Source organism: Podarcis gaigeae (genome assembly GCF_964106915.1).
Source record: "Podarcis gaigeae genome assembly, chromosome: 9".
Lineage (NCBI taxonomy): Eukaryota > Metazoa > Chordata > Lepidosauria > Squamata > Lacertidae > Podarcis > Podarcis gaigeae.
The window spans coordinates 32,725,654-32,869,381 of record NC_139685.1 but is presented as its reverse complement, the minus strand read 5'-3'; the positions used below and the strand labels follow the sequence as shown (position 1 = coordinate 32,869,381).

The window sequence follows — 143,728 nt, the reverse complement described above, 5'->3', positions numbered from 1 at the left end:
CTCACATGCAGACACCCCACATAAAAGGCAGCCACCTCAACTCCAGCATGGCAAATGGCAGGTTGGTAGGCAAGCAAGCAAGCAGCATGGGTGGCAAGTGGCCTAGACATGCTGTTTAACGGAGGGGAAGCACATCATTAAATGTGACTGCAGGGATGTTTGACAGAGGCAGGAAGACACTTCACATACCAAGCCGCCATTATTGGCAGCAGTTTCTAATCAAGCTTGGGTACTCATGAAACCAAATCTATGAAACTCTCCTAACACCAACAATTCCTTCAGGAAGAGCTTCAAAAGGAAATGTGGTGTGCATTTTTCCCATCTTGCTTTTCCCACTTTGCCCACCCCCCTCCCCAGAGATGTGTAAGCTAAAACTACATTGGGAGTGTGTGTGTATCTCCATTCAGGGCTAGTCCTACTGTTAAGCAGAGTGAGGGGATCACCTCAGGCAGCTGATTTTGAGTTCATGACAGGGCAGCAAAAGTCCTATTTCAGATGAGATTGAGAGGTAGAGAACAAGAAAGCATGAGGGAAATGTCAAGGGTCAAGCAGTAGAAACTGATTGTGTAGACTGAGAGAGTTGATGGAGCCTGTGATTCCCTTTTGTGAAATTTCTAAGACTATAAAAATTGATAGATAGATATGCAAGAGACCATAGTCCCAAGCCGCTATACCAATCAGGCAAAAAATTATGAAAAGCTTCATTTTCAGTGGATTAAGACAGAAACCTACCATGGTTTTAAAGTATAGTAATGTCTACAAGTTATTTTTACTATGTCTGCTTTTTTTTCTTCTTCAAAAAAGGGAAGAACAAAATAACAATCAATTTCACACGTAGCTCCAGTTTGCAATATGAAACTAGTATATAAAGGTATATTGCCCTCTGCTGGTTGGAATGAATTGTGATAAATTGTTTATTTATTTTTACTGCTGGTTTCCTGCAACAGAAAGGGACTGAATAACAGTATCAAAATAAAAAAAACACACAACTCTTGTCCATTTTTTTAAGGTAAACCATCTAGGTTCATTCTAGGTAACAAAAAAGAAGGCAGGAAGAGCAAATAATCACATTATTTCCTTCCACTCCAAGCTGCCACTGTCATTATCAACCCTTGTTAGTGCCTAGTTTTATTAAAATCCATCGTTGTCACTGTCATGCTCAAAGTTGCTAACAAAATTACCACTGTACAGAACAGTTACAACAACACAAAATAAAAGCAGCTTAAGGATCAGCATAAGGAACCTGGGGTGCTAAATTTGGCCACTATTTCTGCTACTGTCATGAAAAAGTCCTGAAGAGGCAGCAAGAGTCAGGCCCATGCAGTGGGAAAGCTGGGTACACTTGCCCCACTCCTCAGAGGGCTAAGTCAGCCAGGAGGAGGGGGACACCAGGGGCCTGCCAGGCATATGCGGTCATGCAAAGAACACCCTGGGGCTCAAACAGGACTCCTGTCTTAGACAAGCTCTGCACGGGTCTGCCAACGGTGCTTTTAAAAAACCAAGAAACTGAGCATGAAATTTATCACTCCCATCTGCTTCCAATGGTGGTTTTTTATAGCAGCAAGTGGTAAAAGCTGAAGCAAAATGGAGAACTAGCTTCCTCTTTTTGGTGCTGTTAACTGGTACAGTGGTACCTCGGGTTACAAACCTTTCGGGTTACAAACTCCGCTCACCTGGAAGTAGTTGCTCCAGGTTGCGAACTTTGCCCCAGGATGAGAACGGAAATTGCACGCCGGCGGCACAGCAGCAGCGGCAGACCCCATTAGATAAAGCGCGCCTCAGGTTAAGAACGGTTTCAGATTAAGATCAGACCTCCAGAACGAATTAAGTTCATAACCCGAAGTACCACTTTAGTAGCAACAGCAATGCGAAATTGCTGCCTTGCATTTTAGGATTCTGTAGTCTCAAACTAAGTGCCCCAAATTGTTAGTGTTATATTTGGAGTGCTTATGGGCAGGCCCATATAGAGCTTGTTAGAGGCCCGGGTCAGGAGTCTTGTTAGAATAAAGTTATTGGCATGACAGCATTAAGTCCAGCAGGCCCTTTGTGGGGGCCCCGGCTGGTTTAGCTCTCCAAGGCCTGGGGCAAGTGTACCTGGCTGCCCCTTCTCTGCACAGGCCTGTTTACAGGGTCATCAGCATGGCAGCTGCTGCTTCCAGTATGCTCACCAGTGCCTCCTATGGCACCTGTAAACTGTGTCAACATGTATTTCCTCAAAAATCCACAATTCATGAGTGAGGGGCAGGCCCACACCTTTCATGGGTCCTCTTCCCCTGCCTCTCTTTTATGTTTCAGTCATGTTATGTTATGCCATAATTCCATAGCAGTCATTTTGTCATGCCATGCCCCAAACCACATAGTTCTGGGTTATGGCCATTTTGTGAGTGGAACCCACAGAACTTACACAAAATTTCAAACGTGTCCTCTAGCCCCACTGCTTCTACATTACAACTTCAAATAATATATTGATGCAAATAAAAGATGGAGATAACCCTTCTATCAAAACTATATATACAGGACTCAGCTATAGAGCTGCAAATAAAATGTTTTAAAATGTGTTGTAAAGTGTGATATACAAATGCGACACTAGAGAGACAGTGAGCTATGCCAAATTCAGTGTATTTTTTAAAATGTTTTTTATTTAAAAGCATTTTCACATAGATCCCACCACAGTCTGATGAGCATATTTCCATGGTGAAACTTAAGGTCATATTATGTTTCAGATTGCAGAAAGCTTATCTAATAAGTGTATTGAATAAATTATGTGGCAAATTATATTTTGGTTATAAGCAAAGATGGTTCCTGTCCACAAATTCTTCTGGTTTGCAGATTGATGTGGTCATTTCAAAAGTGTTATTAAATGCAATAAATCTGACAGATTATAAACACACACATTTTTGTGTTATTAAAGTGCCAGTATCTCATTTTGTTTATTGCATGCTAGTTAATTTTAAATAATCTCAACAGCAGAGGAAGTATTACTCTTTCTCTGAAGTAGTCTGTTTTTTACAGAGTACTTCAGAGTATTTTACCACTTTGAACAACAGGTTCACATATATCTACAAATTAACATGCAGATGGAGTCTTTTCCACTATTTTAAATTTTCAAACATTTTCCTCACAATCCAGTATTGAACTCCTGCAAGTTAATGCACTGTGTACTCAATACTATTTCTATAGCAATGACAACTATTAACAGGTGTAACTTAAGCACATTAAAAGCAAATATTTTTTAAAATTGAAATCAGCTTTCTGCATGCAAGATCCGTCCTACATATCATGTAAATTAACTCCTATTTTTCAGCTGGCTACTATATTGTTTTTGTGTAATTTGTTTTTACTTAATGGCCAGAGTTCTGTTTCACAAAAGGTTTTCAGAGTGGAAGGAAACCAAAGGCTGAAAGGTATATTTTGCCTGTTGTGAAAGACATTTTGAGCAGTGGTTCTCAGCCAGGGCATCACTTCCATGCATTATTTGGAGAAAATTAGCTATAAAGACAAAGGACTGGAGCTAAAAGGTATTAATCAAAACTAAATGAGTAAAACATATTTGAAAACATGTGTATGCAATGATGAAAACAAAATGCAAAGTTTTGAAAACTTACACTGCATAGAGGTTAAGGGGTGATATGATAGCCATGTTCAAATATATAAAAGGATGTCACTTAGAGGAGGGAGAAAGGTTGTTTTCTGCTGCTCCAGAGAAGCGGACACGGAGCAATGGATCCAAACTACAAGAAAGAAGATTCCACCTAAACATTAGGAAGAACTTCCTGACAGTAAGAGCTGTTCGACAGTGGAATTTGCTGCCAAGGAGTGTGGTGGAGTCTCCTTCTTTGGAGGTCTTTAAGCAGAGGCTTGACAACCATATGTCAGGAGTGCTCTGATGGTGTTTCCTGCTTGGCAGGTGGTTGGACTCGATGGCCCTTGTGGTCTCTTCCAATATGATTCTATGATTCTATGATTCTCCATGCCCTCTCAGTTTCAAATGGAAACTCTTCAGAGCAAGATTGCATGGTAGCAAATGCATGCAGCTAGTTGCCTAAGGAATGCATTTTATTACTGGACATAAATTTCACATGGCAGCCCAAACTTCTAGCTACTTATAGTCATGCTACATTACTACTAAACTGAATGTGAGAAAGCTGGAGGATTTGTTTGCATTTCTAAATGAATTAAAAGTTCCATTCTACTCAAGCACAGAGGTTTTTTTCTATTCATGTCAAATGCAATAGGCAGCTTAGTTTTATTGATGTTGGGATAACCTTTGCCATGATTTTCAAACTGTGACATGTAAAACTTTATTTTAGCATCACTGGTGATCCACACACTGATAATCTCAAGACTGGACTAACGTAATGTGTTCTTTGTGGGATTGCCCTTGAACTTCGTTCAGAATCTTGAGCTTGTTTAGAATGTAGTGGCAAGGTTTCTCTCTTGGGTGGCTTACTGCAAACATTTAACAGCACATTTAAAAACAGCTATACTGGCTGCCTGTAGTTGTCTGTTTCTAGCTATTTGCATTGACTTACAAAACCCTTTAACTTGAGGCCTGGCTACCTGAGAGAACACCTTCTGCTGTACAGACCAAAAATATATTTAAAAAATTGGCTGAGGGAGGCTCTCTTAGCTGAGACCTGCTAAATATTTAGCAATATGCAGGAGAGCCTTCTTGGTGGTGGCACTTCAGGTTTTGAACACCCTTCCCTTGAGATATGGCTAGTGCCTACTCTTTTAAACTTTCAATGCCAGGCTTTCTGTGGACTTTAGCACCAACGGCTGTTAGCTGTAAATACCTTTATGTTCTTTTATGACATAGCCAGATTTATTTTAATTTGTAACCCACTTAGGAATTGCATTTATTTTATTCATTTATATACTGCTTATATTGCAAAAAAAAATGTAATGAATAACATGTGAGATGTGTTTTAAGTAAGGAAAGAACAAACAAAATAAAAAAATTCCTTTCAGTAGCACCTTAGAGACCAACTAAGTTTGTTATTGGTATGAGCTTTCGTGTGCATGCACACTGTAAAGCCTAACTTGCATATTCCACTACAAGAAAGAGATAAATTCAGTAATCTGCATTTATCTTCTCTAATAGCCTATGAAGGCAGCTCAAAATGCAGAAGACAGAGGCTCTGCTGAAGAAAGTACTGCTGTTTCAAAGCACTTTTCAGAATCAATCCTTTCTTATTATTTTTAACAAAGGGGGGGGGGACGTCACAGGACAAACATATGCAGTGAAATAAGTTCTTTTTGAACTTGGCACACCAGCAAGGTTTCAAAAGCTTTCTAACAAAGGACTGCAAATTGCTCTAAGGGGATTTGCTAAGTTAAACACAAAGGAGTCATGCTTTATCGGTAATGGCATAACTTGTATTTCCTATGCTCTTGAGCACCAGATTCATTTCCAACCAAGGCACCAGCAACATATATTAATTCTGCCAAGGGTGAAGATCTTGCAGCACTTAGTACTCAGGAGCAGACACCAGTTAAAATGTTAATTTTCTTCCATGAAGATTTAAATACCAAGCTATGCATAGGCATTACTGTTTGTACATAACTTTTAGTCCTGACACAACATATTTTAATACCCACCAGAGACTTTGCTGAGTTGCAATTGTAAACATATGTCTGGCAGTTTCCAATTGGTGAAAAAAGGCATGAGTAATATCTCAGAGGAGGGAACTTTGGATATTGTTGCAACAAGAATTCACTGTGCAAGAGTAAACACAAATTTAAAGGGGACAATTGAAAGGCTGCTGTTTAACCTGTCATTTGTAGCGATCTGCATGACAAAGTATAATAAAAGTAACAATAATGAACACTGGTTCTTTCAAAATTTTCAAAACAATTTACATATATTTTCTTGCTATTATACTTACAGTTCTGCAAGGTAGTCTCTAATTATATTTTTAATACATAAAGGAAACAATGAAATAACAGTAATGGACAGATTCGCTGAGCTACTCATAATATTACTGCTGGTTACTGCTGGCCCACCCAAACCACTTGCATAGACAGCCCCCACATACAGCAGAAAGGGGGCCAGAGACTGGGAGAGGGTGCCCTACCTAAGACCTACAAGCTAGGTCACTGCAAGGGCCAGATTCAAACTGGGGGTAGCCAGATTTGTAACTCATTCTTTTAGGGACTGTACCACACAACTTACCAGTAAAAGCAATAGTGCGTGCATATTTAACTCTAGTAAAATCCCAACATTTCAGTCTTTTAATATGAATAAAATGTGTGCTTCTTTTGTAACCAAGTTTGTGGTGTTTCTTTGTTTTTTAAAAAAACTTAACTAGAGATCTGCCAACAAACAAAACCCCTTGCGCGCACACATACTACACACTATCGTTATAAGAGCTTAGAGTGGTTCAAGAAGAAAAACACAGGAGAGGCAGAAAAGCATGATTTACACACCACAAAGAGATTGCATTGAATATGCAATCATGTTTAGAGCTGAAAATTAATTCACATAAGAAGCTACTGAGGTTTCAAAGTTAGTACGTCTGGCATCAAAAGCAAACACTGTCTGGATAACACTAGTAATGGTACAATTGATATAGTAAAACACAGCAAGTTCTTGATTGTGTGTTATCTGCACTTTAGTCATTGGAACAATGAAAATACTACACTTCAGTTGCAATGTTATGCCCAAACAAACACAGAATTAAGAGCTTATGTATGGATCCCCCTGTCCTATACACAAACCACCCCAATGTATGCTTATCCAACTTTAAAATAAAATTGAAACTCTAAGGAAGAATATTATTTTTCTTTCCAAGGTAATTTATTACATTGCTAAACTGATCCCGAAGCTATGATTTTTCTCTCTTTCTCTCTTGATGTTTACATTACATCTCCTTTCTATAATCTAAACTCATCACTTCTTTTCCCAGGCTAGTAGACAAGACTAAACAACCATTTGTCTCCTTTTTCAAATATATAGTAACTTTGTAGCTTTCTTCTCTGCGTTTTTTCCCTCTTCCCAGCCTACATGATCCTTTGAGAGCTCTTCCAATTCCTTTGCCAGATTGTCTAAACTTCTCCTGAATCACATGGTGCCGAAATGAATGCTTCTTTAAAGCGCACACAGCCCGCCATGAAGAACTAAACAGATATAAATTTCATGCATTTTTTTTTCTACTTTCACTGTATCAGATGTAATCAACCTTTAGGTTGCTTCTGTTTAAGCCATGGTTCAGAACAGACCCACTGAAATAAACAGACCAGTTAATCATGATTAAATCAAATTATTTAAATGGGTCTACTCTAAGTATGACTTACTCAGAGGCAACGCTTTAATTGGAGGTTACATGTTTTAACCATAATAAAATGTATGGCAGGGGAGGAATTTAAATGGATGCTTGTTATATGCCACTAGATTCTACACCTGTTTATTCACTAAGATCTGCAACATTTACAACACAGTCCTATACTCTGAAGCAAGTCCTATTGATTTCATTGAGGTTTATTCCCAAGTAAGTGGGGTTGGGACTTCAGTTTTAGACAATCAATTGGACATGACAGTAATTCTGTAGCAGAGCATCTGTCTTGCATATGGAAGGTCCCAAGTTCAATCCTCAGTATCTTCAGGTACAGCTGGCAGAATCCCCTGCCTTGAACCTTGGAAAGCCACTGCCAGCCCGTGCAGACAATATTGGGCTAGATGGAACAACAGTCTCACCTGGCACAATGCAATTTCCTATGTTATCTAACTTACTGGGAAAATAATCTATTGAAAACCTTAAAGAGTGTAAAAAGTACTCACAACCAGAGAGCAGATTTAAATTTATTCTTAAGGTGAGTACATACAAAATACATTGATAGCATTTTTCCACACAAGACAGTTACTGATGAAGCACGAGTAAAAATTATTTTAAAGCATTTTCCCCCTCCATGCCTGTTTCTATGAGACTGCATGAATATTTAATCCAATAATGGATTAAAAGCTATATCAAGTGTGTGTATGTGTGTTGTGTGTTACAGTCCTTTTCCAAGGTAAATGCCCATAGGATTGTAGTTTTAAGACCACACTATTCATGAGGACATATGTGATCAAATATCACAAGGCTTTTCTTTGCTTTGAAGCACTTGTGAAAGGGGGTACTGGTAATTCAAGTCAAGGAACTGCAACTGGGGAAACAGGTTAACCCTTTCCCCCTGTGCTACTCCCTTATCAAAATCACCCCACAAGTTGCTAATAAACACCATCAGGAGAACAGACATAACGCCTGTATTTACACCTTTCCCCACCTGCAGCCAGCTAACAAACTTTGAGAAGGAGGGTTTCTGTAACTCCCCCCATTACTTTGGCACACACACCCTCACTTGGCCAGGGGCTTCAGAGCAAAGGAAAATACCGTATTTTTTGCTCTATAAGATTCACTTTTTCCCCTCCTAAAAAGTAAGGAGAAATGTGTGTGCATCTTATGGAGGGAATGCAGGCTGCGCAGCTATCCCAGAAGCCAGAACAGCAAGAGGGATTTCTGCTTTCACTGGGCAGCGATCCCTCTTGCTGTTCTGGCTTCTGAGATTCAGAATATTTTTTTCTTGCTTTCCTCCTCCAAAAACTAGGTGCGTCTTGGCGTCTGGTGCGTCTTATAGAGTGAAAAATACAGTATGTCAGAAGATCATGTCATGTATCTCCCATGCCAGACATAAATTCTCCGCTAGGTTTTTTTTTAGAGAGAGAGAAAGACACATTTAGGAACTATTGTTCTAGTAAATTCATATATTATCTAGGCAGAATAGTTTTGGCCCAGGAAAAGCTATCTTCAGATAATGTATCCTGGCAACATCTAAGCTACTAGAGCAGGAAGACTTTACAATACTTAGTGATTTACTGTCAGTCAAAATTTACATGCATGCTGGCATCAAGTACTGGAGACACAGAGGAATAAAAAGAGGCAAGAATCATTACGAACAAATTGCAGCTGACTTTGTTACCCCTCTCCTTGTCCTTTTTTTTTTTAACTAATACTCTAGATTCCACAGTTTATGGGCACTGTTGCATGAAAAAGTATAATCTGATTTTCTCCTCCAGAGGTACTTGTTGTATCTTGGAACTACATTCAGACCCAAGACATTCTTTGGAAGCAGTGAACTGTTGCCTTGCTTCCAGAGATGGGATGTTTCCTAGTAGAGGAGGAACAAATCAAAGCAGGCAGAGTGGGGGAAGCAATGGAGAAGAGCCATGCAACTCATCTCCATTAAAATTAGTTTTATTAACTTAAGGTTTTCCTACTGCAATGGTCATTAGTGCATCAAATTCATATAAGCATAGGACCTAAGAAGTAGGAAAACTCAGATATCTAGTCCTTGACTATTCATGGTCTATCAGCTAATCTGTGGCTATTCTGGTTTTAGCTTTTGTAGCCTAAACCCTAGTTAATCATAGTGGACATAGAACTGTATCGATGGAAGGGGCCCCAAGGGTCATCTAGTTCAACCTCCTGAAATGTAGGAATCACAGCTAAAGAATACCAGACAGATGGCCCCCCATCCTATGCTTTAAAACCTCCAACGAGGGAGAGTCTACCACCTTCCATAGAATCCATTCTACTATCAGGAAGTTCTTCCTAATGTTTAGTCATAATACTGCACATAAACAGTTTGTTTCTACAAGTAAGGTTAAAGACAGGTCCATATTCTGAAAGCAGAAATGTAATACATGGCTGAACCTCAAAAAAAATTCCATGCTCACATCCGTCCCCAACAGGGGTGCCAACCTGAATAAAATATGGGGGGACAGGTAAGCCCCACCTGGCATAATCAACCTCACACGCACCATTTGAATGGCAATGTCCATCAACTTGGGTGGGTGGCCCCCTCTAATATTTTATTGGGGGGGAGGGACCTCAGCCCCTAGGAGTTGGGTCCTATGCTCCCCAAGACTGCTTGTTCCATTGGCAGAATGCTCTTAATGTAGCATTAATAAAAGAAGATGCCTCTAGTCTAAGTGTTATATATCACTTTTATTGTTTCAATGAGACCTGCTGCTGGAGGGAAGGTGGTTCATTATTCAAGGGAAGGAAACTGAGTTATGTTTATGAAAGGAAAGGGTTGACATTACTAAGCGCAAGGCGGGGGAGAACAGAGAATATCAGAAACTGGTATTCTGAACCTTTTCCCAGCATGTGGCTACAGCGATTAGTAAAACTTTGCCTACCAACCATGGGTGTGTATTGCACATGATATAACCAACTGCAAATTTCCATATGTTTACAACCACTGACTATGTGTACAAAATGCAGCAACCCAAAAAGGAAAATGGAGTAGTATTGTTTTAAAAAGAAACCCACCCCAAATGTTCCCATTATGCAGAATCCCCGCCAAGAGGGGAAAGTTGCCAATCCTACTACAAAACCCTGGCAAACCATTCATTAGACAATTCTGACACATTTGTTCACATTCATCACTGAACTATATAACTTCATAGTGTCAGGAGAATTCTGGCAAAACACCTAATGCCCTTTTATCAATGGTGGAAACCTAGCCTGTACCAACAGACAGCAAAGTTTAAAAAGCTACTTAGATACAACAACCCCTAATGGTCTGAGCCTACACCCTCAAACCCATTCAGAAAAGTCTTACTGATTGCCTGCACAACTACAGTAAATACATTTAGTAAACGGAAGATTTTGGGCTCCTCTCCAAACTTTTGGCACATGTCTCACATGACACATCTTAAGTCCAAAGCTTGCCTCACACCTTCTGAGTGAATACCTCAAGTAACCAGGGGTTGTTATGCTGTTCTGCAGTAAACTGTTCTGCAACCTTCTGACAAACGGCAAGATATACATGGCTTACTAAGGGCCCCTCCTTCTTAGTGCACATTCATGATTATTGTCCTTTGAAATGCATATTTATTATTATTTGCGCTCATGGTGCTGCTGTGGTGGTGAGGGGCCGCCTTAAGGGTAGGTGAACTCAGTGGCTGCGTGTTTTAAAAAATATATACTTTCTGCAGTGATCTAGGGAGGCAAAAAGTGAGTGTCTGCTAGATAGATAGATAGATAGATTCTTTATTGTCATTACACAAGTGCAACATTGCACAAGTGCAACGAAATTGGATGCCATCCCTTAAAAACAACAAAAGCAACACAACAACAACAACCAAACAAACCACATTCCAGCCACACCCACACCCACACCCATCAAACTCCCAGGTCACACTATCGAGTTACTGCATTTAAGAAGGCCACAGCTCTTGGATAGAAACTATTTTTCAGTCTATTTGTCCTTGACTTGATGTTTCTGTATCTCCTGCCAGAAGGCAGTAGTACAAACAGACTGTGTCCCGGGTGAGATGCATCCTGCAGGATATTGTTTGCTTTCCTAAGACAGCGGGAACCGTACAGTTCTTCCAAAGATGGGAGGGGATGACCAATAATCCTTTGGGCTGTGGTTATGACCTTCTGGAGCACCTTCCTCTTCCTAGCTGTACAGCTGGAGAACCAGGCACAAATACAGTATGTGAGAATGCTCTCTATGGAGCCTCGGTAGAAGGACACCAGCAGTCTCTCACTCAGATTGTTCTTCTTTAAAAGTCTGAGGAAATAAATTCTCTGCTGGGCCTTCTTCACCAGAGCAGTAGTATTTGCGCTCCAAGTCATGCCCTGATCGATAGTCACTCCCAAAAACCTGAATTCCGCCACCCTCTCCACCCGTTCCCCGTTGATATACAAGGGCTGAATGTCCGCCTTTTTTTCCCTGTAATCCACCACCAATTCCTTGGTCTTAGTCGTATTAAGAGCCAGATTGTTCTCTCCACACCAAGCACAAAGCCGCTCCACCTCGTCCCGATAGGCGGACTCATCCCCTCCTGAAATGAGCCCCACCACCGTAGTGTCATCAGCAAACTTGATGATTTTGTTGCTGGAATAAATGGCTGTACAATCATACGTATAGAGAGTATAGAGCAGGGGACTCAACACACAACCCTGTGGTGAGCCGGTGTTAAGGCTAAGGGCTGTGGACATATGTGACCCTACTCTAACCCTCTGAGAACGTTCTGACAAAAAGTCCAAAACCCAGAGACAGGTGGAGTTGGAGAGTCCAATCGCCTCTAGCTTGGACACCAGTCTATGGGGGAGGATAGTGTTAAAAGCAGAGCTAAAATCCACAAACAGCAGCCTCACATAACTCCCCGGCTGCTCCAGATGGAACAGAGCAGCATGGAGAGTGGTAGTGATAGCGTCTTCCGTGGATCTATTTGCCCTGTATGCAAACTGGTAGTTGTCAAAAGTTGATGGAAGACAGGAAATAATGTGACGGCGCACCAGTTTCTCAAAACACTTCATGATGATTGGAGTCAGTGCAACTGGTCTGTAGTCGTTCAGACTACTGATTGTGGATTTTTTAGGCAGAGGAACAATAGTTGACGACTTCAGGCAGGGTGGGACAATAGACTGGTGTAAGGACTTGTTGAAGATCTTAGTAAAGACCCTCGCCAGCTGATCCGCACAGCCCTTCAACACCTTTCCCGTGATGCCATCAGGTCCAGCAGCCTTCCTCGGATTCACCATCCTCAATACCTGTCTCACCTCATGCTCCTCTACAGTGAATGAGGGGCCCCTATGGGCTGGTGGCTGTAATACCGGCGTCTCAGGTGGCTCCTTCTCGAAGCGAGCAAAGAAGAAGTTAAGCTCCTCCGCCAGCAAAGGGTCACCGTCGACAGCACCAAGGTTAGGTTTGTAGTTGGTAATATGCTGAATCCCCTGCCACATCTGTCTTGTGTTGTTACTCCTTAAATTATCCTCAATCCTCTGCCTATAGACCAGTTTTGCCCGTCGAATACCCCTCTTCAAGTTTGCTCTTGCCACACTGTAAAGCTGCACCTCGCCCGACCTAAAAGCCCTGTTCCTTTCCCGCAACAGGCACTGGACCTCTCTATTCATCCAGGGTTTCTGATTGGGGTAAAACCGGATGGATTTATTTACTGTGACAGTGTCTGTGCTGAGCTGAAGGATGGGCCAAGTTGAGCAAGCAAGCAAGCCATACATACATACATCTTCCACATACAATTTAGTAGCACCGTGAAACTGTAGAGCTACCCAACCTGGGCATGGGGCAATTGGGACAATTTGTTCCAGGCCTGCCACTAATGATTACTGAATGCCACCTAAGATTTTCAGGCGAGGTGCCACTGGAGAGAGATTTTCTGTGGTAGTTATCATAGGAAAACGTGAGGCCATTCCTTAAGACAGGAAGTCTTCCTGAGTGAGTAGTGGTGAAGGCTAGCAGCAGGCCACAACATGGAGACCTGTGATACTTAGCCCTAGGAAGTCAAAAGAAGTTCTGCCAGATGGGGGTTGGAATCTGGAAGAGGCAGTACAACCTATCCTAGGGCCATACCAAGACATTTTGACACCTGAGGTAAACCACAAAATGGCAACGTTGTCATAGTTCCTGGCACCACCAGTGAAGAAATGCACCAAGAACAAAGCTGGAAAATCAAATCATCCCTACCCAGCAGATGAATTAGCAATCAAAGGCCAGTGTGGGGCGGGGGGTCCACTTTGAATCATGCCAGGCAGGTGCATAGCCCAGTAGACCCCAGAGCGCAGCCCTTGCCAGTTCCTCCCTAGGGGTGGGAAGAGACCAGCAGCACCTTCTAGCCATCAGAGGCCCTGCAGAGGCAGCACTGGAGGAGCTGCAAGGAGGCGGCAGATATGGCCTCCAAGGAGCATGAAGCAGCCGTGAATACCACATTGGCAGGCAATGCGTTCATTGGAAGCCGGATCTGCTGCCTCTGTGGATCCTGCCACCTGAGGCAGTCTCTTTACCTTGCCTAGTGGGTGTGTCGGTTCTGCTAGCATCCTGCATACTGTTTACACATGGGGAAACTTCGGGGTGGTCACCCTGCTTATTTCCAATCAGTTCATATCCAGCAACTTCCTGCAGGAATCCTTTAACTTTTTAAAATGTCCTGCTTAGTTTTCCTCGGGTTTTTGTTGTAAAGCAATGGTGTGGTGGAATCGGGGAAGCCTTGCAGAACCAACTTTTATTGTGCCAGGGGCTATGTTGCCGAATATAGCAAAAGACCACTCTGAGCTAGTAAACAAGTAAACCCCAAGGAAACAAAACAAGCGGAAGGCAGGGCTGTGGTAGCACGAGCAGCTGTAGAGCGGGGCGGGAAAGAATTGCTGGTTATTGTTTTGCCAGGAGAGCTTCTTGGGTCTCTGAAGCGGAGCGAGCTGCTCCTGCCCAAACACTCTCTTTTTCTTCTACTTCTACAACTTCGAGGGACGTGACTGACCCCCGTCCTCCATTTCACGGCGGGTCTCCCTAAATGCAACCGCGACGAGCGCCTTCTTTCGAGTCTTTTAACCTCGCAGCCCATAGACAACCAGTTACAGATAGGTAGCCGTGTTGGTCTGCCATAGTCAAAACAAAACAAAAATTCCTTCCAGTAGCACCTTAAAGACCAACTATAGAAATACCGTCCCCTGACAAAAACCACCTCCCCACCCTCACGCCTCCCCCCTGCCCCGGTCGTGGGGGGGGGGGAGGCGGGGCGGGGGTCGCTGCAGCCGCCTCTGACCCGGGATAGTCCCGCTTCCAGCGAGGCGCCAGGCAGCAACGCCGCTGCTCCGAGGGCGGGAAGTTGCCCAGTCGATGCCAACTCCCGTCGAAGTTTCCCCGGAGCCCCAACTTCGCGCGTCTCTCCGCCACGAGGGACTAACTCACCCATGTCGCCTCTCTCGGCTCCACGCGGGTCCCCCTGCAGCGCAGCAGCAGCAGCAGCTCCCTCAGCGACCCTCCGGCGCTCTCCCCGAGAGGAGCCGCGCCTCGCCTCGCCAGCTGCCCCCACCCCCAGTCCCTCGCCCCGGCGGCGTCAGCGGAGCGGAGGCGGGTCCCCAAGCCCCTCCCCCACGCCCACCTGCCTCGTCCCGCGGCCGCCGGGAGGGTCGCCAAGGCGGAGCCCCCGCCTCACTTTGGGGAACTGCCGCCCAACTTCTCTCGGTTGGGCGCGAGAGCAGCGGGACAGCGGACGCGCTGCTGAGGCGTTTCTTCGTCTTTGTCGCCCGGGCGGGAGTAGCCAGCGCAGCCAGGCTGCTTTCTGGGTCCCCACACAGCCGAGGGTCGAGCTGTGCAAGGAGTTGAGGAAGGCTGGGGGGAAAGCATGAGGAGCGCGGCCCCTTTTATCTGCTGCTGCTGCTGCTGCTAGTAAGGAGACGTGGTGGAACAGCGGGAGCCAACTTTCCTTGCCTCCCACGCTCGGCAGCAGAACCTGGAAAAAGAAGTAGAGGCAGGAGGACTCTCCAACCAGGAAGCCCCCTGGGAGAAACGCGGAGACACCCTGCGGCATTTCACCCGTTGAGCCAACGTTCCCCAGCCTGGTGCCCACCAGGTGCGTTGGACTACAACTCCCAGCAGCCGCAGCTGTCGTGGCCAATGATGGGGGAGGGTTGGAGATGCAGTTCGACACATCTGGAGGGCACCAGGTTGGGGGAGGCTGTTCTAAGCTTGGGGGTCTGTAATCAAGCAAGAAAGGAGGGTGACTGCTGCTCCTAACTCCTCTCTCTTGCTGACTGTCTCTAGGCACCCAGGGGGCAAGAACAGTACCCTAGTTGCAACCACCTCTGCGTGCTTGCTTTCTCTCTCTCTCTCTCTCTCTCTCTCTCTCTCTCTGAGAGGTACTGTATATAAGGTTGATGCTAAACCTAGAGGGTCACCTCACTACCGCATTCAGCCCAGTGAACCACACCTGCCCTGCCCTCCAGAGGCAATGTGTGAGGGAGAGAAGGCAGTGGGTTCATTGGACCCAATCCCCATTTCCATGCCACCTACAAGGAGGGTGCAGGTAAACAAATGAGGGCTTTAATCGGCAGCTCCTTCCATGACTAGCCCACTGCACACTGCGTCATCAAGGCAGAAGGGGCTGCTCATAATACTGTCTCTCTCCAGCCAGCCCCATGGGCCCAATCTTTCCTGCTGTGGTACCCAACAGGGGTGTACAATAGTGAAGGTAGGATCACTGGCCTACCTTAAGGACATTTAATGGTGGGATCTCCCACTTTTACCACCTCAGTGAAAATTCAAAAGTGTGGAGAGATGGCTGAGCAAGTGAAGAGGTAGAGTTTAGATGATGATGATTTTACACTTTTAGAAAAGTCATAGACTGCTCCTAATTCTGAATCAAAACTACAACTAGCGTGGATTCAAATGATGAGGGTTTTCTCACTGCATAGTGCTTTCTGTGTTTCGTAGTATAATCTGGAAGAATGTTGCCCAGCTCAGGAAGTCTGTGTTCTTCTCACTTTCAGCAGGATGTAAAAATCTAGCTTTATGAAATGTAGAAGACTCAGATTCAATGGGGAGTTGGACCTGTTTAGAAAACATATGAATGGGGAATCCCCCTTTAAAGGTGCACATAAGGCGGGTGGAAACTATTACTATATCTCCTGTAAATCTGGGCAATAAGTGACAGCATTATTAGTAAGAGTAATGTAATTTATAAGAGCTTTCTCAAGTACTCAAAATTGGTTACATTTTTTAAAAAAATGACTAAATTAAATTTCAGTACATATCATTCCATTTTTACTTCCTCTCCTCTAGGAGATCGCAACTTTCTGGTCACAACTTTTGCCTAGCATATCCCTGTCTATACCTCTCCCTGCTTATTACAATATATATCCTAAACTAAAGCAAAGTACAATCGTACCTTGGTTTACGAACAGCTTAGTTCTCTAAAGTTTTGGCTCCTAAACGCCGCAAACCCAGAAGTGACTGTTCTGGTTTGCAAACTATTTTTGGAAGCCGAACATCCGGTGAGGTTTCCACAGCTTCCAATTGGCTGCAGGAGCTTCCTGAAGCCAATCAGAAGCCGCACTTTGGTTTCCAAATGTTTTGGAAGTCGAACAGACTTCTGGGATGGTTTCTGTTTGACATCCAAGGTAGGACTGCATAAATAAGAGCAGGGAACTATGTGTCTCCAAATATTGTTGGACAGCAACTCCCATTAGCCCCAGCCAGCATGGCCAATCAGGGCTGTCTTTAACAGATGTGGCGCCGGGGTGCAAATATCTGCCCAGTGCCCCAAATTACCATGAATGGGGGGGAGGTGAAGCTACGCACTGCCAGCCATTGGGGTGGGAACAACTCTCCCCCATGTCGCTGCAGGAGAGCAATCCCCGCAGAGGCTTGGGAGGGAAGCTGCACACCTGCCAGCCATATGGTTGGTGGGGCGCAGTTGGTGGGTGTGGAGGGAAAGGGGAGGCTGCTGGCAAAGCTGCACAGCTCCCCCACTCGCTGGGACGCCCCTGAGAGGCCAGCGCTCTGGTGCGACGCACCTCTAAGCCCTATGGGAAAGATGGCTCTGTGGCCAGTAGTAAGGGATGATGGGAGATGGAGTTCAGCAACATCTAGAACACCACCAATTCCCCATCCTGTTTATATATTTATATAATATCAAAAGCTTTTCTAAAACGTTAGCACTGTTGCCATTCTTATTACTGCAACACAGGGCTGAGAGGAATGATGCAGGCTTCAATTCCCAGATGGTACTAGATAAACAAGAACTGGCCCTAGAGATAAGTCTTTGTACCTGCAAGTTTTGCTAATTAAAGCAAAGACTAGCTTTGATGGCATAGAACTAGGGGAAAGGGTTAAATCCCATACTGTACTTCACAGGTTTGGTTTAGGTCCCTTGAAGCTGCTTTTTGTAAGGAAAATGATTTCAAGAGTTCCATTCACAGAACTTCCATGTCACATCTAATTTGACTATAATGTCTGCTATGCTACCCAGGAGACAGTAACAACTGAAAAACAAATATTTGTCTAACTACATCTGAATACTATGAATCCCAACCCTACCCAACACACACACACACACACACACACAGAGAGAGAGAGAGAGAGAGAGAGAGAGAGAGAGAGATTACTTAAGCTTTATGCTTTTGTATTGGCTGATATTCTAAAGTCAAAAATAATTTTGGCTGCTTTTTGTACACTGAACATAAAATCATGGCTCTTTATTAACTGAAGAAGCAGTAGTACGGTAAGTATAAAATAGGGTTGCTAACTAAACAAAACACAGTAAAAGCCAGGCCTGTTCTTGATCCTTTCATAGCAGCCTGAAGATTTTCACAGCATGGAGATTGCAACTTTAGAGAGTGCTCTAAGCATCGAGAACTCTACTCAAAAAGTCGCCAAACAGTGGCTTTATAGATCTGTCTCTTAGCTTAGACCTTTTGATGTAAATACATTAAGTCTTCAAAAAGCAAATATCTATTTACTATGCATTGTCCAATGCCTGCCTTTCTGTAAATTAGTCTCCATGAGGTTACATCACATAATACTTTTGTTGTTTATTTATACTACTGTTGCAAGGTTATTCACACTGCAAAAACATCCATCTTATAACATTATTCTGATGTGATCCCACCTAACTGAAACTATATGTGTGCATATAAATTCAGACAATGTGTCCGTGTCGGTGGGAAAAGAAAGAAAGCGACCTCTGCTGACCAAGTAGTGCTGCTGATTATATTTCTTCCTCCTGCTTTCATTTAAGTAAGCTGCCCAGGAAAAAAAAGTCAAAACTATCTAGGAAATGCTATTGCACACTACTACTGAGTTCAGAACAGGAAATGGCAGCATATAGATTAGGAGCACCATAAAGATAGAACTGCATGGATGTAACCCCCCTCCCATGGGGAGATAATCCTGCATCACATTTTTTTAACATGGCTGCAATCCTGAACATCAAATAGTGGCATCTAAGCACAGGGTTGCATTAAAAGTATCATTTCTATAGTATAATAATAATAATAATAATAATAATAATAATAATAATATAGATTAAACATACAATGTAAATTCCTCTTCAACTTTTGTAACATAAAAATTCTGTCCAAGTAGGCATTCCTGCAAATCTAGTAGAGATCATGGCAGTAGAATCCAAACATACTCACAATGCACAATGTTAAACTCTTGCTTCTTCTGAAAACACTGCTTTGCTCATTTAAAAGTAGTTCTATTCCAGAGAAGCAGAATATATTCTAAGCTCTTCAGTGTGCTGAAAGTAGTAAAATGAAAGCAAAACACACTGTTTCTATTGATGTAGTTGCAGTTTGGGTCCTGAGTATTCACCCTGGAATCTTCTAGTTCAGATTTCTGTTTAGATGTCAACTCACTGGGTAGCCTTTGGCACAAGTCATTGTGACTTCTTAGCTCATCCTCCATCTTTAACAGACACATAATGCTGCTGGTCTACTTTACAGGAGTGTTGTAAGGACTACTAAAATAAACTGTATGAAGTAAAAAAAAAAACCACATGATATTCATCATGGCTAAAATATATGTGTTATAATTTTTTTGGAGGGAGGGGGGCCAAGGATCCCCTAAACTCATGGTTGCTAGATCCTCCCCATAATTGCTGGATTTAATAAAAGTTAGAATTAACCAATGCTTAGAGCGTTAAACTGAAAGTTAGACTTTAAAGAGCTGGGTTCAGCTTTCCCTGTCCAGGAAACAACCTGGGAGAGGAACCATCAAGGCGATCAAAGCTAATAATGGCTGAGTCACCAAGAACACCATTAGGAAGGTGAAGATTATGCCAGAAAAAGAGGGGTGGGGGTCTTCCTCCAGCTGTGTGTTAGTGGGCAGAAGCAAAAGGGTTTAAAGCAGGGGTCTGCAAGGTTTACCTCACCTGGGCCAGTTTACTCCAGCAGAGATCCTTCTATGGGCCGGATTGCGCGCCCACAATTTCCGGCGTCTACATCTGCACAGATGCAATTTTAGGCATCTGCATCTGTGCAGACGCGATTTTCGGTGCTGCAGAAGCAAGTTGCCGTACTACGTCGGTTTAGCGCAGCACGCAGGGACTCGTTGAGTGGGCGGCTCGGTTCGAGGGTGGTTCGTGGGCTGGTTAGACACCCCTATGGGCCGTTTGTGGCCCATGGGCCTTAGGTTGCCGACCCCTGGTTTGAAGGGTGTAGGATTTTAGTTTGGGTGGTGTGAGCAAACAGGAAAGACGTTTCATTTTTGCAAGCTGGGTGGGAGTCAATCCAGGACCGAAGGCTGTCTGTTTTATTCTGCACAGAGGTCAGATGCAATGTTTGGGGAATCTCTTGGAATCTGAGGCTTTAACAATAAAAGGAAGAGGACCCTCTTGGGATATGAATGCTCTGAACTCTCTCCATCTAGCCTCAGGTTGTATATATGTATAAATGAACCATATTTCATAAAGACACCACAGTCTCCGCTGTTCCTCATTGTGCAAAAGGAATCACAGACCCTAGTAAATGCACCTGCCTGGCACCCCTGGAATCTCGCACCACTTAGAGGTTGGGGTGTATTATACTTTTCCTCTTTGAATTTTGTGGGACTTGCTTCTGATCATTGTTTATTTTCTTAAATTTATCTCCATTCTCTCCCCCCCATTTGTATAGTGTCTTTCTATTTTACAATACTCAAGACAGTTTACAAGATGAAGAAACAAAAAATGTACATCTTGTAACAATTTAATGCAATACAAAAATGTGATAATAAAACATAACTTTAAAATAAGCAACCTACATCAAAAAAGAAACATTCAACAATCATTAGAATAGCATAAAATAATAACATCAGCATATAAAACAGAGATTCACTCTTAACGGTTACAATAAATAATTTCTAAACTACAATAAAAAAAAAACGGCAAGCCACAGTACATCAAATAATACAATACAAATTGAGAAGCAGAGACTAGAGGGTGGAGGAAGGCAGGTGGAGGAAGGCCTTGCCTGATGAAGTATCTCCCCTCACCTCATTTTTATACCTCATCTTCCTTCCCTCATGAAATCCAAGGCACACAGTATATACTGAAAATTCCCTGCAAATCAGCACATAGCAGGGGAGAAGGCCAGGTGAAAATGTTATTCCCTGACGGGCTTTTTTTCCTTTTTGACTTGCAAGCAGGTTTAACATTTTTGTTTTGTTTTATAGGAAGCATTCAGAAATAGACTTTCACCTGCAGTCTGAAGATGTGCTGTCCAGAAAGCTGTCATCTGATCACATGACCTCCACAATAAATAAATAAATCCTAGGTGCTATGTAGTGCAGATCAACCCTCTGACAACTTTGTAAGAGGCATCAACCCCTGAGGGGCCGAGCTGGATGGGCTATATCCTGCTGCCTACTTGGCTGCAGTCCAGACCAGCCCGGTCAGGCAGCAGGGATGGAATTCCCAGCCAAGCTGTGTGTGGTCTCAAACAACAGCAGCCACCATACCATATGCAGCAATGGCCGCTTGGTGACCGCATCTGGAAGAAAGAGAGAGGAGGAAAAGTAAAACAGAGTGAAGGGAAAGCACTAAAAAGGGAAACAGTTCTGCAGAGCCACTGATTGTGAGATGAGCTTGTTTACACAAGGTTTCTTTCCTGAGGGAGGGAGAGATGTAGCAGTGGCATTACCTTGCTGCACAAGCTCATGGGCTAGAAAGGCAATCTTGTAGGGGAAAAGAGGAGGGAGGAATCCTGAAATAAGAATGGAGGTGGAGGCACCATAAGGTGGTTTCACTTGGAAGAATGGGGGAAAGAAGTGGGCTTGAATCTGGTGAAAATGCTCCCAACAAGGGAGGGTAGGCCATGCATGTGTAGCATTTTTTGCAAAGTTGTTGAGCTTCTTTTAGTTTTGTTGAACTTTTTTGGCAAAACTGTAAGGGGAAAATGCCATTTTTGAGCTATTTTTATGGGAAATAGGCAACAACGGCACTGCCAACATACACCCGGATTTTCCCAGACATTTTTGCCAATTTCTACACAGACACTGCTGTCGACTGCAGTATTCCGTGTATGTCCAGGAAATTCCAGACGTATGTCAACCCTAAATTAAATCAATATCTCCCTCCCCAATCAAACTATGAAATGGAAGAATGGTAAATCCTTTTGTAAGCATCTGATGAGTGTCTACTGCATTATTAACTCCCACCAGAGGTCACTCAAATCATAGGTTTGAAATCATAATTCAGTATGTTGCTTTGATAACATTTTGCTCACATTGATTCATATTCTTTCCTAATAATTCATATTGTGCCATCAATTCAAACAGGTTTGAATCAGTGGGAATGGGAACTGTAGTTCAGCAGAAATTTGTACACTCACTGCATATATGGGGGCAAACTTCTGTGAAACACCCCCTCTCCCCATTCTTTGAACTTGAAAACACAGGCCTTGTATTATGCCATATGGGAGATGCGAGTTCACTACACTGACATGTATAATATTTTCACTGCCTCATTGTGTGAAGCAGATTCTGTCCCTGATCTGCCAGTAGGGCTTCTGGAGGAGCCTTCTTCCTCTTTGCAGTTCTGCAGAGCTCACAGACCCAAGAGGACTAACTCATCACAGATCCAATGCCACAAGCAGAACATTTCATCTCACTTCTGAGCACAGTGTTTCCAATGGAATAAATTCACACAGCAGTGAGTCATCAAGAGGCGAAGAAAAACAAGTAGAATTATTATCATTTTATTACACTGGTATACAGTCCTTGCATTCATCCGAAGATATCAGGGTGGCTCACGGTATAAAAACACAATATATAAAACACAAAAGCATGTAATAAAACAATAACAAAAACCACAGAACAAATAAACACCCCCCCCAAAAAAAAACATTTAAAAAGGGGTATAAGATGTTAATCAACCAAAGTCCTGGTTGAATGTTTTTGTCTGGCTCCTAAAGGTGTATAATGAAGGCACCAGATGAACCTCCTTGGGGGAGAGCATTCCATAAATCTGATAGCACCTTAAAGCCTATAAAAAATAGGGTCCATTTCCTCAGATGCATGGTACATTTATTACTATTTCATTTATCCACGCATTTTTAAAAGTTCCCTTTCCTGACCATGGTTGCCTCCCCAATAAAACCTCGCACCAGAAAAAAGAGGTGGGGGTTAAAAATAGAAAAAAATGAGGCATGCAAGAAAAAGTGAGCGTAGACGAAAGGGGAGGAAAAAGCAAAATCCACCTTCCAAGGCCAGGCCGCCCGTGATACTGTTTGTGGGCTGAGCCTTTCCCCTCTCACCCGGCCCGTTGCCTTGGCAACCCGCCCCCCCCCCGCTGCCGCGACGTCCATCACGAGAACGCCACGCCCCTCCATCGAGCAGCCAGCAATCCGTGCGAAGCGAAGGGGGCGGGCCCAGCCAGTTACCAAGGCAACCAGGTTGGCATCCCGCCTGCGGCGGCTGATTCTTTTCCTCCGCGTCCTCGCCGCGCTGCGCCTCTCTCGGAGCTGTTAGCGCGCGCGGAGTGCGCGCGCGTTGTCGTGCGTGCGCGGGCAAGTCCAGTAGCGCCCACCAGCGCCTCGCCACGGGCAGGTAAGCAGCAGGAGGAGGACGGGCAAGCGAGCGGAACCGAGAGCGGGTTGGTGTGGCGAAGAGGGCAACCTGTAGCCCTTGATGCAAGCAGGTTGTCTGTTCCCCAGGTGGGAAGCGGGCGGGAAAGGGGCCTCGCTGACCTCTCCTAGGTGGGGAAGGAAGCTGAGGCGTGACTTGGCTGTTGTCTTGCAGCCACGTTGCGGGAGTCCTGAATGTGCTCCGCTGGCCTGGCCGCCTTTCACTTTGGGCTCTATTTATCTCGCAACTCGTACTTGGCTTGTGGTCCTGATTCCAACCCTTCACGCTCTTCTCTCCTGCTCATGATATTCATCTGTAGCTCTTGTGCCTCCTTTCGTTTTTTAGGTTATGGAGAAACAAGTACGTTTTCTGGCAAGCGTTTCGGATTAAGATGCTTGCTTCCCACCCCACCCCCCATCCAAAAGGAGAGGGTGTGTTTAACTTTTTCTTTTTAAAGGGGGGCGGGATTAGAATACTTTACAGCTCCATGTTTTGTGATCCGGGTGCACGTGGGAAGTGGCTATTGCAAATAAGCATTTTTCCAGGCAGTAATAATAGAAGCGTTTTGATTTTTGTTCTGTGTGTGTGTGCAAGCGGGGTTTCTGACAGCGTGCCATCACTTGAAAAAAAAAACACAACTTGTTGCATGTAGATTTGAAGGAAAAGTGTATACAGTTTTTGGTATAAAAGGGCAGGCATAGTGCTGCAATGCTTTCCCTACTTTGTACGTGTCTACAACATTCAGAGGTGTAGCTGTGTTAGGTGGTGGTAGGAAAAACAGATTGTCTTAAAGAGTTGACTGTGGCATGGGCTTCCTTGGACTAGAGCCATCAGATGTAGGCTCCCATCCAGGAGACTACATACTGCAATAAATCTATTAGTTTTTAAGATGTCGCATCTACAACGTTCAGTGGTTGAAATGAGAGAGATGCTGAACAATAAATAGCAACAATGGAGTAAGGCAAGCACTCAAATGGATCATAGAACATTCAAGCAAACTTAAAGAATGCGATGTTGTAAACCAAGTACTGTATTGAAGAGCCAACAACTATCCCCGCCCCATTCAGTTGCATGATGAAATGTGAAGTCAGTGTGAAGTGATCTCTCTATGGAACTGGGTTGTTTTAAAGACAAAAACATGGCAACATCGAAATTCTGTGCTTTTGAAAAGCTGAAAATCCCTTGCTTGCTTAATGATGGCTCTGGGGGTTGGCATTATTATTCCCTTTGAACAATCCATTTGTCTAACAGTGATATCTGCCCAGAATGTCCATTTGATTTCATGGAGAATTAAAATGCAAAATGTTTAAACATGTGGCTTACAATGAGATCAGAAAAATAAATTGGAAAGTGGAAGAAGTATGCGCAATGTGAGTAATGATTACTTGTGTACAGATATACACATCCACAGGAGCTCCTGCTCTCCCACAACTGGCCCGGTTGGTTCTGCTCATTCTTATCTTTCCTCCTCTATCAAACTGAACACTTTCTTCCCTCTTCATCTCCTCTACTCCACCCCACTCAAATAATTTGGACAGCTTTTAGCTTAAAAAAAAGGTTTTAGGCATATGACATGTTCCTCTACTTAAAAAGCGAGTTTATTATTATTTTTCAACTTGAAAGTGCTTGTTGTTGTGTTGTGTGTGTGTTTTAATAATAATCACAAGAGCCAGCCAACGAGCATGCTGTTCAGCCAGCTTCTTGAAGAAGGACTCATAGCTAGCGTCTATGAAAAAAGTACATCTTACCCAAAAGGGGTGATTGTGGATCCCCAGTGAGTTCCCCACTCAAGCTATGTACATTGTGCATCAAGTGCCTTTGCAAAGGACCATTAAAAAATAACTTGTGGAAGTGCTAACTAGGAAGAGAGTTTATTTGTAGCCTCATGGTGAACTGCATTCTGACACTGCTTATAATCTGTTTAAAAACTGCCTCAGAAGTACAGGTGACTAGCACTCCACATGCTAAACTTACATGCAGCACACTATGTGGTAATCCACAGAGTTAAAACTGATGTACTGTACTGTGTATGTGCAGCAGAACTGAATAATTCAGTCCAGGAAAAAGAGTGCTACATTGGACTATAGGAAACATGATCCAGTGTTCCCTTCCTTTAAAAAAAGAGAAAAACTTCTTGCAGACCAACCCCCCCCCCCAGCACACCAGAGGAATATTCCGTTGGAACCCACTAGCCAACCATTTTATAAGATTGACCATAAGAGTTAAGAAGCCTTTTTTGTTACTCAGCAATTATCCAGTGAGCCTTCCTGCTGTGTTTGGATTCCAGTTATATTAATTTCCCCTTCAACTGTTTTGTTTCTCAGTTTTACTAAATAAACTTGAGAGAGAAGTAACAACAGAACAGAATTTTTATAGGAAGCAATAATGCTTTCCAGTGGGATATTTGGGGTGTCCTTGGGTTGGTTCTTGATGTTATTGGTAGTATGGTATTTTAGTTATAGCATTAAAGACAATGACTAGACTGAATGCCTGTAGAGAGCCTAAACAGGAACAGTTATATTTATGTATTCCTATCCTTGAAACATCACAGCTTCTTTGAAAACATTTTCACAAAACTCTCCTTTCTTTCAGCTATTGTTTATAAACTATTCTTCCCCAACCTAGTGCTCTCCTGATGGTTTGAACTACAGCTCCCATCAACTCCAACTAGGACAGTTGTGCCTCATGTTGGATTTCATGGCTCTAGTAGCCTAATTTTTGAACTTATGGGGAGGGGTTTTCCCCCTCCCCCTGCTTTGTGTAGCATCTTGCTTTATTAAGAGAGCTGGAGAGTACAAAAGCTTTCTATAATTTTGTGACATTTTGGTCAGTACCATAAAGGTATTACTGAAATAAAGTTTCAGTTAGCTTCATATGGGCCTAAGACTTCTTTTAACTCCTTGTATAAGGTGCTAAAAGGATTTCTGTGGCAGCAGCTTCACCTTCAGATTCTGAAGTTCTGCTTACTCTGTTAAGGGCCCTCCTTAACACTCTTTCAGCTCTCTCCCCTGGGCCATCATCGTTTATATACTTGTGAGTTCTTGCACCCTAGTCCCAGTGGACTGCTGCCACATAACACTTAACTTGTTAAGCAGACTAAGCAAAACTTTTCCATAATTATGGTATATGGTCACAGGGGTGCCCAAAAGAGGGCCAGGTTTGATGAAGTGAACATGTGTGAAGTTGACTTTTTTTAGGATTGAAGTTGTTGAACATTTTTTACAATTTTACCCCATAGTTGTTGAGTTGTTTTTTTTTGGGGGGGGGGATTTTACCCCAGGTCATATACTGCCACGGGGGCCAGATTAAATCAAACAGAGGGCCGGATTAGGCCCCTGGAATGGATTTTGGACTAGGGGAAGTTTATGCATGCATCTTCTGAAACCTGGACTTTAAAAAGGAACTTGTTTGAATGTTTAAAACTTGTGTATACTGTAATAATGTTACAATGTCTTCACTTTATATTCAGGCCTGGATCCAGGGTTTGATTCTGCAGAGTGCATTGTGTTCTTATTGCCTTTTGGTATTAATTGGAGGCTATGTGGTTAGTGCCATATAGAACCATAGACTTTTAAGCAAGGGTTTCTGGGGTCTGGACTGGCTCAGTCACCATGGTGACACTAATCACAGAATTAAGTAGCAATGCATTGGATGGGATTTGTGTTTATATCTCCTTTGAAGACTCCTGGGATTACTTTCAAAAGCTGGTCTAAATTTAGATCAAATCAAGAATATCCCCATTTATCTTTGTTATAAGTTTAATATTGTTCGGTTACGTTTTGTTTTAAATAAACAGCAATTTAAATTTCATTTCATATGTTTCATATTTCATATGTTGGAAAAAATGACCAAGACTTTCTTGTTGGAAGGGAGAAGGAATTGAGAAGTACTTGTATATTAAGCAGAAAGCCTGTGGTAGATCAATAAATATTGAAAGCATTAATAGAAATTCACTTTGATTTACTACTTCAGATGAGCCATATCATGTATGTGGTGCTGTGGTCTAAACCACTGAACCTCTTGGACTTGCTGATTGGAAGGTTGGCAGTTCAAATCCATGTGGCGGGTTGAGCTCCCGTTGCTCTGTCCCAGCTTTTTCCAACCTAGCAGTTTGAAAGCATACCAGTGCAAGTAGATAAATAGGTACCACTGTGGCAGGAAGCTATTCGGCATTTCTGTGTGCTCTGGCTTCTGTCACGGTGTTCCATTGCACCAGAAGCAGTTTAGACATGCTGGCCACATTACCCAGGAAGTTGTCTGTGAACAAACGCCAGCTCCCTCGACCTGAAGCGAGATGAGTGCCGCACCGCATACTTGCCTTTGACTGGGCTTAACTGTCCAGGGGTCATTTACCTTTGTACCTTATCATGTATGCACCTTATAAGGTTGACTGAGATTGAATTTGGGGTGAGGGTGGAGTTGCTCTTTTATGGTGCAATACTATGCATGTGTATTTAAAACTGAGCCTCATCAAAATCAGGGGTATAGGATTGCAGCATAAGTAAGTTGCCAGTCTTGCCTTCTTGGGCAAGGTTCTGTAGACTATATCCAGGCACTCTTGGTGGAAACTGATTTTCTAGATCCATTTCAGTCCGGGTTTAGACGCAGTTTTGGCATAGAAACTGCTTTGGTTGCCCTGTATAATGACTTGTGTCAGGAGAGAGACAGGGGAAATGTGACCCTTATAATTCTCCTTCAACTCACAGGAGCTTTCGGTACCATCAGCCATGGTATCCTCCTGGAGCACCTGTCCGAGTTTGGGGTGGGTGGCACTGCTTTGATGTGGCTAGACTTTTACAGAGGGTGATGCTTGGGGACTGCTCTTCGGGCCAGTGGAGTCTTCAATGTGGGGTTCCTCAGGGTTCAGTTTTATCCCCTATGCTGTTTAACATCTACATGAAACCGCCAAGTGATGTCATCTGGAGCTTTGGAGTACCTTGTTAGCAATATGCTGATGACACACAATTCTGCTTCCAGTATTGGAATTAGTCTACCCCCCCCCCCCCACTTTTAGTTGAATGGGCATTTGAAGGGAAGATTAAGCTTCCTTCTCACGCCTGTCTGCTCTTTAAAAAAATTAATAAATGCCTACATACTCTCAAGAAAATATGCGGTTGAAAGCATCAGAATGATGCAAATTTCAAACAACTTATGGTTGCTTGCATGTCACCGTTCCAAAATACAAGAAAAGAAATGCAGTGTTGGACATCCATTAGATCTTAGCTCGATCACTGGCCCTGATGTTACAGAGGTCTGACTGGCCTCAACTGGAAGTTGGACATTTAGCGTCACCTATTCCATGCTCTGGAACACTATTCCAGCAAAGATTTGGCAGCAAAGATTTTTCCAGCAAAGATTTGCCGTGGCCACTGCGGCATGGGCACCAGGGAAGAGGCGGAGGCTGGGCCACCCTCGCCCACCTTGCTGAAACAGCGCCGTGCCCGAAGCCTCCGCCTTTTCCCTGCCAGAGGAGCCGCCCTCCAGCCGCTGCCTGCCTCCTCCAGCCCTGCAAAGCTGCCAGCAGCGCCATAAAAAGCTTAGCAACTCTGGGAAATGGCGGGGGCACAGGTATCTTTGCACCACAGCACCGGATATACTTAAGATTGCCCAGATTGCACAGTGTTCATTGAGATTTACCGGTAATTCCCAACACACCATCACTGCATTAGTGCTTAGGCTGCAGTCTTATGCAAACTAACTTGGGACGGGAGTGAATCCCATTGAACTAAGAGAGACAGTCTATGTTGTCTTCTATAGCCCGAAATATTAATAAACTTCAATATAATAATATAGTAATGGTTGTGTGTGTGTGTGTGTGTGTGTGTGTGTGTCCCATCCTAAATTGTCCCCCTTTCCTTGTTTGGATCTCATACCATATATGGATCTTATTTGTGCTTGAATCTTTTAAAAATGTTTTCTATGAAATAGTCATAGTAAAACTTGCTTTTATAGATGAGTTGATTTCACAGAGCATTGGGCTCACCTCTGTGTAGTCTCAGAAATTTTCACACAGAATCCATATTGCCTTAGCAGTAGTCAAGGGCTTAGTTACCATATCCTACATTTCAAATATACAATGGCTTGGATGAGTTGTATTTCGTATTGGTTTGATGAAGATGATTGGTATGATGGACAGCAAAGTGTAAGATACTTTCTTTTCTAGAAATAACTGCTTTGTACTTAATCTCACTGAATCTTTCTGCAGCGTATTGCCTGTTGTTTATAGCATTTATACTTCCCACTGCAGTGCAGTGGTTGAATCAGAAATCTTTATGTGATAGGTGAAATTAAAATTAATCATGTAATACATTGTTTCATAACAACAATTTGATGTTTGGAGCTAAAGGTAAGCTGTCACTTTGCAAACAGTGGAATCTACTTGGGGTTCCGTGCTTAAAATACAATATACTGCAAAATGTTTATTTTACTGAATTGGAAGAAACTGATGCAATAGCTATGAAGGTGGGAAATAATTAAGAAGCGCTTAATAGATATTAAGCCAGTTTTACTAAATGCAGCATTGAATTTTACTCAGTGTTTTTTGAAGACTGGTGTAGGCATTAACAGTATTTTGCAGTAAGAAACAGGGTTGCTATGGTGATCTTTGTATGATGTTTGGGGGGGGGGAATTTAAAGATATCAAACAACTGCTTCAGGAAATTATAATTTTCTATGGGTTTAAGAGAGAGTAGAGGGAGTGGAAAATTCTGGATTTTGGTGCACTGGTTGTAAGTTGCATGAAATACATCACAGTGCACAATTGCAGCAGCATAGATCCTTTTTGTTGTTATGATCAACATCTTGCAGCAGTGCAGTTTTTAAAATGGTACAGCAGGATAAAAAGATCAGTTCAATATTGTATTTTTAAAAATCGTAGCAAGTTATAACTATGTCTAAAAGAAATAATATGAGCAGAATTTATTAATTTATTAAATATCTTTCATATCCTGCTATTTCTGGGTAGATCTCAAGGCTGTGTGCATACGGTTTTCACGCCATCTTCCATTCAGATACTTCTGAGACCCAGATCTGATTACATTCTGCAAGGTTGTAGCATCGTGTGGCTTCAAACCTGAGAAGCTGAATGAACACAGTTTAGCACAAGAGAACAAAACAAAGGAAGATGTACTGACAATACAAGCATACAAATATGCATGCCATAATTTGTGATGAGTCAGGCAGATGGATCTTTTGTGAATAATATGTATGTACACATATAAGGGACCCAGGTGGCACTGTGGGTTAAACCACAGAGCCTAGGACTTACTGATCAGAAGGTCGGCGGTTTGAATCCCTGCGACGGGGTGAGCTCCCGTTGCTTGGTTCCTGCTCTTGCCAACCTAGCAGTTCAAAAGCACATCAAAGTGCAAGTAGATAAATAGGTACCATTCCGGTGGGAAGGTAAACGGCGTTTCCATGTGCTGCTCTGGTTCGCCAGAAGCAGCTTAGTCATGACCCGGAAGCTGTACGCCGGCTCCCTCGGCCAATAAAGCGAGATGAGCGCCGCAACCCCAGAGTCGGTCATGACTGGACCTAATGGTCAGGGGTACCTTTACACATATACATGCATACTGCAGCTGCATGTATATGCACTATGCATTACTCACATAGGAGTGACAGGGGCATGACAGAGGGATGGAGTCTCTTTTCTTGTAACTTATTGTGTGTGTCGTATTAAAGGTTGTCACCTGATTAAAGAAATAAGTATTTATGAAAACTGCAGGTGATCTTTTAGAAGAGCCATTTTACCTTGTGTGTGAGAGCTGGGTGGGTGCCTCCTTGAAGATGGCTCCCCCCTACACACAGCAGATAATAACATTGCTTGGCTAAAATGAATGTCCTGCAGAAATTGATAAATGGCATTATATACAACATTTCAGTGTTTTCTCATTTGTGCACACACAAATTGTTGGTAACAGAAAGACAGCATGCATTGGATGTGACTGGCAATAAGTTGATTGATTAATTTATTTATATCCCCTTTTTTTCTCCAAGGAGCTCAAGGTGGCATACATGGTTCTCCTACCAGTGGCAGTCCTTGGGATCTCAAATTTCAGCAGAATGCCCAAATTTGGTACCTCCCTGCCTCTTGCCTTCCATTCTACATCATAGTTGTGGAACCCCTGAGGCTCCATGCCCAGTGTGACCAAACTGGTCGTGCTCCCCTAAATCTGCCTCTGCTCCCACTCTTCAACTGATCCCCACAACAACCCTGGGATGTAGGTTAGGCTGAGAGGCAGAGGCTTGCCGAAGGGCACTCATTGAGCTTAATGCTGAGTGGGGATTCGAACACTGGTCCCCCAGGTCCTACAACACACTGGCTCTCTTACTTATACACAAGGATAAGGTATTCTTACGAAGTTAGAGCCAATACTGAGAACACAAGAGCTGGACCAGGAAGACTCTGGGAAAATGCACACTTGCATATTAACATGGTACCTCTTCGGAGAGCTGTAGTTGCCAGGCTACTGACATTGCTGTGTCGTATATGTAGTGCTCCACCATGCTTGGACTGCTCTCCAGCATCTTTTAGTAGCAGTATTATTTCGTTAACAACATCAGGATTTAATTTCCTTAGCCGTCAAGTAAAGCGGTTTCACATTATAGACAGAAAGAGGCTGCGTATTTGGAATCTGCAGGGAATTGAAATGGACATGGAAATCCTTAAATGGCTTGCAGAAAATGACATCTCTGTGAAGGTAGGGGTAACCGAGGCATCCAGCTTTCTCAAGCCTGCCCATTTTATTAAAAACAGACTCATGTTCAAAGAGATCTAGAACAAATAGTCCTTCAATTTTATCACTTTTCTATATTTAGAAATGAGGAAGGGCTTAAAATATTGCTCTTGATGTAGCTGGCTGGGAGAAGGGTCTCTCTCCCTTCCCCTTTGTTGTAGCTTTGATAACCACAGACATCATTTTTTACTAGTATTTTGTTTATGATGTAAAATGCGAGTGTAGCAAAATGCTTTTGTGTCACCTGTGTCTTGAATAGCTGAGACTTATTTGGCAAGGCTGATTTTATATATTCCTACTCTTGAAGAAGTTTAACTTTTCATTTTCTTAGAGTTGCTTTCAGTTTGTGGTGAATGTGCTTCTCTGTGACTGATTTAAATTACTGAGGAAGTCAGTTAGTTCTGGTTTGGATGCATAATGTTGACTAGTGGTTCAAGTCTTTGCAGAATTGATTTTAGAATACAGTGGTACCTCGGCTTAAGTACTTAATTCGTTCCGGAGGTCTGTTCTTAACCTGAAACTGTTCTTAACCTGAAGCACCACTTTAACTAATGGAGCCTCTCGCTGCCGCCGGCCGCCGGAGCACGATTTCTGTTCTCATCCTGAAGCAAAGTTCTTAACCCGAGGTACTATTTCTGGGTTAGCGGAGTCTGTAACCTGAAGTGTATGTAACCTGAAGCGTATGTAACCCGAGGTACCACTGTATTACTGTGGTAGAATTTTTTTTAAAAAAATCCGCATTGCAAGAATTTTTGGAATATTATCAGGTTTCCCAAAATGTGAGTTTTCCATGCAGAGCCTTCTGGCTTCTGAGGATCAGAAACTAGATCAAAATGGTGAATGGACAACTTGAGGAAAACTGCAATTGCTTGGTCCTCTTTGAAGCAATGTGGGTATGTCTGAAATCAGCTGAATAAGGCTGGTAGTGACAACAAAGTGGAATGGTAGAGGATCCCATTAGGTTTTCTAAGGTAGAGCAGTTTGCATGTAGGATGTTAGTAATGAGTTTTCATCCTATTGATAGGGATTCTAAGAAAGCTGCCAAAAGAAGATAGGGATTTGCATAAAATTTGTGCTAAACGCAAATTCAGAAATACTTACTCTTAATTAAATAGAAATAAGATACATCTCTTCATTGTGGGAGAGAACTATGACCTTTACCTGCTGAGCCTGCTGTGCATGTGCTAACTCATGGGTAGCCAAACTAAGGCCCGGGGGCCGGATCCGGCTCAATCGCCTTCTAAATCCGGCCTGCAGACGGTCCGGGAATCAGCGTGTTTTTATATGAGTAGAATGTGTCCTTTTATTTAAAATGCATCCCTGGGCTATTTCTGGGGCCTGCCTGGTGTTTTTACATGAGTAGAAGGTGTGCTTTTATTTAAAATGCATCTCTGGGTTATTTGTGGGGAATAGGAATTCGTTCATTCCCCCCCCCCCACAAAAAATATAGTCTGGCCCCCCCACAAGGTCTGAGGGACAGTGGACCGGCCCCCTGCTAAAAAAGTTTACTGACCCCAGAATCATGGGCAGTTTCAAGGGTTTATCTTTAAACTGGATCCGAATGGGAAGGTCCTTCAAATAGAGGACTGTCCTCTGTAAAGTAGGACCATCCTATTTATAGGTGGAAGCTGGGCTTAGATGCATAGTTGGGCGTTTACCGGACTGTGTATATAGGGATAAAATTATTAATGAATGCGCTTCCTTGTGTCATTTTCCTGTCTACCTGTTTTGTCAGCGTCATGCTCTAACCAACTGAGCTAACCAAAACTCTCATTTTTCTAAAGAAAGATCAGATAGATACTATGATCAAATAAATGCAGTGCAGTCCAAGTTTTTTGCAGTTCTCCATAGGGAGGGGGACCTCACTGACCTCGGATTACTACATTTTAAATAGTTGTTACCCGCCTGCTGGTAAAAGACGAGTAATAAATTTAATAATAATACCAAAGAATAACACCTGCGCAAGTCCTAGATGCGCCTTCCTGCAAAGTGGCATTTTGGAGTGATGAAACTTGACTGGCCAGGTTCTGACAGCCTGAAATGTTCCCTTATCAAGAAAGAAGCTGCTTCACTGGCTCAGTGATTATTGATCTGCCCAAAGCCCAGGGTGCAGCGCCTCTCCATCTTGGCATCCCTGCTGGGTAACAAGGCAAGTGAGCGGCTGCTGCTGTATACTCATCCATCCTGCACTTTAAGCATAACTTCTTCATATCATCTTGGGATTTCCTTCAGGCTTTTCATTTTAAAAAATGATTTCCCCTAGTCAATCATTTCTTCCTCAGGTGGCCAGGGCAGAGGAGTTATTTCATGCATTTAAATCCAGTTTTCTAAACAATTTCTATTTGTCCAAATTGAATAAACACACTTCAGTAGACTCTTACCCCATGTACATTGAGTTCAGGCAGATGGAAAATGTCAGTACAGAAGGGAAAACATCTCTCTCCATCTTCCTCCCACTACTTCATTTGAAGCAGCCCAGACTCAGCTGCTTGTTTTCAGCATTTAGTATCTAAGAAGCCAGACCATCAGTTAGCAGTGAGCAGTGCTATTTTTCTAGAAAAAGAGGTACCAGAACTCACCATGAACACTTCCCTTGCTCTCTTATAATGGCAGTGGTGTCTACCTGAGAGGTGCTGGAAATGAGTTCCTGTGAGTTCCTCCTGGAAAAAAGCCCTAGGAGTGAGGTGGGGAAAGAGCTGGGTACAAATATATACGTAGTCATCACAGTATTAATTTTAATGATGTAATCAGAAAATTAGACCAAATGTGCAAGTTTCAACGGAACTGTAATATGTATCGGAATTAATGAGTGAAGTTTGTATGAGAGCTGGCCTTTGCAAATTGCACCTATGCAAAGTCTCCGTTCACCTGTCCCAAAGACCAATTAAAGAATCTGAGCTTATTTAATCACAAGGATATTTGCGTGGTTTTATTCAAGATTCTGTCTTCTTGCTTTACAGCTATGTCTTTCCTAGTTCTTCAGACTGTTCTACGTCAAAGTGCTGAATAAAACATCACTTTAATTATTCTGTTTCTCTGTTTTCCAGGCAAAAATGGCACAGGTTAAGCAAGTGGGCTTATTAGCTGCTGGGTGTCAGCCATGGAATAAAGACGTCTGTGCTGCTAGTGGAGATAGATTTGCCTATTGTGCAACTCTTGCTATTTATATATATCAGGTGAGATGGATTTTTAGATTTCTCTGTGAATATTTTTCTTTCCTGCTATACAGTAATGTTTCTTAGTGAGTGTTACCGCAGGATTAAACAGATCTTTATTTATTTTATTTTAAAACAAAATCTAACTACATATAATGTTCCTTTTTAGGGAAATTTTAAATTTTTATTCTGTTAGCAGTTCATTAGTTCAGGACCAGAGTTAACCAAGCTGGAGTGACTTGGGAGTCTGTGGTACAGATACTGCATACTGCTCTCTATCAGAACTGTTATATATTTCAAAAGCTGTAACTTAGGCCAAAAAGTCATGTGTCTCGATGTAGCAAAGGGGTTGCATGTAAAACAGTAGCCCCAGATACAGGTGTCCATTTATGTCTGCTTTAACAGATAAATCTGACAAGTTTCACTGAGAGCCTATGTGAACATTGCAATTACAGCACACACAGGAGTAGACTTCAGTAATCTTTTTTAATATGGTGCCCTGTACAATTTCAAAATTTGGCATCCCCAAATGGATCGTTTCAATTATGCATCTTCTGAGTTTTGTGCCCCCTCAGCTCAGTGCCATGTGCGGGGGAACCGAGTGCTAGGTACACATCTCCAATCAGATGTGCATCCACAACCGCTCCATGCATGATTCCCAATCCTATTTCATCCTCTTGAATTTCATTAATTTCCCCAGCCTGCCTTAGGACACCCAAAGGTAGGCACAAGAGCTGTTTAAGGAAAACTGTTACCTCTATGCATCAGGTTTCCATCTTGGATTTCCCTTCAAGCTGTTGCCTTCTCTTGCTGTCAAAACTGCAAAACATTGCAGATGCCCACCAGATGTGCGTACATGTACCCCCTTCTTAATCCAGGCTCATAGCTTTAAGAGCTTCTTTTTTTGGAAACATTTCTTCAGGAACCTAATCTTTCAATATATCCTCATGTGTACAATTAAAATGTGTGCTTTTTAAAGGCAGAAACCTGGGGCTGTATCTAGTGCCAGTCCTGCTCAGCAGACGCATTGCTGTTAACGGACGTAGCTAACTTATGTCCATTAATTTCAGTGGATCTATTTTGAGTAGAACTTAGTTGGCTACAACTCTTGGAACTTAAGGTAAGCCAACTTAAGGAAGTCAATGAAAGGAACGTTTCCCATTCCCCTTTCTCCCGTGCAGCTCCTGTGCCCCCTGAAACAACTGTCTTGAGGGTTTGTGGGCCCTTTTAGACTCTTCTGGGATGGCACTGCTGGGGCAAGGGAATATTGCCGAAACTTGGGTATATCTCTGCCTGATTTGTGGTGATTCCCACCTCCACTAGCCACCTTTGCCTCTCCTGTGGTGTTAAACGCCTCTCTCTCTCTCCCAACCAACCAACCCTTCCTTAAATCTTTCTGAATAAGCTTGTGGAATGCAACCTAGTGGCTCTTAAGCTTCCGCCATTACTTAAAATGCATGTGTAATTAGTTTTCAATGTTTCTGAAAGTAGCAAGATGCACATACTGTATTTTGAGGTATATTTACATTTAATTTTAAATCTGTATAACCTTTCAGCTGGATCATCGGTACAATGAGTTCAAACTGTGGGCAATTATGTCTGAGCACAAGAAGACCATCACAGCCGTTTCCTGGTGTCCCCATAACCACGACCTGTTTGCAAGTGCAAGCGCAGATAATTTAGTAATAATTTGGAATGTGGCTGAGCAAAAAGTTACTGCAAAACTTGATGGTACAAAAGGTAAGAGAGAAATTTGAGTCTAATGACATTTATTAATAGCAAAATGAAGCCACCAAAGGCTGAATCCAGAAGTGCTGTTCTGTCAGTTGAAGACAGCCAAGGCTCCCACAAGCAGAAGTGTGTGTGTGTGTGTGTGTGTGTGTGTGTGTGTGCGTGCGCGCGCGCGCGCTTTTTACTGATTTTTCCACTTTAGTTCCCTACACATGCAGTCTGTGAAGTTTGGGGGATGGGGTGCATCTGGAATAGAATGGGAGGTGGTGGTGCAGGGGAGGGGAGAAGGAATTGGTGAACATCACCTTGCCCCTCTTGACATGCACACCATTTCAGTTCACAGGAGCCTAAGCGTGATAGTTTTGCTAGGATGACACAAAAAACAAATACAGTCAGTTTCCCAGACAACAGCTTGAAACTACAAACCTCTGTTCTGTTATCCTACTATAGAAAAGAGGGAGATTGCTGCGGTGAAAACAGTTGGCTCTGCTTGACCATTACTATGAATTAGAGTAGAAAAGGCGCCAGTTAAGGTATTTTAATTTGGATTATGTGTATGTATATTTAAGGGTAGACCCTTAGCCAATTCCGCCATGAATGCTTTGCCAGCAGTCTGCTTCAGGATGTTTCCTATGGAGGGAACAGATTACATTTGAAAGGAAATTCCCTGTGTTTTGTTCAGGAAGGATCCATAACCAAATAGCAGCTCTTCCTATAAAAGAAAAATAAAAACCATGTGACCTTTCCATTCCAGTGTAATAACTTCCTTATGTGTTTCTCCAGAGAAATTCTTCCTTTGAAGAGGAAAAAAATACATTAGAACCAGCACACATTCTCTTTGTGTTTTTAATCTCAAGGCTGAAATGTGTTCATAGAGTGAATATTCAGACTGAGAGATGAATGTTATTTGAGTTGCCTGTTTGTTTAAATTCAGTATCACACTATTGGAGATGTGGCACCAAATATTTTTTTAGATTCTTAGATTATGTTTTTATTTTTCAGGAATTCCTGCATCTCTTAGTTGGTGTTGGAATGCAGGTGATGCGGTTGCTTTTGTCTCCCATAGAGGACCCTTGTATATTTGGACAATTTCAGGACCGGACAGTGGTGTAACAGTACATAAAGACGCTCACAGTTTTTTGTCAGACATTTGCCTGTTTAGATGGCATCCCAAGAAAAAGGGGAAAGTAGTATTTGGACACACTGATGGAAGTCTTTCTATTTTTCAGCCAGGTAAGGGTCTATTTTATAACATATGCATGTTTTGATGCATGGTGAAGAAAACCATTCTTTTGAGAAAACTGGACACTTGTTTTTCACGGAGTCTCTCTCCTCCCCCCCCATTGCATTGCTAATGGAAGGGAGTGGAAATCTCAAGTCTTATGCAGCACAATATTGATTTTAGATTAACAAGGCATCATAATTTATTACTACATAATAAGCACATTCTTGGAATACAGTAGCCTTGTTTGCAAATCACAGTATGCCAAACTGTGTCTTCCTGGGACCATGCAAAGAGGAGAGGAACTCACACTCATTTTGCTGCTACCAGGTCCTTTTAGTCTTGGCTACAGATCATGGTTATGGAGGGGAGAACTTAACTGCAGCTTTGTGCTCAGATGATGCGCAATCCATGTGTTAAAAGGACCAGGGAAGAGGGAAGTAGGTGTGAGCGTCAGTTCATAAGCCGGCATGTTTGCCGGTTACCAATATGCCATAGTTTGGTTCACTGTGCAAACAAGGCCTGTAAATGTTTGTTAACAACAGGCTAATAAAATAAAAATATCTAATCATACATAGATGGGAATGACTAAGAATTCTGACCATAGGAGCCTTAACCCCTAGGGGCTGAGGGGTCTTTGCCGCCCAATAAAATATTTGAAGGGGCTGTTCCCCCCACAACATGATGGGCATTGCCATTCAAATGGTGTGTATGCACCACATCATGTGATTGATTATGCAGGGCGGGACTTACCTAGGCCCCCTAATGTTTTATTCAAGTTGGTACCCCTGATTCTGACATCCACTTTATACCAGTTGCTTGATACATTAGTTTCCCATGTGGAAGAAAAGGTAGATATGGCGCATCATGAGGTCATAAACTGGCAGTCAGTTAGCATGGTATATTATAACTTCTCAAAACAGAGATGTTTCTGGAGAGCGGTAGTCAGAACAAAAAGACTGATTGTCAGTCCTTTGGATATATCTTTAAATAGCTACAAGTGTAGGCATGTGGCTTCTATAGGTTTGCTTAGATGAATGAAGCCAGTCTCTGCAAGACCATGTTCATTTTCATATTGCTATAGCAACTGCTGCAGTTCTGTGTCAGTTCTCATTTTCAGAAGGAGGGATCTTTTTGATTTGTTTTTCATTCTGTTCAGTGTTGGCAGTTTAGAACCAAGCTTGTCAGAGTAGAAATTCAATCTGCACTGGGACGCGTCACAGTAAAGAGAGCTATCATGAGCCATTTTGTTCAGATTTCTTATTTTTAGCCATTTGCCCCACCTTAGACCAATTTAGAAAAAGACACATGATAACCTGAATTCATTAATGAGTTAATTTTTGCGGAGAAGGTTATGGATGCAACAATTTTATTTTCAATTGCAGGTTTAAAAATACAAACGCACAGTCACATCTCACTTTCTCACCTCCATGTACTAGAATTGTTGAGCCTTTGCTAAAATTGGATGAACCAATCAGTTCTGTTCAGTATAAATTTGGAACATTTGTATGTTAGAATGCCTCTGTGTAATCTGCATCTTACAGGGAAGCAGAAGCATGCAGTTTCCTTTTTCTTCTTTATGATAGAATCAAAGCCTGCTGGTGTATTTTTGATGCCAAAGATATGCATGGGCTCAATTTCTACACTCACTAGCTCTGAGGAAAAATGGATGCTTACTATAACTAAAAGATTAAAAACATCATGTTGAAGAGATGACCCTTAGTTTCTGATTTGTCAGAATGCACCCAGGCATTGCTCATAATATGTGTATCATACCACATTTGGAGTTCTCTTCCTAAGATACTTCAGTTACCCCCAATCCAGAGCTCTGGATGAATCTCAAGATGTGCATGAAACACTTTAAGCAGGGTGCCTTGTTCACTTTCTTGCTTCATGAACATGACAGGATAGACATGAAAGTTTCTGTTGCTTCCATTGAAATGAATGGGACATTTAGAGACTGGGGGACACTATCTGTGCATTAAAGTTCGTACACTTGCTTTGTTTTGCAAGGATGCCTGTGTCTATAATGAAAGCTTTGAGAAGTTCAGGCAACTGCATGCCATTCACAAGAAGCTGCTGCATAATTGCATCTCTTGATACTGAAGTTGAATTTGAACCCGCAGTCTTTAACAAGACAGTAGGAAGTTACAGTGAATGGTCTTTTTTCTTACAAAGTGCTGTTTTGCCCTCCAGAAAAGCACTGAACACCTTCCGTGTTGTAATTTAAGGCTGAATCATTATTGAGTAACTAGCACGATGCAACAATGGCTTTTAATTGTTAGCATTTAGCGTTTTACCCAGTGCATTCACTTTATTTTCAACTAATTAGCTCCCTCTAGCTACTAGTAACACAGTGGAGGCACACAACAAAAAAGAGTGCAGATATGTGAAAGTTTAACTTAAAGATTGGTGTTCATTCAAATGTAAAAATAAATAAATCTGCAGAAGTCGTTCTGGTTTCCTGATCCCGTGCAAGTGTGCTTGCCAATAAGTCCCACTGCATCTAGTGGAGCCTACCCCATTCTAAGGATCTCTGTCAGCAGTAGCCAGTATACCGTATTTTTTGCTCTATAAGATTCACTTTTTCCCTTCTAAAAAGTAAGGGGAAATGTTTGTGCGTCTTATGGAGCGAATGTAGGCTGCGCAGCTATCCCAGAAGCCAGAACAGCAAGAGGGATTTCTGCTTTCACTGGGCAGCGATCCCTCTTGCTGTTCTGGCTTCTGAGATTCAGAATTTTTTTCTTGTTTTTCTCCTCCCAAAACTAGGTGCGTCTTGTGGTCTGGTGCGTCTTAAAGAGCAAAAAATATGGTAATTCCCTCCAAATAGGGCGTTTCAGAAGTGGAACTCTGCTAAGCAAATATCCACTGGAGTCTAAGCTAGCCCAGCAAGCCTCAAGTTGCAGTGGAAGGCTTGAATCTTCCCTGGAATTGGCATAGCAATAAAAAAACCCCACTGCTTTCCCAACCCTTATGTGCTACAGGGCTGTGGATTCTGGCAGCAACTCTGCAGCTCCTTTAGGTCCTATTGCTATCCAGCTGGGGTTATGGTTGTACCCTAAGCCTATAAGAAACAATTCTATTCAAAGCTGCACAAAGACAAAACCAGAAAAGGCTAGTTTAGGTAAACGCCACGATGAAGAGTTCTAATCAGGGAGAAGTGCAGTCTCCCAAAAGATTAAGCAGAATTGTTACAAAAGGTATGTGGGAAATTCAGGACAGAAAAAACCCGACCCCGTGTAAAATTAGTTCAGGCAGCAAAAATGAAATCTAAAAACAAAGTTTTGCTTTCTCTTGTGTTCCACAGAAGAGGTAAGTTACTACAGAAAATGGTATTGGGGTGAAACTGCTTGCTAATATGGAGAATAGTGAAGAAACATGGAATAACATGAAAGCTTTTCAACCTCCCAACATTCCAACCACCTTTACTACTTGCTGATTGGTTCTATTCTTCTCCATCTCATTTGTTTAGAACAGAATTTTATTTATGAACTGGTAAATGGTAGGTCTGGAGTCACACCACTTGAGTGTCCATGATAAAGCTTTCCTTTTTCTTGGGGCACCTGATGTGATCCTCGGGTCTTATCTGATGCATTCTGGGCCAGAGCCATAGGAAATATCCAAACTTTTGACCTGGTCACCTTGGCAAAAATGTGTCTGTCTTTCCCCTCCTTTATCTATCCTATCTCTTAATTCAGAATCCAGAGGTTCAGGCTAAGAAAAATCTCTGCCACTAAGACCAACATTCGGGCTTAAGCCAGGAGCCAGTTTATTGACCAAGGTTTGTTCCATGGAACAATTGTTTGCATCATGGATGTAGCTTTTCCTTTATCCCACCCCCCAAATCAGCTTTATTGATAGAAAATCAACTTCAGTTAACAAGAACAATAGAAGCTTCCTGAGAATTGCACTGGCTTTGCCTTTCGTTGAGTAACCTGAAAACTCATATCTGCTGAGAAGAATGCAAAGAAGCTCTAGTGTCACAGATTCACTCTAGAGCTCATTGACTCTGTTGGGAGCAATCATCACGGGTAGTTGCTGCATCCAGTAGTTTGGATCTGCATTTACTGAAAGTTTTCTACTTTCTGGGACATTTGTTCAGTATCTGGAAAGCTAACTCTTAACCTGCTTTTAAAATTGATACATCTTTTACTTTTCAAGGTTCTAAGAGTCAGAAACATGTTCTAAGGCCAGAATCACTTGAAGGTACAGATGAGGAAGATCCCGTTACTGCCCTGGAATGGGACCCTCTCTCTACAGATTATCTTCTTGTTGCAAATCTGCACAATGGAATTCGTCTAGTTGATTCAGAGTCTCTGTCCTGCATTACAGTCTTTAGTTTTCCTAGTGCAGCAGCATCTGTGCAGTGCTTAGCATGGGTTCCTAGTGCTCCTGGAATGTTTATCACTGGAGGTAAATAAATATTTTCACACATTGTTTTATGAAATAGTAAGATACGTAATGCACAGGCACAGTCCAGAGCCATGAATGCCAGTTGGTTATTTCCAGTTTACTTCAGTAGAATGTGATTTAAATTGTGAGTTAGCTCAAGGTGAAGACAGAACATTTGAAGAGTGATAGAAATGGCAGCCAGCAGCATCTCTGCCCTGAAAACATATGTAACTATCTCTGTCTTGGAAGCAAATTATGGAAAGGGGAAAAGAAGGTTCTGTGGGGGTTTGATCTAGTTAGGGTTAAATTGGGTGGTGAGGGGAGAAAAGCTGGCTTTGGTGAAAACTATTCATAACAATGCCAGCATCACTTTCCTCTCCTATTCTCATCCTTGTTTGTGGAACAGTTTTGTATCTGGTTTAGGAAAGTTAATTCTAAAAAAGAAGAAGGTGAAGGGTGTGTATATGGGCATGTACATATGTACACTTATGTGCAGTGTGTGTATATACTAGATAACTCACATGATAAACAAGAAGAGGGAACAGACTGAGGGCTAACACACTTGCTTGGCATGAAAGCATGCTCTGTTTGCTGGTGTGCATGCTGTAACCCTAGTTGGGAAACCAGGCTCACACACTGTGTGAAAATAGGTGAAGACCAATGCTATTTCTCCAGGAAAAGAGGTGCTAGAACTCGCCATGAATGCCTGCCTCTCTTGTTCTCTTATAACGGCAATGGCGTCTACCTGAAAGGTGCTGGAACTGAGTTCTGGCGAGTTCTGGCTGAAAAGCCCTGGTGAAGACAGACAACACATCATGAAACAGGACATGGGCTCTGCTTGTCATATTCTGTTCATGACTTGTGTTATGTTTATCTTGTCTACCAAGAAATATGTATGCATAAATATGTACAAAATATATTGCAGTTGTTAAATTTTTGAGTCATTGGACTAGATAGATAGAACTTTTTCAATTGATAATCAGAAAAGAAATGGAATTTTTCTCTTAATGCAGATTCTCAAGTTGGTGTGTTGCGTGTCTGGAATGTGTCGCGTACAACACCAATAGATAATTTTAAACTGAAGAAAACAGGTTTCCATGGTTTACATGTTCTTAGTTCTCCCCCAAAGAAAAAATGTAAGTATCTTTAAAAAAAAAAAAATAACCAAGAAAAAATGTGCCTTTTTTAACTTTCCCTTTTCTGTTTGCACTTGTAAACTCTTTGCTGTTCAACACAATATAACATAACTATAAGCCACAGTGAATGGCTTGTCAGAATTGAGCAGTCTGCTACTTTGTGCTGCCCTGTTGCTCCTGCTTCGCTCCTTCTCTGGTACCAGCAGGAACAACAGGCCGTGAAGTGTTGACTTTTTGTTACTTCCGAATGCAGGGTTATTGGTTGTTTCTTCCAAATAATTCACTGTCATGGAGCAATGGCTAGTACAGACTGCCTAAACTTGGTAAGCCATAGTTTATTGTTATGTGTGAACTGGGCCAATATAGGCTGTATAGTCTTCCAAAACACCATTTAAAACACACATGCACAATAGGAATTCCTCTTTAAGGATTATTGGAATACTTTAGAGAGTCTCATTTTATAATTCAAAATGCATGTCAGTAAGAAGATTTGAAAGCATGCTAGTTCAGATGCCTTACAATGTGTTGAAAGCTCACTGATCCCTGAGTGCTCCATTTTGTCCTCCTGTTTTTCTCCCTTTCACCCCTCACCAACCTGCAATCCATTCTGTTTACCATCTTTTCTTTGTCTTAATTGCTGTAACACCCTTCGCCAAAGCCAGTAATGTGGCGAGTCTTCTGTCTGTTTAAGGGAGGGGTGCCATTTGAGAGAATCATACCAGGAGTGCCTTTCCTACCTGGGTCTCCTTTACCTGTGCAAAAACAGCATTCCATTTTGTTTCTACCAGGCTAAAATGGTTTGGGAGTGGCATTAATACTTCTCTTTTTTTGAATTTGCAAGAAGAGTATTGGGTCAGCTGAGAGTGAAACTAAAGGTGACATTAATTATGTGAATACAACTCCTGAACAGTAATTTTTTACTGTACATTTTTTGTACACGACATTTTTACTGTACATTTTTGCAACACATTTTTTGTTACATAACTCACACCATTGTGTGGATTTGAACTGCCAACCCTCTGATCGGCAAGCACTTCAGTCACAGTTTCTGCTCATAGCCCACTACTCTACACCAGCTATCCAGTTAGTTTCAACAATAAGCTATTGTATTATCTTAAAATCAGAATATATGCCTATATGCACCACTAGACTATTATAAGAAAAACAGAAAATTTAGTACAAATCAAACACATAAGCAGGTAAGAAGGACACATTTAATACATTGACTCAGATACTATGACTTTGTTATGCAATCAGCTTTTGTTTCCAATGTTGACAATACAGAGGAGATGTGAAATGATGCAAGATCGGGCCAGTGGGAATAATTAGGAGAGGAAGGCACATTAGCAGGTTTGAAGATGTCAGCAACACAGAGAAGTAGAATTCAATACAAATACACATATTCCCTTGGAATATACCACTTTGGAGCACATGAAAGTTATTCCCTCTTGAAATGCAAACAGCAGCTTCTGAGGGATGATTTTGTCAGGAGATAAAAAGTTAAACTCCCCATGGTTCCAAAGCTGCTCAGGTTTCCCCTCAGCTGCTATTTCCCATTGCTCTATCCCGGCAGCTGACAACCTAGCAGTTTGAAAGCATACCAACACAAGTAGATAAGTAGGTACTGCTGTGGCGAGAACGTAAATGACATTCCGTATGCTCTTGCACTCGACATGGTGTCCGTTGCACCAGAAGCAGTTTAGTCACGCTGGCCACATAACCTGGAAAGCTGCCTGCAGACAAACGCCAGCTCCCTCGGCCTGAAGCAAGATGAGTGCCACTGAGTGCCACATCCCATAGTCAAGTTTGACTGAACATAACCATCCAGGGTGTCCTTTACCTTATATGGAAAACATTCTGACTACTTAGAGAAAATGCTATAATTACTGTAATTATTATTATTAATTAAATTTCTATACCACCCTTCATCTGAGCATCACGGTGATTTTTATAAACAAAAAAAAAAATACAAAACATAGTAACAAACAAAAACAATACCCCCCAACGGTTTTAAAGGCCATAGATCGTTTAATTAGCTAGAGGCCTAGGAGAAGAGGATTGTTTTCACATGGTGCTTAAAGATATGTAGCGAAGGTGGCAGGCGAGCCTCCCCAGGGAGAACATTCCACAAGTGGGGAGCCACCACAGAAAAGGCCCACACACATGTTGCCACCCTCTGGTCCTCAGATGATGATTGAAGGGTCCAGGTTGGTTCATGGGGAGAGGTGGTCCTTGAGGCACTGCAAGTCTTTCTATTAAAATATAATTAGTATTATGATGGTATGTGAATTTTCAGTTCCCCTTTCTGTGCCTGAAATTAATACTGTTAGTAAAAAAGAACTTCTCATCAGCTGATTTTATAAATTTATTGTACTAAATCTCTCTGTGCCATATGCTTTAGTAAGATAACACTTGTTTCCGAAGGAGACAGCTGGACTGAGAAACTAAAACATTTAAGGAAAAGAAAGTTTATAGCTTCAATGTACTGGAGAGTAAATTAGGAAATTCTCATACATAAGAAATTCTCAGATGTAAGAAATAAATCAGACAGAGGTTAATTGCCGCAATTTCCCAAGAAATGTAGTTCCCAGTAGCAAGTGGACAATACTTTGTTTTAAATGTAGCAGAACATAAAACTTATGCTAATATGTTTTATCTTTTTAATTCAGCATTTTCTTCACAGTCTCCTACCAAAAACCACCACATGTCATCTACAAGTGAGGCTGTTCCACCTCCGACTCTAACACAAAACCAAGCATTTTCTCTCCCTCCTGGTCATGCTGTCTGCTGCTTTATGGATGGTGGAGTGGGACTTTATGACATGGGAGCCAAGAAATGGGATTTTCTTAGAGATCTGGTATGTTTGCTCTTCTTTCCAGTCTTTCAACTCGGGGTCGCTTAAGGTGTTTAAAATCTTCCTCATGTGATGTGCCCTAACTTTTCCTGGGGCTGCTTTCACATGGAGAATATTATATGTCATTGGGGCTGTCTGTGGATACAGATGTTTCTCCCAGCTGCAATTTCCAAGCTCAAGGTTTTCTACCAGCAAAAATCATGAGTATCTGAAGCATTCCCAGGGGATATTGCTATGTCCATATGTTCTTTCCTCTATCTGCACTTACCCTGGTAACAGAGGAATACCTTGCGGAGAATACTTTTTGAACATGTGAAGTAGCCCAAATAGAAATAATTTGTGTGCTAATAATTAGGCTGTTTCTTTCCTTCTTCTTTGAAGGGACTTGGAAAACTACAGTAGAAGTGTCATCTGGAAGCGGCATGCCAGATTGGATGGAGCCACTTTGCTAGCTTCCCAGGCTAAGGGGGGAGGAGGCAGCAGGAAGGTCAGCGTGATTTAAACGCTCTGGCAGGAGTGCTAGATTAGCTCTGATGGTGTGTTTGCACTGCACCGACCTTCCCACTGCTTCGCTCTTTTCCCTCCTGGTAAGCAGCAGCAACCAGCCTGCCAGAAAGCTAGTGTAGCTTCTGCACCCAACCTGTCAAGCCTCTTCTCTTGTAACGGGGCTTTCTTTTGTTGCTCTAGGGTCATGTCGAAACCATCTTCGATTGTAAATTCAAGCCTGACAACCCTGACCTCCTAGCTACCGCATCCTTTGACGGAACAATAAAGGTGTGGGATATAAACACTTTAACTGCTGTCTACACTTCTCCTGGTAATGAGGGAGTCATATACTCCCTTTCATGGGCTCCAGGTGAGAATGTTTTAACTTAGAAATAACTAAAGTTTCATATAGAAAAGAGAATGCTTCTTAGCTAAGATTGGCGGGTATCCAATATCCAGTTATGTAAAAGCACAGCTCAGAGCAAAAGAAATGCAAGGGCTCTTCCATTTACGGAATGTGGCTTTTCCACTACAGCCTCCTGTGAGGAGCCCTCTCAAATGACCTCTGATGTAGTGTGCGTCTTGCAGCTGGGTTGGGGGCAGGAATATTGTACCTGGCACAAACCTCAGCTTTGTTTTTATGGTTTGGGGGAGTTTTTAAAAAGCAGATTCATAGACTATGTCATTTCAAAACTGATTTTAGAGGTGTGTCAGCAGTGCCTGGTGAAATCTAAGAAGTTCAGAGGGGTACTGAATAAGATTTTCTTATTAAGAAAGAAGGCTTTAATCTCCCACTACATTTCTTTTCTGTGTCTGATAGAGTCATATTGAAAATGCACAATAGCAAATCATTTAGACGACAGTATGATTTCGAAATAAGCGAAATTATGTAGATGTTCTTAATCTGCATGTTTCGTTTTGGTTGGAGAATTCAGTTCAGGCTAGTGCAAAATTTTGGTTACCTTGTAGAACTTAGATTTTTCTATTAAGTGCAAAGTGTACATGGTGCTATATATGAGTGAAGAAAAAAATCAAATTGCAGCACTATTTTGTGCAGAAAGAGAAAATTGGTCAGAAATGGGCTTAGTTGGGGCAGCTTGTAAAGGAAGGGATCAAAAGAGCAAGTCATGCCAATTGTAAACACTGTGACCTGGTTAAGTCATGGCAAATAGGAGGCAGCATGCTATCTCATTCTAAATGAAGAAACATACTAGGCATGTTCCATGAAGGGTAAAGAAGCTAAGGAATCTTTAGATGCATGTGAGGAAAAAGAAAATCGGAAGGGGAAAAAACCTGACTGCTTGAGAAAATAATAGTGAATGAGCAAAATGGTTTGTGATTCTTTGGTAACATCAGAGGTAGAGCTGAAACTGAGTATTAGGTAAACAGAACAAAGAGATGCCTGCAGTGAAAATAAGCAGAACTTTGAGGATTTTTTTATGGAAGAATATGAAAACAGGTGTTTAGAAGAGTCAAAGAGAAGGGAAGTTCAGGGAAGTTCTTTTATAACATCGCTTGTTCTGAGCCTTTAATAGGTAATAGGAAAGGTAGGATAAATAAGAATATAGTTAACCTTCTATCTATCCTATGGACTCTTTCCTAAAGGAGACTTGAACTGCATAGCTGGTGGAACTTCCAGAAATGGTGGCTTCATCTGGGACGTCCCACGGGGCAAAATGATAACCCGCTTTAATGAGGTAATGTGAGTTTGGTTTTAAGTTGTTATAACTGAGGTTATAGCAGGAAGATAAACGATGTTTCTGTGCACTCTGGCACTTGTCACAGTGTTCTTTTGCTGCAGAAGCGGTTTAGTCATGCTGGCCACATGACCCGGAAAGCTGTCTGTGGACAAATGCCGGCTCCCTTGGCCTGAAAGTGAGATGAGCGCTGCAACCCTATAGTCGCCTTTGATTGGACTTAACCGTCCAGGGGTCCTTTACCTTTACCTTATAGCTCCCATTAAGGCTTGTTTAAGGAAATGTTCAGTTAGTATGTGTACCAGTAACCTAATCCTAAGAGCTATTAAACTTCAGCTGCAAAACTATAACAAAATTCTAGGCCAAAAGTGAAACTTTTGTGACTTATTTAGTCAATGGTGAAAAATACCCCTCCTCCAGCAATTTGGTGGGGAACACTGTAGAATAAAAGTGTCCATTTACCATATTTTTTTAAAAAATAGAGCCAAACAATCTTGGAGAATGAACAGACAGTAGTAAAAGTCACGGTGGGGAAGGTTTGCTGGTTTCCCATCATGCACACCTTCCCCTGGGGACATTTCAATCACCCTAAAAACGCTACTTTTCAGATAAAAATATTGTGTGTATCCTCAGTTAAAAATTGAAGTGTTGCAGATACAAGCGGTGGTGGTCTTTTGGAGTCTTACTTAAACATTTCAATAAGGAATGAGATCTAAGCCTAAGGGCATATAGAAATAGTCTTGGAGCCAGACGAGATGTGACACTAATTGTATGAATACAGTTTTTTATGTATCTAGCAGTCATGAAGTGGCTTGAGCAGCCTTGGATCATCGGGGTTGAAGCACTTATAACTGTGTTCCTGCCCTGGTGCCAGCAAAAATAATCTCTCACAAGCTGTTTTTTGTGTTTCAAGAAAACCTTCAATTGGCAGAAAGAGAGGTAGTTCAACTTCCCATCTCCCATCACCTTTAAAACATCTTCCTGGCTACTGTTTGCATAATGAAAACACGTGTTAATTGCCTCCACACAATTCAAGTTGCATCTAGTTTCCTCATTGTCTGGAATTCAGAAAAGCACTAGTATTATGATTGTGCATCTAAATGTTTACTCTTGAGTTACTATTTTAAAAGGAGGCATTTTAGAGTTTGCAAACTGTTGTTTAAAATCTTTGAAGTTCAAAAGATACTCTTTTACATGCTGTTGGGGTACTGATTAAGGTTGTATCTATTCATCTTCATTTGGCTATAACTCTCCAGTCTTCGCCTCAGTTCTTAAGACAGAAATTACTAGAATCCATTAGCTTTCTGTTTCATCCTCTTTCTTATCATGAAGAACGCAAAAATATTACCTAAAAGAGGCCACACTCTGTCATTACAAAATGCCTCATGGGAACGGGGGTTATGTTTGCTTAAAGGCTGGTAGAAAATATTGATTACTCCTACTTGGAAAAGCGGGGGTGGGGAGTCATAAGAAAAGTATATAAATAAGAAAAAAAGGGGTGAATTATTTCTTATTGATAGGCATTTTACATTTTTTGAAGCATGGAAAGAGTGGAATCTTCTGCATTGCATGGAGTCATAAAGATTCCAAAAGGATAGCAACCTGCAGTGGAGATGGATTCTGGTGAGTGCTATTTTGAAGACAACTCTATGAAAATTTATGTGACAAATAGCAAAGCATTATTTGATTTGACTACTACCTGGCAAATGCGAATTTGATCCTATCTACTGATATGGAGGTGCATGCTCCAGAAATCTAGTGGTGTGATTCCAGTCACTTGTCACTATTTTTAAACAAAGATGCTGATTATTTCCAATCCTAGCGCTGTAGTTCGCCAGTGCTACGTTTGCTTTGATTGCAGCTATAAGATCAGCCTTTGAATGTGGTTCGGAAGGCAGCAGACAGAGGCTTCTCTCCAGTCTTAGTGCTGTGGAATCACACCATTGTGGCAGCAGCAGAGGCTTAACTCTGATCTTGGCACTTAGTCTTTAGATGGGACATATCATATCTCTGCGGATGATGTCACATGATGCAAGGTAACTGACAGGAGGGCTTTGCTTGCCCAACATGGCCTTGCAGACCAAAATTCAGAGGCCTTACAGCCTAATTAGGCCTGTAGGCTGTAAGTTCTCCACTGATATATCACCACTGATATATACCGTGATGGTATGAATTTATTTGATTTTCTGGCAAAATGTAAATGGATAGCAGGCATTGTCATAAAGTTGCATGTCAAATATGTGATTTTTAAAAAATGTGGTTATAATGTGGAACTTTTCATAAATTCATAGTTCCCTGATGAACAGCCATATAGACCTAAAACATGTTGTATCACTGTGGGAGATTATTAAATTTATATAATTTTGACTCAGCTTTTGGGCTAGCCCCATTTGTTCTGTGTAGTTGCTGCTGCATCTCCCTTTCTGTGCTTCCATTTTTCCCCAAAGTGCCATGACAAACAAATAAAACCACGTAAATACAAAATTATAAATCTCTGATTTCCATATTCAATTCATTCAGCATTATTCGGACCATTGATGGCAAAATTCTCCACAAGTACAAACATCCAGCTTCAGTTTTTGGCTGTGACTGGAGTCAAAACAACAAGTAAGTACTTTCATATAATTAACTTCATAGTGAATTATAAATGTTAGAATAAGCTTGTTTCAGAATTAATGTAGCTAGAATAATGTAATGGTTTTAGTGTTATCTAACTCAGTAGGAGCAAGTAAAAGGCAATATGTCTAGAGCTGAGAATTTATATCCTTGGAAGACTTGGCAGTGTCAAATTTCAGTTTGATTTCTGTCAGTTATTGTACTGTGCATGTGCTGTAAAGTAGTCATGCTGTCACTCACTTTTTATGGGGCATCTACATAAAACCAATAACAACATTCTCCTCTCACGTTTCCCCTGTCCAGCTGTTTTGTGTCCTGTTCCATGCACCTGAGTTCCCAAAAAAGACAATAAAATTGTTGGACATTTTCCTTGGGTACTGATGGCCTATTGTGATGCTATTCTGACCAGCTACGACATCTCTACAGGCTGTAGCTGTTCCCTTGACTAGTCCACATATTTCCTTCTCTGGTCTGTCTTCTCTCTAGGAATCAGGTCCATCACTTCAACCTTCCCTTCCAAAATTGTGTTGTCTTTATATCCACTCCCAGTCCTGGCTGCAGTAAGGGGGCGGCACTTGATTTCTCTGGTGCTGATTGTTTAAACAAAAGAGATGCAGCTAATTTGAAAACAGGATGACTGCTACAGTTAGATGTTTAAAATGAAAATGTAATAATGCAGGGCAAGTTTTCAAAACGTCTTGTTACATTTATTTGTGAATAGTGAAATTCTTGTGCCTTCTGTAGCTGATGACTCTACTCCCTTTTTGCAGAGATATGATAGCCACTGGATGTGAAGATAAAAATGTCCGTGTCTATTACCTAGCAACTAGTTCTGATCAGCCACTGAAAGTATTCAGTGGGCATACTGCCAAAGTGTTTCATGTAAGATGGTCTCCTCTGAGGGAAGGGATCCTCTGCAGCGGTTCTGATGATGGGTAAGCATATTTGGCTGAAATTGCGGTGGTGGGATTTGCAATGCAAAAAAATGGTTTTTATCCATAACACAACTTTTCCCACTTGCACTCTAGCTGCCATCCAGCCTGTTTCATTGACCTTAGTTTACCGGTGTACCAAAGCACAGAATGCACTCCACATTGCTGAGAGAAGGCACTCAAGAGCATCCATGTCAATACCCTGAGACCTCTCTGTGCCAGAGCATGACAATGACAGGGGTCGCCTCCTCTATCTACTGGAAACTCCCCCAGGGCATTCAGTAATCCATTGGATTCCATTAGCTTCCGAACACAGATCTTCTTAATCTGCCCACCAGCCTGCAGGGTAGGATTAGCGCTGTAAATCCAAACTTCACAAGGAAATGATCTGACCCTTACAAGAGGGTGACAGCCATCACCACTCATCTCCAGACCCCAGCTCCCTCCATCTGGAGCAGAAACCCAGTTGAGGGTGTGGCCTGCCATTTGTGTCGGACAACTTGAGACATCCCCATGGTCATCATGGGAACCCATGGAATCTCGAGTTTGAATGCTAGGGGCAGCCTCAGCATGGATATTAAAGTTCTCCTTCTGGACTCTGTCATGGCTGCAAAAAAGTTCGGGTGTACCCCTTAACTGTATGAAAATACAGGCTGGGGGAAAGCTGAGCATCACTGTCATTGCAGTAATTAGGCAGCAGTCTAGATTATCTGTGAGCAACTAGAAGAAAAGTAGAGAAATCAAAGTGGCAAACTGCACTTGCTGGTTAAAATATATATCACTTTTTAAATGCATCATGTGTTGCCCATAGTGCAGTCTGCATGAACAGTATTATAGTGGTGGCTTCTGTTTGGTTGTGTTATGCCTCCTTTGCTATATAACAGTTGTGTATCTTAGGTCATCAGCCAAATTAGGCCTCTCCAGCAGTGCAATTATTTGTGTTTTCTAAAGTGCCCCTATCCTCACTGGTTTGGTTTCCTTTAAAATTGTTTAGTGCTCTGAACATAATCGCCATCCCAAGGCAGGCTACAGAAGTCTTTGGCTCCAATTCCATACACACTTTATAGTGTTTGACTCCTGTTAATATAAGAGGGACTTATTTTTGAGTTGATGTGCATAAGCTTGCAGTGTACGAATGCTTGTACCCTGGTAAAAAAAAGTTTTTTAAAAAGAGGAAAAGTTAAAGACCTGAAGATGATGGGGAAGCTGAAAAAGGAAAAACTGTGTTATGGAAAGCTTCACATGCAGTTGTGACAATGTTACATTTGTGTGTGGATGTCAGCAAGAGTAAAACATGACAGTCTGCTGCAATGCTCGTTCCACTGAGGAGCATGGAGTAAATAAACTTCCTTCCCAGTAAATCAGGAATTATTCACTGTGGAGAATCACTGCATTAGGACAACTCTCTTTCACACAGGTCTCTTAAATTTTATATATGCCATTAGTAAGGGAAAGTAAGTGTGAATGACTGTTATGGTGTGAGCAATTCTTGTAGATGTTCTTCTGGTGTTATCTGGATTTTTTAAAAAAAGAGTTTTGTCTAGAGATGTTCAAGCGCTGCAATGAAACTATTTCACTTCTTTCTTAACAGCACTGTTCGAATATGGGATTATACACAAGATGCTTGTATAAATGTTCTCAGTGGACATACAGCACCAGTACGGGGATTGCTGTGGAATACAGAAATACCTTACTTACTGATATCGGGCAGCTGGGATTATACAATCAAAGTGTGGGATACAAGAGAGGGAACCTGTCTGGACACTGTGTATGATCACGGTGCAGATGTCTATGGTAATATATTTTAATGTTTGACATTAATACATTTTCAGTAGTTTTTATATGCTAACATTTTTTCATTCAGTAATTTAAAACAAATTTGTTAAAATGTATTTTAGGATTAACATGCCATCCTAGTCGTCCCTTCACTATGGCCTCTTGTTCACGAGATTCTACTGTGAGGCTTTGGTCTTTAACACCTCTAATAAATCCTCTCCAGATAAATATATTGGCAGACAGATCATGGGATGAGATTATCGGAAACACTGGTGAGTAATGTGAGCTATACACATATATGTGAGCTATAGATAGATAGATAGATAGATAGATAGATAGATAGATGAATGGATGCTGACTAGGAATATACAAAGCTATCCCTTTATTTCTACATTTTCCACTCATCCTCTTGCATGTTCATGAAAGGTTCGTGGAGAGTCTTGGATATTCTTGATTTTCAAGTCAATTTTTGCACATACAGGAGTCTTATGTACCTACTCACCCCCAGCTGAAATAGCAATAATGGCAATTTATGTGCTTTACACCACCGGTTTGTTTCATGTACTTCCCATGTGCAAGTACACAGTTTCTGTATTGGTCACAATTCTGGATGCAGCACGATTTATATACCTTTTCCTGATGTACAAAAGCATAAAACAATTTGAGAAGTTGGATCTGCAAGTGCAACTACACGGACCATCCTGGAGACTGACAGCTACAAGCTCAATATTACCAATTTGCTTGCTTATGTTCGTGCACATTAAACATTACCCATATATAGCTCTAGTTGTGTGTAGTTTCACATGATTGTGCATTGAGGTGTGCATCTCATTGAGCATCATTTACTGACAGGCATCCCACATTCAGGGACGAATGCTAATGTGCATTCAGCTTGTTATTTTATCCCTTTCCACCTGGCTTATGGGAGCATTTGCCCAATGGATATGCCAGTTAGTTTCTCATCACATTGGAAGGTAAATAAGAGATATGGAGCATTCAGGACCATTGCCCACACCAGCAGAACACCATATTCGGTAGTAATCACACTTGCTGGGTTTACTGTGGAATCCCTAGCTGCAATTTGCAGGGTGCCAGAGGCCAACAACTAGAAGAATTTTGACATGCAAATGTCCGCCCATGAGTGGACTTCGGAGTATAGCCTTATATCCTCCTCATTGTCTTCTCTGTTTCTAACAAGGTGTATAAATATTTGTTTTTAATAGATCGTGCTGTTGAAGTAGGTGCTTCTCCCTTGCTATGTGGCAAAGTATCTAGGGATATTAAACAAGAAGTAGACAAATTGGCTGGTAATCCCCGAGGGAGAAAACTGAGGTGGTTTTCCGAATGTTTATCAGTAAGTATTAAGTAGTAAAAAATTATGTGCATGTAAGATGTAGCTATAGAACTTTAGTCTCAATGGGTTAGATGCAAGGCTGTACTGTGAGTATAATAAACCTTTCACAAAATTGTATATTTACTGTATTATATATTACCAAATGCATTATTCACACGTCTCATTTGTTACAAAAAATAATAAACTTTATTTGTCATTTGACACATGGATCTCATGTCTATTTATGTGCACAATATAACATAAATTATGACTACCCATGGGAGTTCTAACATAATCAGTGTTTTTAGCAGGGTTGGGTTGAACAGGGTATGTAAGATTAATAAACCTTATCACCATCAATGTATATAGCTTATATATAGTATTTCTAAGATGGAAAGTACTTCACAATCTTCTACTCCCCTTAAAATTACCCAGTGTTCACATTGTACAGATTGGAAACTACCAAGGCAACTGTGTGTTCATGGCTAGGTAGGGCTTGGCCAAGTAGACACAGAATCCCACACTGAAGCGAGATTGGTTGGATGAAACTAGTTCACTGAGGCTACTTCCACAATTTCCTTTAATATAAGAGTGAAGGATAAATACTTTTGTAGATAACTGAGAGCCCCCAAGTTCAGCTGTCATATGCTTTTCCTCTCCTATTGTAACGGAAGTAATTCTGTGGATCCATTGTCATGAAATGACTAGTGGTCTTAAGTTTATACAATCATTCTGTGCTGTAAGTTAGTATGTGGTATGTATTATACCGATTTAGTACATTTAAGGGATCTAACAATGAAAGAACACCTGTGTGGTAACACCTCGTTTTTACCTGGATTCAATATTGGCTTGTTTACTTTTGAATTGACCTGTTTTTACTTTTGCACTGACTGACAAACATAATCACTTTCATTGCAGGTTTAATTCTGATATGGCTTAAACAACATTGTATTCCATTTTTTATTGTTCCAGCCCCCAGGAGGCAGTAAAAACTTATGGGATCTTGTTGCTGTAATAAAAGGCCAAGATGATAGCTTGCTTCCACAGAATTATTGCAAAGGAATAATGCACATGAAACATCTGGTTAGATTTAGAATGGTAAGTTAAATATGCAGGTTGATGCAATAGCTTTAGCTTCCTTTATTACAAAAGAAATAAGCTTTTGCTTATTTCATTTTGCTTCACAAGGCAAAATGATATTGTGGAAAAAGAAAATACATTCATTTCTCACCGTCTGTGGAATATGCACTTAAGAATAACCCCCTTGGGAACAAGGGTTGCCTACATTGTCGTGTGAGGCACTTAATTTTCTCCTAACACTTTTGTTTCCTTGAGCCAGACGATTGCTTTAGCCCAATGAGGTGCAGACTTGCCTGCTCGTTTCGTTTGTTTAGTCTATATTCCTTCTCATAAGAAGGATGCCATTTATAACTACTCATAGTTATAAATGGCATGTGAACCCTCAGTTCTATCAAATTTACAACCAGATTTCAGAATATAACAACTCAGTTTCCTTGTCTGTTCTTCTCATTTGGTTGTAAAGAATATGTATGTAAAGGTGTGTTTTTTACCAATAGGAATTTCGTAAAGGAATTTATTGTGACAGTTTCCATTGAGAAATTGTTATGGGTTTAACCAATACGAGATTAAGTGCAATAAAATATTTTACAACAGCGGATACTCTTTAACACAGAAGTCACTGACCTTGTATGGGAAAAGAGGTTGCCCACTTTGGCCAGGCACATCCTCCTACCCTTTCTGCCTTACAGGTCACCAGAGCTGAAATATCCGTGTTGGGGAAATAAAGTGCAGCAGCATTTCTGCTCTGCTTTAACATGGAGATTGAGGCTGTATGTTTGGGCAATTTGTCAAGGCTTAACTCATGTTATAGGAGAAAACTTGATGGGATTTTTTTTCTCCATTTTCATCTTTCAGTCCAAAGCCCAAGAACTTACTACTGTGAAGATGTCTAAGTTTGGAGGAGGAATTGGTGCACCTAGCAAGGAAGAAAGGCTAAAAGAAGCAGCAGAGATACATCTAAGACTTGGGCAAATTCAGAGATACTGTGAACTTATGGTGGAACTTGGACAGGTAAACACTACATTATGATGTGATAAAAGAGTTCAGTGTACACTTGAGAGGGGAGGGGAGGTGGCATTTTCTCCCACTTCCCTGAGTTTCAGACCAGATGCTCCAGATGCTCTGGAGCATATATATCAGGCAAAGGGAAACTCGGCCCTCCAGATGTTTTGGGACTACAACTCCCATCATCCCTAGCTAATAGGACCAGTGGTCAGGGGGTGATGGGAATTGTAGTCTCAAAAACATCTGGAGGGCTGAGTTTGGCTATGCCTGATATATATTCCTGCCAACTCATTGGTTTATATATGTAATGACACATGTGGACAAATGAAAGCGCCCTGTGCGCTAGATATGCATGACAAAGGTTCAAATGCCTTCTGAAAGGTTGGGTTTTGTTCTGAGTTAACGTTGCTGTAGTTACTACTGTGTATTTAAAATACCACATTTGTGTATTTAAGAAGCATTTGTTGCAGCGAGTATTGTTATTATTTTTACCTCATAATTACTATAACAATGCTATTGCCATAGGACTAATGGTGCTGGATTTTATTTTTATTTTGCCAACCTTGCTGACACTTTTAATATACTGGCAAGTGTGTGTGTGTGTGTGAGAGAGAGAGAGAGAGAGAGAGAGAGAGCGCGAGAGCGAGCGCGCGAGAGCGCACCTCCCTCATTCCCATAACTAAGCATATTGTAAAGTACTATAAGGTCTATCATATTCATATTTAGTATGCTGTTGATGTCTTCCATGTCAAAATAACAAATTACAAGACAAATGCAAGGATACCCAACCCACCCTATGGGGGTAAAGGCCTTGGGAAGGGGTTGCAAGTGAGAATTGGTGGGCAGCCAGGAAGGATTAAGAATCCTTTCCTTTCTGATGATTATCTCCTGCAAATGTCCTCCCTTCTCTCTCCTGCATTACTGTTAACCAGAAAATGTATTTTGAGAAAGCTGTGTCTGAAAAAGTTACAGTACTTTCACCCTTTATGATCTCTGGAAAAAGTTACGTCAAAACGACTGTATTTTAAAACACAACATACAATTCTTCAGTGATTCTGTTGTGAAGGGTAACAAATGACGTACTGGCTTCTTAAGTGACCTCACTTTTTTCAGATAATACTCATTTTTAAATAGAAATAGAAAGGGCTAATTTGTTAATGATGTCCATATAAAGGGAAGAGAATTTGAAATGGAAACTGTTTTTCAAAAACCGTTGAATGATGCATGTTTCTTGTGTTGAGATGGAAATAATGACATATTCTGTGTTTTAGTGGGACAAAGCTCTCTCAGTTGCACCGGGGGTATCTATGAAATACTGGAAGAAATTAATGCAAAGGTAAGATGCGAATTCTAATTTAAGTCACCCTTTTGCATTATGAGGTATAGGCCTGAATCCAGCATAGAGTTTGGCATGCTTAAGTCCACTGATTCTTGTAGGCTTAAGGAAACTTAATTCTGTGTTGGATTCATAAGTGACTATAGCATCACATGCTGCCTCCCTTGCCTCCCTCCAGAAATCCCCCCCCCCCCCGTTCTTCTGGCATATTTAACCACAATTAAGTTGATTACCAGTACTTTTCAACTTTGTTATAAACCTGGTGTTAGGGCTGAGCAATCAAATAAGTGGCCATATTTACAGAAATGATTCATAGTGGTAGATATGAACCTATCTCTTCAAGAGATCTCTTCAAACTCATGTCCTGCTTGCCATAGGCATCTGTTTTTATTTGCAAACCCTGGTTAGGAAGGAATCTGCAACAGTCATGTAAAAGTTGTATCTGGTGGTGCATTTTTCAATTAGTTATTTGAAACTATCCGTGTAAATGCTTGAGAGTGTAAGTTTTTGGAAACAGTGCTTTTGGGAAGAGTTTTGTGTATCTCAGAAGGATATATATAAATCTTGATGCCACATAAGTTAAATGAACTTAATAACGGCAGTGCTTTCAATTTTGATTAGGAGAGCTGACCAGTTAATTCAGGAAGAAAATGATGATGTTATTCCATACTGTATAGCAACTGGTGATGTGAAGAAACTTGTCACATTTTTCACTTCAAGAGGCCAGCTTAAAGAAGCTCTGCTTGTAGCACAGGTACCACTGTACACGGTAGTAAATAACTCTTTTAGGATGTAATATAACTTTTGCTATACACTGATACCTGTTGTGTTGTTATCTAACAGGGAAAAACAAACTGAGTAGAAGAATTATGTTAGAACCATGAAATTATCAAATAAAAGGAAGGGATAGTAAAGCTCTAGATTTTCCTGCTTCTGCAAAGAATAAGAATTTCCATCCCGTTCCACAATTTACTCATATGCTGGTGACATTAAAGCTGGTGTTTATGATGCCTGCAATCCTGAGCTTTAAAAGCCTAGTAATGATAGACCTGTTTAGCCTACACTATTGTCAGAATCCTATACCCGTGGATTGGTACCAGTGCCAGGTATTTTGTGCAATGGTGGCACTAATAAAGCTAGGGAATGGTTTCAGTGTATTGGAATAAAAATCAAACAAACAGACCTATATTAGCTACAAAACAAAGCTTGGCAGCTTTCGCTAAGAATATCATTCTGTTGTGGATAGTAGAAGCTTATACATCCTTGTCAAAGTACTTGGAATTTTACTCTCCCACATTTACAACATAACAGGATAGCTCCCTGGCTTGTAATAAATATTCTACCATCAGTTTGAGATGTACCAATATGGTTGTTCCAGATGGTAGCTGGGCTGTTTTCTCCTACTGTGATATGACTGTTCACGTTTCACTGTTAACCCCTTTTTACAAATAATATTACCAAGAAGACAGTGGTTTATGTTGCTTTTGATTGACTTTTTTTTTTAAAACCGATTTTAGTCAGCATGTGAAGGAAATATGCAAACATCCCAGTGTTTAGAATCAAATGGAACAGCAGATTTGGAAGGAAACAGCATGGAAGATTACGCTGAGTGAGTCACTGAGTGGTTATTTTTCATATGTTATCTTGGGTTTTTTTTGCCTGTCACAAAATTAATGTGGCATTTTTAATTGAGATTTCACAATTTTTTTTACTGAATTTTGTAGGCTATTGATTTGCCATATGTTCGTTGTCCCTTCTGAGATGGGGGACACATTTACGATTAAATTATGTGAACCAGGTATGTGAACCAGGGCACTATATTCCAATAACCAGTGCTTTTTTTTCTTAAAAAATGTTTAGGGGGTACTCTCATTTTCCTACTCATATTGAAATATTGCCCCTCCATGAGGCCAAACTTCAATTGACAAAATGTTTAGAGGTATGCATCCCCCTGCGTCCCCCCAGAAAAAAGCACTGCCAATAACCAAAACTAATTTATGATTGGACTGCCTCATGCTGTGGTGGTGCTGACCAAACTTTCTGATAGTAAAGGAGAAGGATGCACTAACAACATCTGGTAAATTTATCTAGTTTTAATTACTTAATCCAAGTTATTTCTATTTTTGTTTTTTCTAGACTCCTGCACAAAGTCAGTAAAGAATTGTCTGAGTGGTATTTTCAGGATGGCTGTGCGGTCCTAGCTGCTTGCTGCCATTTAGCTGTTGAGAACATTGAGGTAAAAGTATTTTCTGTTTACTCTATACCAAAATAGAAATGTGCAGAATAATTACTCTTTGTTTTGTACATTTGCATACATTCTATTAAATTGTTAAAAAACAATCCTGTTATGTAGAAATAAACTTGGTTTTTTTACATCATGCTGATTCAATGGGCAGTGTGGAATAAAGACACATAGGAAAGATGCATGGTCAGCAATAACAAAGGGAACAAATAATTGAAAGAATTTTTAAAAGCCATTCCTATTAGCCGGATTCTGTTGCCACATCACTTTAGGAGATTTTTATGCTGCTGAGAGTCTGCTTTGTGCCTCTGTCCTATCCAGCCCTGCTGTGTTACCATTGCTTTCTAGTTAGCTTTTTACCATGTTGATTCCTTACAACATGCAATGCTACAAAGCAGGTGATGAAAATTCCTGCAAGCAGCAGCTGATAAAGTTGTGGGAATAACAGGCCTCAACCACTACTACTGTAGTGGAGAAAGTCCCTTTTCGAGATATGTTTTTATGTACCAGCTATCTAGACATTAAAGCTAGCCAGAAGATGCTGTGGATACTTGCTGACCATTTCAGAAAACAGTAATTCCCAAGGGAGTTCCTACAATTGTCCCTAAAATGTAGATAGTGTTGATAGTTAGAAACATCAGCTCCTGGTGGATAGTAATTTCTCCCCTGTCACACACCCCCTTAGTCCATATCTAAGAGCCAAGCCTGTATCAAAGCCAGATTTCCAGTTTGCTAGGCCCAAATTCATAAGTAACTCTAAGCTTTGCCTCTTTCCAAAGTGTTGATTTTCAAAAGGTCTTTTCCAATTGCGCTCTTCCCCTTGAGAAATGATACCTGTGAGAGTGGAAAGACAGCACACACAGGCTAAAGATCCTATTCCCATTCTCCTTAACAATCTCTTAAAGGGAAACCCTTCCTTAATGGACAAATAACTATTCTGGTGGCCATTACCTTCCATTGTGGATAAACCCTCTGCAGGGATGGGGAAACATTCTAAAATGGCGTGTCCGGGCGAGAGGAGGTGCTGTGTCGGGCCACAACCGCCACTCACTGGCAAGACGGTGGGTGGCCACTGTGAGATCTTTAGATGCTTTTCATATTAGGAAGGTTGGATGAGTTACAGAAATTCCTGTTTATTCTAAATTTTCTAGAAGTTGGCAATAGCTTGGGTTGACGTATCTCTTCTATTTAAAATAGTAATTCACTTTTAGCTGGTTTGCTTATAGACAAAATATTGCTTACAGTGATATAAAGTAAAGCAGGTCAAACCATGAGTCTTGTTCATTAATGCATGTTTTTGTCCCTCTTTAATGTAGCATTGGAAAGTAAATATTTTACAATGCTGGTCTCAATGAATCCTAAGTGTTTGTGATGCTTAATGATATGATTTTCTTATTGAGCAAGCTTGCCATGGCAAACCTGATTCGTGGAAATGAACTGGAATTGGCTGTCAGTGTGGGTACTGTCTTAGGAGAATGTGCAGCGCAAGCAACACAATATGCGCTAGAGTTACTAGCAAGAAAATGTATGACTATAACAACATGGTAAGAACTTCTTACTCCAAAGAATGTTTCACTCTAACAAACCTTGGACACTTTTATAGAACACCAGAGTCTCATATTTTGAAAACAGCAACAACAACTTTGAGGAACCTTTGGTTTTTTTTATCCAGAAGAAACTATTAAAAATAAAACTCAACTACAGTAGCATATTATGAACAAACACCAATGTTCTTAGAACAGAAAAATGCCATATAAAATTAGCAAGACCAAGTCAATAGTTTTTCATTTGGCTAGTACCAAGTGCTTCCATATTGCAGGAGTAATAACTACCATATCAGTAGGCAGGGTAGATTTTTGAGACAGTTCTAGGATTTGTGCTCTGCTTGAGTGACTAAAGTGCACCAGGATCATGCTTGTGTGTGTCCGCATTTGTCTTTACCACCTTTGTGATTCCACCTCAGTTAGAATCAGTTCTTCTAAGTACCTTTTGAGCTTATTTTTTCAATCCACAAACATTAAAACTACATCTCATAGATTGAATGCCCTGTGCATAAAATGGACATATGACTAAGTTGCAGCAAGTACAGATTGCTAGTGCACACACAATAATCTATGTTGATTTTCTGACCCATGTGGCTGATTTGACAGATAATCCACGAGGGAATAAATCTGCACACATTGAAATGAGCCGAAAGGGTGGGGTGGGAATCGTCCCCTAATCCTCAGCTTAGATTCAGATAATGTGAAGAAATCCAGCATAGTTCGTTTCAAATTTTGGGGTGATGTTTTGCTTTTCTCCATTCATTTTACTTTGCATATCCAAGCAAAGTGTTATGGGATAACTATCAGCCTCATGGTTTTGATAAGGGTTGGAAAAAAATAGTTACTTTGGATTGTGGCTTATGTCAGGAGTGCAATTTTATTTTTATTTTATTTTTTTTATAAATATTTTATTAAATTTTCAAATACATAATACAAGATCCCTACACCAAAAAGCCAGAACAAATACACCAAGAAACCATATAAAAAGAAAGGAATAAAAAATAAAAAAACAAAGAGAAAAATATAACCAACCGTTCAGAATAACTTTTCTTATATAACTAACTGGACTTCCTCACATCTCCTTACCCAGCATTATTTATAATAAGAATGTCAGCAAATTATTACCTTGTTTCATACCTTATTTTGTACTTTCCAAATATTATACTTCTAAATTTAAAGTAATTTTTATCAATTGCTCATACCTTAAAGTTAAACATAGTAATGCCTTAAATTTTGACCTTTTCTTACTTATAACTTAATTTTCTATTTTACAAAATCTATTTGCTGGAACTGGTGTAATTTTAACAGAGTGCAATTTTAACAGAGCTTGTTTTTTTCTGTGACTAAACGATAGTGTCCAAAATCTGTTCTTAATTTCAAGAACATTTGTCTTGCATGTAGCTGCTAGACATAAGTGGATGAAAGAAATGTATTGGCAGTTGCCGCTTTATGGGAGGGGATGTGAAAAGGGACACCCCACCCCCGTCCTCTAAGTTTAGCAATTGCTCCGTCTTCTCCAGCCATAACAAAGTCTTGGAGATTGCCTTTCTGTGCTCATTTATGTTCCTCAGCTCCTTGGCAAACAAATAAAATGAAAGAGGAAGGTGCAGAAAAGTAGAGGCCCACAGTTGTTTTAAGGTATGTACAGGAGAGGCCAAAGGGAAACAAAATATAAGCAAAAATCAGGTGGTGTTGCCCATGACCCACACTGCACCAAAATTAACTTTGGTGAGGACAGCAGTATGTGTTGCACTTTCTGTGATGGCATGCTGTAACCTTCCTGAGTATAGCTGCATACTGAGATGGCTGCAGAGCTTATAGCTAAGCCTTTCTACTCCTTGCAAAATCATATGCTTGTGGAATCCAATCATACAAACCAGAGTTTGTATGATTGGATTCCACAAGCACAATGAATTCACAATCCAACTTCTTGCAAGCACTCACAGCTTTATCCTTTGCTTCCCATTTAAGAGAACGTAAAGCTTTTAGCATATTGCTTTCCGAGTCAATAGAGCTTTTTTCTTTTGCAGCTTGGGTGATAACCACTACTAGCCATACTCTCAGTAAATCCAATAAAATCAGTTGATTTGAGTTATTCAAGTTATTCTCAGTATTATATTTCCCATAGTTTGTAAAATCTGAAATAAAATCATGACCAAGAAAATGAATATTGAAATTCATTATTGCCTAAAGCTTTGCGATTTGGGTAATGTTTTGTTTTGTTGACGGTAGGATTGTTTTTACATAAAAAGTCAAAAGATAGTTAACATGGGATACATAAAATTGCAGTTTGCATGTTGGATGTAGTAGAAGCAGAATAAGAATTTGGAGCTGTCGGTTCCTTTCCCTGCTTTTTTTAAAAAAATCCCAGCTGCTTCCCCAGCCTCTCACCATTTGTCCTGTGTGTGTTTAGTATATGAATGCTGTTTTTGTCTGTTACATTTTGAATATCTTTGTTTTAGCTTTCCATCACCTGGATACAGGTACTTTCTTTTCTCTAGAAGGACATTCTAATCTATCCTCTGCAAAACATGACATTTCGGGTTAGACTGAAAAGAAAATCCTTCATCCTCTGCTTACTTTTCTAATAGAACAAAATACTTTGCATGATAAGTAGAATAGACTGGCTGAAAAGAAACATAATGGGTTATTGATGATAATTCAACCTGTAAGAACAAAAAGTAAGGGCATATCCCTAAGACATCCCTCTCCTTTCATGGGATTGTCCCATGCCTTCACTAAGCAGAACATTTGCAGTTCTGACAGTTTGATCCTCATACTATACTAGCACATAAGAACTGAGGTTAGTGATTCAACAGCTGTGGTGTTTGAATGCTTAATATTATGCCGGCATTGCAGCTGTGTTAATGGCAACACTGGAGATTGGCTCCAATATTTAGGTTTTCCTAAAACCTTTCTTTGGGCAACCATTTCTTGAAAGTTGATGGCTGCCTTGCCAGCCGAGAAATAGAAGGATCATAATCTATCCTAAGTGAACATTTATTTGGGCATATGCAGATGTACAAATTGGTATACATACTTGCCAACTATTTCTTGGAGTGCAGATGGCAAATAGCTTTCTGTAGAAGCAGAAAGCTGCAGTACTTAAAATATAATCCCATGGGGAGCATTACTCAATAAACAAAGCAATTGCTAGTCATACACCTGAGGTTCTTCGTGCCTGCAAGGCTCTGGTATATGAAGATGCAGAATTTCCCCCTTGATAGTGTCATGGATAACACAATGTGCACATTCCCATTTTGTGTATGGAGGTTCCCTGATACAGAATGGTGAATGATGGATTCCTTTGGATTTTCTTCATTCCTGACTATTGACCATTCTGGCTAGGAGCTGGAGTCCTACAGCATCTGGGAGGCCACATGTTTCCCATCTCTTCATTCTGGTAACAACTTGTTAGGCTCAAGTACTATTGACTATATAATGCACACCATCTACAGTGAACTAAGACAGCTTGATAGCAGCAATATTTCTGGAGTTGCAAGATGGATTTTCTAAGAGGTCACAGACTGCCTATAATCAGGGGTGCCCAAACTTTTTTCAAAGAGGGCCAGATTTGATGAAGTGAACATTTGTGAGGGCCAACCAGAGTTGTTGAGCTTTTTGTTGTTGAGCTTTTTTTAGGATTTTAGCCCAGGACATATACTGCCATGGGGCCCAGATTAAATCGACCGACAGGCCGGATTAGGCCCCCAAAACGGATTTTGGACATGCCTGGCCTATATAGTTGCTGAAAATGGAATAAACTTAGTAGCTGTTTAATTTTTTTGAAATGATACTGAAAGATGTGGTTTTGATCTTGAATAATAAATCTACCTGAATTATATTTTTGTTGTTGTTCATAGAATTGTATTTTATGATTTACCAAAGCATGTCCAAATTACCTGAAGTGTTCATACATAGCTGTATGCTGTCCTAGGGATCTGAAAATGGTAATTTGATAGTGACCCAAGCATGAGAGAAGGAGAGTGGAAGCTGCTTCTGCTTTCACTTTAGAACAAATCACAGTTCTCTGTAATGACCAAACAGAAGCAGCAGTTTGCTCTAGTGGTCATTTGTTTTGTTAATTGACTTTTGTCAGAACACACCACAGTTCCTCAAGCTCAATGCATTGTGAAACTCTGGTTTGTTGGAAAGTAGAAAGCTTTTTCACTTCCCCATCTTGAGGCTTGCTGCTGGTCACCCAAATCATGGTTTAGGTGATAATCTGAGTCAGGACTGTGTACATCCGTTTTACAACTGCATTAAAGGCTCTTGAGCTCATTGTTAGTATGCAGTATCTTCTACATTACCACACTCTCTTCCAGAGCTGTCCGCTGCATAAAAGTAGCTTCACCTCACCTACAGTTTCACAGCCAGTTAAGAGAGGAATGGGAGCAGAACAAGTAATCTTAATTCTGGCATTGCTCATTGCCACCTTTTCACATTGCTAAATAACTGTGGCATGTTTGTCTTTTCACAGGGATTTAGCAGCAGATCTTCTTATGATGATCCCCAATAATGAGCTACAGTTAGTAAAGCTTTGTGCTTTCTATCCTGGATGCACAGCAGAGATAAATGACCTACATGAAAAGGTACACTTAAGAGGTCAACTGTCTCTTAACCATTTATGTGAGTAGCAGAAGAAGTTTTATGTTAATTTGTTAATACCTAGATACATTTATTTTAGGATTCTTCCTATTAGAGTGCACTATAATCATAATCCTCTATGTTATTTATTGCCTTTACTTTTTTTAAAAAAAAATATTTGCTATCCAAGTCCTGTATGCACAGGAAGAAGCAGTCATTTCCTGTTGCACATACCAATATTTTTTCTTGCGGATGGCAATAGAAAGTATCTCTACAGATGAAGCTTAGTGTGCATAACTGAGCTGTTGATCTGTGGCCTTATTATATTATTAAGGTATCTACATAAGCTTGAAAAGTAGGTTTACACGGAATACTCTTTTCTGATGAAAAGGATATTATAGATTTAGCTGTGTGTACAATGAGTGAAGTCCGGTTTTGTTCAGGCGTGATGCTGCAATGCAGAGGTGTCCCGCAGGACTTAACAGAGCCCTGTTTTCCTATCCCAGTGTAAGGATGTATATATGTGCAAGGGCATTATGGTGAATGAGAAGTCTGGACATACATCCCCTATGTATGCCACGCAGATTACTTGTACTCTGGAGCATAAATAATGTGCCTAGTGCAAAGATAACGGCCTCAGGATACACAAATTGCACACAGACTTTCCATTCCTTGTAATGTTCCTTTGCACTGCCTGGGAAAGAAACTGGTTTTAAGTTGTGGGGAGCATTTCATGTTGGACACTGCACCCATTCTTGTGCAAAACCCCAGCTTCCTGTACAAATACTGTCATAAATGTTGTTTTGTAAATGTTTTGTTTTTCAGTGCAGCCTACCAGATGTAGAAGAATGTATGCAGTTAGCGGAGACAGCTCAGGAGGAAGGAAATATATTTGAATCAATAAAGTATTATTTGTTAACTATAGAACCAGAAAAAGCACTTCCGATAGGCATTCATTATGTGAAAGGTAGGCTTCTTAATGAGTCAGAAAATCTAAAAGATTAATATTTGCTTGGTTTTTCCGTTCTTCAACACTCTAAACTTTTCTTCTCCTTTTGTGTTTGACAGAACAAATCAGTAGTTCAGAGTGGACCTTGGACTCAGTCTGTCCATTTCTTGATCTTCTAAGCTATATCCGGACAGAAAAGTTGTTACTTCATAAATGTAGTGAGTAAGTATTCTTTGTGAAAGTTGTGAAACTGAATCTGAGCTATTTCTATGGTTAGACTTTATTTACCCCCGTGCCCTCCATTGCCAGTACGTCTTAAATAGCCCCAGCACAACTAAGCTGAAGAGAAATAAAGTAAAACCAGAGCTGACCATTTTAAACAGATGAACATAGGGCAATTTTAGATGAGTTCATGTATAAAAATAAACAGATTCTGTTTTTTGTAGAAGTGCAGTTGACTTCTGCAGTGTTTTATTCTAGAGCATGTTGAGCTCAGATCTTCACCTCATTATAAAAAATACTTATGGTAAAAAATGCATTTTTCTGCAAGCATTTTTTTTAAAACCATGTATTCTGTAAACATGGGATATTGCCGGTTTTTGCTGGCTTTAGATATGCTTCTGGGTTGTTCCTTTGGAGATATTCCCTGTGCTAGATGTTTTTTAGATTTCGGCTTTGCTCCAGCCCAGCATCAGCAGTTGGGTGTCCATCACTTCTCTGACCTGGCTGTACAACCAATTACTGCCCTCATCACTGGTAGGGGCAGACTTTGGTAATACTTCCTAATGGGCTGCCCTGGGTGAGCCCAAAATTTGGCACCCCAAAATGGATCTTCTCAATTATGAATCTTCTAAACTCTGTGCCCCTGGGCCCTGTGTAAGGAGAACCACCCACACTGCCCTAAATCCAGTGCTGTCACCGGGCCGCCAGGCTGCCCTTTCAGTGATGAGTAGGTGAACAGTTGCCAAGATCTGCTCCCATCTGCAGTGGCCACCCACCACTTTAATTTGCCGAAAATGTAATACCCTGGTTCTCATTCGTAAGTGACATCTCCACTTGCCCAGTGCTAAACTGTTGCCCAATGAGGAAACTGATTTAAGTGGCAGCACCACTGGAGAAAAGTGTGTGAGAGAAGTGGAGGAGAAAGGGTATGGGGAGGTATGGGGAGCAAAAGCCCCCTTAAGTTTGGAGCTGGCATTGCTTTTGCTGTTTTGTTTTGTTATTGTTTTATTATGTTTTAAACAGATGTTAATTTACTGCTTTGAAAGAGAGTATGGGTTTTATCCAGAGTTGTCCATGTGGATGTGGAACAGACTTCCACTTAAGCGGTGGGACTTCAACATCATCTCCTCTCCACTGCAGTTTTCCTGTGACCTCAGAATCTGCTCCAAATGATTTGGGGGGGGGGTGGCAGCTCTGGAGTAGATTTTGGGGGCACCTGAGGAAGGAGAGAAGGTCCCATTGCTCAATAGTAAACAGGTTTTATGTCTATGATCTTCTTTCATGATGACTGGGCAAAATAATGGAAGCACTTATTAATGTTCTTCTATTTTCAGATTTAGAAATGAGTTGTTAATATTGTGTGGTTACATTGGTGCATTACTGGCTATTAGAAGACAGTACACTAGCATTGTGCCAGCACTTTATGAATATACAAGGTAATTCTTTATTACATAATAGTTGCATCCATTGGGATTATGATGGATTTGATTGTTTCCTTTCCTCCAATGCTGTCAATTATTACTTATGATGTTCCTTGGCACTTGAATAGTGATTAATCCCTTTGAAATTGGCTTAGTCTTTGTAAAATCTAATTTCTCAGCTGCCTTGATTTACTTGGCATATAACATGGGAACCACAAATACTGTTTCAAAGGGACATTGGGATTTTCTAGCGTAATGTTCCAAATGGGTTTTATTTTGCAAATCGATACAAGGTAAAGAAATAAGAAATACTAATGAGAGATAACTTCTATTTTTTTATAGCAAAGATGAACTAAACATATGGATGTGGTAACCTTAACAATTAGTATTAGTTTTTTTGGCATAGGTTATATGTAATACTTTAGGGGTTAGAGCAGGGGTCTGCAACGTTTTTTCAGGCCAGGCCGGTCCACTCCCCGGCAGACCTCTCGGTGGGCCGGAGCGTGTGTGCCCATGCATGCCCGTGCGTGCACTCAAGCTATTTCTGGGTTGGAAGAGCACCGGAAATTGTGCGCATGCGCATGGGCACTCCTCCCTCCTGGAAGTGCGCTGGAAATAGTGTGTACGTATGCGTACAGGCACTCCGGGTGAGGAGTGCGCGTGTGCACACACTATTTCGGGCACTCTTTTGACCCAGAAGCCAGTTCTTGTGGCGAGAAAAAAAATGGCACCATAAAAAAAAGAGCACAGAATCCCCACGCCTATCCATGGAATGGCCTTGGGCCGGTTCCAGGAAGCTCATGGGCCAGAACCAGCCCATGGGCCTTAGGTTGCCAGCCTTTGGGTTAGAGTGTTACATCTGATGGAATGGGCCAGGGCTTGACAACACTAGCCAGGGCTAGTGTTCTCCAGGTGTTTTGGACTACAATTCCCATCATCCCTAGCCTACAGTAACGCCAGATGTATCTAGAGCACTACTTAGTTATATTTTATTGGATTTATTTCAAAATTTGTGAATCTAGTATGTGGATAAGGAGCTTCAAGGAATGTAGCCTGCTGCATGTTTCTTCAATCTTTCCCTTCCTGCCTCCATAGCAGCTATAAGCAGGAAAGAGTTGATCAACTTGGTTTAGGAGGTAATTGCGTGCCCAGTCGCAGAGAACCTAGCTGCCATTATTGCCTCCTTGCCTTGAAGGAGGTGGTTGTGAGACTGCTTTGAAAATCTCAGATTGTGCTAAATATAGCACAGTTGGTAGAGCATAAGAGTTTTAATCTCAGGGTCGTGGGTTCAAGCCCCATGTTGGTTTGGACTACATGGCCCTCATGGTCCCTTCCAATTCTATGATTGGCAGGTTGCAAATATACCTTTCTTGTGCTAAGTGTGGTGTTTACCATACAACCCAGACAATCCACATCAATTTCAGTCTGGCTTCAGACCTGGGTTTTGCCCCCAAACTACCTTATTTGCTCAGGCCTTTCAGTTTTGTTAGTTTTATCCTTTAAAAGCTGCTAGCTTTTAAATAAATTTCATTGGTTTTATTATTTGTGTCTTAAATTCTTGTGAGCTGCTCTGGAACTCTGTACAAAGGAGAGGGATACTGTATTAAATACCTGGAAGATTGACTTCCATGGTGGTCCTGTTTACAATCAACCAGGCCATCAACAGCAGGTATTTTTCATAAAAGTCTCTGAGACTGAACTGATTTCAAGGACTTATAGAGGATATGAAACAAAAGGGTAGGCAGGTGATTCTTCACTCGCACTAAGGCCTGCTGATTGTGACATAATGTGTTTTTCAAAACTGGTGAAAGTAGTTATATCTTCCAAGTGCTCTCAAATGGAACTGGGGAGAGGGGCTGACGAGGCTTGTTCATTTGTTGTAATTTTTTGTGTTATATATATGAATGATTCATTGTTGCCTGCCAGAAATATGGGGTAAGAAAGCAGTCTGTATAATTTGTATGCAGTTTTAAAATGTTTGTTCAGATTGCCCAATTGTATACAGCTAGAATTTGTCATATGCTTTCAAAACTTCTGTTACATTGCATTCTTTTCCAGCCAGCTTTTAAAAAGACGGGAGGTGTGTGTACCCCTGAAAATTGAACAACTCTCTGAGGAACTAGATGCTTGGAGAGCTTGTACTCAATCACTAAACAAGTAGGTGTACAAATAGAATTTTAGATGATTTGAATTTGTGATCTTTTGTCTTTTAGTAGAGGACAAATGTATCAGAAATTCTGTTAACTTTTGGATGCTTTTTTAAAATAAATAAAAATCTTGTTTGTATGTTTCAAGTCAAGAAAACTATTGCAAATAATGATATATATTTCTCACACAGATCTGCTGATGAATTGCCCCCTACACCCCCATCTGAATTGCAACAAGAGATATATGCGACACTGACGTCTCGAATAAAAGAGGAACCTCTGAAAGTAACAATTGGACCAGATTACGTAACAGGCTCTAACCTTCCTAGTCATTCAGATGTTCACATCTCTTGCTTGACAGGATTAAGGATACAGGTATTTCTTAGTGGAGCTGGATTACATTTAGGAGAAGTTTGAAAGTATTAACTTCTGCCACAATTGCTCTCTCTCTCAAGAGTACTGTATTTTTTTAATGTGTAATATTTTGCTTCCCTCCCCCCATACTTCTTACATCCAACAGGGTCCAGTGTTTTTCCTTGAAGATGGAAAATCCACAATTTCCCTCAACGATGCGTTAATGTGGGCAAAAGTGAACCCTTTCTCTCCACTGGGTACAGGAATACGGCTCAACCCATTCTAACAAAAGAACATAAGAACTCACTTTTACTAAAAACAGCTAATATGCTGGTTGCTATCATTTTATATTTATTAGCTGGAGGATTTGAAGTTGAATCCCACTTGAAGGATAGTTTTATGTAAATTTAATTTTATATTAAATTTGATAATCCAAAGAGTCATGTATATCATTGTTAGCCATGGACTTTTGAGAATAGATTAAAATGTTGTTTCTGTGGACAAACATGTGAAGCATGTAGAGAAGTATCTGCACTCTATTAAGTTGCAAGGATAGCACAAATTGAAGCTCATAATTTGAAATGCATTCACATGTTATTTATGACATTTTGGAGCAGTGTGGCTGCTTTTAGAACTAGCATCTTATGATGGGGAGTATATGCTTCCTATTTTAGGTAAAGTTTGTATATTTGTATCCTTGTGGTGGAAGCTAAGCACACATCCTACTGAATGCAACATGTTTGCCGTGCAATAGCCTCTGAAACAAATGGAGCTTATGCAGCTCTTATAGAGGATGGATTGTATTCTGATAATCTAATAATTTATTCATGCGTAAATGAAATGGTTGTATAGTAAACACAGATTATTGTTTAGCAAGTATTTTGGAATACTTAGTTTTACACTTCAACTGGCATGAGAATCTTTTTTCTTATATTTTGTCAACACTTCTCTTTATTTTAAATGAGTAAGCATATTTCTAAAATTTATTTTCAAAGAAAAATTTGTAAGTAAAGTATTTAATTCCTTTCATTCTAGTGATTGTAAAAATACTGTATTCAGAGGTCCAGATGCCTAAATAAATTGGTATTGTTTCATAAAAAGGGTTTATGCTACTGTTTGTCCTCTTGTTAAAAAACACAATTATGGCAAAAAAAGAGGTGAGAAGTTCTACACCACATGTAAATTAAGTATGCATGTTGGCCTCACTGAATAAACTTTGTAGAGGAACCACTGTGGCTGTTCCTTCATAATACTAGAGACAAGTCCTATGTTTGCAACCACCATTGTTTTTCTACAAAAATATCTTGTTTATGGCCAAAATAAATGTTTACTTGATTTCCAGATTGTGTTTTACAATCCTGCTACAGAGAAGGATCAGGCCAGATTCCTGGTTCAGATATTGTGGACATAGTTAAGTGTGTCCTATGTGATTCAGATGTCTGGAGGTTGTGGCGCTGGGAAGGTAGAAAGACATTTGATGAGGACAGAAGTTTTACGAAAAAGGGGTGGATTGGGGATGGGAAAGATTTCATTTACTCTGGACCAAATTGACTAAGAATATGAATTCTTTTGTTAAGTAATCACAATGGCTCAGCAGTACAGTACAGGTACCAGGCCCAATCTCCAGGTAGGGCTGGGAGAGATACTGTCTGAAATCCTGGAGAGCTACAGCAGCCAGTCACTGTAGACAATATTGAGTCAATGGTCTTAACTTTGTATAAGGCAGCTTCCTGTGTTAATAAAACAAGAGTTTTATCTGAAGGCAGGGAGTGAACGAGAGTACTTGAAATTTTCACTTGTTCCTACCAGGGAAGGGTACACTTTTCTACTAGGACCCAGGCTGCAACCCCAGTATCGTGAGGTGAACAAAGTGATGAATAAAATGTTGGCCAAGCTTGAAGAAATTTATGGAACTAGATTTCCCTCTGTAGCCATTCTCCAGATTTTATGAAATTTTCTGGAGCCAATCAGTAACAATGTTAGAGCAGAACAAGCAGTGAGATGCTGTCCCAAAGCCCTGCTCTGGAACAGGAAGTATGTATTTCTGCAGTTAAACTAGAACTTTAAGAGTGTAAGAAATAAAAACTTGTGCTTGCTTGTGTGGCAGTTTCAAAAACTATCAGTCCCAAAATTTGTCTAGGCAAGGAAGATGGACAAAGCATCATAGAGAACTCGAAGCCAATGGAAGCCCGTGTTGGTGGTAGGATTTATAGGTCTAGAACAGGGGTGTCAAACTCAAATTCATCTGGGGCCGCATCAGCAGTTTGGTCACCCTCAAAGGGCCAGTTGTATCTGTAGGACTTTATCAAAGTTATTTTTCCTTAGGCACTGGTGTGTGTTGTCTTGAACCTATACACTATTTAATATACCGATTCCAGTACGATTTTAAATAAGAATAGAAGAATAAAATGATTTTTAAAAAAGATGACGAGATGGGCTTCCAGGCAGACTGGAGCTCCAACGGGGAGGAGACAGGAGCCTGTCCCAACAGAGCAGAGCAGAAGCAAATGTTGCCTCCCCCCGCCTTGCCGCCGCACTCAGGAGTCGGAGGATATGGAGCTGCAGTTTGGACAGCAGCAGTTTCTTCCTCGCAAGGGAGCCCCAGCGGCACTGCGGGCGCGGGTGGCCAGGATGTCCTGCTAGGGCCCCGAGCTGCTGCAGTTGCTCCCGGGGAGGGGGCTATCCGCCAAGTCCTCCGGCCCGGAGAAAGCTGATGTGTTGGCGTGGGAAGGGGTGGTGGTGTTTCGTAGCCAGGCTCCCGCAGCCAAGTTGCTGGCAGGCTCCCACTTTGCTCCAGCCGCCCAGATGCCGGCGCAGTCCTCTTCGGGGTGGGAAGCACCCCTGCTTTGTGGTGTGGCACACCGGCCGGCCGGCCGGCTCCCTCCACCCCACTCTGTGCAGCTGAACCAGCAGCAGCCTCGCCTCTCCCAGCCCAGCCGGGTCGGGCCGCCTGCAGCAGGACCTGCACCGGGTCCCCGCTCTCAACTCGCCTCGGCCGTTCCCTTCCCCACTTGCCGGCCCCGCTATTTACCCACCAGGGCGACCCCCAGCCAGCAGCCCCTGGCCCTGCCGCCCGCGCCCCCGGCCATCTCCTCGCCAGCTGCAGCGCCGCAGTGGCCTCTTCTTGTGGCCCGAGCGAGTGAGCGAGCGGTGTCCCAAGCGTGGCTCGCGCTCCCTGCCCTCGTTGCCAGCCTCTGCAGCTCTCTCAGGCTCCAAACGTTGCCGCGCGTGCCACCCGCCCCCTCGAACAGCCGCGCCCGGGAGGCTCCGAGGGGCGGAGGCAGCCGGCTCCGAGCTTGGCTTCGCGGGACCGCCTCCTCCGCAGCGAGCCCCGGACTGGAGCGAGCGAGCGAGCAGAAAGCCTCTTTGCCCGGCCCGCGAGGCAGGCAAAAGTCGTGGGACCAGCCGGTAGGCAGTGCCGACGGGGCGTGTCGGTTGGAGCCCTGTCTGCAAGCAGGCAGGGAAGGCTGTTCGCGTGGGTCACTTTTTAGAAAGGCAGAGAGCCTCCGCCAGAGTACGGACCCTAAAATCTGGGTCGGGACCAGTAAAAAGGACGAGAAGCTCGCTTCCTCACCCTTGATGCCACGGGCCACATGACGAGGTCTGGCGGGCCGGATTCGGCCCGCGGGCCTTGTGTTTGACACCCGTGGTCTAGAATATATGATAGTGAATGTCCAGTGCACAGACAATAATTCCATGTCTGGCTATAAATACAGATCAAGCAGCTAGAGCTGTAAGAAGGTTAAAAAGAGAAGTTAAGCTAAATGAAAGAGCCAATCCTTCAGTTCAAAACAGACAAGAACTTTCTATAGCCTGGTTTGGGTAATATACCAACTAGGGAAGTAAATAAACACAACAAAGATGAAAATGATTTCAATATAGAGACCGGTCACTTCTAGATAATCTATTTATTGCATATTCATCCTTATTTGTTCACAAGGTTAGACATTGTGTCACACAAACATTATCGTACACTGTCTAGTGCATTTCCCCATCGCTAAAGTCTGATTCTGGGGGCAAAGTTTGTCTGTTGTACAAGACCTCCCAACCAGCTTTAATTGTGCAACCTAAATCTGTAACCTAAATTTATTGGTTTGTGATGGAACCCTGCCTTAAGTTAGTGGTCATGTCATTAACACTACTATATTCAGTATGTTGTTTACAAAAAAATAGCTATAGCAGAAGTCCTATCTTTCATGTTTGTTGAATTGTCTGAGCTCGTAGACTAAAGATATAACAGGTAATTCATGATTTTGCAATGAAAGAGGCCAGAAAAACCAAAGCTGTAAAGTGTGTGGGCACACACAGCTAACTCAACTGCTTGTTACCCCTCACCATCCGGGCCAGCCAGCTCAGAATAAACTCCAGTTTGTCAATGTCCTAAAAATGTGGAACCAAAGACTAAAAAAAAAATCATCTTATTCACGTCAAGCTATAAAATAGGTAGTATTTTGTCAAAACAATAGTTACATTTTACTTTTTTCTACTTCTGTCCTGTCCCAGCACTGAAGTTAGGAGCACCAACAGGTAGCAAAATGCATTATATCTTCTTAATAATACATGCATATGAGATACATTTAGTTATCACTGTGTTGGACTGAATGGCCCTTCTGCAAATAGAGGCTTTTGGCAGAAGGGTTTGAGATCCAACAGAAGTTCTTACTGAAAAATGCAGGGAGGCTATTTCAACCAGTTTCCCCTTTCTGCTATAGGTCCCCATGCAACCTCTCATATTATTCAGCAGTCTCTCAAACTCCTTAAAGAACCTTTTCAGCGGGCTGTAAGGGTGAGACAAACTCAGCAAAAAAGCAGTCTCTACGCCCTCACAGAGGGGTATCCCATGAAAATGGTTTCTGCTCACAGAAATTCAGTATCCATATCAATAAACAGTTTTCATTACTGAAGTCAGAAAGACCACACAGAAGGAAACTTTTACATTAGAACAAAGTATAGGTGATCTAAGGGGACACACCAAAGTTAGAGTGCAAAAAATATGTTAAGTACTTAAAATGCTATTGGGAGAAATTCCTTACAGTTAGCGAGGTTGGCTGATTTTAACATTTAATTATGACATTACTTTCTACCAAGCTTTGCTCAAAAGCTTGCTCAGGATTATAGATTTCACCAAAATAAAACATTTTAGATTGTTTTATTTTTAATGCTAGGAAAAATGTTTGAAAATATAAACCCAGCTTGCCCTAATAATCATGTTTTATTAAACTTGCACCATTACCTATGAATACAAGGGTAGATACACCAGCATTAGAAGTCACTTTTGAGAATCCAATAAAGTGTAAAAAGCATTGATAATCTGCTTTTCATGTAGCTTATATCTGCACCTACCATCTTCCAAGTTTGTATTTACCTCAGCACAAATGCTTTATTGAGCATAGTAGTAAGGCACATGTTCTCCAATATGGTAGCAAAGACTTCATAAGACTTCTGTTGTGTTCAAAAAGAGCTCTCTCAAACTTCTCTAGTTATAATTCTTTAAGATGGTTTAAGGTGCCAGAATTTAATTCACATCTAAAGGGCATCTCAGCTTGTTTCACTTGGACGGTTTTGAAATGAACACCCGTTTTGCCTCTGATTTCTGTGGATGCTACACCTAAGCAGAAAAAAAAGGTCAATACTTTTACATCCCAACAAATGCAGTTACAAAACAAAGCACTTTTTAAGTGGCATCTTTTAAGAATCCTTTATAAGGCAGACTTTATCAATCTAAGCTATTCTAAATCTGCTACTGGATCATCTCTGAACTTCACAAACCTGGCACAATCACAGTTTATTTTTAATTAAATTGACATTGTTTATTAAACTAAGTTATTTTGCACTTTTATCTCATCACGGTATGAAGATTTTGAGTAATTAATAGACACATTTATCTAAATTTCAACAACAGATTAAGGCAGCCAATTAAGTATTTTAATTGGTTGAAAACTTCAGATCAGGGAAACCAATCTGGTGCCCTCTAGATGTTGTTGGACTCCAACTCTCATCAGCTCCAGCCAAAAGGGCGAGAGGTAGGGATGACTGGAGCTATATTCCAGCAATATCTGGAGGGCACCATATTGTGATCACCTTGGATTTATATTTAATAGACTATATTTGCAGGAAATAAATTTAGAATAGATTTATAACATGAAGCTTAATTTAATATAACATGAAGCTTAATTTAACAATGAAGTTACATTAAAGAGGGAGGGTTATACATTTGAGCAACATAGACATTTGTTTAAACATGCAACCTGGTGTTAAGTTACATTTACTCAAAAGTCCCAATGATTTATTCTCAATTAAATGTTCATAAGATTGCCTTCATGAAAAAATTAATATACATTTAAATTTCATCAATGGTAATGACATTCAAGTAGTAAGTGTGAGACTTTCAAAAGAGAAAAATAATGCTTACTTGGCACAGGAATAGATTTCTCCTTCTGAATCTTCACTGTACTCACGGAAGGAACTATCATGGAAGGACGACGAATGGCACGCTCCCCCAGCGTTTTTTTAATACCAAACCGTTCTTAAAAACAAAGCAATTTGTTGTGCAAGTACTGCGATTTACACATCACATTGTCAAGATCATTGTCTTTTCAACACGACTTAATACTGATGAAAGGTAAAACCATCCTTCATTAAGGATAAAGAACTACCACCAGAAGATTCATCTCTGTGTGCCACATCAGAATGTGTGGAATAATTTGACGGGGGGAAAGCTTCTATCCCTCAGTGTGGCAAGAAGTGTAGCTACACACTGGCAATATTTCGTATCCCACCTTTCCACTGAACAGTGCTCAAGGCAGCTAACAGAAAACAATGAAAAAACAATCCATTGAAGCAATCTAATACAATGCAATAATTATAAAGTAATAAAAAGGAAAGAAAATTTGCAGAAAGCAACCCAAGGGATGCAAAGAAATAATCAGGTAGCCAAAATTAAATACTCCCTCAATAAAAATATCATTACATGGCAGAAAAAATAAATCATAGATGGATCTAGAGTTCCTTAGCCTTCCACAGAGGAAGCCCTCTCTTGATGTGCCCTAAATAAAGGCAAAACTTGCAGTTCATTATTCTTGCATGTAATACAGAGAAGACATTCAAGAAACATTTTGTCCTCCCAAGCTACTCACCTGGAACTTGCTCCCTCTCAAGCTGCCGTCGCTGCATATGCATAGTGATAATGGCATTTACTTTTTGTCTGTTTTTTTGAATATTGGGCTCCACCATTATTTCTGTTAGCTTAATGTTGGTCTTAATAGCCCTTGAAGCAGTTGATCTCGCAACCATTGGTAATTTATCCTGATAATTACTGTCTGTAAAGTCAATCTCTTCATCCTGAATATGTTTTATCCTAATGGGAGAAATTATAATTATTTAGGTATTTGTGTTTGGAATGAAAAAAAAGTTTTGTGACCTCTATGACAGTGTTTCCCAACTTTGGGTCTCCAGCTGTTCTGGGACTACAACTCCCATCATTCCTAGCTAGCAGGACTAGTGGTCAGGGATGATGGGAACTGTAGTCTGAAAACAGCTGGAGACCCAAGGTTGGGAAACCCTGCTCTATGACAGTTTGAGGCCCTGTGCTGTTACAATGTTGCAAGCCTATGTAACAGTAGTTTTCGTGACAAATTCTGATGCAAGAGAAAGAGACTATCACTTTAAGGTTTTGTTAGACAGGCCTGGATCATGTGCATTCAGTCTGATAGGTTTGTGGAATTTCAGGCTCTGATTGACAGGAGGTACCAGTTCAGTGGGGAGTTAACTGTCAGTGAGAGAGACAATTGGGATTTTGGACAGTTGTTGGATTGGGAGAGATAAAGGGGTTTTTGAGGAAAGATGGGACGCGGGTGGCGCTGTGGGTTAAACCACAGAGCCTAGGACTTGCTGATCAGAAGGTCGGCGGTTCGAATCCCCGCAACGGGGTGAGCTTCCATTATTCGGTCCCTGTTCCTGCCAACCTAGCAGTTCGAAAGCACCTCAAAGTGCAAGTAGATAAATAGGTACCGCTCCAGCGGGAAGGTAAACGGCGTTTCCGTGCGCTGTTCTGGTTCGCCAGAAGCGGCTTAGTCATGCTGGCCACATGACCCAGAAGTTGTACGCTGGCTCCCTCGGCCAATAAAGCGAGATGAGCGCTGCAACCCTAGAGTTGGCCACGACTGGACCTAATGGTCAGGGGTTTCTTTACCTTTACCTATGAAGAATAAGACCAGAGAATAGCAGAGGGGAAATTTGAAGCCTTTATATTAAAACCCAGTGTGTGTTATTAATACTTCTTTGGTGGAGATCAGGGAAAGGAAGTGGTGCCTGAGTTCATCTAAGAGGCCACCCTGTGTAATGTCTTGTAAAGATATATTGCAGTATATTATACATATGGATTAATGAGCTCACCTCCCTCCATTAAGGAGCTCCTGAGGAGGAGAAAAGAAATAAGGCAAATGTTCAAGAGGCCTGTAAAAGGCATTTATGTTACAAAATGACCACATTGATATACCAATTTATGTTTATGACATGGGTTATTTTTTCATCATAAGGTATCTAATGATGTTAAAATAAGCTATATTCCATTGATCATTGCTGGTATTCCGTTATCTTATACGGAATCTGTTTATAGCTTTATTTTATTTATAGGCAGGTACCAGGGCTTTCATATATTTTTAGCCTTACTTCTAAAACACAGCATGTGCACTTTGAGGAATAAGGTATTTTAAATGCATTTTATTATTACAATTATATTATGCATCAAACCACCAACTAGAATTGCATTATATGTAGTTGTAAATGCTATTGAGGGCAATTACCCCTTTTAATTTCCCCCTTTAGTAAGGAGGAATAAAGATTTTTGGGGGGAATTTATGTTCCACTAATTCTGAAAAAAGTCTAAGAAAGACTAGTGCTATTTAATAGCTGTTTGATAGAAATAATAAGTTTGTTGATAACAAACCAGATAGTACAGGTATCAACAATCTTTAGGCATCAACTTGCAACATACAAATATAATGTTGTTACAAATATAACTCACCGCCTGTTTGTCAGCATTGTATAAATGTCTTGTAGAAATATTTCTGCAGCTCCTGGTTTACAATGAATTGTTCCATCAATTAGCTCTCGGATGGGATGCAGATTTCTTTTTGCAAAGAACTTTAATAAAGGAGGAAGAATTTGTTTCAGATACATTAATTCATTTGAAATCTGCTCTTCTTGAAGGACATGAAAACTGTTTTATATTCTTATCTAAAATACAATGTAGCTTCACAGTTTGTATAACATAGTCATGGCAGGTATGAATATGCAAAGTTTCACTGAGGCCATAGCAAATAAAGAAACATACATCAAAAGTATTTTCTATTTTAAAACGCGCACAAGTAGTTGTGCATTTGAAATACCATTATCATTACATCTTAATATACATGTATGTACATAAGCATCATGCATACGAAAATAATTACAGATTAGGTTGCAATCCTATATCAGTTTACCTGGGAGTAAACCCCACTGAACTGAGTTACAGTGTTGGTCTGCCATAGTCAAAACAAAACAAAATTCCTTCCAGTAGCACCTTAAAGACCAACTAAGTTAGTTCTTGGTATGAGCTTTCGTGTGCATGCACACTTCTTCAGATACGTATCTGAAGAAGTGTGCATGCACACGGAAGCTCATACCAAGAACTAACTTAGTTGGTCTTTAAGGTGCTACTGGAAGGAATTTTTTTTGTTTTGCCCACTGAACTGAATGAGACTTGCATCTTAGACATGTATAGCACTGCACTATAAAAATGGGTGAGACAGTAAAGAAGTTCCCATCCTTTTCTCTTTAACATATATTTGAAATTCACTACTACATTAAATACCTTTCCAAGCTGTGACCAGTTGCTGAGTTTCACAGGTAGGGACGTGCCATTTTCAAAGGAACGCATTTGAATGTCTTCTGGGTAGTACCAAGAGAATATCTCAGCAATGAGATAGCCATTTGAAAAATCCCTACTCAAAATGTATAAATAAATAAAAGTTCACTATTAGTTACATGCCTTAATTAAGAAGTGGCATTCCCTGGATGGGAAGCCTCTGTTTCATTACCAAATCAATTTTGGAGCTTTCAACCATTACAGTACTTTCTTATGGAAAGAAAAAATCCCTACCCACTCCCCTTCTCATATCCATAAGTCAACAAAACAGCTGTAAGTTCCTCTGCCAGCTGTACAGGTTACATAAATAAAGAAGGGAGAGGGAAGTCTTCCTGGAAACCAGAGAGAGGTTCTGCTGTAAGGAGTAAACAGCATTAAACAGAAATCTAGATAATATATTACTAAACTATCAATAGGTGAAGATACTGAATAAACATGTATTTCTGCAACATACCGTAGATAGGATTTTAAAAAACAACAACAAACTTCTGTTGCTTATGGCCAATGGAATACCCAATAATAACCAAAAGAATCATATGTGACTTCACAACACTGAAATGCAGGCACAAGAATGTATAATATTACATCAGTGTATGCACATTGTTTGCTTGTTAGTATACTAGGGGCTCTACTCACCAATCCTTCCCCCCTTTCTCACATTAACCCCTAGAGCTTCCCTTCTCAACCCCACATATCTACTAAGCTAGCTTTTCACCTTCACAACCCCATGTCTGAAGTCACCACTATTTGGTCTGTAAGCCCACTTTGTGCCTGTTTTCACCGTCACTTTTATGCCCATGCTCTCTCCTTTTCTACAACCCCTCTTGCGCACAAAACATCGCCCTCTCACCTTAGCAACCGCTTTTGTACCCCCATTTTCACTGTCACCTTTTTCCTACTCTTATCTTTGATGAATTTAATCTTAAGAGCAAGCCTGTCAATTAGCTCACTCAGAAAAGGCTTAGTTCAGCTGATGGATGGACATTTATTAATAAAGCACCTTCCAAATTACTGCACTGAATCTGGAACTTATTGAAGACAACACACGGTATCAGGAATGAAATACATTGTGGGAAGGCACTATGGAATATTTGAAGGATCTTCATCCTTTATCGTTCTTACGTGAGACAGAAGACGAATGGAAAAGTGGAAAGTTTAGAACAGACATCCCTCCCCCCCTTTCAGTTTGTCTAAAGAAGAGGTGTTGGGAGGTTTGTATAAAGAAGAGGTGTTGGGACACTGAGGTGTTTTTTTAAAACAGTTTTAACAAGGAGAAATAGCAGATGGGTACAACACAGAAGTTAACACCCAAAATTAACAGAGCCCTTCCCAAGTCCTTGCTGTACTCAAACCTTATTTTAACTGCCATGCTCCTTTCACCCAGTGTAACCCCCGCTAACACTATTCCAGAGCTTTTTAGACATGCATCATTTTGCTACACAGTAATTCAGTTTTACTAGCAAATCGGCAGTTAAACTAACCCCTTTCCAGCGTTGGAAGGAATGCAGGGAACATATGTGTGTGACACACCTACACACTGCAGCCGACACACTTGTGTCGTGACAACAGTTAGGAAAGCTCTGCTCAACTCAAATCTATCATTGTTTAAAATTGTCTCTTTCCCTGTTTTCTTCCACCTCTGCTTTATTTAAGCCTCTGTGTTGTTTAAGGCCAGTTTTCCCGTGTCACCCCCCCTTGCTTTACTCAAACTTCTGTAAGTTATCATTGTTTAAAACTGCCAGTTCCCCCCTCCCCTCCGCCTTTCAGTGTTTCTCCCTTCTCACTGTCATGCCATGCTCACTACTCTTGTGCAACCTGACTTCACTTTTGCTTGCTGCCTTTATGCAAATCCACGATTGTGATGCAGCCACTACAAATCCTCCAGTGGGGGCTGCCACCATGAAAGCCTTTCTTCCTAGGGAAAGAAAGGTATCTTGTGGACCATAATTCTGGACTAAACTTCGCAAGCCCACAGGTTTAATTTTTAAGGAAACCTATTCTCAACAGATAAAGGCGAGGCTGGTGCTATCTTACTAGGCGTTGCCAGCAGCGATGACAACAGAACACAGGTGCTCCCCCCGCTTCTTCCCCAATGACGGCCTTTGCCACCCGACCCCTCCCCTCCCCCAGAGCCTCCCGTGTTTTCTAGCAAGCGCCCTCACGGCCGGCCTGGCCTTAAAGGGGGATTGGTGTGAACAAAGGGCTTCGGTTCAAGCTCCCTCAGAGCTCCGTAGGAGATTTGCAGTCGCTTCTCGCAGGAGGGGAGGTGCCCACACGGGCAAGACAGATGCAGCCGAGGGGGCCAAAAGCAAACCAGGCCCCTTCTTCCCGCTGACCCCGAGGCGCGTCTTCAGCCTCCGAGGCGCCCAGGTCCGGCGGGAAGTGTCATGGCGGCCAACGTGTGGGAAGGGGGGCGGCCTCACCTACGGAAATGCGTAGGCGAGAAGCTGAGGTCGAGGCTCTGCAGCCAGCGCAGCACCGTCCGAGGCAGTCCCGCGCGCCTCGGGCTGGTGGAGTAGGACATGAGGAGCGGCAGCTTCCCTTCGCGAGCGCCTTCGAGCACCATAACGGCAGTTGCCACGGCAACCGTCGCCGCCGCTCTGTTTTTAAAAAGGAGTACGGCCACGGCGCATGCGTCGGAACGCCTGGGCGCAGGGCTGCTTGTTGCTTGGAAACGCGCGTTCTGCGTCAGAGAAGGGGGGGGGGTGTTTTGAAATCAACCAAATACACACAAAAACAAAACCACGAACAACACGCACATACAACCCACCGTTGGTGGTGAAAGACTTGGGATTCTGCTTTTAGAGAAGCTGTTACTCTACCAGATGCTGTTACTCCAGTTCTTATAAGCCCAATAGCCAACATGGCCTGTGGAATCAGAGATGGAGTGACTTTACGTATACCAGCAAGTTTAAAAATAAATAAATAATTGTATGCAAAATGCAAACACTAACATATTGCGCCACTGAGGGCTAGTCTGTAATTTTAATATATGTGTTTATGTAAATACAAATCTCCTTTGACTGGAGTTTGTGCTGATTTGGGGGGATGGGGGGCGGGCCTCCGCAAATAACAGAAAAAAGACAAACAAGCACCACCAACTAATAAACGTTTAAATTATGAGTGATAACCTATTCAGGATTTCCTGATAGACGTAGTTGCCTTGGTCCCAGGAAAGAGATTTTTTATGTGCCAGATTTGCTGGTAAATGATCCCAAAATTTCCATGAAACTTCGTTCCAAGTGAGTTAAACTCATGGATTGCTGACTATGAACACACCACAAACCTAAGGATGCTTCTTTATTTGCTTTGGCATTTGGGTGGTTGCAAATCCCGGTAACTTCCTAGTCGGATTGTATTGTGTGTCCTAGCACATGGTGTTTTTGACACTTGACAACAGCTTACATGCAAATCATTGTAAGTATTACATTTATTACTTTCATAATAATAAAACCTCTAAAGAATATGCTAGCATCTGTCCCCAGTGGATGCTGTTTGTCAAGACTTTATGTCAAATTTACCACCATTGAGTTCCCCTCCCTCCTGATTTCTGCCTTACTGCCCCTTGTGTCTGAGATAACTCCTGGTACAGTACCAATTCACTATCTTCCCATCAAAATATATCCTCAAAACCAGCTTCTTCAACTCTGAATAAATGATTGTGGGGATCCCCCTTAATTCTCGCTGACGGAGGCTTTGTATCTTTGCCTGAGCATGTGAAAATGAGCTGTAGCAGCAAATTAGAGAAGGTATTTCTAGTAAAATGTACTCAATAACAGTTTCTAAAATGTCATGTTAGTATTAAAAGCAAAATTTGTATTTTTTATTTATTTACCGGTATTTATTTTTATTAATAGGAAGGGGGGAAACAGGTTTCCATGGTCTGTGTCATCTGACTGACATTTAGGAAGGCATTCAGAGTTTGTTTTGGCTTTTCCCCAAGTCTTTGTTGCAGAGAAAGAGTCCTCTTATCTTGCAAAGCCTGAATATTGAACTGTGGTGTTTGTATTGTTTCCAAATTACCTCACCAGCTTAATATATCTGACAGGTACAGTGCCTCATGTAACCAACAGAAAAGAAAGGGAACTTAATTCATAGTAGGTGTTCCTTATCAAGTGCTTAAGCAGGGACAGCAGAAAAAAGACACCTGTTTTATTGTCTTTCAATATGTATATATATTTATAGAGTGCATCTAACACCCCATTATTCTAGATACACACAGAACAAGACACCTTAAACCAGAATATAACAAAACCAAACAACAATTCATCTGTGCCAGTGAACAAAAGATCTTAAACACATGTACAGGTCTTGAGCATTGCACAACACTCACTTACACAACATTCTGTGAGAGTTTTTGGATTACAGTACACCTTCATTGCCACTCCAACCTCCAGTCCACTGAAAAGACTGTTGCTCCTGACAACTGCAGCTCCCATCTTCTTCTCTAGCTTCATCTCCCCTCCTCCAATGAATGAAGAGTAGAGCAGATCCTGAGACAGCAACAGCATTTAAATGGACAAACTCCCTTAGCAATAATACACAGGGGGTTGGGAAATGCTGTAACTGACAAAATAGCTGGATGACCCCAGAATCCCTGCATATTCCTACACATCTGCTGTGTGAGGAACAGTCCCCACAAAAGCCCCTAAAGAAAGGTAGAATTGAATGAAGTGGCTGATCAGTGAACACTACATGAAAGTGTACAGCAAATTTCAAGAGTATTAGCAAATTCTATTTTATTTAATTATATTAGCCCCTCTCCATCAGATTGCTCAAGGAATCCCAGATATCACTGGATTATAATGTAGCTTCAGTTGTGAGATATATATTAGTAAATGTTGGTTTATGCCCTCCCTTCCCCATCTCAACAGTTTTTCACATGAAAGATATAGTAAAATACTTGGCTGCTTTTTTTTTCAAGTTTTGAAAAATTAGTCACTACTTTATCTATACTGCAGGAACTCTTTCAACATGGTTGGCAACTGGAGCTGCGGTATAAGATGCAACCTGGCTTTTCCTATGTAGTTTCGGATACGTAGCCGACACAGTTGGCAAAGAGAACATGGAGTAGCTGTAAGTAGATAAAAAGAAAAAGAAATTGTGGCAATTCACTACTTCAATAATTTGCAATGTGTTAATTATATTGCAACCTACAATGGAAGCCTTTGGGAACCTGGTATCCTCCAGATATTTTAACTTAAAATTCTCAACAGCCCCAGGCCAGGGATGATGGGAGCTGCAATCCAAAAATATGGAGGTCACCAGGTTGACAAAAGTTGTTCTATGGTATGCCCAAACTCACAGTTGACTAGCATAACATTAAAAAACATAAATATTTCAACTGAGTATTTGAAGTGCCCTCCATTTTTGCCAACATGTGTTTTGTCATTTTGCAGTACAGTTTTCTATAAAAAGCACTGAGGTATTTAATTAAGTAATCATATAAGGTATTTGAATGTGAAAGTTCAGCAGCACACTTAAAATGTCTTGTAACAGAAGAGTCAGTTCCATGAGAGGAAAAGAATAGTCATTGTTACTACTCTGATATAAACATATCCCCTTTACCTTCTTGTAGAAGCAATACTGTTTCCACCAGACTCCGTGGAGTAGCTACATCTACAGGTCGTTCAAACTCTGTATTTTTGGCATTTATGTCTGCCCCAAACTCAAGAAGTACATTTGCTATTTCAGCACTAGACTGCTTTGCAGCTGCATGTAGTGGAGTTTCCAAAAACTTTCCTTTCTGTACATTAGCACCTATAGATTTAGAACAGGAAAAATAGGAATATATATTAATTAATGAGGAATTTATATTAATTAAATCAAAGCCAAATCACAATGTCTAAATTCTTGTTCTCAAAAATTAGATTCTTATTCTAAACACTGGAACTCAATACTTTATATAAAAGTATTGCTAAGGTTGTCAATTAATTTTGTTGTATATTTCCTATATCTGTTAAGTATAATGGATTGTAGTGCATACTTAGCTAGGGATGAGTAAAACCCTCCAGAAATTATTTTGAAGTAATCATGAAGATTAATGACTGGCAAAAGGTGCTCCAAGTAAGTAGCATAGCAGATATATTTTGTGCTAACTGTGGTTTTAGAATTGTCTTCAAGTTTAGATCCTTGTATAACACATGACAATAATCCAATACTCGAGGGGGGCCACTGGGGTGCATTGGAAGATGGCCGACAATAACAACTCTTCGACATGAGGTAATTAAGAGGCTGTGGTGGGAGTAAGCAGCCTTCCTGCCCCCCCAAGCGAGTGGGGGGGACTGCCCTTGTCTGCTGTGCCCTATACCACCCCCAAACTCGAGGGGGTGGGCGCACTAGACAGAAAGCCCTTGTGTGGACTTCGGCTCTCCTGGACGCTGTCTCCGATTCGCGCCTCTAGCTGCAGCAACCTCAAAAGAAATAATTAGGTGAAAGCAAATGCACATATTTCAAGGAAGAATGGGGAGTAAAGACTGCTAACTGAAGAGATCTCTGAGAAACAAGACGGGTCGGATAAACAGGAATATATCATGAGAAGACACACCAAGGCTCGGTATGTTGGCAATGGGACTGGATGGGAGGGGGACTTTCCTCTCTTTTCTTTATGTGATTAACCAAGAATCCCCCCCACAAGTTAGAAATGCCGCTTAAATGACCTAAGCTGATGATTTAAGACTGTGTGGAGATAATTTCTAACCAAAAGCATGTTTTAAGGAGATTGTGGAAAGTTTAAGAGCTTTGGGATGACGCAGTAAAAAAACAGCGTCGCTATTTTGGCAAGTTCTGTCAAAAGACTTATGTCTGAGAGGAGGAATGGATCTGTTTTCATATTGCGGGCGAGCCTCCTCAGAGGATTAAAGAAGGCAACAGATTTGCGAAGATTAATGATGGAAAGAGTGCTCTTATTTATGGAAGTGATGATATATGGAAACCATCTCGATATGGTGATTGGACGAACGGAAAAATTCACACAGGATTATAACTGGTGTTTACCTGCTTAAGGAGATTATCAGAAGAGAGCACAAAGAAAAAAGAAAAATATATGAATAAGATGAGACGTGGGAACAGCAAGATAGGACTGGATAGAAATATGAACATTATTTGGACAGATTTGTGGATATTAACACAGCAGCAAGAAGATGATTGGAATCCCCTTCGGAACTTGAAATATGGGTACCCCCAACAAAAAATTTAAAATTCGGCTTTGTAATTTGGAATTTATGTGATGTGATTTGATTTGATTTGATTGGTCGGTTAATAAAATTTATTTTTTTAAATAAAAAAGACAATAATCCAATACTCGCACAAATGATTCTGGATTATTTTGGACAGGCCATAGCTGGTGCACCAGCTTTAGCTGTCTAAAGCAGGCATAGGCAACCTCGGCCCTCCAGATGTTTTGGGACTACAATTCCCATCATCCCTGACCACTGGTCCTGTTAGCTAGGGATCATGGGAGTTGCAGCCCCAAAACATCTGGAGGGCCGAGGTTGCCTATGCCTGGTCTAAAGGTGCTTTGTGCCACCAAGGCTATTTAAATTTGCATAGAAAGCACCAGATCTAATAGCATTCTCATACTTTGAAACTAATGCTTCAGAAGGGAGTACGAGCCTCCCCAGAACAGGCCAAGCACCCTCACCAAGTCTTTGTCTGATCAGGATTGAATTTCAGTTTATTGGCAGTCATCCAATCCGTTACCATTCCCAGGCACCCTTTCACATGAAATCTGATTATACAAAGTTGGCAGGGATATCAACTGCTTGAGACAATAGGCTATGGAATTAAAATGCTATTTTATTTGTGTTAAGAGAAAATTGTTTCCAAGGCTCAATAAACAATAACATTGCTTAGTCCTCATTTGTTTATAATCTCTTCCGGTTTTATGCCCCGAGTTGAAGACAAGTTGGCAATGACCTGGGAGTGGGCTACAAGAATAATTAAGAGCCTGGAAGACAAGGTGAGAAAGGGGATACCACAGGCTTACTTTCAGCTATGTGATGTGGATGCTGATGTTGTCATCCTCACATTATAAAAGATCAGTGTGACTTCTGAGATTTGCTGAAGATGGAACTCAATCTTTAAATGAATGCAAAGCTGAATTGTCATCATTTGAAATATCCTATATAGTTCATATAATGCAGGCTAGTTATGGATATTGTCTATTCCTATTCCTAGAGAATTTTAAATTAATTGGCTCTAGATTAACATCTTCATCTTAAAACCAGGTTGGTTAAAAGAAATACAATGTAAGTACGGTAAGTGAGAAGAAGGAGTAAATGACACTTAATGTAATTATTGTGGGTGCTTCATGATTTTGGCTAAACAATTTTTTACTAATCGTCTTGGTTCAGTTGCAATTCTATACATGACCCAAAATTATATGTATAATTTGACTTTGCTCTAGACCATAAGCGTATCCTTGTGATGGACAAGGAAAGGCCCTGTCTGTGTATGAGTCAACAATAATTCCAGCACATGCTAGTCATAAGTAAGAGGTTGCGCCATGACCCAATTAATTCCAGAATCCAGGATCTAATCTAATGCAACATACCCTTAATTCAGCAAAAAAACAAACAAAACCCACTGAGAATAAATGATTATCAGCTGGAAAGCATAACAAGTCCTAATTGAATTAACTAATCCTTTTGCCCATCTGGAGAAATCCAAGTTCATTCTCTATTTTGCAAGGTGGAGGCACATTGTTAACAAACTGAGGTCATCGGGGCAAGAATATTCCATTTACATTTCTTAAGAATGTCAACGCTCACCCCCCTTTTGTCAACAGGAAATGTAGCCTTGGATGTCCTAAGAATTGTTCACTCATGTACTTTGCTATTAAACAGTAGTCAACAAGTCCAAGCCCTATGTGAAAAGCTCCTTTTGCATTCAGGGTTTGGCAGTAAGAAGATTTTTCTCCCCCCCCCCCCAATAACTGGGTGCACATGGCATCCCCCAACTTGTTCATTTTATTGGGAGGCTGCTCCACATCAATATTTTCTAAGATGCACTACTCCTGTCCTGGTATGTCGAAGTGTGCTGCTTCTTTCATTCATTTAGGCTTTAGCTAGGTTGTGTCCTTACCTCTACCTGCTCCACACTTCCTTGTCTCCAATCCATGTTTGTTAGTTTGTTTTTGGAATTAGTCAGGACCCTTTACAGAAAGGTACCGGCCAGTATCTTACTAAAGGGGAATGTTTTGCTATCTTTAACAGGGTTCCTTCTTGTCATAACAAGAATTCCAGAAGCTGGAGCATTACCATCTTATTCCTTTCTCACTGGGACAGGTAACAACAACAATCTCAACCTTAGCACTCTTCTCTGTGACTTGTATTTCCTCCAGGTAACTCCAACCTGGCTCTCATGAGACAAGAAAACTGCTATTTTATATCTGCTATTGTACCTTGGTTTTCAAACAGCTGCGTTCTTGAATGTTTTGGCTCCCGAACGCCGCAAACCCAGAAGTGACTGTTCCTGTTTGCAAACTAGTTTTGGAAGCTGAATGTCTGACGGGGCTACTGTGGCTTCTGATTGGCCGCAAGAGCTTCCTGCAGCCAATCAGAAGGTGCACTTTAGTTTCCGAACGTTTTGTAATTCAAACAGATTTCCAGAACGGATTCCGTTTGACTTCCAAAGTATGACTGTAACCTTTTCTAATCCCTGGGACTTTCCCTGTCCACATAGCAAGGCTGTGTCTTTAAAAACTGTTAGATGAATATCTATTCCTTTCCGTCTGTCTCTATAACATCAATTAAGTAAATGTTCCAGGCAACATGTGGCTGGGCTCACATGTTTATGCTTTATTAACCTATTATTTTCTGTACTTTTCTGTAGTGGCATTTCAAGTCACAAAGCTGCTTTTGCTGCTATTTATTTGTTTTACGTTGGCATGTTGTCATCTTTAAACCTTTACTCATTTTAAAATAAACTGTGGTGTGTCTATTGTTGGCTCCTCAGAGCGAGCAGACTAGGATGGTCCATACTAAATCCCTCAAATTTTGCAAGGTTATAAAAGTCAATGTAATTCTGTCTGTGCACACACAGTCATCTCCAGTAAATATCTCAAGATAGATGACCTCAAGATTATCCTTTTAGAAAAATGCATGTGTTAGGATATGTGTACATTTGAATGTTTACACTTGCACCCTAGCAGATAAGGTAGCAAAACAAGGTGGTCAGATCAAATGTACTAGTTCATTCATAGCAATACAATACACTATGCATTACAGTGAAACTCTGGTCCAGTTTAAGAAGCAAAGTAAAAATATATTAATTAACCTTATGTACCTGAATGCAGAAGCTTGTGTACACATTGTTTCTGCTGTGAAATGCAAGCCACGTATAGAGGTGTTCCCAGGTGAGGAATATCTTGGTCAACATCTATGCCCCGAGAGATCAGCAGCTCTAGACAGTCACTATGACCTAGTGAAAAGAGGGTGAAGTTCATCTCTCAAACTAGGAATTGGATTTACAATGCCTGGTGTAGTTTTTGATTCATTCAGCTAGTCTCTTTTCTTACCTTTGCTAGCTGCTTCGTGAGTTGGAGAAGGGAGGCATGTCTCCCACTGAGCTTTGGCACCGTACTCCAGTAGAAGCTCTACACAAGATGCACTCCCTCTTGAACATGCATTGAATAAGGGTGTCACTCCGTCAATTGTTGTAGCATTCACCTAAAGTATTGGATATTGCTATGAGTAGAACTAAAATACTTGTTTACATATTCTATTTCTGCTTTGGGAATATAGGTTGCCTCCCCCTTCCTCCCCCTTTCAATTGATGAAAAATTAGGAGAATGAAAGAGCTGGCAACATGCAGATGAACAGAAGTAGGAAACTTGTATACCACCTTGTAATGATGTTCAGTAAAATTTGCCATTGAAAGCATTGAATGCCTCCTGAGAGTCTTCCAGCCACAATTTACAGTGCATTGATATCAGTGCAAAGTCTACAGCAGACTATTCTTATGTTCTTACATGCAGAAGAAAACAATACTTGCATTTGCTCCTGCTTCAAGAAGAATTCTTGCACATCCTACATGATCTCCTAGGCATGCTTCATGTAGTGGAGTCACTTGATCAATGGTCAGAGCATTTACATTGTATCCCTAAACAGGAAAAGAACTAACAGCTGTAAGCCAGTTTGTCCAAGTGACAGAATATTATAGGCAAAATTTACTTTACTTAGCCAGCATAAGGTCTAAAATCAAAGGGTGATATCTAATTGGTGCCCCCTTGTGCTCACAGAAGGGTTTTTGACCCAGCAGACACTTCCATTAACAATTTTTACCACCTTCCACCCAGATCTGGGGTTCAACAGCTCCTAAATTTGGGTGGATTCTGGGGTCTGCAAATATTGCCTCCCCTCTTCTTCCATTTGTAAAGTCCACCCAAAATATTTTTAAAGTTTTTTAATTGTTAATCCAAACAAATGTTTTAGAGCAAACAGTGTTATAAACTGACTGGAGTAGTTACAGTAACTTTCATGGCTTGGGATGGCTTGGGAAGCTGCATGCTATGAAGTTTTAAAAGTTCCCTCGCTACTTTATACAGAGAGAAGGAAAGGAGGGGGAAAGATACTATTCACTTTTCCACTTTCTAGAATGCCTCTCCCTGATTAATAGCTATAAAATGCTACAGTTAGGGCTGGTACTAGCTCCAAACCTGATTCCTAGGGCCTCTCCACCTTAGTTTTTCATATTAGAAAATGCAGTTGTAAATACTGGAAGTTTTGATTTCCCAGGTCCTAATTTATATGTTAAGGCTTCTTAGCTCATACAAGCTATTGGCAAGCCTCTTTTTCTGGCAAATACGCATACATGCGTAATCATGAAGGTGATTGTGGAATACAACCTAAATCCCACGCAGATTAATCATTAATTTCAATGGATATATTCTGAGTAGAACTAGTGGTAAATACCACCTGATATAGTTGGCACTCCATGTGGATTGATGGCATTAGGATCTATGTATATAAAAAGGGAAGGATTATTTCCACCTGCAATCTCAGCAGCTGGGAGATGTGGTTTATGCCTTGTTATACTTTGACCCATATGCTCATACTAAATTAATTCTCTTGGTGGAAGAAGTGGGTTGATAGTCGGATTTATACATTAGAACAGTTAATAAGATTGGATGGAGATTTTTTGTCATTTACAATTTTGCTGTTTAGCTATCTCTTACCTGCTAGTGCTGAATGTCAGTAATTTTCATATTAAAACACTGGATTGTAACAAAGAATGGGGAAGGGGAAACGTACTGTGATTGAAATACTTTAACATTTTTACCTGTGCAATTAAAGTTTTCAGAGAAAGGAGGCGTCCCTGACTTGCTGCATCATGCAGTGGTGAGCGATCTGCCCAAGAACCTGTGGAACAATAAATACCACCATATAGTTTAAATTACAAAAATGGATATGTTTTAATGCATATAAAATAATAAACTGATGATCAATTTTATCTTTAGACAACCCCAGTCCTACATAATTCCTATTTAAATATAAACCCCATCCTTCAGTTTAAATATTAAATTAATTATTTTGTAAATGTAGAAAAAGATGATAAAGTAAAAAAAAAATCACACGATCCCACCTGAAAATAGGGAACAGGATCTGGCCACTTCCTTCACCACCACTAACCCATAGGCCACTTTGACCATGATGTTAGGTGACCCAGCTTCAAAAGGAAAGAAATGGGAGTGCACTCAGTGTCTGCTCCCAATTCTTTCCTTTCCTCCTTTGCATCCAGAATGCAAAAGAAGATCCCTTCCAAAAGGCACTTGCAGTCAGCACAACTCCTGTTGGGATCAGCTGCACTTGGGAGTTCTGGGGTTTGCAAACCCATTTTTGGCAGAGTTCTCAAGTGAGATATCCTGAGTGGAAGCAATCCTAGGGGTTTGCAATTGGTGCCAAATGTAAAAGGCACCAGATGCAAGCTTCACTTGCAAAGGAAGCTAAATCTAATTTCCCCCATCCCTAGCACATAGTTAATTGAGAACAAGTCTTATTGAGATCAATGGGAGTTTCTTGAGTGTTAACACATTAGAATGGAAATGCAAGTTGACTATTCAGAAGGTGGCATGAAATATCTATAATCCAGTGTTGCTTCCAGATGGAGATTGCAACTCTTTGCTCTGCCTTGCAGAAATAGTGCTTTGTTTTGTAGTTCTAGGATGCTGCAGAAAGTAAGCAATTTCAACAGCAAAATGTAGGGTCCACCTTAATATAGGACCCAAATATGGTATTCATATGATGATAACAAAAAAGTTGCCAAAAGTTAACATGAGAACTCTGGTGACCACCCATTGCATTGAACAGGTCTCTTCTGAGGTACATGGATGTCCTGGTACAATTTATGAAAGTTATCCTAAATCCACCTTTAGTTTATGCTAGAAAAGCAATCAGCACTTAAAAAATCCTAATCAATATGTATATCTGACAATCACAAAACAAGAAGAAAATGTTGCTCTTCTTGCAACAAATTATTAGCGGCTGCTGTTTACAACCACACTGACGCATCCTCACTGCAGAGAATTCCTCTCTCTCTTGTGCCAATTTGTTTTACTGCCAAACTGAGCTGCCGCCCTAAGACTTTGTTAAGAGCTGCTGCACTGGGAAATGGTAGCAAGCATATAAAGTACCTTATTAACATCTCTCTAGCATTTTGAACTTTGGATAAGGAAAAGATCCCAGATGCTAACTTCACAGGTTTTTTTTAAAAAAATCTGAATCCAGCATTGCAGTTGCAGTTCCACAAATCATATTTATCCTTATCTATGCTACATCTACTATCTATTCCTGTGCCTCTTTTTATATGTGTTCACTTGTGCTATGCAGAAAAATGCCTGCACATTTTATTGCCGCAGTGACGCGATTTTATTTTTCCCATGGTGCTGGAAAATAACCCAAGTCCTGCTTTGCACCAAAAATTCAGGGTATCTCTGCCCACTACTGTTCACATCAGGGTGTACATTGCAACATTCCATGGGTGAAAATGGAAACACACTTCTGTACATGTTAACATCCCTATTTCTGTTTAAGAGGGTGTTTTGTCTTAAACTGGATCTAGTTCTTAAAGAACAGTGGAAGGAAATCAGTGGCCCCCCAAAGATTATTGGAGTGCCTACTTCCAAAATTTCCAGACAGCATGATCAGTGATTAGGGTTGATGGGTGTTGCCGTCCTGCAACATGTTGAGAGCCACTGGTTCCCCACCCCTGTTATTATCTGTTTGGGTGGTTTGGAAGGAAGTAGTCCACTGGAGTTTTGCGTCTCTGTGTATATGTATAAATGCACTAGTCAAGAAGCATCTCCCTCCCTCCAAGACAGCTAACGTCTAAAGATTATTATGGAAATGATAATGAAACCTGAAGTGCTCTTGAGCACGCTAATAACATTTTTAAAAGCCACTCTCAAAGGGAAAAATAGGGTCATTGAGTTTCCTTCCTGGCTAAGTTGGAGTGTATGAAACTCAGCAACCTGTCTTGGCTGGTAGTGACTTCTTGTGATTGGTTCTACTGCAGACAGACTTGTAGATTGTAATAAGACTACTGGTATACACTATGTATATTTATTTTAGAGAATTGTTGCATGTTTTTCAGTGACCTCCTCCTCTCATAGCTTTCCCATTTTTTGTAACGGAGATGAGATTGGATACCCAGCTGTCTCAAATAAAAACTATACCTTTTAGAAAGGCAGTTGCAAAAATACTCTTTATTCAAAAACAATCTCCCTATGATTCTTTTCTCTCTGACTGAAGTGCAAACTGCTTCAAGTTATATTTAGACTCTGCATTCCAAGCCAGCTGGTATCTAATTTACTGGGGTATACAGTTCTGTAATACTGCAGAGATAAGGCTAAGAATTATAACGAACAGTCAAGTACAAAGAATGATTTAGAAATGTATACAGTACCTAAATCTCCATCTCCCCATGGCATTTCCAGCCAATCGCAATTATAAATCCGGCTCATGTTAAACAAGGAAATAAAACTCTTCCTTTTGCTGCTGCCTATTAATACACTTCAGCCATTTTAGAAGGAGCTCTGCACTCATTATAATGTGAACTTTCACCTGTAAAGCCTCTGCAGTAAACAGATATCCAAAGCCCTGAGTTTAGGAATAAGCCAGCTTTCATTGCTCCATAGAAACACAGTGCATGAAATAATTCATGGTTTAAATATAATAATGCATATTTTAAATAAAGTATAATTGTTGTTTCATTTTGTAATAGATAACGTGATGTAGAATTGGGTCTGGATACAAATCAAAACATCCACTATAAATTGGTCAGGTGCTTTTCAGGAAGACAATTTCTTAGCTTCAGCTCAATAGGAAGAATTGTAATCTGCCTCACAGGATTGTTGTGGGAGCAAATGTCATAAAAGCTGCAAGTCATTTTACAAGTTAAACGTGTAATAAAAAAATATCATTTTCATTATGAATATGGATTGTTTCCAGTGGGTCTGAATCAAAAATCAAATGAAGCTTTGTCTAATAAATTATGCCAAACATAGTCTATATGAGCTGCTTCCTGTCATATCCATAGATATTTATATATAATAAAAAGTTTATCTACATGATAAACTGCTGATCAAAGCAGTCGAGTAGGTGTATATGTGATATTGTCGGTAGAGACATTCCATCTCCAATTACACTGATACAAGACAGGATTTTGTAGGCATGGCCTGTTTACCCCCATGCTGCAGTTGTCCTCAGAAATGTGGGTGAATGATTGGCGGCCCAGCAGGAACTGTGTGAGGATGTTGATGCTTCCTTAAGGAAAGGGTGAGAGGGCTGCTAAGCTTAATGGACCCAGAAGTGATGGGTAAGGAATTTGTAAGGGAAGGATATGGGGACAACAGTACCTAAGATTTGAGAGAAACAGAAATATTTTTTTCTCGTTAGCAAGCATTTGCCCATCTGCAGCAGAGAGAGCAGGGACTGTATTAATTCAGTGGTAGAGTCCTTGCTTTGTGGACAGAAAGTCTCAAATTCAATCCCTGGCATTTTCTGGCAGGACTGGGAAGGACTCCAGTCTGATACCCTGGAGAGCTACTGCCTTTGAGGGTAGTAGGAGACTATCCAAAACTAGATGGAAGACTGCAAGGCTGTTTCCTGTTCCCATACACCTTTCTCCCATTCAGGAGCCATGTTAAAGTTATTGCACAATTCTCCTTATAATCTCAGCATGTGAAATTCTAATCAAAATGTCCCAAATTAAAGATATACCACATGATTATGAATATCTCCTCTCATCTTTCCTTTTCACCATGACAACAGACATGATCTAGCAAAGAGAAGTACTTTTAAAACCAATTTATTTCTGTTGGAGAGAGACAAGCACATGCTTGCCTTTTCCAACAAAATCAGTAGGAATTGGCGTCGTATATATCTTATACAGAGCTTTAAAAAGTACCCTAATTAGTTTGAAGGCAAAAGGAGCTTGAGAGATCTAGAAAATGTAAAATATATTGTACAAGATAATATAGTGCATAAAAGTGTACAGGTCTATTCAGAAGCCAGGCCTAATGGGACTTATTTCTAGAAACTGAAGCATAAATGTGCATTGCAAATAATCAGATAAATAGCACCATTACTATTTTAATATTTATTATGTATGATTATAATAGATAATTGGTTCTATGAATATCCTAATGCTCACATGCCAATCTTTCCACTGACACATGCCAATCCATTTAGGTTTTTTGGATCTGCCACCTTAACCATGAGCAATAAAGCCAAGCTCCACAGGATGTGACAGATCTGTAGTCATATCTCCCATTGTTTCTATTCTTAACTTAAATTACTGGCTGAGGGCTCGAATTTGAATTTGAGCAATGGTACTGAAGGAGTGATGCTTAAACTTTCTGCACAGTTTTCTCAACCTAAATTGCACCCCATTGAGTGGCTATTAGTTTTGTTGCAAAAGAACAATGCAGGGACCTCTATCTGCCACCCTGTGAAGTTTTGGGAGATGTTTTTGATCAGGAAAGCCAGACTAGGAGGATGATTGAATCCTGTTTTCTCAACACTGCTGCTCCAGGACATCAGCTAGTGTTTAAAGATTTGTTGGGAGATATGATGGCCATGAATCTCTGTGTCTCATGTATTTTGACCCACTGAAGTGGGCTGGTTAATAGATTTATACAGAAACAAACTTGTAATCTGTCTCCAGTCAAATTCAAATCTATAATAATGTCTTCTAAAGATTCAAATTCTACCCTTTAACAAAATGGCAGTTATATTAGTAGCAAATGATATCTGCAACGCTCCTTGTTTAAACTGACAAGTTTTAAGTGCCATACCTGTATCATTCCTCTTCCTCTGACTAGAAGTATTACCTGGATCTACTCCGTGAAGCACTGAAAAGCTAAGTATGTTCATTTGATATTTATTTACATTGGAGGGATTAAAGCATGTGTTTAAGGGAACAGTTTAAGTCAATGGTGCTTAAAAGTAATTTGTGTCATATAACCATATAAATGCTGTATGTTAGTACAGTCCCATGGACTGCAAGAAGATCAAACCTCTCCATTCTGAAGGAAATCAGCCCTGAATGCCCACTGGAAGGACAGATCCTGAAGCTGAGGCTCCAATACTTTGGCCATCTCATGAGAAGAGAAGACTCCCTGGAAAAGACCTTGATGTTGGGAAAGATGGAGGGAACAAGGAGAAGGGGACGACAGAGGACAAGATGGTTGGACAGTGTTCTCGAAGCTACCAACATGAGTTTGACTAAACTGCGGGAGGCAGTGGAAGACAGAAGTGCCTGGCGTGCTCTGGTCCATGGGGTCACGAAGAGTCGGACACGACTAAATGACTAAACAACAACGTTAGTACAAACAGGTATAGAGGTTGGATCGACTTAAAAGGGCGTGGACTACTGAAAAGAGACCAAATTTTCAGCAAGAACGATGTTTATCTGTGCCTGCTGATACAACAGACTCACGGGGAAAGTGAATGGCATGGGAGGGTTAGGGGGAGGGGGAAAATATCACAAGAGAAAGGGTTAAATTGCCCCTTCTACAGTACTGCAGGGACGCGGGTGGCGCTGTGGTCTAAACCACTGAGCACTGGTGGAGGAAGAGGAGTGCGGGGGGGGCACCCCGCCCCTGGCAGCATGATCCTGGCAGGGTGCCATCATGGCTGCCCCCCCCCCACCCGTGCTGGGTGCCACGCCCCCGCAGGCAGTGCACCCAGCCCCCGGGACATGTGCCACGCCCCTACAGGCAGTGTGCCCTGCCCCCAGGATGCGCTCCAGCCCCACCCCCGCGTGCTCTCCGACCCCCCCAGTGCCAGAGCATGAAGCTCCACCACTTCCACTGAGCCTCTTGGGCTTGCCGATCAGAAGGTCGGCGGTTTGAATCCTCAGGACAGGGTGAGCTCCTGTTACTCAGTCCCAGCTCCCACCAACCTAGCAGTTCGAAAGCATGCCAAAAAAGAGGGGTGCAAGTAGATAAATAGGTACTGCTCCGGCGGGAAGGTAAACGGCGTTTCCGTGCACTGCTCTGGTTTCAGTGCTCCATTGCGTCAGAAGCGGCTTAGTCATGCTGGCCACATGACCCTGCGGACAAACGCTGGCTCCCTCGGCCTGCGACTGGACTTAACTGTCAGGGGTCCTTTACCTTTTCCTTACAGTACTGCTGTTTAGGTCTATTTCCTACTCCTCCTACATAATTTCTTTCAAAAGGAAAGTCTAACACCAAGGTATTCCGACAGCATTCATATGTCACATGCTCTGATCCCACAGTCTATGTGGTTTGGATCAGGATTTTGTTCTGTGCACACAACTCCCTCCTTCTCTAACACATCCAGCCTAATGTAGCACATTCTGGCTTGTCAAAACAGATTTTTATTGATGTCTGAACTAGCAAACTAGAGGTGATTCCTCCAAACGAAGATTGTCAATTGTATTTTGCAAACTTGGCTTGGTGAGGAAATGGGAATGAAGCAGGCATGTTCTTCTTCCCAGTGCTCCAGACAACAACTGGAGGGTTGAAGTATGTGGTATCGGAAAGCAGCCACAGTGCATTACCAAAGGGTCTGCTCTGAGTGTGACTAACATTGGATTTTGCCTGGTGCCTTAAAATGATCATCTTAATATGAGTTTCAGATTATTAAACTCCAGAATGCAAAATGTTATTGAATCTGACCTTTTGAATCTGGTAATGCATAAACTACAAAAATTAGGCTTGTTTGTTTATTTTAAGCCTATATTATCTTACATAGATATCCTCTTATAGATAATATATCCCATCTGTTGGAAAAGGCTTGGCACTCACTGGATGTTTGTAGAGCACTAAAGGTGTATATTGCTAGGATAAAATACATAAACACCCTGTTTATATCTACTCAAGGGGAAAGTCTCATCCACTTTGCCCAGATGGATCAGAGTGTGTATCAATATGATACTCTTAAATTACCCCATCCAGTTAATTTAACATCCCATTCTACCACGTCTGCAGCAACCACAGCTGCCTTTTCTACAAATTGCTCCATTGTTAGAAAAATGTAGGGCAGCTACCTGGGCTTCTCCTAACACGTTCATGAGGCATTGCAAAATGGACTTATTTGCCTCTGTGGAGGCTGCCTTTGGCAGTTTTCCAACAGGTGTTTATGCCTTAATTTGCTGCAGTTGAGACCCGCTCCAATTGGGAAAGCTGTGGTATGTCCAGTGGCGTAGCGTGGGTTGTCAGCACCCGGGGCAAGGCAAGTAATTTGCACCCCTAACCCGTGGATTTGCGCCCCCTAACCTTAACCCCCAGATGTTGCACCCGGTGCGGCCGGGCCCCCCTGCACCCCCCACGCTACGCCACTGGGTATGTCCCAGCCTAGTGGCCTCATGATAAATAGTATGACTGGCACTTCCCTTTACCTGTGGATAGTAGTGCCACAAGTGGTGGGGGCATTGCAATGTTAGAGGATGGAAAGCTACCACTGGTGGTAAAAAGCAGAATGCACCCATTGGATCCAAAGACCCATAGATCCCTGATGTGCAGTGGCGTAGCGTGGGGGGGTGCAGGGGGGGCCGGCCGCACCGGGCGCAACATCTGGGGGTTAGGGTTAGGGGCGCAAATTACTTGCCTTGCCCCAGGTGCTGACAACGCACGCTACGCCACTGCTGACGTGCCTGATCCTAGGCTGGTGAAGGGGGAAATTATGAAGTTACCTGCTCCCCACATTCCACCATGGTTTGCACAATCTGATGGGGCTTCGGATGTGGTGATAGATCTGTCACAACATTCCTCCCTTCCCCTCAGACTCCAGGTAGGATTGTTCTGCCCATGACTAGTAACACCTGGGGGCAGGGAAATTGGCATGGAGGAAATGGGTAAAAACCTTCTCCTCTGTGCCACAACCCAAATCTGAATCAGAGCCTCCATGGCAGCTGTTGTTTTTTTAAGGGGGGGGTTCCAAGCCCAGAATTCTGGGTTGTGGTTAGTTAGCATCACATCTAGTTTGACCCTAAGCTGGAACCAAGTCTCTAATAAATGAATCTATATATTTCAATAATGATTCCAAAGTGGAACCCAATCCAGAAATAAACTGATACTCAGGTGGAGGGGACCCAGGTTTATTGATTTTTGGTAGCATATAAATGACAGGAACTTATAACAAATTTCACAGCTCCTTTCATAGTTATTGTAAACTTATTTTGTATGCATCACAGTGCTTCTGAATGCAGGCGCACACGGACAGATTATATAATATTAACTAATATCTGCAGTATTTGCATGTCGCATGTAGTTCTTCCAAGGTCTCCTGCCTTGTTTACCTCCCAATGTATATTTACAATTTACATATAAGGTCACTCCAGCCCTTCAGATCTGTAAACAGTCCATGGTACTTAGCAACACTGGCATTTGGTTTGCTGTATATTGAATGTGACTTCAACATCTGCAAAAGCATACCTCAGACAAAACATGCCGTAGCTAATTTCACACTAAAAGAAAACTAGATTAAAGCTGTGTCTATCTTTCTATTGTAATACACTAACACAAATTAGTATTTACATTGAAATATTTAATTTAGGAAAACAGTCATGATATAAAATTGATGGTGCAAAAATGGTTCACATTAGAAAATTCTGGAGCCTCCATCGGCTTGTTGAAATGATTGCTGTACTGACCTTGACTGGTGAGAATACCCCAGCTAGCTTTTCGTTTCGCAGAACACTCCCCTATGCATTCTAGGCTTCTCTTTGAGAGATTCTGTTTAGTGCAGCTCCTCTGAACCGCAGTGTTTGTGGACATGATTTTAACGTTCTCTTCCCTCCTGCCAAAGCCTGCGTGTCATTAATGCAGATGCTCTTCCCTCTGGAATGTCCACAAAGTGCTAACTGCTCTCGGCCCTCCTTGTCATTTTCTCACAAGCTGTCTGGTTGTACTTGCAGTAAAATAGCTACTACACCATCCTGCAATATTTACTAGCAGGACGGGCAGCTAGAGTGAGGGAAGGAAAGGATTGCATTGGCATGTTCTATTTATAAAACAAGAAAGAATCAGCTTAGCTGCAGCCTGGGTCTGTTTACACGAGTTAAAATGGAAGAGGGTGTTTGATTCCTCCCCCTCGCTTACACTTGTCCTAGAAAGACAGACTTCCCTGGTTATGTTGGTTCTTCATTTGTAAAGGGGGGGGGGGAGGGCACAGTGGGGATCTGTCACCCAGAAATATTTTGAAAGCAAACATAATAACAATTGTAAAGCATTTTGCAAATTAAGTTATAAAGCAATTTTTGGCCATTTTGCAATGGGCAGAGTATTTTCAAGTTTCTACTGCAAAACTGAAATATTAATATTGTAATGGGCAAGGTTCTTGAGCAGGTGATTGTAACCAGATCTAGGTGCTTTTGGAGGAAACAGATTTTCTAGATCCTTCAATCAGGGTTTCAGCCCGGTTTCGGCACAGAAACTGCTTTGGTCACCCTATATGATAATCACTGCTGGGAGAGAGACAGGGGAAATGTGTCCCTATTAATTTTTCTCCACCTCTCAGTGGCTTTTCATACCATTGACCATGTTATCCTTGTGGAGTTGCTGTCTGAGTTAGGGGTGAGTACCACCGCTTTGCAGTGGTTCTGGCCCTACTTGGATGGTCGCTTCCAGAGAGTGATGCTTGGGGGGTGCTCCTCAGCTCTGTGGAACCTTCAATGTGGGGTTCCTCGGGTTCAATTTTATCCCCTATGCTGTTCAACATCTACATGAAACCGCTAAGTAAGCTTATCAGGTGTGTTGGAGTACGTGGTCAGCAATATGCTGGTGACACGTAGCTCTATTTCTCCTTTCCATCTGCAGGTGTGGCAGTGGATGTGCTGGACCTTTTCTTGCCTTGGTAATGGACTGGATGAAAGCCAACAAACTGAAGCTCAATCCAGATAACACTGAGGCACTGTTAGTGGGCAGTTCCCTAGACTGGATGGAAAGGAGGTTGCATGCTCTAGATCGGGTTACACTCCCTCTGAAGGAGTGAAGCTTAGGGGTATTCCTGGATCCTTTGCTGTTGTTTGAGGTTCAGGTGGCCTCAGTGGCACAGAGCTTAAGAAGGTGGCCCACTTGTGACCCTATCTGAACTGGGATAGCCTAACTTCTGTCATCTATGCTCTGGTAACCTCTAAGTTATAACACATATATGTGGAGCTACCTCTGAAGATTCTTCAGAAACTTCAGCTGGTGCAGAATTTGGTGGTCAGGTTGCTGATTAATATTTTGGCCTTTTAAACGTGTTGGGTGGCGTTATTAGTTTGCTTTTATTTTTGTTTTATTATGTATTCCGTGTTCTCTTTCTGGGTTGTGAACCACCCTGTGATCTTCAGATGAAGGGCAGTATACACATTTAATAAATAATAATAACATTGTGAGATATAATAATGTCAATGATTTTATTATTTATACTCTGCTCATCTGGCTGGGTTTCCCCAGCCACAATTTATGGGGGAAAGGACTAAGCATTAGTAACAGTTGCAAAGAGCTATTAAACTACCTTCTCATGCGTTGACCCAAACAGGAGCATAAACTGTAAACGTTAGTAAACCAGAGCAAATACTCTTTTGGCATGGCACTAAATAACCTCCTTGTAGTGCTGGAAGAAAATCTTCATGAACAAGCAAACAGAAGAGACTAATCTGGGATAAAGTTACAACCCAGATTAACCAGTGTAATGATCTTATTACAGTAGTGGTATCCCCAGTAAAAGAAGCTTACTCGTCTTGTGGTCCTGTTTAACTAACTTAAGCTTTTCTAGGTGCCAATGCATTTATGATTCCGGCCATAAATATTAGCAAATCTAGTGTTGTCTACAGGATAGATTAAGGTGGGGAGTGGGACACTTGCACCTGGGGGCCAAATCGCAGATCTTGAACCTTTACATCAGGCATAGGCAAACTCGACCCTCCAGATGTTTTGGGGACTATAACACCCATCATGCCTGACGACTGGTCCTTTTAGCTAGGGATGATGGGAATTGTAGTCCCAAAACATCTGGAGGGCCGAGTTTGCCTATGCCTGCTTTACATTTTCGCCCCTTTCTGGCCCCTCTCTCAGCCCCCCTTTTCTCTGGCCTCATTCTCATTGCTGCTTTTTTCAACCAGATATTTTTTAATGGCGTATTTTATTCATTCATTTTCAATTCTGCATACGTGTGCAGGAACATGCTTATTCTGGGAGATAGAAAAGCTGAAAGTATTTGATGAGAAAGGTGTTCAAAAGTCCGCTTACCTTTTCTGGTGGGCGGCATTGCAGCCAGGCATCGGGCTCCGCAGTGATCCGGCTGGGGCCAGAGATTGGCCCCTTCATTGTCACTGCCCAGCTATGTCACCAGCGCTGGGTGGGGCTCTGCCCAGGGGCAGCCCCGCTGACGAATCAGTGCTAGCTGTGGGCATGGCCACAGGAAATTTAAACCGTGGCACGGCCAGGGGCCATTCAAGTCATAGGACTCCCCCTATTGGTGCTTTACCCTTAGCTGGTCTGCCGGCAGATGGGCAGGAGTCAATATATAGTCTGGCTTCACCCAATGCCTAAGCCAAACCGTTCACATCTGTAACTGATAAAGTTGTGGCCTATTCAAACCCATAAACCAAAATCCACTTGTCTGTGTGGGAACTGCGGGTCATGGGGCCTTGGAACGCAATCAATGATATGGCTTATGCCATACTTTGAACCACTCTCCTTCCCTATGGTGAGTGGTGGTGAGTGTCAGGTTGATTGTTTTACTACTCATTCGCTCTGGATTTTATTGGGGAGGGGGAGGATAAAAATGATGGACAGTAAAGGCCAGAAGGAACAACTGGGCTAGCCCATTCAGCTTCACTGAACCAGTCAACCTCTTGCCACATGCCTGCTCTCTGTCTTAATTGGATGGTTTAGCAGATCCAGCCCCTATCTTAGCACACAGATCCTCAGACCTCCTACATGAATGAAAGGAACCATCTCACATAACTACTGCTGAACAAAGCAGCAACAGCTACCAGATACAGACTATGGGGAAGGGTGTGTGTGTGTGTTTGTACATGTACATGTGAAAGAGAGATTATGGTCTGTCTGTGAGACAGAATGGATGAATGAGCATATATGAAAGGGAGGATGCAAACCTGCATGGGAAAAAGAAGGAAAGAGATCTGCTTTGCATAGATTTTGAGTTATTTGCCATAATCTGAAAAAAGACCAGAAAGTATCTCAGCTTCTGTGTTTTCTAGAAGGCAATTAATTAATTTTTAATAATTTGTTGCATGCAAGTGCATTGTGGGTGCGGTTTAATGTGAACATTAGATTCATCTGCTTGAGTTATAAATGGAATTTTAGTTTTTCCTTTGTGACACCGTTGGAATCTGGATTGTGTAAGAATGATATGTGATGATGGCTTGATATCATGGATGAATGTACTGTTTGGTGGCAGGGAACAAGTAAACACGTGAAACAGGTCTATACCTGGATTACACAGTGTTTTCACTTGTCTTCTGCCCATGAGTACAGGGCTCTACCCCAGCTACTGTCCTTTGAGACTGCCAGCAGGAATGTGATTTGCATATTGAAAAGGACAATAGTAAATATTTGCTTGTGTTTTTCATGTGCTAATTTGTATTTATAGATGCAGATTCAGAATTATTTGATATAATTTAAAAAGAAATACAATTCATCTCACTATAATGAGAAAGACTGACTAGGTGGCCTGTCTGTTCAGTCTGCTGTCCAGGTGCTAATTGTTGATAGTGAACTTCAGGGTTCCCACTTTCCCTTATGGTTATTTAATGTTAAACTGGTCTTGGACCAGAAAACCTTCAGAGAGAAGACTGCCCTCTGTAAAGTATGGCACATAGCTGCTTTACCTGTCAGGCTTTGCCCCTAGGACCCTCCCAGGTACTAAAGCGTTATCTTTCAGGAATTGATGGCCCTAGACACTATGCGGTCAGAAGGCCTTGACCCTCTATGCAGCATATGCAATAGAATCCATGCCTACAAAAATGCCCAGTAAGTCAGAGTAAGGAAGGGAGAAAGCAGCCCTGCATCAATACTACATTAGGGATGCACATATTAAGAGATTTTATGGCTTTATCCACAAGTTCAAGATCCTGACAAGAGAAAGTCCACTTCAAATGGGGAAAGTGGTAACCCCAACCATTCACATGAATGCAACTAACTCATTATACCTCAACAAATCTCTTTTTTAAAAGATATTTTTATTGAAATTTTCAGTTATACATTTTCCACCATTAAATACCCACCATTATAATAATACATTCGTTGACTTCTCTTCTTCTCTTTCCATGGTTCTTTTCTTTTCATGGTTAATTTTCCCATTATTACTGCATATTCTGTTACAACCATTACAACCATTTAATTCCATCCCTCTTTTCATATTACCTCATCTTTTTATACTGTTGAATTTACCTTAATCCTGCTAGCGTTTACAATTATTTCCCAGATAGTCTACCAAGATTTTCCATTCCTCTTTGTAGACTCGATCTTCTTGTTCTCTTATTCTGCTGGTTAGGTATGCTAACCCTTATATTCCATCATTTTAAGTTGCCATTCCTCCTTCTTAGGGACCTCTCCCACCCTCCATTTTTGGGCTAAGAAAATCTGAGCTGCTGTAGTTGCATACATAATTCCCCCCCACCCCCGACTTCTGGGAACCTCCATGTGCACCATTCCTAGAAGGAATGCTTCTGGGTTTGGGGGGATGTTATTTTAAACCATTTTTTCAACTCATTATAATATCTCAACAAATCTCTGCATATTAATCATTTGGTGGACATGTTTTTTAAGAAAAGAGCTCATGTAAAACCACAGTGCTCAACTGTTAACTACACAGCTTAAGAAAAATAAAATGCTAAATCCTGCTGTTTTTATATGTTGGGTACCGTGTGCCATATTCCTTTCATGACCACTAGAGCTCTATTATACCTAGAAAGCTAGGATGTTCCTATATAGTTTTTATTAATAGAACTATGATCTATCTGGAATGTGAGCTGAGAAAACATCTTGTACTATTTTTCCTCGCCCAACAACTGTTGTTGAGTGACATTATCAGTTGCAATTGTTAAACAGGGTAGTAGGAAAACATTACTTATCATTCCTAACTGTATGAATGCCATCAACCTCTTCAGATAACACATCAAGAAATATGAGCTTCTATGGATTTTCCAGAGCTTATGGGGACAATTCATAGGTAAGACTTATAAAGGAGATGGATGATGTAGGTTGCAACCCTGTGTACAATTACCTGGGTATAAGTCTTACTGAACTCAATGAGGTTTACTTCTGTGCAAATCAACCTTTGCTTAGGAAGGGGGGGGGGTCCCTGCCATTAACCCACAATTTCTTGTGTGGATTTATGTCACAGTAATTATACATTACTCAGAAGTAACCCCTGCTAAATTCCATGGGGATGGCTCCTTTGATACATTCACATAAGGTCATTGTTGTGGAGAGTCATCAGCCACTGTATTATGGGAGTTTTATCTCCACTCTGCACAAAAGGTATATATTTTGACATGCAATAGTAAATGACCATTTTGCGCATGTTCAAAGCACATATGACCATGCACATGCGCACTGCCATGAACCCGGAAGTGGCAGGAAAAGTGTGCGTAATGGGGTAGGCTTAAACACGCTCTGTCACCATGCATGATGATCTGGAATGCAACCTCTGTGCAAATCAGGGATTGCCTATATCTGCAGACCCCCAACTCCCAGCCTAGGGAGTCATTCCAGGAGAATGCCCTGTGCAGAGGTTCCCCATGCATGTACTAGAAAGAGGAAAATAACATAATACTCTTCCCCTTACCACACAAATCATAATATCTATAATCTTAATTGCAGCTGGAGAGTTGTTTGGAAGAACTGCACTTAGATCCTTGCAACAATTCAATCAACTTAACCTCTTTTGTGTCCAAAGCAATGTTGTAAGTATTGCCTAAAATAAGGATGATTCATTCTGTTGAGGGTGTATTTTGAACCACAAGGGAGACAGAAACCTTCAGAATAACCTGGGGAAAAATTCCTTCCTGATTTGATAATGCTGTTGGGAATGTATCTAACTTCTAGCCATTCATTTCTATCAAAGGAAATACTCTTAGCACTTTAACACATACCCATCCCATCTAATTTCCTAATGCTAGTTGTTGCTATATTTTATGTCTAGAATCTCTTCCAGTCGCTCCAAGCGAGTGTTTTTGGAATGATTCCCATGAAGACATGCATTAGAATTAGCCATTGTGTCAGCCATTCCCATAGGCTGGCACTGGAAAACGCTTTTCCATAAAACTAAACTTGGAAGACCAGCTTCCATACAATATGTACTCTTAATAGGATGCATTTCAGAAGCACTCCATTGGAAGCAAACATGTGGCAATGTCACCTCAGAGAAAGAGAAAATACTCAATTACAGGGAAATGAAGTATACTATATCTCATTAAATAGTATCCTATCTGCATTCAGCTCAGTTTTAAAACAGTATGAGGCTTATGTTCTGCGTTGTTGTTTTTCTGATATCTTACTTCTTTGATAATTACACTGTTTTATGATATACGACACCTTAAAATCTGATATGATGAAGGGTGGTATAAAAATGTTTTAAATAAATGGGAAACTTTCTTCAAATCTCTAGCTGTCATTTCCTGTTAAGAGCATTTTTAAGCATTTGATATTTAAATTGACTTATATTTACATTAGTTTATATTGCAAAACTATTTTTAGTAGAACTACATTGCATTTAAATACATTGCAATAACAATATTTATACATGGAACAAATACAAGAGAGGCTCATGGATGTATTAGTGTCGTGGATGGAGACATTCTGCGCCCCAGCATATACTCATGAGGAAATACACCACATTGAAAATTAACTTCTTTCTTCAAACATAGTATTTGGGTCCATGATAGCTGGGACAACAACCTGTGAATTGGCATTAAACAATTCCCAATTGATAATTAAATATCACAAGCAGTTTGTAGGGAGGAGGCAGTTGCAGGCACTGGCAGAGGAAGAGTAGTGTGGGGGGAGCGCACCACCCCCGGCAGCGCAATCCCGGTGGGGTGCCATAGTGGCCGCCCTCCACGCCTGCACTGGGCACCACGCCCCCGCAGGCAGTGTGCCATGCCCCTGGGATGCGCACCAGCCCCGCCCCCACCTGCTCTCTGCCCCCTGGTGCCGGAGCATGAAGCTCTGCCACTGGTTGCAGGACTGTGTTAATAATTTGCTGGGTCAAGGGATGCCAAATGATTACTTCAGGCCTTACCGCCAGATAAGAATCCTTACTGGACTTGGACAATCCTTGGCACCAGCAACACCTCTGGCCCCTGCAATATCATGGGCAGAACTCAAAATCTTTAAACCTGGCTGCACCAAAGAATCAAGTGATCATAAATCTCATAATGTAAAATCCCGTACCCATTTGTTTAGAATTGATGGCCTCCTTTGACACACACACTTCTGGGATTTTGAGTATAAAGAACTCAAAGCTGGCTAACAACACACAAATGCTGCAGTGCAGCTGCCGCTTACGCATATAGACCGCAATTGCATATTACTTAGGAGTGAATTGCTGAATGCTGAGGCCTAAGAAAAGCAAGCTCTTTATATTTTAGCTTGTGACATACATATACTTTTTTGAACACATTTTCAAAAAATATCGCATCTTCATAATATAAATGTTTGAAATGTTATAAACCAGATGAAAAATGGATTTTACTACTATCTTCAAAAATATTAAGAATCAGGTTCCACTCTATATTATAGTTTTGCATTAAAAGTTGGATAGTGTTCTGGCACAAATAATCTTGGTAAACAAGGAGCTGTAGTTACCCTATGCAAGCATTATGAATGTCAGCCAGTACTTTATAGGCATTTTCCTTCCTCCATTTGATAAAAACAGAACCAGAGCAAATGAAGATTAATTTCACAATTTTAATTTACTATTTTAACATTTTGCTCATGTTAGATTGAATCTGCTTTAAAGATAATCATAAAACAACCTATAGCTCAGTTGGTAGAACATGAAACTTTTAATCTCAGGGTAATGGGTTCAGGCCTCATGTTGGGCGACAGATTCCTGCATTGCAAGGGCTGGACTAGACAACTCTCATGGTCCCTTCCAACTTTACAATTCTGATTCTATGAAATACTATTCAGTGTGAAAATAAAGTGGGAAAATCTGGTCAGTAACAGGTTGCCTAAAGATTATGGAAAATTACAGATTAGTTTGCTTAAAGAAAAGACTTTTTAGAAGTTAGCAGCTCAATAACAAGAAATGACAAAGGTGATAAAGGAAACAAAAGCGTACCTTGTTCTTGAGGAAGTCCATAAAACTCAGCAGCTATTCTTGCTGCCTCTTTACGGTTCCCTTTTACAATATAGAAATGGCTGAGTATTGCGAGGCTGATTTTCACAAAAAGCTTAAAGCAGAAAAGTGAAAGTATCGTGAAGTAGACATTGGATAGTTGTTGGGCAAAAGGACGATTTTCCTCTACGACAGTCATTGCTGCACAAGAGGCTTTGTCAGTGTTTAGATACAGCTCCGAAATATGTCGGTAAGATAGTATGGCTCCAGCCAGACACTCCTAGGGAACAGCTGGTGCTGAGGAAAGAAAATATCAGCTGGTCATGATGCTTGCAGCTCAAAATATGGGGATTATTTATACTGTACATAGCACTGAGTTCACTTGAGCTCCTGCTAGTGTGATGGTATTTCAGCTGGAGAAGAACACATATAAACAGTTTCAAACACTTTGAATATGACACTCCATACTAAAACAGTAGCTTCGTTCCACAGCTCACATATCTATTGTGTATAATCACATCAGTTTTACATCTGAAGAATAGTTGTCAAACGGTATGATTTACAACTTGTTCTTGTTTTACTCAACAGTTTTAACCACCTGCTGTCAATCTGAAAGAATTGTATCTGAAGAGTGTATCTGAAGAAGTGTGCATGCACACGAAAGCTCATACCAAGAACTAACTTAGTTGGTCTTTAAGGTGCTACTGGAAGCAATTTTTTTTGTTTTGAATCCGAAAGAAGATTGTCACCCTCCCTCAAAATGTGATAAACACACATACACACTTTTGTTGGATCATATATATATATATATATATATATATATATATATGCAGGTTTTGGTGTCCTCGGGTGTCTTCCCGTGTAAAAGTTGGGGTGTCTAGGCGACGTTTCGACGAGGTCTCACTCGTCATCTTCAGGCTGGTGCTTTCGGCTTCTTGTTACTGGAACAGAGCGGGATCTCAATGTTTGAGTTCCTATAAATACTGTAGAGGGGGTGTGGTGTCTAGCCTCCAATGTTCTGGGCAGAGAGGAAGTTCCCAGGCTAGTGTGCCTTTTCTTCTTTTGTTCCTTAATTACTTGAGAGATACCTTGAGTGATTTCTTGAGTGATATCCTGAGTACCACTTAGGTGGGTCATTAGGTGTGGACTCAGGATATCACTCAAGAAATCACTCAAGGTATCTCTCAAGTAATTAAGGAACAAAAGAAGAAAAGGCACACTAGCCTGGGAACTTCCTCTCTGCCCAGAACATTGGAGGCTAGACACCACACCCCCTCTACAGTATTTATAGGAACTCAAACATTGAGATCCCGCTCTGTTCCAGTAACAAGAAGCCGAAAGCACCAGCCTGAAGATGACGAGTGAGACCTCGTCGAAACGTCGCCTAGACACCCCAACTTTTACACGGGAAGACACCCGAGGACACCAAAACCTGCATTCCTGTACCCGTGAAAATCTACGAAAGCATATATATATATATATATATAGTGATGTTCTTACATTTTCTCAACATATTTCTTTTAAAAGGATGAGTTCGGTTAAATTAGAATGAAATGGAAAGCCAAGCCAGGAAAAAGGGCTTGGTGTGTTAACTAGGCTGTGCCTAGGACAGATCCCTGAAAGGGAAGAAAGCTGATGCAATTTTGGATACATTTGTCTATGCCTGTTATAATGAATGTTGTTTAACAATTTGGATGTATGTTTAAACACCAATGGCTTTGCTTGAAATACCATTTAATATGAGCTTGTGCAACTAAGGCTGTGTTTCAGATTTCTACTAATGTACACATTCTCAAATACTAATATGGTCTTGAAAGCAGAGGTGTCATCAAGTTCTTAAAACACCTGGGACACAAACGAATGATACAAATTTGTATATGCAAATATATATATATATATATATATATATATATATATATATATGCAAATTTAAGCAGACTTTCAAAGAGAAAGCTGCCTTGCAGGGAAAATGATGGTTTTGGGATTTTTGTTTAAAAAAAGGGGGTTGAGAAACTAAGGCGTGATGCAAAAGACTAGACTCTCTCCTCCACCAGGTCACCCCTGTTTAAAAGAAACAGAGTCATGTTTGCCTGATAGCTATTCCAACTTTCTAGGGTTTGAAGCTTTGGGGTTTAAACAGGATGGCCCTGGCAAGTATCTCCTTTGTTAGGGATATTACAGATAAATGGCCTAGGAAGTAACTGGAGAATCATTTGGATTCTGTGCAAGAAATAGCACAGAAGACAAACTATGGTTTGGGGGGGAAACAGAGATACTGTACCCAATCTCTTGGACTCTGAATTAACAGCATTTTGTGGTGCTGAGTGTATCCTTAAAGATCTGATGTGGAAACAGTGAACTCTGATTGTCTTTTGGAATGTTTAAGCTGTACCTCCACCTACCTTCAACCTGTATAATTGTGTAAAAAAACAGAAAAAGCCCACCCTCAAACATAAAATGCCAATAACTCTGCAGTTGCCTTCTAAATCTTGGTAAGTGCTGTGCTCCTACACCTCAGTGCATGGAGAAGTGGAGTGTGCAACACTAATGTGAGCCTGTCCTCTTCAGTAGTGTGCGCAGAAGTAGTATTGCTTGTTTAAAAGCTTTAGGAAAGATAAATAATATTCTGTGCTTGAGTAATCTACAACCACTGACCCCAGAGAGAGCCTTTCATATCTCTTCTTTCTCCAGGAATTGCATCTAGGGTGAGCCACTTCAGAGCCGCAGAGGTGGGTGGCAGCTTCAGTGCCTTTGTGATATCGCCAGCCAGTACACCAATCCATCTCTTATCTGACAGCTGTTTGCAGAATTCCATCCCAAAGCAGTAGCTGTGACAGGCATGCCGCTGCTGCCAGATCAAAAGGGGAAGTAACCAACAGAGCTTACCTACATATGGTGAAGCAAAAGGCACTCTGAGATATGCAAGGTCACAGGGAGAACAAACGCAGGCTAATTATGCTACCCATTCTCAAAACATCCCACCTGGCCTGTTTACAACACTTGAGATTAACAGTGAGAAGTCAGGGAGAACGAAACGGGGAAACAATCGTGCATGGAAAGGCTCTAGGCAGAAGGAAAAAACTGCCACATGAACTAGTCACGAGGTTAGAAATGTCTGGCAGCACAAAACAAACACAAAGCCCAGCACAGCTGCTGCTTGGTAACATGATTGGCAGTGCATGAGCGGGAAAAGGAGTGCATGAGCGGGAAAACGTTCTCCAAGACAGGGTCAGGGAAGAGCCAGCCTCCAGTTAAGGAGTTGCTACAGACAAAACGGCAGATAAAAAAACCAGGGGGCTGTTGGAGAGCCAACCTTTGGAAAGAGAGATCCAACTTTTGAGCTTATGAGGAAAGGCCACTAAATAATTCCTCCATTATTTAGTGGCCTTTCCTCATAAGCTCAAAAGTTGGATCTCTCTAATTTGGCTTGGCTTCTGATGGCCCTAGGGAGGACACAGGCAGCGTGATGACCTCAGGGGCAGTGGGCTCTCTACTTTTGCTCACTCAGGTAGGCCTCTCAAGGTGCACAGGTGGGTGGATGTTGCCATCAGGGTCTATGAGGCAGTTGGCTAAGGATAAGGGGAGCAATGAAGCTTATGAAGATGTTTCCTAGCAGAGCTGGCCTATCAGAAAAGCGGGAGGAGTTATGTGGGATGCAAGAGAGTGGACCAAAAGCTGGCTGGGCCATGCAGGAGCCAGGTGAATGGCTTCAGTGCCATTCAAAACCCTATACTTTTTCCTAGGGTATACTGGATTTAAATTAGGGATGTCTCGTATGCGAAACGTAAAAAAAAGCCATGCTCCTCCTACAGACCCTGTGTTTCTCCCTGATGCTTGTCTGATGCTGCTGGAGCTGAATGGTAAAGAAACTGATCTGTGATGTTTCAGTCGGGGTTTGAGTCTTGGGTCCTTCCTCTCTTTTGCCCCTGACTTTCCCTTTTTGTCAGCTTAGCAAAAGAAATGTTAAAAATGTTAACCAATTCTAACAGTTCATAATAAATCGTGGCAACTTAATAAATAAAATATTACTACGAAAAAACACAAATAGTCCTAATTAAGAAACCAAGCCCACATAAGTAAAATAGTAATTATAGGTGGTAAATAACCATTAAAGTTGTCAAGAAAAAAACAAATAAATCCATAAACAATTACTTAAGGAAGAAAAACACATATTATTTAAGAAATTATACACAGCTCAGGAGCATCGTAATTTGTGGAAGCTCTATGATCACATATTCTGTTAAACAGAAAGGTGAACGTCTCATCTTCCACTATTTACTATTTCAAAAATTATTGCATACTGCTCATTCAGATCTCTGCCTCTTTTGCCTGCCATATTGTACCCATAAAATCCAGGGGATTTTGCTATCCTTGATGTACGTTCTCTTAAATGGGAGCTATTTCCCCTGCCTCTGCTTTTTGCATAAAGAATCCTTACTGGTTGCTAATATGATATAGATGAGGCATTTCCCTGTATCTTTAGGAGCCACATATTGCAGGTAATATTCTAGGATCTACGGTAATTGAATTCAGTGGAATTTTTAACTTCGCCTCTTTGAAAAGTTCCTCCTCCAAACCAAATTACTTTGAAACTCTTAATTAAAACAAAACCCAAACTTGCTTGATTTGCAGCATGGGGAGCTAGTGTTTAAAGCAAACAGTTTTTGCACGGGCTTATTAAACTAGTTCCTGCTTTTCTTAGATCCTAGCCAGGATGTCAAAATATACTGAATTAAAACACACACTCCCCACGTGAGAGCGTTCAGGCACCCATAAGCCTTGTCACTTGAACAGCTTGTTAAGGGGAAGGCACTGCATTGCATTTCCGTGTGTAGAAGCTCGACTTCCCTCCATACAGATCAGTTCATAGGTGGATTCGAAAAGCTGCTTTTTCAGCAGACAGCAGTCAGGCGGCACTCGCTACCTGCGGCGACTAGCAGCGGGTTATATATAACAGGAGACGACCATAAGGCAGTTTAGACTGTTCCTTTGCCTGCAGACCGGATTTCCTGGCTATTTTTGACGCCTTGACTATTTACCTTCAGAGTGGTAACAAGGCAGTTGCTCATAAGCCAGCAACAGGGGAGATGTTCCGGGTTTTTTTCGGTGCAGTGATTTGGGAGCAACGCGCGTCCTCCTCTAGAAGGACGGACTAAGTTTAAGTTTCTCCAATGTCAAGTCTTCTTTGGGTTATTTTATTTTAAAGGGTTTTTTAAATGCCCTACAAAATGTCCATTGTTCATTGCCCCCCTCCCTGAAGATGGGGTAGCTGAGAGCTATAGTGAGAGTTTACTATAGTCCGCTTTTCCGAGTTTACTATAGACCTTGCCACAATTCATTCAACTTCGGTGTAGCTGCAAGTGGGTGGATTGTACCTGAAAGTGATTTATATCACAATCCTGTATCACAGCTCCGCGCATTCTCACGGGAGCAAACCTCACGATCTCCACAGTGCAGGCGGTGGAGGAAGTTAATAATGACTTAAAATAACTCTCTAACAAAGGTTTGTTTAGAAAACCGATTCAGTCTTTTCTTTTCTTTTTCTTTTTTTAAAAAGCATCTTTATTAGCGAAATGAAACTTCACCAGCAAATGTTTCCATCGCGGTACTACACGAATGAGGCATGTCATCAAGATGCAGGCAGAAGGATTACAGTACTGTACAAACCAAGATATGCAGATAAGCTAATGTCCATATAATTAGGGCTTGCGATCTCTAAACGCACAAGCCCTATTGAGCTGACTTCTGACATTCACCTTGCATGGCAAATGCACCCCTCGGGCTCATAGCTGTCAGCTTCTCCCTTTTCTTGCGAGGAATCCTATTTGGAATAAGGGAATTTCCCTTAAAAAAAGGTAATCGTTGACAGCTGTGCAAGGGCTGCAGCGGAGGCGAAGGTAGCCGCTTTCTTGCCCTTCCGCCCCGGAATGCCGCCGCCGCCGCCGTTCTCCGTTCACTCGAGCGCGGACACGCCGTGACGCTCCGACTATTCTATGCCAGAAGGTGGTTCCCCTACTATCACTCTGCCCTTTTTTATCTCTTTTTCTTGCAGCGGCGGCGGGCGGGCGGAAGCGACTCTTGGAGGCCGATGGGACTTCCGGGCAGGCCGAGCTAGGGCGGAGGGAAGGGAGGCGCAGGGACGCTGGCTGGGCTCCTCCTCGCGCGGGCGACTGGGCGGGCTCGGCTTTTCGGCGGCCGTTTCGGGCCTCCTTTCCCTTTCAGCCACGCGGCGGTGGCGGCAGCGGCAGCAGCAGCTCCCTTCCCCTCCTCCCGCTTCCCCGCCACCCGAGGCTCGCTCGCTGGTCCTGCCTGCGCGCTTGAGACGGCGGAGGCGGGTGGCGCGACCGGCAGGCAGGCGAAGAGGGCCGGAGCGAGCGTGCGTGTTGGTGTGTGTGGTGAAGGCCGGAGCGGCCGGCGGGAGAGATGAACACCGTCCTGACCCGCGCCAACTCTCTCTTCGCCTTCTCGCTGAGCGTGATGGCGGCGCTGACCTTCGGCTGCTTCATCACCACCGCCTTCAAAGAGCGCACGGTGCCCGTCAGCATCGCCGTCTCGCGGGTCATGCTGTGAGTGAGGGGCGAGGGGAGGGTTGGGGGTCCTCTCTTCTTCCTCCTCCTCTTCCTCCTGGGGGCTGAGCCTCTTCGAAGTCTTTCGAGTAGTGGGCGGAAAAGGTTCCCCTTCTCACCCCTTTCTCAGCAAGGATGTGGGGCGAGGAGATTGGGGTGCAGAAGGAGGCGAAGCCTGACTTGCTTCAAAGTATTCTCCCTTCACCCCCCCAAAAAAAATCCTCCACCCCCCCTTGTGGAGCATCTCTCACGTGCAAAACGTTAGTTTTGCAACGAGCCATCTCCCTTCGCTCCATTAATATTCACCTGTGGTCCTCGAAGTGATTTGGGGCGGGGGCATAACTTATCAGGATGTCTTTGTGTGCGCCCATGGCAGTGGCTGATGTGTTACCCCACCTCCCTGCAAGTATTATTATTTCCCCCCACACACACACACATCAGTCCCATCCCTGCTGCAAATAAGTCGCACAATGGAATGTTCATGTTAAATGGGGTTGTCATTGTAGACGGATAAAAGCGTTGTGTATTATTGATCCTGCAATAATCGCCCGTTGTTCTCTGTGTTATCACCTAAGTTTGGATTCCCTTTTCTCTTTGTCGATTATGGGTCTCAGAACAGTAGACCTTTCCTTCCTGTTCTCTCATTTCCCCTTTGTGCGAGCCAATGAGTGAGCACCACGAACTCTCTGGTGCTGTAGTGTCCGCCCTCTGGCAGGCTCCCTCCAGGGTGTGCATAGAAAGGCAACTCGGCTATTGGGTTTAGCACACGTCAGTGGCTGTTGCCCTGGCAGCATATTGCCAAGCATATGCCTGTTTCCATGCAGTTGGGGTGGGGGGGCAGTGTTGTTTTACAGCAAATTCCCGTGCTGTTCTGACAAACACAAGTCCTGCTCTCAGCATTACTGATTGGTGTTGCTCTGAGGTTTCATAGATTGCCGTGCATCATTTGTGGTGCTTGCATACTGATTTTACGTTCCTTGGTGCATTTGGAGCTAAGTAGGAACATCTCAGCTGAATGTGTTAAATTATGGGCTTCAAACATCATACTCTGTGCTATTAAAATGTGCTAAATGTGACTGCTCTTCATGAATAAAAGCATAGCAGTGCATGGAGAATTAGATTTGTGCTGGTGTTCTCTCGCATTGTGCCTCTTGGCAAGAACATTAACATTAGTTGCCAAATGTCATCATCGCACAATGGCTATGATAACTATAACTCGTAAGGTAAAGGAAATTAAATTATGTAGCCTATACATTATTGTATGGAAGTGAGAGCTGGACCATAAAGAAGGCTGATCGCCGAAGAATTGATGCTTTTGAATTATGGGACTGGAGAGTCCCATGGACTGCAAGAAGATCAAACCTCTCCATACTGAAGGAAATCAACCCTGAGTGCTCACTGGAAGGACAGATTGTGAAGCTGAGGCTCCAGTACTTTGGCCACCTCATGAGAAGAGAAGACTCCCTGGAGAAGACCCTGATGTTGGGAAAGATGGAGGGCACAAGGAGAAGGGGGCGACAGAGGATGAGATGGTTGGATAGTGTTTTTGAGGTTACCAGCATGAGTTTGACCAAACTGCAGGAGGCAGTGGAGGACAGAGGTGCCTGGCGTTCTCTGGTCCATGGGGTCACGAAGAGTCGGACATGACTAAACGACTAAACAACAACAACAAATACATTATTGAAATCACAGGTGACATTCACTTGGCTCACTTTTGCCTAAATTTCTTGCCCAACTCCTAAGTTCCCTTCTGCTGCCCTGCATAATGTTGCACGCTACCCCAATGTCTGAGCGGTGTGAGCGTTCCAGGCTCTTGCCCAGGGTTTGGTTTCCTCATTCCTAGGGACAGTAGAGACTGACTGATGTCTTTAGGATGTCTGGTTTATCTACACACACACACACACACACACACACACACACACACACACCCCTATGATGGAGGGACTCACAGCATTAACATACCAGAAGGTCTTGCTTCTCCCATATTCACAGCCTTGGATTCCAGCAGAAATCAGGCATGACTTTCACTCTCTGACTTCTGCTTGCTTCTAGCACAGCTCTCGCTCTCTCACTATAGCTTTTGTCTTCTCACTACCAGCCAGGTGAGGGAGGGGGTCCTCCCATTTGCCCTCTGGCACAAAGTAACTTCCTTATTACAAATAAGATGGCCTTGCTACTTCAACAGTGGAATCCTCCAAACACAACCCTGTAAACATTTGTGTAGCCATAATACTTTATGACTTACAGAACATTTGCATTCTCTAAGGGAATATTTGTTTAAAACTTTTAATTTTTCCAAATTTTGGAAAATGTTTAGATATGCATGTTTAAAATATCCAAGTTAAGTTATTGGCTTGGATTCTAAGATAAGTCAACTTCATGAAGTATATTTAAACTGTAATTATTATTGTTCATTCTACATTTTGTTACAAGGGACCAGCCTCAGCACCGTCTATGTTTCCCATTTTTTTCCACTGAAAAAGAGTATCCTTTCTCTGAAGACACTAATATTATCTTGTGCCAGCTGCAGAGAAGTTTGAATAATGTGGTTTTTTGTGTGTTTTTAGGAAAAATGTAGAAGACTTCACTGGACCTGGAGAAAGAAGTGACCTTGGAATCATTACTTTTGACATTACTGCAGATATCCTTCATAAAAATTTGTAGAGCTTCAGAATAAATCCTGTTTTTAAGTACTGATTACTAGAGGGTGAGAAAACAAAAAATCTATACTTTGAAGCTACTTCTAACATAAGCTGAGAATGGAGAATACATGATACAGATATTTAAGGCTAGAATTTTTGGTTTATATTGGAGTGTTTTCTCAACTACAGCATTGTTATTAATGTCATAATGATACCTGATTCTTTAGCGTGGTGCTGATGTAACACGCCTGATTACTTAACCATGGTTGAGTGGGCTACCAGCTTGCACGCTTCTTTTATCTCAGTGGTGAATTCCCCTTCCTTCCCTTTTAGCACTATGGTGTTGTATTACTGAAGGTTGCCAAGTATTTGCAAACCAATTTATAAATCTGGTGTTAAATGATGGTTAAAGCTAACCATGGATACTCTGAACACAAATGTTTACATTAAAAAACAAAACACAAACAGAAGGGGACCATGCCACAAAGTTATTCATGGAAAACAATACCACATTTTGTTAGCCCCTATTTTCTTGCCCATTATTTTTGCTTTGCTTTCTCTCTGTCACAACTGTTCCTGTTTTCTCTCCTCACCAAATTGTGTGCCCCCCCTTCCTCTCTTTTCACCCACATCCTTTCCCTCCAGTCTTGCTTTTTGCTCTGCTGCTGGTCCTACCCCCTCTCATTGCCTAGTATGGCTGCCTGGTTGAAACAGGACAGGAAAACTGGCACAAACTCAGCCATGCAGCCCTGAGTCCAGGAAGCAGCTGAGCGCCCACCCCTTGCTATTTTCAGGTACCTGCAATCTGCAGGTGTTTCCATAAAGAGTGAAAACAACAGTGGACAAGTGTTTCAGTTAGAAGTTTCCCCAGGGAACTGCAATTTGCACACAGACCCTACGTTATGCAGGCCTGCCCTAAGTGTTTTCATTATCCCAGTGGGATTTCTTGTCTTGAAACAGCATACTCAGTGTCATATTAGAAAGTCCCTTCAGCTTCACCTGTAGTTTGCTATGTAGAATAAGGAAATGCTGTTTGGGTTACACAAATATGAAAACTGAACTAGTTGTACTAGTCATTGGATACTGGCCTAGAACTCTAGTACGTAAGAGACTTTGGCTTTGCTTCTTCAAAATCCCAAATTTCTCAGTCCTATAGCTGGAATAAACAGGACTGACATGCATATATTCTATTACCTATTTAATACCAGTATCTGATAGTATTTCTTTTATTGATTGTAAGCAGCATCTAAGGTAATGTGGAATAAAAATGTTTTAAAATGAGCAAAAATTGTTTATTTGAAATAATATGAATAATCCATTTCCTTTTGAAGATTTTTTTTAAAAAAAGAAATAAGAATTGGGACTCATGGAAGAATGCTGGGGAGTTAAATAGATTTGGAAATGGTGGGTGATCACCCCTTCCTTTCTGTCTCTTATTCCCCCAACACAAAAATAAGAACCTTTAGCAGTTTTCTTTTTTTACAAAAGTAAAGCTGCTGGTCTTGATCTACAGAAATTAAAATGTCATGAATCCTCAGTTAATATGTTGTTTATCACAGAGAAAAGCCTTAAGTTGAGAAATGCTTTCTGAATAGAACATTTCTGCTTTAAAATGCTTGGATAGTTGATCTGCACTGAATGAATGTTTTTGAAAATATTCAAAATTTGAAACAAAATATGTTCCTTAACGTTCACACATCTGCACAGTATATTTGACTGGAATGTGAAACAATTATTTCTGTATTTATCAGCAGAATATTCAACAAAGAACAATGTAAGTATAACTTGTAAATTAGTTAAATGGAAATGCATACTAATTGTATAGTTATTTCTGTCGACTCACGAAGGGGGAGCAGCAAAAAACTTAAACGCGTAGCAGAGTCCCTCCCACCCCCCAAATAGACCAGAGGCAATTGTACTTCATTCAGCAGAGCTTTTACTGCTACTGAGGCAAGTGAGCATAATGGTCACAAATCCAATACATTCAGGATTGGCAGAGTTCATAAAAATCCAGTTGCAGCACTTACGATAAAACTTGCAATACTTATCATAAGACTAAACATTAACACTACAGTGGTACCTTGGTTTTTTAACGTCTCGGAAGTCGAATGTTTCGGTTTTGAACGCTGAAAACCCGGAAGTAACTGCTTCGGTTTTCAAACGCGCCTCGGAAATTGAACAGTTCATTAACTGTTTACTTCTTTTTATTGTAATGCTACAATGTTTTTTCAGGAAGGATTTTTTTTTTGCCGATGCTTTACTATGCAGTTTACTTTTGAGCCTACAACTCTTACAATATCACTGAAAGAAAGCCCTCAAGCCCTGTGTGAATGGCTATCTCCATGTTCAGCTTCCTTGATGAGAAATTTTTGCCATTTTCTATTCCTTTTAGTGATTAATGGCAACTTTAATTGCAGGCTTTGAACCAGGTTGTCCTCTGGGACAAAATTATTTTAAGAGGGGATAACCCAAAGCTGCTGTTGAAAGACATGAAATCAAAATACTTCTTCTTTGATGATGGAAATGGTCTCAAGTGAGTAAATTCCCTTCCTGTATTTGTTTTGATTATGTATTTGTGATATGTATGCAGTGATGTAGCTGAGAGAACTCATCAGCAGAGAGAAGAATGGTGACCTTCAGGAATGCGCTCATGTTGTCATCTACATTCTTTTAGTGGAATAACATTTTCTTATCACAGGCTTTCTGTCAATATAACGCATTTTGCAAACAGCCATAGTTCACATAACTTACTATGTGCAAAATTTGAGTTCCCCTTGTGTCTTTTGCAGCCACATTTAATGTGGTTGTGCCAGCTGGAAGCTGTCGAAACTTGCAAGCACAATCTAACCTACAGCAGCTAAGCAGATGAAACCAATTAGCACGAGGGATGAGGCAATGAGCAGGGTGGGGATGGGGAGCAAGATGCACGGGGAACAGTTATATTAGGAGAGGGTTCTTATATAAGAAACATTGGAAATGATGGAAGGAAAGCAGCAACCAGAAAGAGGGTTTACAAGGGCTCACAGAATTTCTACTTTTTATAGTGCTTCTGTTTCTGGATTTAGGGTTCAATACATTAGTTTTCTCAAGTCCTCTTGAGATCTGCAGCACTTCCAACGCTTAACAGTAATCTCTTTGAGGACACTTTCTGCAGATTAGCGCATCTAGAGTTTGGTATGTTTTTAAGATGCAAAGTATCATAAATATCATTGTCATAGTTTCTTGGTGAGAAAAATTGGTCCCTTGCATGTGGCCAATAGATTGTATGATAAATAAGATTAATGAATTCTTAATGCTGGCATACATGGTCCTGCATGCTGCAGCATTTATTGCAATGTACACTGCTTAGAGTATTCAAATGATCCTACTAATACTGTGTTCAAATTGCAGGGGCAACAGAAACATCACATTGACTCTTTCATGGAATGTCGTACCAAATGCTGGCATCCTACCTCTTGTGACAGGAGCAGGACACATATCTGTTCCATTCCCAGATACTTATAAAACGGCAAAAAGCTATTAAATTATTATGCTGAACCTTGAGTAACATATTTTTATACTTGTACATTATAAATTTTATCGCTTTTTCGTCTCCCGCCCACCTCAATTCAAAGGTACTGTACTGAGTTTCTTTAGGTTTAGCTGAGATGGAAGGAAAATAATTTGTCTGGTTTATTTTCAACTTTCAATTCAAAAAAATGAACTTGAAATCTCAAGGAAAGGTGAATAGTTGTTTTAAATTTTGGGCAAAAAGTTATTGTTCTGGTTATCAGGACAGGTAATACCTTTCTTACAAATAAAACTTTTTGAAACCAGAAACAGTTCATTTGGTTTGAATGTATTGAGAGTTCATGTTTCCCTCCAGTCTGTCACATTTCCCTATAGGTAGGAGATGTTTGTCTTGAGATTTCAGATCCAAAGCTATGACGAAATTAAAAGACCTTAATAAAAGGTTCTCAGACAATATGTTCATTGCAAAATGTAAGCATATAATACAAAGTCTGTGAAACAATAGAATAAACCAGATATCAAAATAGAAGCATTTAAACACACAAAAGTCAAGAAATTGCAAGCTCTTCAGTAGCAAGTACCTCTCAATCATTACTGTAGGCCTGCAAAGATAGGTACATCTTCAGCTGATGTATAAGAAGTAATTTCAGTATTCCAGCACTAGTTTTCAAGTAAAGAAAGATGATTATGAGAACTCAAAAGGAACTTAAGGAAAATATCTGAGGTTACCAGCTGCTGCTTACCGTATTTTTCGCCCTATAGGACGCACTTTTCCCCCTCCAAAAATGAAGGGGAAATGTGTGTGCGTCCTATGGGGTGAATGCAGGCTTTCGCTGAAGCCTGGAGGGCGAGAGGGGTCGGTGCGCACCGACCCCTCTCGCTCTCTAGGCTTCAGGAAGCTATCCGCAAGCCTGGGGAGCCCAGCGGGAGTTCCCGCCGGGCTCCCTAGGCTTGCAGATAGCAGCCTGTTCTGGGGTCGGGGGAAGCTCGTGCTTCCCCCACCCCAACCCCGCACCTGGGGGGGGGGTTATTTCCCCCCTCCAAAAAAAACTAGGTGCGCCCTATGGGGCGAAAAATACGGTATATTGACTTGTTGATAAAAATTTAATGTGACATTTCAGAAAACACTTCACGGTGTCTAGAAATAAAATGTTGTAGTATGTTATTTGGTTTATCTGGAATTATAGCAAACAGCTTACTGGTTTCAAATGAACACAACTTTCCTTTACCCATGGAGTCTTCTCGTGGAAGTAAACAAGCTTTTGGTGCTTTTACCATCCTTATTGATAAATACCACGTACTAGAATGTTAAAGGTTTAACTTTAATTAAGATGGATCATGCATTACTGTGCATGAGAGTACCTAGAAAGGTAAAAAGGCCTGACATTAGCACCACTATATATTTTAACTATATGGTTTCATATATGGTGTTATTTCCTCATCAGTCAGACCATTCCATCTGCGGTACGTGAGCTTACGTGGAATGGCAATGAAGCTTGGGTTGGTATGGTTTTAGCAACCACATGGTAGTTCCTTAAGCTTGAATTGTTTTATTATCTCTGGGCCGCATCTGTAATCCTTCTAAGCAAAGTTACAATTGTGAGAACCATCTTCTACACCCCCCAAAATGCAAGAACAAAACTACTAGAATCAATAGTTAGGACAGAAGTTTCTCAATGATTGATCGAGGTAGAAGACAAGACATCAGAGTTCCATAAAAATATTCTTCTAGCCTGTTCCTCTGTGTTTCTCTTCACTTTTTTGGACTTTCTAATTTTCTTCTTTAGCATAGTAAAACGAGGAGACCTTTTTATTAATATTAAATAGTGATTGTAGTGATTTGTTTGATAATCTGTTCACGGTAATACTGAGTGTACCATCTTAGAACAGTGCTAGTGGGTCATGGTAGTTCTTCATTGATATCAATTATAGATGCATGTACTTTCATTCTGATCATACTGCTTTGGGGAATTTTCCTGTAGTGCTGAAAATAGTAATTGTTCTCTGACCCTCTTGCCCACAACATGTGCTCTTTGCATAATGATAGAATTGCCATTACACTACTTACCCCAGCAATTTGGTCAAAGACAACTCAACCTATTTTGTAGGAAACGTAAGTCTGGCTCTCGAGTTTTCGATGGCACAGGTACACTAATCTGTAGGCAGCATATCTTTACAAAAAACAGTTGAGAGTATCAGCGTTTGGGACTTCTGTATTTTTGTGTCTCTAGTGGGTGTGTAGCCTGTGGCCCTTGGGCTCTTTGTCTGGGAGGGGGCGCCTTGGGGGGAGAAAAGGATGGTGAGATAAGCTGAAACAGATGGAGCAATGGGAGGAGGAAGAAGAAAATTCTGCAAGCAATCAGTTCAAACTTCTGGCAAGAGTGACCTATCCCCTGCTCTGGAGCCCAAGCTGTCTCCACACTATCCTGAGTTCAGGTAAGTGTTTTGAGAAATAAATGAGCCCCTGGCAAGAAACTGTTTTATAAAGCAGTTATTCATACAAGTCAATCTGATAAATCAGGAATGGCAGCTTTTGCAAAAAAACAAAAAAAACCTGCCCAGTAGTAGCCCATAATAATTCTGGAATAGATCATTAATGGCACAAGAGTAGCTGAAGTGAAAAAAGAACAAGTAGAGCATTATTCAGTGGAAAGCCCAAATGTCATGGTTATTTCTGCAGGGATCCTTTTTCTAGTATTCTAAAAACTGCAAATAAAACCCAACAACAACAACAACTATTTGACAAGCGAAACTGCAAAGAAAAATTGGTTTCTGTACAAGTATTTCTGTACAAATTGTATATTGTCATATAAAATGAAAGATAATGATCTTGGTCACCCTTAACTTACATACAAAGCTGTCTTGTACCAAGTCGGGTCAATGGTCTCTAGATCAGTATTGTCTGCACCACATTAGAGCTGGTGCTCTTCAGATTTTTGGATGCTCTCCAGCCAAATGATCAGGGGTGGTAGGAACTATAGTTTAAAGCACCTGGAGGACACTTGGTAAGAGAAGGCTAGCCTACATGTGGGGCTCTTTGTACAGTGGTACCTCAGGTTACAGGCGCTTCAGATTACAGACTCAGCTAACCCAGAAATAGTACCTCGGGTTAAGAACTTTGCTTCAGGATGAGAACAGAAATCGTGTGGTGGTGGCACAGTGGCAGTCGGGGGGGGGCGGGCATTAGCTAAAGTGGTACCTCAGGTTAAGAATAGTTTTAGGTTAAGAACAGACCTCCAGAACGAATTAAGTTCTTAACCCGAGGTACCACTGTATATGTAAAATATGCCATTTTGCTAGCAACTTAACACAATTGTATCAGTCATTTGTAAATTCCATGATAGATCTGGATCACTTCTGGAAGCAGAGTCACATCACCAGGAATTGTGGAGAGTATGCTCTAACATAAGGGGGTGTCTAGTATACCTATATAATTTCAAAATCTTTTTCTGCTACTTTAATTTTTCATTTCACTTTTAGTTTGTATACCACCTTTCTATATTAGTTTACAAGCTGAAGAAAAGCAAGATCGCACACCTTATAACAATCTGGTCCAATGCAAAAACCTTACAAGAAAAACAACTTTAAACTAAACAACATACCAAATAAAGTAATATTCAATAATCCATTAGAATATAATAGTACACAATAAAATTAAATATCAGCAAATAACAATTAAACAGAAATTAATTCTTAACCATTTTAATAAATAATTACTAAACTATAATCAATAAAAATAACAGCAAGTCACAGTGCATAAAATAACACAATACAGACTGAGAAGCAAAGACAAACAACTTAAAAAATTATTTTTTTTTAAAAAAAGTATCCCTGAACTCCCTTTCTCTCTTCCCAGCTGTTTCTGCTGTTCCTAACGGCATGGTCTGGGAAAGACTCCTAGGGCTGGAGGGAGGGGCAAGGCAGGTGAAAAAAGCCAATGCCTGATGGCCAGCACAATGTCTCCCCTCAAACATCTCTTATGAAGACTTTATGGCTGGAGGAAATATGGAAGAAATAAAACATGCAGGTTGGTCCATTAGATTAATTTGGGAGGGGGGGGGGTTGGGACAACAGTAGTGTAATATTAAGATCACCTTTAATAATTACAAAGTAGTGAAGAAGCTTTTGAGTTCACCATAATTTTCTTGAAGCTAAATATGAAGTAATATGAAGGGGGTATGGTCAGGTTGAGAAGATTTTGTTGCATGTGGTGACAAATCCCTGTTAGAATTTATAATGGCATAAAAAATGAGTGGAGATGTTATACAGACATAGGAGTCTTTTGTCTAAGGCGACAGTGTCCTAGAACTTGAGAAAGAAAACCTACAACCTAATAATGCCTGTGGGAGAAAAAGTAAGCAATATCCAGTTGGTATTGATGCTTTGCCTTGTACACTAGCTAATAATAATCTTCAACTTTGCAAATGTTAGAACGACTCTCTTTTTCTTTTTTCTTTGCTCTCTGGCTTAGAAAGGATCAGTGTGTTCTGACAACTGTTAGAAAAACATCTCAGTAAGCCATGGTGTTACATTTTTGAAAGAAGTGCAGCAATGGCTCATTTCTCCCCATTAGTCTTTGTAGCAACGGAAGACCATCTTTGCACTTACTGCAGACCTACCTGACCCCTACTCCAATGCTATTTATAAACTGCAAATTGGCTCTTTTATGAGGCCAGGCAATCTCCCCGTCACCACTGCCACCTGCCTGTTTGTGCTTAATATCCACTGTGCTTAAGGAAGGGCCATGTTTGTGGTGCTCACCTCCTTCCTTAGGCATCTGGTGGTTGGCCACTGTGCAAACAGGATACTAGACTAGATGGGCTATTTGCCTGACCCAGCATGGATGTCCTTATGTTACCATCCTGCCTGAAGAGGAGTGCAAGCTTGCTCACTACTCTGACATTTTACTTGCTCCAAATAAAGGAGTTAAGTTTAAGAAACCAACCAATACATGTACATATACTGCTCTTCAGCTTTAGGTGGCACTATTGCCTTGTATTAAATGAGGCAAGTTGGCGGTGGTTGACTTATTTGGATTGTAAACCTCACCTGGCACATTCCCTTTCATCATGATTACAATGCATACATTTCAAAGTCTAAAGTGAAACGGTGTAAATCTGTGAGTATAGTTAAAAGCATTTTATAGTCACACGGGCACCGAGTTTGTTCACAGATGTGTTTGTTTTATGCTCACCTCTTTCCAGTGAGTTTATGGCCTGTACTTGAATGAGCATTTATTTTCTTTACATGTGTATTCTAATTTGCACAGTTCTGGATGATCACATATTTCAGATCCATGTGATAGAATCCTGCACTAAAAAAGGACATTATAATGAAATGGCGTAGAACTTGGTTCGGATTTATGAATGTCAGACTCTTTCCTTTTGAAAAGCAGCTGGATCCACTAGCTCATTGCACTGCTAGCCATACTCTGCAATCTATAAACTGGCTTAGATTTTGCCCCCAACTGCACAATCACTTGGAGTTAATGATAATTTTGCATGGGGCAATACAGCAGTCAACAGAAACTGCACCTGCCCCCTCCCACCATTAATGCCTGTCTACTAGATCCCACACCCATGGTCACACAGCTATCCTGGTTCAGGGAGAGGCTGTGCAGCAGACAGGGAAATGAAACATAGGTTTTTCTAGATCAGTATAGTCTGCACCACACAACACCTGGTGCTCTTCAGGTTTTGGGCTGCTGTTATGTTGAGTCAGGCCATTGGACCATTTAGGTTTGTTTGTCTGCAGTGGCAGCAGTAGTCCAGAGTTTCAGACTGGAAAGTGCGTTCTGCTACATCCCTCATGGCAAATGAGGACTATGGAGGTTGTGTATTGTCTCACACCATCTCTTTCTAATATATTTCAACTTGAAAAATCACCTGGTGCATAAGTGTCCCACTAGGGCAGGGGAGGATTTTGTGAGCAGACAAAGGTGAATTTGGCACCTGGCACAGATGATCAGTTCCTGTTCTGAACAGAAACCGTCCATACATTTATCTCAATGATAAAAGCATAGGAATCAATATTTCAGAGTCTGGGGAAAAGTCAATAAGGGCTGTGCTAATTCATTTTCAACACTTTTGCATTTTTGTTGCACAGTGCTGTTTAAGTCAGTTGTAAAATTATATTAAAACCAATTATTTGTATAACTCTCACTTCTTTATCCGTGGGCACTGCTGTTTCCATCTCCCATCATTGGCAGGAAAGATCACACGGATCAATTACAGACAGAATGCTACAAAGTAGCATTCCACATAACTGGGGGCAGATTTTTTTTAAAGGGGTAGAATTCCATCTTAATTTCTGATATAGGTGAACGGAGAATCCTCAAACACTTCAAATCAACTAAAAGTGTGAAGAAAATTAAGTATTGTATTAAAAATTTGTTTGCTTAGTTTCCATAGCAGATTCCACTAGGTGTCAGCCCACGCCTCTTCAAAAGCTGTGTTACGTAGGTGCCCATTTTTATATTTGATTCCAGAAGACTTCATTTTAAGACCAAAGTGTAAAAATGCATTTACAGTACTTAAAAGTCCTACTGCGTTCAGTGGGATGTACTACTTAGTAAGTATCCAGTCTATCCTTTAATGTTTATAATCTCTAGTGCCTTGGAGGAGATATAAAATTACTCAGATAGCCACATATATGTATTTAGTGGGAAACGTGCTACAGTTCACTGTGCCCTTCCAGCCATCTAATTAATGGCACTTTCACCCTCTGTAAATAACAACTCTCAGTATCCATCTTTGGTACTCACATGCTTTAGGAAGCATCAGCAACTACATGCATGTCAGAGTTCTGACTGGGATCAGAGACAGAAGTTCAGGATATGCAATAGGAATAACCCTGAAGACTTAGGGATCATTCAAATTTTATTCGATTTTACTGGCGGTTGCACAGTTATTAACTCATTTTTACTGATGACTTTTTGGGGGTACATTTCTAGCTTTGAGGATGATTTGATTAAAATGTTACCTGTATTGCTAAATACATTGTTTAGATTTATAGTTCTTATCTCTCGGCAAGACAGACCAATGGTTTGATTTAGTAAAGGTAGCTTAGTATTTTAGGGAGGAGCCATAAGCTCAATGGCAGAGCTCATCTTCTACATTATAATTCCTGAAAATTTTATCAGCCCAATTTAAACAGGCTGCAAAGGATCCCTGCTTAACCTCTAGGTAGCTACTGCTATTTGGAGTGGACAGGAGTGCACTAGATGGTTCAGTGGTCTTCCTTTGCATAAGCCATCTCCATGTGTTTCTATAAACTAAAGTGAAAACCAACACCTAACCTATTTTAATTTTTTTAAAAGTGCACTGCAGTGTGAGATAATTGCAATCCATTACGCAGAATATACAACCAACATCTTTTTAAGCCCTGATCTTTCCATCAGTGTGTTTCATGCATGTGAGCAAGGGAAACGGGGCAGGATAGGAAGCTGAGGAAAAACCAGAGAAAACAATAGCAGTGAGTCATATTTCAAGCTTATTTTGTAGATTCCCATTATAGCAGACCTTTTAATGTAAAGCAAAATCTGCCAGAATATTGAAGGGAAGCCAGAATTATTTTTAATTAGGTCTGTATCGCCCAGAACAAATTCTTCCTTTAGAAAGGGGCAAACCAGAGTTCCTGCCTTTATGCTGTACACTTGAGTTATTATAGTGATAAAACTTATTTCCCTGTACACTGGAGTCATTGAATGGCTCCTTTTTTCCTGAAGAGTCGTGATGTACTTCTTGCAGCCTTGCCATATAGTTTCCTAGGATCCTCTGTTCTCTCCAACTTCAGCGGAAGCTTAGATTTGTCAAGAGGCTCTTAGTCCCACACAGTACAGTTTTCTGATGTACCCCGCCCTCTGAGGACTAGTTTTTTCCAGGACCTAACCATTATAATGCAGAGATCTTCAACTGAGAGCCACTACATCCACACCATGCATTTAAGCTTTTCCCATAGTATCCTGGGAACTGTAGCTTGTTACACTAAGTGCACTGAGAGTTGTTAGGAGACCTTTAATAAACCACAGTTTTCAGGATTCTTTGGGGGAAGCCATGACTTACAAAGTGGTATGAATGTTTTAAATGTATGGTGTGGTTTCTGATGCTGGATATCTACCAAGGTTTCTACTACAGTACAAACCACTGTTGGAAATCACAGCCAGTGATGCTTGAGGAATTCAGTCTTTGCACATTTCTAGTTTGAGTTGACTTGATCTGCACCTCCCAGATGAATGAAAGGATAGAAGACACATATCTTGAAAGTGAACAGGTTTTAAACTATGTATTTTAATGCAAATTTATATGATTTTTTAAAAATCACATTTAATATGAAAGCCCGATGGATTGTGGGTGAATGTATGCAAAAGTGGCTTAGACTTAACACATCCCTATTACCTCCGTAGGGAAGAACATTAATGAGTTTAATGTACCCTCCGAACTGTAGAATCACCAGGTCAAATCTGTTTCAGTTAGGCACCTTGTCCCAAATTTTATCAAACTGCTTGTCCAGTGCTCAGATTGGCTTTGGCTTTAGATTTTCTGTATTTATTCCTGATAAAGCAACAGTCAGTATGCCATAACAATGGCATGTTACACTGGCAGATTGTATTCTCTAGCTGGTTTGTATATAATCAGACAAACACAGATTCTTGTTTGCTAAAAAGTTTTCTTCAGAATATAAAATAATTCTGAAGTTGAGTCTTTATTTTTACCATTAGAATGAAAATGATGAGGAAACTAATTTGGCTCTGTACTGAAAAAGGAAAACGTATGTTCTGAAGAATTCACGTCTAATAAAAGTAGTCTTATTTCGCTATGCCTTCTCCCTTCATGTGGCTGTTGTTAAGGTGGCTTTACAAAAGGCTTTTATCCTCCCTCAGTTTAAATTGCTATGGATAAAGGAGGGTCCCTGTTGCTCAGTTATGTCCGCTATCGATCAACCTGGTTTCTTCAGCAATGGGGACACTCCCCTCTTGCGCAAACATTTGTGTGCTGCTTTGAAGCTCTCCCAATAGTTGCCAAAAGGGAGTGCTTCTCAGAGTTGTGAATTTTAGTAAAATACTTCCTCTTTCAGATATGGCAAGCGTATTGCTTTTTTGTGAAAAATGCAATAGATTACAATATTAGATGTATTAATATTTCAGTGAAATGCTACTCATAATCTTTTTGGACTTCTTTGGCCGTTGCAGTGATACATTTGATTGATTGCTTAACTTTAAAACTCTGTAAAGTTCATTTTGGAATATATATTTGTGCACAGAAACAATTTGGTGATATACAGTATAAAGGTAAAGGTAAAGGTACCCCTGCCCGTACGGGCCAGTCTTGACAGACTCTGGGGTTGTGCGCCCATCTCACTCAAGAGGCCAGGGGCCAGCGCTGTCCGGAGACACTTCCGGGTCACGTGGCCAGCGTGACAAAGCTGCATCTGGCGAGCCAGAGCCGCACACGGAAATGCCGTTTACCTTCCCGCTGGTAAGCGGTCCCTATTTATCTACTTGCACCCGGAGGTGCTTTCGAACTGCTAGGTTGGCAGGCGCTGGGACCTAGCAGCAGGAGCGCACCCCGCCGCAGGGATTCGAACCACCGACCTTTCGATCGGCAAGTCCTAAGCGCTGAGGCTTTAACCCACAGCGCCACCTGCGTCCCCTGATATACAGTATAGTCATGGCTAATATCAAAACATGATGATGTATCATTATAAACAACTTTCCCCCCATTTTTTGTCTTTTATTGAAATGTAACAAGAAAATGTGCACTATTGGCTTTGTATTCCTAGCTATAGCAGATGCCCTATTAACCACCATAATCTACATATATTGTTCTGTTTTTTAAAATCTAGTAATGATACACAAATGCTATGGGATTAATGGAACTATGTGAAGTGGGTTCAGTGATTCCCTAAGGGTAATATCTCCATAAATGATGCTTTAGCTTGATAGAGTAATGGCTGCTTGTTCTCTCAAACCACAGTTGGATTCTTGAAATATTTGTTCAGTTTAGGGATCCTAGTAAGTTTGAGTTATGAGTTCCTGGGTCTCCAAAGGTTTAGTTTTCATCATCATAATTCATGTGATGGTTTTCACACGGAAAAGAATTAAGCTTAAATTCTTATATGGTTATGAGTGTTTGCTTGCATGTGCATATATCATAAATCTTTTCATGTCATCACTTACAAGGTGAAGGACTTTGGCAGCCCTTAGACCACAGAAAGCCTCCATTCAAAATGGTTCCTTGTCCTTTCCAATATTTGCTCAGCATTGTGTAACCAGTCGTTTCCCACATTTTTCATACTCAAGGACTTTGCTTCTTCTACGTATACCTACAATGAGAATGCTCCAAAGGTACTGCATAAAGAACCAGGCCTTTAAAAAAAAAAACACACCATGCTCCTCTGTACTGCCAAGTGAGACCTGTCTGCTTGCCCCTCTTTACCCAGGGACAATACATTGTTATGACATGGGGTGTGTGGCTTGAGTATCAATGGTTACAAGGGAGCAGGTTGTATGGCAGCCACTTCAGGTCAGGGCCAACATCCCTGGCCTTTTAGGCCAAAGGAAAGTGTGGGCATGGGAAGGCTAAATTGTATGTGAGCATGATGTATGAGATTATAGAACATGCATGCTGCTTACATGACACAGAAGGATTTTACATTTTCATGCTTTACAATGCATGAGTGAATTGCAAGTGGCTCAACTCTTAAACTGAAGGTTCCTTGATATATGTGTGTGAGTGTATGTTTATAATGGGTGAAATCTGGATACCAGCATCTGGTTTTAACTGGTCTAGTAATCTCATTGGTATTAGTGTATATGATTTAGTAACATAAATCCCCCCCACCAATGCCTGAGATGCTGATAACTGCCAACATGCAATAAATATGATAATGCTCAGAAGTCTTTAGGGACATAAATGTCAAAGATATTTGGAGGCGGGAAGACTATGTGAGACTTTGTGTCCATGTGGCTTCCCCCCTCCTTTTTTTTGAATAAGTCTTCTGACTATAAATGGAACAAAAATGTTTAGTCTCTTAATCTAGAGATTTGTCTCCTTGTGAAAATGTCAGCAATGCCAGAACATCTGATAATACTTACTTAAAATCTGATTTAGAATTATAGTTATTAATACATTTAAGTAAACGTTGGAAAATATTCAGAGTTCTGAGGGGCTTTTTATATAGGGTATAAGATCATCTGTGTAAAATAAGTATATATAGATCTGTCTCACAACATATTCATACTGTGGTGTTGAAGCCGAAGCCAGTAACTGAAAGAAGTCGGAATAATAATAATAAAAAGGCAAAATTCTATTAACTGATAATGTAATACGCTGTAAGATGGAGGGCACAAGGAGAAGGGGACGACAGAGGACGAGATGGTTGGACAGTGCTCTAGAAGCTACCAGCATGAGTTTGACCAAACTGCGGGAGGCAGTGGAAGACAGGAGTGCCTGGCATGCTCTGGTCCATGGGGTCACAAAGAGTCGGACACGACTAAACAACTAAACAACAATACGCTGTAATGGGTGATTTCTGAAACTATATTATTTAGTTGATGGAAACATGTGGAAAACCTCTTAGAAATTTGTACAAAAAGTGTCTAATTATCAGATTATGTACTGTTCAAAGCAGTCTGTGAACTCATGCAGACTTGAGGGTTCTTAAGACCGAAGTCACTTAGTTCCTCAGTACTTGCCAGCAGAGACCACTTCATCTCTTCATATATACTCCTAAAACAAATGTTCTGTTATTCATCTGTAATCTTTAACCTGGTCAGTCTCTAGACAATGAGACCTAAGGACTGGCTTCCCTGCTCTTTTAGTAGAACGTGTTGATTTGTATTTTCATGTTCCAAATTTAAGTAGTTGAACTAGGCATTAAGATTAGCTTTGTCACTTTGGGCATCTTAATCACCCACATGATGTGTCACGACTAAACTAGCCCATCTACTTTACATGTTCCTCTTTCCAAAGTGTAGAAAATTAGACTTGCATGAAATACCACAAGTACCGAACGCACTCATAGGAACTTACCTATGTCCAGAGATTTCCCCAAGATTTTGCTTTGGAGGATGAGAGACGCTTGTGATTGTGCCTTTTCACCATGAGCACTGAGATAATGCAATTTCCTCTCAGAGAAGGGAGGGTTTCTTTTTTGGCAATTTGACATTGATGGTTCTTTTTTTGGAGGGTCTTTGAGAACCTCTAGTAATGTCTCTCTTTCTGCTTCTCTTTTGCTTTCCCCGCCAGATTATTTAACTAATTATTCTCATGGTTATTGTGGGGTGGTGGTGGTGGTGTTCTTTTTATGTGTACTATTATCGTTTCCAAGCTGCCTCATAGAGTCAACGATATAGATCATTTCAGAGCAAAAGGTGGGATGTGTATTTTGTGCTATACAAAGAAACAAATATATACATATTCTTACATTTGCATGCTGTGGAAACCCAAGTTTGATTTAAATATTAAATATAAATATTAAGTGAACCCCCATACTCTGTGATTTGCTCTTGTTGCAACACCACAAGTAGTAACTTGCACTGCTGCAAGTAACTGAATGCCTTGGGAGTGTGTCCCAGGAAAAATAGATCCCTTCCTTTATGAAAGCTAATTGCTGGTACATGCTTGTGCAGGACTGCTGTACCATAGAACGGAAGGGAAAGTAACCCCTTCCTGCAGTGTGAGGGAGGCATAAAAGCAGATGAACCTATACTTGGTGCTAGTACCAGAGCAGGGAATAACTTGTGGTGGTAGGGCCATTTCTCAAGAAGCAGGTTACTAAAATAAGATAGGTAGTCAAACTAATAATTTAAGGCTGCAACCCTATACCTGCTTTCCTGCGGTGTTACAGCATGAATGTTTGGAGCCACTCCTGTGCTTGCTATCAGCAGCCTCTTACGCTTGGGGAAAGCTCCATTTTCCTTCCCTGATGCCCCAGCCTGCTTGGTCCCTCCCCAGGATCGCCAGCTAGCAACTCTTTGAGCTCCTTGCACCCCTCATCCTGATCTGACCAGCCCCTCCAGGTCATCTCCTCAGGGCTCATGACAGAGAGCTTCACAACCTTTGCAATCCAACACCTAGTTAGGCTTGGGCATAAGAAGGACACCTCCTCTAGAGTAAATTTAAATTGTTTTATTAAGGGAATTTTTTTTTATATACCTAAGTGGAAATGGAAACCTATATTGGGCATCTAAGTGCTAGGCAGTAATTTCCACAGATTTAAGAGCCACAGATTTAAGAGCTTCAAGCTTAATTTTCTACCCCCACCAATTTACTTCCACTCCTCCTCTTGTCAACCAATTCCCAGCTATCTCTCTCTCTCTCTCTCTTTGATGATTGACCCCCAACTGAATGTTGCCCCTCCAACTGACTGGAGCCTCCAGCTAATCAGACTGAAATCTGCCAGATCCAAGCTACTAAATCTTAAAGCAACCCTGCTCTGCCATAAGTGGTCACTTAGCAACCACTTCTAAAACAGGCTTGTAACATCCGGCCAATATAAGGCCTCCTGACACTCAGGGAGATCACAGAATATATCTTCCTTCACAGCAATGAACCTAAGCAGACACCTATACAACTTTCTCCACAACCTCAATTAACTTTTTGCCTATAATGATGTTAATGGCAAAGAATCTCTGTCAACACTCTTCTTGTAGGGAAGCCAAGGCATCTCTCTCCCCTGGCTAGAAATTGAGATTCCACTTTGGAGCATGCTCAGTTGGACACTTTGGAGAGAAATTTCCAGGCTATTAAACAGCCTCTTAGAGAAAATGGTCCCTGAAGAGAGTCGAAGGTCCAGGGATTTAGAAAACCTGACTCCACCTATTTACAGGTATGTTTTAGGGTTAGTGTCCTACCTTAGGAAACCTGTCAGAAACTGTTTTTGTTTTAAGGAGAAGTTACAATTTCTACCTTCATGGGCTTCAGGCCTCTTTCTGTCAGCAAGTGCCTTTGGATGATTGATTATTTAATTTCTAAAACACTTAGTATGTTTACAATATCTCAAAGCAGTGTACAAAAAACTGAGCCAACAACAAACAACTTAAAATCTAGCAAAAATACAGTTACATATAAAAATAGTACAAAAATAGTTACATATAAAAATGTTATATAAATACAAAGTTACTAACACCCCCCACAGCATCAATTCATTTTCCTTCTGACACACCCTCCCATCTCAGTCTCTTGATTCTCATTCAGGGTCCAACAAGCTCTCAGCTCATCCCCAAAAGTCTCACAACAAGAAGAGTTCCTGGAAACAGCAGACATCACCCTAGTCTCTCATTCTAGGCTTGCTTTTTATGAGCAGGGCCAAGGCGGAGGGTACTTCCTTAGGATGCCCACAGCTGTGTCTCATTCGGCTACACTCTCCACACCCAGCTCCATGCAAAGTAGGCTTGTTGAGTTTCCCAAGATGAGAAGGGGGGTCCCTTACACTCACAGCTCTTTTTTCCTTCTTGAAGAAATAATTTTTATTAAAGATTTTCCTCGTTTACAAAAGCACATGCATTCAGGTTGCATTTTCTACAGATCAGTTACATTTGCCATGAGACATTGGTGTTATATGCAATATAGGGTGGATGGAGTGGAAAAGTTTGTGTTTCTTTAACTTAGTGTATGTGTGGAGTTTTTGTGTCAGCATCCCTTGGGTGGGTTCTCTATTTGCTTGTTATGTTTCCTTGGTGGTGAGAGAGGCTGGGGTGGCCTAGGGTGTGGTTGATTATCTTGGTTGGCTGCAGTGGGATTTGTTTGTGTGCGTGAGGGGAGGGAGTTGTTGGGTTACGTTCGCCGCATTGAATCATATGCTGTTGGTGGGTTTGTGTTGTTGTGTTGTTGGGCTGTGAAAGGGGAGCCATACCGGAGTGAAGGCATCGTCTTCTATTTGTCCCCATGTCACGTTTCAGTCAATTGGTTAGCTTTTCTAGTACAGTGGTGCCCCGCAAGACGAATGCCTCGCAAGACGGAAAACCCGCAAGACGAAAGGGTTTTCCGTTTGCGAGTTGCTTCGCAAGACGAATTTCCCTATGGGCTTGCTTCACAAGAAGAAAGCCCAAAGGGAAATCTCCGGGGACCTCTTTTAAATGCTGGCGGTGGGGAGCAAAGCCTTCCCCCCCCTCCGGCCTTCAGAAGAGGTCCAGGAAGGCCGGCGGGGGCCGAAAGGCTTTGCTCCCCACCGCCAGCATTTTAAAAGCGGTCTGGGATAGCAGGGAAGCGCTTCCCGCTATCCCGGACGGCTTTTGAAGGCAGACGGGGGGAGGGACAAAAACTTTTGCCCCCCGCCGGCCTTCAGAAGAGGTCCTGGACAAAAAGTCTTTGCTCCCCCCTGCCTGCCTTCCCGGGAGAGCGTATCCCGGACGGCTTTTGAAGGCAGGCGGGGGGGGGGGAGCAAAGACTTTCGCCCCCCGCCGGCCTTCAGAAGAGGTCCTGGACCTCTTCTGAAGGCTGGCGGGGGGCGAAAGTCTTTGCTCCCCCCCGCCGCCTGCCTTCCCGGGGGCTTTAAAATCGCCCCGGGACAGCGGAGAAGTCCTCCGCTGTCCCGGGGCGATTTTAAAATGCTGGGGGTGGGAAGAAAAGCCGTTGTCCCCCCCCAGCCTTCAGAAGAGGTCGGGGGACAGACTGTCCCCGGACCTGGTCTGAAGGCGGTTTCCATAGGAACGCATTGATTGATTTTCAATGCATTCCTATGGGAAACCGTGCTTCGCAAGACGAAAAACTCACAAGACGAAAAAACTTGCGGAACAAATTAATTTCGTCTTGCGAGGCACCACTGTAAGGCTGTTTCCGATACAGTGGTACCTCAGGTTACATACGCTTCAGGTTATATACGCTTCAGGTTACAGACTCCGCTAACCCAGAAATAGTACCTCGGGTTAAGAACTTTGCTTCAGGATGAGAACAGAAATCGTGCTCCAGTGGCGCAGCGGCAGTGGGAGGCCCCATTAGCTAAAGTGGGGCTTCAGGTTAAGAACAGTTTCAGGTTAAGAACAGACCTCCAGAACGAATTAAGTTCTTAACCCGAGGTACCACTGTACTACTTGAAACCAGTGTTCCATGTTTATTCCTGACAGGTCCCTCCAGTGTGTGGTTATGATGTTTCTGGCTGCTGAGAGTAGGTGGGTTATGAGCTCTTTATAGTGTGAGTGGGCATTGTGATCAGTAGAGCCAGTTCTGGGGTGACTTCTAGTACATTCCCTTTTCTCTGGCTTTTGATAAGTTCTGCTAACAGTTCTATTTGCTACTGCTTTCAGTGCTTATGGCAGGGTTGTTAATTGTTGCTTGATGTTGTTTCTGTTATCTTTAAAATATGTTATAAAGGTGTTCTAAATGATATTAGTGGCAAAGTCGGATATAAATATTTTGTAAAAAATCAAAATGGGGTGGTATCGAGGATTTCTACATGATGCAAGCTTTGAGCATACTTACTAAAACATATGTTTGACTTTTTACACTTTCACTGATTGTAAAGATGGAAACATTAGCATCTGCTTTGTTTCTGAGATGACCTTAGTCTTTTAGTGCAGAGGTGTGGGAACCTGTTTAAATATCACCAGGAAACATTTAGAAGACTATTGTGTGCACAAAGTTTTCCTGACACAGCATGGGGCTTTCAGATGAGAGCTCCACAAACAAGAAGTAACTATCGGTCAGTTTGGGTTTTGTTGATAAAAGAAAATGTGCATGTCCCACAGCCAATATTTAGAAGACAAAGACAACATAAAGGGATAGGATGTTCTGTTCATAGGATAATTTTGGATCCTTTTAACAGTTCTTACAATGTTTTTATTCTTTTGGGTTGGGGAAAGTTTTTGTTGTTGTAATTTTGATTGTTAATGCTACAAATAGTTTTCGCAATGCCAGAATCTTTCGCCCAACATGGGGTTCAAACCCACGACCCTGAGATTAAGAGTCTCATGCTCTACCAATGGAACTATTGATGCATGGGTATTTTTCAAGTTTGGAAGCTGCATTTACTTCTGCTAGGCCTATTACTCTGCAGATAATTATTTCTGTATCCAAAAACATCCAGTTCATTCTAACAAAAACTAATACATGCTTGGTCTCCTCTTAGATTGAAAGAAAGCCATTTGACATTGTGGAAGTCGGTTTAAAGGAAAAATTGTGACTGTATTCAGCATTGGAGGAAGTAGCTCGGGCGCCTGGGGCGATGCGCCCAGCGGTGTGGCAAGCAGCCCATAGGGGTGGGGTGAGGGTGGGGTGAGTTGCCCATAGCGGTGGGGCGCACCGTGGGGCCTCTGGAGTCTGCCTGCCTCCTCCCACTCAGCCACCCTACAGCTGGGGGAGAGGCAGCAGGTGCACCATTTGGGCAGCACGGAGCCTGCGCATGCCCAAGCCACCACGTCTCTCCCAGGAGAGACACGGGGCTCGGGCACGCTGCAGGCCCCATGGTGAGTGCCACCCGGCATTTTGTCAGTTCCCTCAGTGGTGACACCCGGGGCAGCTCGCACCCACCACACCCCCTTCCTCCACCCCTGACTATATTCCACAGGGGAAATGGGTTTGTTCTATTTTTTAATTATTGGAATTGTTATTTTTATAAAAAAACTCACTTGAAAATATGTATTTTGATCATTTATATTGAAATATTGTGCAGTATAACACACACACACACACACACACACACACACACACGAACATGGATACAAAGGGTTGAGGCACTTACAAGTTTTCTCATGCCCCCAAATTGTGGATATTGTAGGTGATGGCACCTGCCTTAACACCATGTAAATGGTATGTTTTGCAGTCTTATGTAGGCTTCTATACCCATGCTTTTATTTACTTGCCTTCTACTGTAGGTTGGGCTCAACCACAGCACCGAAGCTGGAGTCTTTAGTATGTCAAAATTTAATGAGATATATGTGTTTACATTCTAAACCCATAATTATGACTGCCAGCCACTTGCATAGCCTTTCTTAAGCTGCAGAGTGGATTCTTGTACATATTTTAAGCAAGAGTAAAACAAGCAATTTATCCCAAGCATTGTCAGAGTGTTAGACAATTCTAACTAATTTTGAATGAAGCCTATTTTTGCAAAGGCGAGTCCTTTACATTTTTACTAAGAAAAGGTGGACTTCTCAAAAGAGGTGTGTGTGCCATCTTATGATGAAAGACGCTTTCCTGTTGGTCTCCAGCCTTGTATCCCTTTCCTCTCTACTCTCCCTAAATTGTACATAGTTAGAACTATTTATTTATTCCATACCCTCCAAAATTTCTCCAATGGAAATTGGGACATCCCATTCCATAATGATAATTTTTCCTATTTATACCCCACACATCTTACTTGGTTGCCCCAGCCACTCTGAGCAGCTTCTAATATATATAAAAACATAATAAAACATTAAACATTTTAGAAGAACTTCCCTATACTGGGTTGCCTTCAGACAGCTTGGGGGGGGGGCAGATAACTCCATACCCTCCAACATTTCTCCAATGAAAATAGGGACATTCTAAGGAAAGTGGGATATTCCGGGATCAAATCAGAAAGCAGGACAGCTTCTCTAAATCAGGGATGTCCCTGGAAAATAGGAACAGTTGGAGGGTCTATTAGTCCATTCTCTCTCAATGAAACCTTACAGGAAAAGCAGTAAGCTTTAGTTTTCCTCCAGCACTGGAAGAGAAATGAGGGTGGAAGACCAGGGAAGTATGAGTGCATGGAAGTTAAGTTCTAGGCAAGCAAATATAGGAGACTGAAATGTGTTTAATGTTGACATGGTGTAGAAGTTAAAGCAAGTGCCTTAACTTACAATTTCCATGCATTTTGGTACATGAGTAGATTTGTAATTGCCTTAAGTGTGCTCTTAAACCAGAGGATTTTTTAAAAAAACCCTAGAATAGGATTATAATGACTGACAGCTATTAATCTTCATAATGTTGTTCCAAGGTATTTTTTTAGCGTAAACTCAAAAGCATAATTCTTCTTGCTTTGTTATTATGCAGTGTTGGATATTCTTTGCACACATTTGTAAAGTTGATTATTAATATTGATCTCTTGCTTTTAAAAATGTCCACACTTCTATCTGCTCATAA

General features: G+C 41.3%; 5 protein-coding genes and 2 long non-coding RNA genes across 25 annotated transcripts in view; 3 read left to right on the top strand and 4 right to left on the bottom strand.

The window, feature by feature from the left end:
• The window catches only part of GPM6A (glycoprotein M6A), a 176,762-nt gene extending 161,867 nt beyond the window's left edge, over positions 1-14,895 (bottom strand). Inside the window, exon 1 of the mRNA XM_083756005.1 lies at positions 14,704-14,895. Within this exon, the coding sequence (XP_083612131.1) occupies positions 14,704-14,707 (4 nt within the window). The 5' untranslated portion in view covers positions 14,708-14,895. The remainder of the gene's footprint in view (positions 1-14,703) is intronic.
• An 8,333-nt stretch (positions 14,896-23,228) lies between these two features.
• On the top strand, positions 23,229-73,392 carry WDR17 (WD repeat domain 17). 10 transcript variants are annotated; one of them, XM_083755369.1, is made up of 30 exons: positions 23,229-23,322; positions 35,123-35,251; positions 36,787-36,970; positions 37,964-38,194; positions 42,345-42,596; positions 43,589-43,711; positions 46,381-46,568; positions 47,253-47,421; positions 48,657-48,748; positions 50,289-50,371; positions 51,269-51,355; positions 52,135-52,299; positions 53,888-54,090; positions 54,195-54,344; positions 55,296-55,426; positions 56,378-56,503; positions 57,341-57,496; positions 58,762-58,826; positions 59,448-59,580; positions 60,344-60,435; positions 60,963-61,062; positions 62,473-62,612; positions 65,075-65,095; positions 67,093-67,204; positions 68,025-68,166; positions 68,268-68,370; positions 69,705-69,806; positions 71,850-71,948; positions 72,130-72,313; positions 72,459-73,392. In XM_083755369.1, exons 2-30 carry the CDS (start codon positions 35,129-35,131, stop codon positions 72,576-72,578), a joined length of 3,876 nt encoding a protein of 1,291 aa, XP_083611495.1. In that variant the 5' UTR covers positions 23,229-23,322; positions 35,123-35,128; the 3' UTR covers positions 72,579-73,392. The 10 variants fall into 10 exon arrangements, 8 of the variants coding, with proteins under 8 accessions (XP_083611495.1, XP_083611497.1, XP_083611494.1 ...); XM_083755368.1 differs by lacking the exon at positions 23,229-23,322 and adding an exon at positions 23,326-23,413; XM_083755370.1 differs by lacking the exon at positions 23,229-23,322 and adding an exon at positions 23,332-23,368.
• A 2,789-nt stretch (positions 73,393-76,181) lies between these two features.
• On the bottom strand, positions 76,182-84,840 carry SPATA4 (spermatogenesis associated 4). 2 transcript variants are annotated; one of them, XM_083756015.1, is made up of 6 exons: positions 84,623-84,840; positions 82,146-82,275; positions 81,318-81,436; positions 79,429-79,649; positions 78,705-78,818; positions 76,182-77,900 (listed from the first exon to the last, which is right to left on the bottom strand). In XM_083756015.1, the coding sequence occupies exons 1-6, from the start codon at positions 84,763-84,765 to the stop codon at positions 77,773-77,775; spliced, it is 855 nt and encodes a 284-aa protein (XP_083612141.1). In that variant the 5' UTR covers positions 84,766-84,840; the 3' UTR covers positions 76,182-77,772. The 2 variants fall into 2 exon arrangements, with proteins under 2 accessions (XP_083612141.1, XP_083612142.1); XM_083756016.1 differs by having other exon boundaries at positions 82,146-82,222; positions 84,627-84,826.
• On the top strand, positions 83,414-115,321 carry LOC310852526. 6 transcript variants are annotated; one of them, XR_014568204.1, is made up of 7 exons: positions 83,414-84,268; positions 85,836-85,948; positions 86,057-86,200; positions 87,161-87,275; positions 91,415-91,486; positions 109,507-109,589; positions 114,659-115,321. It is a non-coding gene; the product is annotated as an uncharacterized lncRNA (long non-coding RNA). The 6 variants fall into 6 exon arrangements; XR_014568207.1 differs by lacking the exon at positions 114,659-115,321 and adding an exon at positions 112,556-112,585; XR_014568206.1 differs by lacking the exons at positions 86,057-86,200; positions 114,659-115,321 and adding an exon at positions 112,556-112,585.
• Positions 86,350-112,308, bottom strand: ASB5 (ankyrin repeat and SOCS box containing 5). Of its 4 annotated transcripts, none has more exons than XM_083755962.1 (7): positions 111,971-112,308; positions 94,482-94,561; positions 93,195-93,302; positions 92,719-92,869; positions 92,487-92,621; positions 87,768-87,959; positions 86,350-87,273 (listed from the first exon to the last, which is right to left on the bottom strand). In XM_083755962.1, exons 1-7 carry the CDS (start codon positions 112,164-112,166, stop codon positions 87,146-87,148), a joined length of 990 nt encoding a protein of 329 aa, XP_083612088.1. In that variant the 5' UTR covers positions 112,167-112,308; the 3' UTR covers positions 86,350-87,145. The 4 variants fall into 4 exon arrangements, with proteins under 4 accessions (XP_083612088.1, XP_083612091.1, XP_083612089.1 ...); XM_083755965.1 differs by lacking the exon at positions 111,971-112,308 and adding an exon at positions 105,904-106,102; XM_083755963.1 differs by lacking the exon at positions 111,971-112,308 and adding an exon at positions 103,320-103,770.
• Positions 115,322-118,054: 2,733 nt separating the features above from the next.
• SPCS3 (signal peptidase complex subunit 3) lies at positions 118,055-124,712 on the top strand. Its single transcript, XM_083756087.1, has 5 exons — positions 118,055-118,533; positions 121,101-121,176; positions 122,875-122,949; positions 123,593-123,708; positions 124,566-124,712. Exons 1-5 carry the CDS (start codon positions 118,391-118,393, stop codon positions 124,696-124,698), a joined length of 543 nt encoding a protein of 180 aa, XP_083612213.1. The 5' UTR covers positions 118,055-118,390; the 3' UTR covers positions 124,699-124,712.
• Positions 118,349-121,105, bottom strand: LOC310852577. Its single transcript, XR_014568283.1, has 2 exons — positions 120,204-121,105; positions 118,349-119,780 (listed from the first exon to the last, which is right to left on the bottom strand). It is a non-coding gene; the product is annotated as an uncharacterized lncRNA (long non-coding RNA).
• Positions 124,713-143,728: the final 19,016 nt, after the last annotated feature.

Bases quoted from the DNA above. Each gene is read 5' to 3' on its own strand.
- ASB5 (XM_083755962.1), bottom strand. From the start codon at position 112,166: ATGACTGTCGTAGAGGAAAATCGTCCTTTTGCCCAACAACTATCCAAT. The intron at 94,562-111,970 runs GTACGCTTTTGT...ATTGTTCCACAG, and splicing joins TGGACTTCCTCAAGAACAAG to GTTCTTGGGCAGATCGCTCA. The intron at 92,870-93,194 runs GCAAGTATTGTT...CCAATACTTTAG, and splicing joins TTCTTGAAGCAGGAGCAAAT to GTGAATGCTACAACAATTGA.
- SPCS3 (XM_083756087.1), top strand. From the start codon at position 118,391: ATGAACACCGTCCTGACCCGCGCCAACTCTCTCTTCGCCTTCTCGCTG. The intron at 118,534-121,100 runs GTGAGTGAGGGG...GTGTGTTTTTAG, and splicing joins GCCGTCTCGCGGGTCATGCT to GAAAAATGTAGAAGACTTCA. The intron at 123,709-124,565 runs GTGAGTAAATTC...TTCAAATTGCAG, and splicing joins GATGATGGAAATGGTCTCAA to GGGCAACAGAAACATCACAT.
- WDR17 (XM_083755365.1), top strand. From the start codon at position 29,417: ATGGCTTGGATGAGTTGTATTTCGTATTGGTTTGATGAAGATGATTGG. The intron at 29,483-35,122 runs GTAAGATACTTT...TCTGTTTTCCAG, and splicing joins GGTATGATGGACAGCAAAGT to GCAAAAATGGCACAGGTTAA. The intron at 36,971-37,963 runs GTAAGAGAGAAA...TTTATTTTTCAG, and splicing joins AAAACTTGATGGTACAAAAG to GAATTCCTGCATCTCTTAGT.
- SPATA4 (XM_083756015.1), bottom strand. From the start codon at position 84,765: ATGGTGCTCGAAGGCGCTCGCGAAGGGAAGCTGCCGCTCCTCATGTCC. The intron at 81,437-82,145 runs GTATTTAATGTA...CCTTTATTAAAG, and splicing joins ACTGGTCACAGCTTGGAAAG to TTCTTTGCAAAAAGAAATCT. The intron at 78,819-79,428 runs GTGAGTAGCTTG...TTTGTTTTTAAG, and splicing joins TGAGAGGGAGCAAGTTCCAG to AACGGTTTGGTATTAAAAAA.